General features: G+C 45.9%; 2 protein-coding genes across 4 annotated transcripts; one reads left to right on the plus strand and one right to left on the minus strand.

Moving 5' to 3' along the window:
* The first annotated feature begins 10,606 nt into the window (after positions 1 to 10,606).
* LOC115095459 (caltractin-like) lies at positions 10,607 to 95,323 on the plus strand. Of its 3 annotated transcripts, none has more exons than XM_029609136.1 (5): positions 10,607 to 10,768; positions 39,088 to 39,221; positions 62,930 to 63,034; positions 77,430 to 77,533; positions 93,729 to 95,323. In XM_029609136.1, exons 1-5 carry the CDS (start codon positions 10,631 to 10,633, stop codon positions 93,899 to 93,901), a joined length of 654 nt encoding a protein of 217 aa, XP_029464996.1. In that variant the 5' UTR covers positions 10,607 to 10,630; the 3' UTR covers positions 93,902 to 95,323. The 3 variants fall into 3 exon arrangements, with proteins under 3 accessions (XP_029464996.1, XP_029464998.1, XP_029464997.1); XM_029609137.1 differs by lacking the exon at positions 10,607 to 10,768 and adding an exon at positions 29,621 to 29,754; XM_029609138.1 differs by lacking the exon at positions 62,930 to 63,034.
* Positions 95,324 to 115,614: 20,291 nt separating this feature from the next.
* On the minus strand, positions 115,615 to 140,043 carry LOC115095457 (zinc finger protein 578-like). Its single transcript, XM_029609133.1, has 7 exons — positions 139,725 to 140,043; positions 135,155 to 135,281; positions 134,286 to 134,399; positions 134,023 to 134,136; positions 124,430 to 124,558; positions 123,504 to 123,611; positions 115,615 to 116,815 (listed from the first exon to the last, which is right to left on the minus strand). The coding sequence occupies exons 1-7, from the start codon at positions 139,746 to 139,748 to the stop codon at positions 116,124 to 116,126; spliced, it is 1,308 nt and encodes a 435-aa protein (XP_029464993.1). The 5' UTR covers positions 139,749 to 140,043; the 3' UTR covers positions 115,615 to 116,123.
* Between the last annotated feature and the right edge of the window lie 4,136 nt (positions 140,044 to 144,179).

Raw genomic sequence — 144,179 nt, forward strand, 5'->3', positions numbered from 1 at the left:
AAAGTCTAAAATTGTAAAATACACTAGGATCATAGGCTGATCATCTGCAATTTTCATGTGCTGTGGTTAGGCAGGCTTACATAGGGAGAGTTGCAGAGGTCTAGTTGGCTATGACTAGTTCATAAACTATACAAGCTATACCAATACGGCTAGCTTGTAAAAAATTAAAATAAAGAAAGAAGAACTTAAGCTGGAAAATGCAGCATATTTGGGAGGGGGGGAAAACCCCAATAGTTTGGTCACTGAAGCAATTTGAGAGTCCATTTTTAGAGAACTGTCCATGATTATACTTAAATTATGGACTTAGGATCTAAGTTCATGTGACCATTTAACAAAAGATGTTGTTGGGGTGGGGGAATAAAACGTTCTTTACCCACAATGCCTCATTTTTGTGGGGTTTAAAATTAATTTATACTCCTCCAGTCTACTATTTTGGCGTCCCTGAGGTCGATATGCAACTTTTGGAGGTAGATGGCCAAAACCCACGATTTGAATATTTACCCCCATTCTCTGGCTAACTTTTGGCCGGGCAACTCGTTACCTGCACAAAATGTTCACGGGTAAAAAAAAAAAAGAGGCAATGCTAGGAGCACGGCTGGACCGTAGTTTCACTTTGCCGCACAGCATCAATATTCTGCGCTGATCGGCCAGAGTTAGCTAGGTAAGTCTGGTCAGAAATGCATCTATTCTAAAGTTATATAAATAACTTTATCCAGGTATATTCATTAAAACCCTTGCTCAGGTAAATCCTGCTGAATATCTGGTTAATGTTATCTGGGAACCTTTATCGAGATCATTTCCACGTTTGCCAGTTTACTCAGTACGGACCTCGTTTTTGCCTCCTCCCAGTTCAGTGCTAGTGGCACATACAGCTGGATATCATCAGCAAATAAATAACAGCTAATGTCCAACTTACAAAATATCTTTCTCAAGGGTATAAGATAGCTATTAAAAAGAATCTGAGAGAGCACAGACTGTGGGGGCATTCTGCACTCCAAAATCCAGGGACAAGAAGAACTATTACCAATAACAATTTTCTGAGATCTCTCCTCTAACAAAGTTATTATATGAATCTGTACCTAAATAATCCCAATTAGGAGTTTTTGCAAACTCCATACTAAAATCCAATGGGCACAGTTGCCTCAGTCAGGTCTTGCAAAGGATTATATACAAAATTATCTTTTCCATAAAAGCACATAATTTCAACATAAAACATAAACTTCACAGCCTGGGTATATTGGACATCTCCTCTTAGTGGCCAACGATATTCCTCTCCCTGAGTGGCTGCAGGGGCCTTTGCTTCTCCTCTCTGGGCAGCTCAGAGTCCTCCAATCCCTGAACATTCCATAATATATGACCAGCCCCAATGGTAATTAGTACTGAAGTTAGAACTCAGAATGCTGCAGATTGTTTAATAGCATCAGTTTCTTCATTTCAGGATCACAGTTGCCTATTTGGAAATTAGGTGTGCACTGGCTCAGGCTGGGGCCTGGTGTGGGTTGGATCTACCTCATCTTTTCCCCAATTTCAATCATATGCAGTTGAGGACAGACATGAACGAGTTGCACAGCTTGGGACTGTCTTCTCTCCTCCCAGTTTCTGATGGAAAGGGGCCTCTGCTGTGCCCCTCCCAACTAAGAACATATTGAAAATAGCAAAGTATAGTGGGTGGGTTAAACCATTTGTTAAGACTTCCCCCATAGGAGGGGATCTTAATAGTTCAATCCTAGATTTCATATAGTGACCCAAAAGAATATTCTTGAAGAGCTGAGAGTAAAATTTGGAGAAAAAGGAAGATCAGTCTCTTACCTTTTTTCTTGTAGGGGATTGCAGGTAGTGCCATGTAGGTTGCACCTTGCAGATCTCTGTGTTGGGTGTTCCTGTTGTAATAGCTGAAGTGGAGTTTCTCCAAGTTGAGGGAGTAAATCTCCTGACTCCTGGGGTTGTCTTCAAGAGAGGAGATCCCCTGCTCTAATTTCCATTGTGAACTGACACCTTGGGCAGGAACAAGGAGCTGGTAGAGAAGTATCGAAGGACTGGAAAAGATAAAACAGAGCTTGCCCAGTAAATACACCAAGGTGCTACCCATACCAAGGTACCACAATGGTACCAATCTGTGAGAGAAGAGGAGAGCGCAACCTATCCAGTGCACAGTCTAAAAGGGGCCAGAGGGGAGAGAAGTGGAGATCAACCATTGGAAACAAGACAATCTCCACTGGCTTCCAATTAAATACAGAGTCCTCTACAAAGTCCTGACCCTCATACACAAATACTTAAACAATTCAGCTCCAATCGATCTTACCCATCAGCTACGTACCATTAAATCAACAAGACCAATCAGAAAAGCCTACCAAGGCACCCTGTTCATCCCCCAAACCAAAAATCCGCTAAGGAATAGGGCTTTTTCCACCGCAAGTCCTTCTCTTTGGAATTCTCTTCCACCAAACCTCAGACAAGATCCCTGCCACCAGTCTTTCAAGAAAAAACTGAAAATTTGGCTTTTCAGCCAAGCATTTCCCTGATCATGCATAAGCCACTTCCAACTTACAATTATGTTCTGCTTCGCTCCAATTGAATAACTTGTATTTATGTTTCTGCTTCGCTCTAATTGTATAACTCCACCCCCTCCCCCCTCCATTAAACTCCACCCTCTTAAAGCTTTAAACTTCCCTCCCCAATAAACTCCACCCCCTTTCCCTCCCCATTAAACCCTCCTTCTTTTTCTAGACCCCCTGTTTATCCCTCTCCTCTAGGGATGTGAATCGTTTTTTGACGATTTAAAATATCGTCCGATATATTTTAAATCGTCAAAAAATCGTTAGGGCCACGATACAATACCAATTCCCCCGATTTATCGTTAAAAAATCGTAAATCGGGGGAAGGGGGAGGGCAGGAAAACCGGCACACTAAAACTGCCTAAAACCCACCCCCGACCCTTTAAATTAAATCCCCCACCCTCCCGAACCCCCGCCCCAATGCTTTAAATTACCTGGGGATCCGGCGGTGGTCCAGAACGGCGGCGGTCCGGAACGGCCCCCTCAATAGAATCGTGTTGTCTTCAGCCGGTGCCATTTTTCAAAATGGCCGCCGCAAAATGGCGGCGGCCATAGACAAACACGATTCGACGGAGGAGGTCATTCCGGACCCCCGCTGGACTTTTGGCAAGTCTTGTGGGGGTCAGGAGGCCCCCCCAAGCTGGCCAAAAGTTTCCTGGGAGTCCAGCGGGGTTCCGGGAGCGATTTCTTGCCGCGAATCGTTTTCGTACGGAAAATGGCGCCGGCAGGAGATCGACTGCAGGAGGTCGTTCAGCGGGGGTTTCGGACCGCCGCTGAACGACCTCCTGCACTCGATCTCCTGCCAGCGCCATTTTCCGTACGAAAACGATTCGCGGCAAGAAATCGCTCCCGGAACCCCGCTGGACTCCCAGGAAACTTTTGGCCAGCTTGGGGGGGCCTCCTGACCCCCACAAGACTTGCCAAAAGTCCAGCGGGGGTCCGGAACGACCTCCTCCGTCGAATCGTTTTTGTCTATGGCCGCCGCCATTTTGCGGCGGCCATTTTGAAAAATGGCGCCGGCTGAAGACAACACGATTCTATTGAGGGGGCCGTTCCGGACCGCCGCCGTTCTGGACCACCGCCGGATCCCCAGGTAATTTAAAGCATTGGGGGGGGGGTTCGGGAGGGTGGGGGATTTAATTTAAAGGGTCGGGGGTGGGTTTTTAGGGGGGTTTAGTGTGCCGGCTCACGATTTTAACGATTTTTCACGATAGTTTACACACCCAAACGGCAACAATACGATTCCCTCCCCCTCCCAGCCGAAATCGATCGTTAAGACGATCGAGGACACGATTCACATCTCTACTCTCCTCCCTCCTTCCCCCTTGTTCTCCCTTTGCCTATTGTCCCTGCACCCAGCACAATTTACTTCGATTCATCCACTTGTAAATTAACTATTAAAGGTTACTTCATCAGCCTCTTACCAGGCATCTGTATAATTTAGGAATATCTTCAAATTCCATGGTATTTATTGTTCTTATATGTTCTCTTATTTTTATTTGTTATTTAATAGTTCCTCTGTTTTATGTAATGCTACCAAGCAAGTTTTAATTTGTTCTCTGTAAACCGATTTGATTTGCATACAATGTAAGAAGATCGGTATATAAAAAACCAAAAATAAATAAATAAACATACCAAGGTGTCCCTAAGGGGAAGGATTTTGTCATTTATCTCAAGGGAACATTAATTCAAGGAGAGAACAGAGGGGATCCCAGAAGGAGATTAGAATTCTATAATGTCATAATGAATTATGGATGCTATTTCTAAAAAGTGTTCCAGATACCAAGTAATTTGTGTAGAAGAAGTTGCACAGAAAAAAAAATTTGTATTGGAACACAATAACTGTGTGGATATTCATTATTGGAGACCAGAAGTAAAATCTAGTGCCTTTCATCCTTTAAGGCAAATCCTTTCCCCTTTCGGTGAATCCCACCATTGCTGACAGACTCAAGACTGAGTCCACTATTGAGTGGACTCCCTTGGTCAGAGGAGTATCTAGGAGGGGGATAGAGAAGGGGACTATATTGAAACTAGCAAAAACTGTCCATGTTGCTTCGATTGTCTGGTGTTATGAAGTCTCATTTTAGTGGACCCTTGGGCCGACCTGCGAGAGACTGGGAAGGTTATTCAATGTCTCTGAAAGACAGCAGGCCGGGAGGCAGATGTTCAGGCAGGACGTAGGGGTGCTCTTCACCCTGGAAGCTGGTGCTCCCCCGGGAGGCACCCGTAGGAGCCCAGCCGCTGGGACTTAGGTGGTTTCACCCTTGGAAGCCGAAGCCCCCTCCGGGAGGAGCCCGTAGGGGCCCGGCCGCTGGGACTTAGGCGGGTAGATGATCAGGACAGGGAACTGGAATCAGACTAGAACAGTAGACAGGAACTGTAGCAAGACTCGGGTACTGGAACCAGGCAGGAACTGTAGCAAGACTCGGGAACTGGAACCAGGCAGGAACTGTAGCAGGCAAACAGGAACCAAGCAGGTACTGTAGCAGGGAAGCAGGTACTGTAGCAGGCAAGCAGGAACGGAGCAAGTACCAAGGCAGTTCACTCCGGGTCACGGAGCAATAGGGAACCGGGAGGTAAACCTGTTGCAAGGCAAAGACTGAGTGTCCGTGGCCAGCTTATCAAGGCCGCGGCGTCTGACATCAGGAACTGGGCGGAGTCACCACTGGCGGGAAACGGCGTAGAAAAGTGCCCAAGTGGCACGCGCGCCTAGATGCAGGGCATCCATGGGAGGTTTCCCGGTGGCACGGCCCTCGCGGGGACGCCGCCGAACAGGCCGAGAACTAAGCCAGCAGAAGCGGGAACAGGTCCAGGAACACGGAGGTAAGGGTCTGGTCGTGGCGCTTGCGGCCAGAACCGTAACATCTGGTCCCTAACAATTTCACAGCTGATGTAAATTTTCAAAACCAAAGTGGACAAAATGAATATTGTTTTAATATATTAGCAAATTAAGAGGAGAGACTGTGTGTCTGTCTATGTGTGTATATGTGTATGTGTATGTGTGTGTGTCTGCCTGTCCCTGTGTGTGGAAGTGTGAGAGACAGGGCTTTGCAGACAGAGCACATTAGCAGAAAGTACCCAGCATTGCTTGGGTTGTCTGATTCACAACTGTTGTAGATTTTTAAACCAGCCAAAAGTGGAAAAGATAAATATTGTTTATATGTATTAATAGATCATTAAAGCTTTTTCTCATAAGTCTTCCTTGAGGAGAATATTAAAATTGTGGAATACTCTGAGTTGAAAATAAAATTGGTGCAGTACAGGATAAAGTCTTTTAGGGACCAGCACTAATTCTAACATTTCTTGGGCTAAAGGAAAAGCTAGTCTTACCTGAGAGGTCATACACATTAAATAGACAGAGGAAAATTCTTTACAGGAAAGCTATGTATTTCTTCTAGTCTTAAGACAGAACCTAAGATCTCAGAGGTTTTTTTTTTTAGAGATGAGAACAGAATTTTCAATGTTCCAGCACCAGATCCAAAACAGGATTTCTAGGATAAATGAATAACTGGTTCAGCTCCAAGATTTATAAGTGCAGAAAAGGAATATAAAAGCCGTCTTTAAGGAAACCCAAATCCCATTCCAGAACATCTGGGTATAATAATAATATAGCTGTTTTTCCAAAGTTGTTTAAGAGGAAGGAGAACATTTAAATAAAAGACATGCATCAGTCCAAAACTGCAACACCTGACAGTGCACAGCAAGAGACTTTGTGTGTTTGTGACACAAGTCCTCCTGGTGTTACTAAAGTTAGGGCTACTTAATTATCTTGTTTTTAAACTAGCTAGCCATCAGTTCAACAAGAAGCCAAACAATATTCCTTAGAATATACCTAGGGAATATTCTAGCTTTCTTTTCAGAAGATCTGTGCATTAGAGTAGACAGGCTCTCTCCTTTAATTTTTTAGAAAGTAAGCAGTAAGATTCTGGACCAGGATTTGGAAGAAGAAAGACCGAAGGACAGGATTAAATGACTCCCCAATCACTCAAGCTCTACTCACCAACAGTGTTCCCAATATTAAAAGCCAGCTGTGATGGGGAGTTGAACTAGTGCCCCCTAGCCACGCAATCAATCATCAAACCCTAGCTGCTGGTACAATTCGGAGATCAGCTAAGTGTGCATACTACAGCAAAACTGAGAGAAAGATTTACACAAGAGAAAGTTAAAAGACATAAATAAGAATGAACACATGTATAGAAAGAGGGAAGGAGAAAACATAAAACACAAAAACAGGGACATTCATATAAGGAAACATGCTTACTTGTGTGATCACTGAAGAAAGGAGAACAGGAACATCTGTAAAACAAGAACAAAAAAAATCATCTTTTGGTATAATGTATTAGTGCACATTGAACATTTGAGAGAATACACTGTTTGCAAACAGAACTTAGACCTATCTGACACAGAATTTTTCTTGAACATCAGAATCAGTTCTGGGTAATAGTAATCTGCAACTGCAAAGAAAAGTTTTGTTAACTGCAATTGAATTATATTATTTGTTTAAAAGAATACATTTGCTGCCAGCTTGCATTTTTTATTTCTACAAATAAAATTTAAATTTTACCATATTTAAAAAGTGATTAATTAATTTTGATTATATCTGATTCTGTCCTCTCAATCCCAAGAAGAATTTTAAAGGTGGGTTCAAATATTCTTTCTAGCTTACTCCTTTGTGCATAACATACCCTAGGGACATCATAATATCCCCACGCAAACAAACTCAGCCACTGGCAGTGGGAGAGTCACTGCACACAGGGAAGCTGAGTTAGAACTTCTACAGGTAAATCAGTGTGTGTCCTTTACAAAGTTTACTTGATATGTAGGTAAATTTATACACAAATGCCAAGCATGCCCCTATTTTTACCCAGTCTGAGCAGAGTTGTTCCTAGGAATGTGGTTAGGGAAGGTGACACTGGTGTGGACATCTCTGACCCAAGGATGCAGGGCCTGTCATGGACAACACAGACCATGCCTCCTTGGGCCATGGATTTCTACATTGCTGCAAGGATGACAGGCTTGTGATAAAATGGAGTAACACGAATGAAGAAGGAGATCAGTCAGTCATTAAAAATGTTATTTTATTAAAATCACAGTAAAATTCATAACATATTGAAAACATTTTTTAAAAGTGGTAGATGGCCACAGTGTGAATTTCTCCTGGCTTTCATTATCCTTGGGGTTTGTGCCAATCTGAGAAGAGACGAATGAAGTTATAATCTCTTACACACAATCGTCTCCACCTCTGTCAACTCACTCCCCACCATGGAAAAAAAAATTTACCTGCAAAATAGTCCATTATGATCTTGAGTGCACATTTCCCCTTGCCGTATTATCTCCATTCATGGCAGGTGCGAACATATTCTGCTCTGACCCCAGGTCTGGATTCATGCCATCTCGAAGAGCAATGGTATGGAGCATAAACCGAAACATAATGACATGCAGTACTTTCTCCGGTGAATAATACAGTGCTCTCCAGAACTGGCAAGGCAATGGAACCAGCTTTTCAAAAAGCCAACAGTACATTCTATGGCCACCCTAATTCACTTGTGTGCTTCATTATAGCAGATTTCTGCTTCCATACATGGTGCAGACAGTGACATGAACAGTCATGTCTTGTAGCCGTAACCAGCATCTCCTATAAAATAAATTGGAAACAGAACAATCAATTAATTTGCTGACAACAGGCAGGCTAAGTTGTACCTATTTATATTCCAGCAGGGGTGGACATAAACTGGATGTGTGATGAATTCCCATTTGACAAAGATATTAACCAGCGGCAATGAATGATTTTCCCTAAGTGAAAATTAATTTATGAAAGTCTAATTTCTTAACCTAGGTTATCAAATTGTTGAATTTTGTGAAATTTACAAAAAATAAAAACCCTGCCACATTGTATTGGATTTTAAATTTAATTATTCACCTTTCTAAACTCAAGCTGAATTACAAATACAGTAGATATTTCCCTGTATCCAGAGGGTTTATAATTTTTAAGCCAGGTTTTCAAAAACATTTACATACTTAAAAATGGATTTTACATGTGTAAACGCATTTTACCCATGTTAATTGGCTTTTGAAAATTGGTACAATATATGCTATTGAATTGTCCTTAGGATATACCCATGTAAAGTGCATTTAACATGGGTAAATGGCTTTTGAAAACTTGCTATGATTGTATTTTACATTTACATGTTTACTCCTTTGAAAACTGACCTGTACATTTGTAGACAAGGGTATGGAGGGTGACGTGACTTGTACAAAGTCACCATGTGCATCAGTAGGAGAAGCAGGATTTAAACCCTCGCTTCCCTGGTTCTGAGCCTGTGGCTCCAAGCACTTGGCTATTTCTCCAATATTCAATGGATGTCCCCAACAAACCTGGGAAAATTCCAAAAAAATCTGTCTGCTACAACTTTGACCAAGTTATTCATACCATCCCTATTGATTATATTAGTTTGCATTAGTCGCACCACCTTATTTCTTCTATTTGCCTTGTTGCTGCCCATTACTCTGAGCGTCCCAGACCTTACCCAACTCTCTGATAATGACTTGAGACTTTTTTGAGGTTGATATTCAGCAGGGATGTGCAGAGCAAAATTTTATGTTCATATTTCTTATGTCCGAAAGGGGGTCCCACTTGCGGCCAATATGGACATAAAAAAAATCCAATGAGTTGGGTATATGTACATATGTGCAAAAAAAAAATTTAAACCCCCTCACCCTCCTTAATCCCCCCCCCCAGACTTACCACAACTCCCTGGTGATCGAGCGAGGAGTGAGGACGTCATTTCTGCAATCCTTGGCGAGAAGCATGTGACGTCGGCAGCACGTCGAGTGACGCGGCGTCACGTGATTCCCGGCGAGTTCGCGCCGGACGGCTCGTTCGGCCCAAAAAGAACTTTTGGCCAGCTTGGGGGGGTCAGGAGGCCCCCCCAAGCTGGCCAAAAGTTCTTTTTGGGCCGAACGAGCCGTCCGGCGCGAACTTGCCGGGAATCACGTGACGTCGCGTCTGAGTGACGCGGCGCCACGTGATTCCCGGCTCGTTCGCGCCGGACGGCTCGTTCGGCCCAAAAAGAACTTTTGGCCAGCTTGGGGGGGTCAGGAGGCCCCCCCAAGCTGGCCAAAAGTTCTTTTTGGGCCGAACGAGCCGTCCTGCGCGAACGAGCCGGGAATCACGTGATGCCGGCGTCACTCGACGTGCCGCCGACGTCACATGCTTCTCGCCAAGGATTGCAGAAATGCCGTCCTCACTCCTCGCTCCATCACCAGGGAGTTGTGGTAAGTCGGGGGGATTAAGGAGGGTGAGGGGGTTTATATTTTTATTTTGGTTCAACAATCGCGATTTCCCACATATCGAACATATCTATGTTCGATATGTGGGAAATCCGATCGTTTATGTCGAATCAATTTTTTAAGTTAAAAAAAAATATGAGTTGCGTTTTACTAATGCGGTCAATCCGAATGCACACCCCTAATATTCAGTAGAGCAGTAAGCAGGAAAGCTGCCCAGGTAACTATCCAAATACTCAGCACAACATTGGTGGATGAATATATTCAATTGAATATATCCAACTAATGAGAGCAGGTAACTGTAGGACAGTTGTTTTTCTGATCTGATTTACCTGGCTCATCACGTTAGTTAGCTGGGTAATGCCGAATGCCACTGCTTACCAGCTAAAGTTTCGCCCCACTCCCGCCTCTTTTCACCCAGCTAAATTGTGTATAGGTAATGAGATACCAGAACAAAATTTGGCCAGGGAACAGAAGGGGTGAGGGGGACATTTTGAAATCTTAGTTTTTGTCCAAGTATCTCCAGAAATTAACCCAGACAAAGCCTTTGAATATCTACCCCTTTGCTTCCATAAAATAAATTAATAACGCATTCTTGAAAGTCTATAAGAGAACATCATTAGGGTTCAAAAATAAGGTACTCCAGCAGTGTAATGCTGAGAGGAAGCCTGGACGTGGTGCTGGGTGGCCTCTAGTGGCCACAGAAAGCACAAGCTGATCTGTTCCCATAGCTACTGACAAAACCACACAGAGAGACAGGGAGGCCTCCGCAGATCCGACCAACAGTCATGCCCGGAGCTAGGAAGCAAATCCAGACAAAAACAGCCAGTGGAAGACGGTCTCCAAAGTCCGAGAAGGCAAAGGAGACGGTTCCACATCCCGTGCAGCCATCGCAAGTGCCGCTGTGCCCCACCATAGGAGAAAGGGTAGGAAGGGAGACAGTGAGAAAATGCTGGAGGGTGTGGACGCGAGGCATTCATCTCTGTCATAGGTCAGATGTTGCTCATCCTTGGCTGACCCTGCCACAGAGAGCTTTATAAACTTCCCTCTGTCTCAGTCTTTAATCAGTTTCTTGTCACCTTGCTGTGCCCTGGTAGGTAGGCAGTTACCTGGACTTTGAGAGCTCCCTAAGGCAGAGCAGGGAGGATTTATGGGTGCTGGACTGTGTGTGAGCAAGTGCCTATGACATACTGCGTGTGTGGCAGCGACAGGCTGTATAAGTGTCTGCCTGTGAAACAGACTCGTGTGTGTGTGTCCCTGTGTGAATGAGAGAGACTGTGATGTTGCTTTTCTGTGCGTGACAGAGTCTGTGTGCATGTGTGTGAGAGAGAAAAACAGAGACAGAAACTTACCGGTTGCATGAAGCATAGGTGTCGATTTTCAAAATGTTACTCAGCAGCAAACATATTTCACTGATTTAAACCAATTATCTTTACTTGGATTTTCAACTGAACCTAACTGGCTAGGTTTTTGACTGAAAATTCACCTCAGTCAAGCTGGACAGAATATGACTTGTTTATATTTAGGCCTGACATTTTATTTATATTTTGCTTGTAAGCCAATTCAAAGCAGATTACATTCAGGTACTGTAAGTATTTCCCTATCTTCTGAGAGTTTATAATCTAAGGTACTGGATGATGTGTATTTTGCCCCTTTAGTGACCAATACTTAGGACGCAAAGTAAGCAATAGGTAGAAACTTTATTGAAATCCTTGTTCGGAGCACAGAGTATTGGGAAGGCAGGCAGGCTTCTTAGAAGGCTAGAGTAAACCTGATGTTTACCTCCCTCCCCGAATGCCTGTCACAGCTCAGCTTCTGTACATTTTTTTTATGCTATACACTTGGCGCTCTCTGACCATTTTTAGCCCTTCTGTCATGCGTCATTAGATTTCATGTAGATTTCCAATAACTGTTCATTTCCAGTTACTCTATTCCCCTCCTATCACCAACATAGTTCCCTTTCTTACAGGCCGATACAGTACAGTGGGCTCCGACGGAGCGCACTGTTAACCGGCATTTGGACGCGCGTTTTTGACGCGCTAGCTTTACCCCTTATTCAGTAAGAGGTAATAGCGCGTCGAAAATGTGCGTCCAAAACCCCCCCCCCCAGACTAATAGCGCCCGCAACATGCAAATGCATGTTGATGGCCCTATTAGTTATTCCCGCGCGATACAGTAAGTAAAATGTGCAGCCAAGCCGCACATTTTACTTTAAGAAATTAGCGCCTACCCAAAGGTAGGCGTTAGTTTCTGCCAGCGCAGGGGAAGTGCACAGAAAAGCAGTAAAAACTGCTTTTCTGTGCACCCTCCGACTTAATATCATGGCGATATTAAGTCGGAGGCCCCAAAAGTTAAAAAAAGTAAAAAATAAAAAAAATAAAAATTTAAGATGGGCCCGCGACTTGTGGGTTGAAAACCGGATGCTCAGTTTTGCCGGCATCCGGTTTCAGAGCCCGTGGCTGCCAGCGGGCTCGAGAACTGACGCCGGCAAAATTGAGTGTCGGCTGTCAAACCCGCTGACAGCCGCCGCTCCTGTCCAAAAAGAGGCGCTAGGGACGCACTAGTGTCTCTAGCTCCTCTTTTTACCATGGACCCTAATTTAAATAAATTAATTTACTGTATCACGCGCACAGTAGAGCGGGCACTCGCCCGCTCTCCCCGTGATTTTTACTGTATTGGCCCGTTAGTATCGTATACATGCCTATTCTATATTGATAAGATTTACCACAGCGCCTGCGGTAAAACTTCACTGTTCCCTGCTGTAATCTTCATATTATCAAGTCTTCTTTGGATATAACTGTCTCTCTCCATTGCCCACACAAGTTTCCATAACTGGACACAAGATCAAGTTCACACAGGTCACTGTCTCTGTTGCCAGGCAGACTTTATATCTTCCCTCTTGAGCCTTGGTGAATTTGTGACAATCCAAGGTCCCAGGCATCGGGAAGAGCGAGAGATGATGAATCATGGGGCGGCATGAGAACTATGACAAAGGAGCAGCCAGGGTAGCATCTCCAGACAGTAGACAGCAGAAACAGAACATGAGGCAACCATAATCTAAGACTGACTCCAGAAACAAAGAAATTCAAACATGACCTAAAAACACTGGGGTAGATTTGATAAATTTGCGCGAGGGCGTACTTTTGTTCGCGCACCAGGAGTGCACATTTGTGCAACCTGCGCGCGCCGAGCCCGGCGCGCGTTGCCTGTTCCCTCCGAGGCCACTCCGAAATCGGAGCGGCCTCGGAGGGAACTTTCCTTCACCCTCACTTCCCCTACCTAACCCACCCCCCGGCCCTATCTAAACCCCCTCCCTACCTTTATTGCCAGATTTACGCCTGCTTTCAGCAGGCGTAAATCTGCGTGCACCAGCGGGCTGCTGGCGCGCCATCACCCGACCCGGGGGCTGGTCCGGAGGCCTCGACCACACCCCCGGTCCCACCCCAAACCGCTCCCTGACCCCGGACACGCCCCCTCCCCACCCCTTTTACGAAGCCCCGGGACTTACGCACGTCCCGGGGTTGTGCGCGCGCCGGCGGCCTATGCAAAATAGGCGCGCCGGATTTACGCACGCAGGGCATTTAAAATCCGGCCCACTGTTATTTCAAAATACTTATAACCTAACTTAAAATCACCTGAATACAGAGCATGCATCCTCAAGGACAAACTTATTAAGATCCTATCTCCTGAACTAAATACCTTATCCCAAGTATGTGTCAATTTTTAAATCATATGTTGTTTGACCTCATTAAATCATATGTTGTTTGACCTCATTAAGATGTACATCATGTTGTAAATCTTTGTGATCTTTATTTGGGACGATGGTATATAAAACGACTAAATAAATAAATAAATAAATAAATGGCATAAAGAAAAGGAAACAATGCTATCCACTACCCCTAACCTAATACACAAAATTTAATGGTAACTGCAGCAGAGCAGAGTACCAGAAATCAGGCACGTCCATGTCAGAAAGGATGGGCAGAGAGCAGAAACATGAACATTGCTAAAACAATGATACAAAATGAATAAATGATCCGCTGAGCTAAACTTGTGTTTCTAAACCATGCAAGACTGCCTATATAGACCTTTTGCTGGCGAAGAGGAAATAGGGAAAGCAACTATATCCTTAAGATCAGCAGGATCAGCATTTATAACAGAAGCATCATCATATAGAAGAGAAGTAACATCAAAATATAATATAAAAATGAAGAAATGACAAGTAGAACTAAACCTGTATTTCTAAGGCATGCAAAGCTGGCACGTATAAATGTTTTGCTGGGGAAATAGGGCAAATGACTGTATCCGTAAAAGCAACTGGAGCAGTATTAGCATCATCAACAAGAGATAAAAATCAATCAACTGCTTTTGAAACAAATCTTTAATACAAAAAAACAATTAAAGCTATAACTATGCAGATAGTCACAGCTATAACGAAGTATATTAGTACCTGGACTCCTCATGCCTTTACTTGTTCCCACATAGAAAGAAGGGGTTTTCGCCACTCAGGCTCAGCCAACCAATCACAGGGCAAATTGTAATTTTCTTCTAAGTGCTTACTCAGATTAAAAATAATGGGGGTGCAGTCAGTGACTTCCATACAACATTGTTTACCATAGTAGGTACGTAGCACATGGCAAAGGCCTCCTTGTGACAGTGGCACCAAATAAAACTACAAGGTGGGCCAAAGTCACTGTTTTGGATGTGGCCATCCTGCGAGCTTCCTCCTGCATTTCTTTATCTATCTCTTTTCCCTCTTGCCCAAGTCTCACTCCCAAAAATTTTACCCTAGGAACAGGGGCGGATTGTGGGAAAATAGTGGCCTGGGGGATTTTTCTCCATACTGGCCCATGGGTACCCAATTATACATACAATTTGGTGAGTCACCAAATACAGAATAAAGGGACCATAAAATATACACAGAAATGCACAGACAAACTGAACTGGAAATCACAACAATTTAGACTGTATGTAATGCAGCAATGGAAAAACAGAAAATACCATCATTCCTCATAAAACATCAAACACTAAAATCAAGAACTATAAAACATCACAATAGGAAAATCATACTAAAAATATATATTTCAAAACTGCTGATGAACAGAGCTTCCAGTAATTTAACTCAGGGAAATTTTCTAAAATTTGTATATAACACCAATAAAATTTTCAAAAAGAGCAGACATCATTTAATATTCAATAATTAAAACTAATAAGGATTTTTAAAAGCCCCTGCTGTCTCCTTCTGTGGGAGCTCTTGATTTCCAGTCACCCTGATATTGTCGAGGATTAGGAGGAGGTTATCCTCTCTCTCTCACACATATTCACATGTCCATTCTCTCTCACACATTCACTGTCACATACTTACACATTCATGCTCGTATATCCACTATAACCTCTCGCTCTCACAGACACTGACACACTCTCAGGCTCTAAGACACTCTCTCCCCCTCCACACACATACCTCCCCACACAAATTCTTACTCCCCTGGATTTTCTCATACACACTCATGCTCTCACACTCACATACACACAAACACACACTGACCCCCAGGCATACACATACACCCCCAGGCAGAGTCCCATTCATACACATGCACACACTAAAGGCAGACCCCCCTCTCTTTTGCCAGCAACCTCGGAACCTCTCTCATTCCTCTGCTGCCACTGTCACTGCTGCCACATGGCTATTGGGGAGGTGCCAATTGCTGCTACTGACACTGAAGCCCATTCTGCTGCCTCCTCTGTACAGGCCCCGTGGGCTTCCACTTTCTCCATGCGGATCTCATACATTGTGAGATCCGCATAGAGAAAGTGCTATTCTTACACATTCCCAAAGATTACATGTGCCAATCACTAAAATGTAATTTTTTTTTTTTTTTACCTTTGCTGTCTGATCTTAGTTTTCTAATTGGTTGGTCACAGGCTTTTTTTTTCCACCTTCCCTTTCTTATTTTTTTGCCAATTCCTTTTATATTGTCTTTTTTTCTGTTTCTTTTCTCTCCATCTTCTTCCCTCAAACACACAGGTTCTCATTCTCACATGCATTTCTCACACACACACAGGCTGTCACTGTCACATGCTCTCTCTCATACAATCATTCATACAGTCTCTCACTGGCACATGCTGTCTGACTCTCACAAACACAGGCTCTCTCTCACTCCCACATGCTGTCTTGCTCAAGCATAGGCTCTCACTGTCACATGCTCTCTCTCACACACACAGAGGCTCTCACATGCTATCTCTGCAAACATTCAGGTCCTCACTCTCACACACAATCTCTCAACTCATCTCATACATGTACACACACACACACACACACACACACTCTCTTCAGACCCTCAGCCTCTCTCTCATCTCTGGGCCTCCTCTTCGCAGGTTGCCGCAGGATGGGCTCTGCAGAGGCCCTGATCTTCTCGGGCCGCGGCAGCCCTGTTACCGGGCCTCTTCCTCTTCTCGGGCCACTGCGACTTGGGATTCGCGGCGGCCCGTAAGTACTGCTCCTCTTCTGCATGTGCTGATGCTCCTCCTCCTTCCTGCCCATGTGGCTCCGGCAACTTTTACTTCCAGGGCCGCACAGGCAGGAAAGAAGAGGAGCATCAGCACATTTAAACGCGATCTTTTTCTTCGGGCCATGGTGACGTGAGCCTCACCATGGCCCTGCCGATCTGCCTGCTATATGCGTGTCGCTGAGCTGCATGAGCCTCCCTGCGTCCGGGGGGCATTGGCTCCCCTCGGGATACCACTGCTCGCGGCGCCCCCTAATACTCGGCGCCCTAGGCCCAGGCCTAGTTCGCCTAGTGCTTCCACCGGCCCTGCCCGCAGGTTTCTCTTTGGGCCGCAGCGCCAGCAGACCTTCTTCTGTTCTTTGGCCGGGAAGTAAAAAAAAAAAAAAATCACGTGATGGGAGTGACCGGCCCACCAGGGGAAGCCCAATCCCCTGATAGGCCAATCCGCCCCTGCCTAGGAAGGCAAATATGGGCCTTTGCCAGACTGTTTAAAACCCTCATCGGCTAGTAGCAGCAGTAGTTGCTCCATCTATAATTGTATGGAAGTGACCAAGGGGCTTGACTGAAATAGGTCATCAACATACTGAATTAGTGTGACATCAGAAGGTAGTTGAGCTTGGAAAGTGCCAGAGCCATAGCTAGGACAATGGAAAATATAGAGGAGTTTTCTGTGTATCCCTGGGGAAGGCGTGCCCACTAATATGTTTGCCCTAGAAGGCTGTTAAGGAACACAAGGACAGGTGTAATGGCACACAAAAGAAGGCATTTGACAAATCCAAAACAGTGTGCACTTTCTCCAATGAGTGATGTTGTAGTAGGGTAGCTGGGTTTTCTACACAAGGAAATTTGGAATCCACCCAATAATTGAGGTACTGGAAGTCATGCATCATATGCCAACACCCATTGTACTTTTGGTCCAGATACAGGGTGTATATTGTACAGGGAACGTGAAGGTTCAATAATATCATGGGCTAGTAATTCTGAAATTTCCCTTCGAATTCCCATGACTGCCTCCAGGGAGAGATCATATTGGGCTTTTCAGGCCATCCCACAAATTAATTTTAAGCAGTGGTGCCAATTTGACTAAGCCAAATGGAGATTTGGGAGTGGCCCATACATGAGAATCGGGCAACAAAAGGGGAACTGGCGAGGGTGCTGCAACTATGCAGCGACTGGTGCGGGAGCCGCAACATTTGCTCCTCAAGGGGTAAAAAGGACAATTCAACATTAAGTTGTGTTAACAAGTCCCTTCCCAGGAGGTTGACAGGGCACTACGGGGAGTACAAGAATGGAGCAGTCAATCTTTGGCCTAAACATACTATTTGACGAGGGAGGGTCAGCCGAGTCTGGGAAGTGGAGCCCTCAAAATTTTGTTTGATTTTGTTGATAATAGAACACCAGGAGTTTTTAAAACACTGCTGGTGGCTCTAGTATCAATTAACATGTCTACTGGATAACCATTAATATACACTGTGATAATCGGTTCTTGGGTCTCCATGTGCAAATGCACTAACACCTGAAGTCACTGGGACCTTGAATCCCAGTATCCCAGGAAATCCTGTGATGGTTCCCAAGTAGGGAAACCTTCCTCATGGTGATTAGAGGACCTACCACCCTGTCCTATACCCCAACTGGAGCAGCATTCATTGGCGAAATGTCCCCACTTTCCACAATTCCAGCAATCTATATTTTGGGGTGCCCTGCTGTTTTGTATCCTTTGCCCCCTGAAACCATGGTTTCCTCTACCATATCCTCATCCCCTTTCTCTTCCTTGCCATTGAATTAATGCGGCTGGGTAGGAAAATAAATGATAAGGAAACATTTGTTCCTCATCAAAATCCCACAATAATTAAAGGTTGGCTCTTCATTGGGCTTAGAAGGCTCAGTTTTGTTTTACCTTCCTTTCTCCCCACTGCTTCTTTCTCAGCAGCTTTAAGCTGTATAGTGCACAAGCAGACCACTGTGGCCTGAATAAACAATTGCAGCAATCATGCTGTGGCCTCACATCCCATGGAACACCACACAGAAAAATCATGTCTGACCATAAAACTAATTGCCTTAGTTAGTATCAGGCATTGCACTTCTTCACAGCTCTCATTCATTGTTCTGTGGTAAAATGGACCCCAGGTATTTTATGGTTTCCCAGCTCCATGAAAAATTATCAACAGTGCTCAGGTAAAGGTCCTCCCGCTGCAGTCCTATCAGAAGCCCTGCACATTTCGTCCAGTTGATCTTGGCAGAGGATGTGGATGAATACACCCGCTGGCAGGCTCGCATCCTTTCCAGATCAAGTGGATTCTGGATCATGAGGAGCATGTCATCGGCATAGGCAGATAGAATGACCTGGAGTCCGGGTTCCTACAGCACTAAGCCAATGAGTTAACTGCGCAGAAGGCACAGGAAAGGCTCAATGGCCAGCGTAAGGGAAGTGATACCAAGAATTGGTCCCCAGAAGCTACCACAGCCTTCCAGGCCCTAAAAGAAGCCTTCTTGCTTGGGCCTTGCTTACACCATCCAGATCTGAACCACCCCTTCATCACTGAAGTTGATGCTTCTGCAATCGGTGCAGGGGCGGTGTTGAGCCAGCATTCCCCAAAAGGGGTTCTGCGTCCATGCTCCTTTTACTCGCACATGTTTTCCCCCATGGAGAAAAATTATAGCATCAGGGATCGCAAAATCCTCACGATCAAATTCACCCTTGAAGAATGGCGCCCCTGGCTGGAGGGCGCCCATCATCGGTTCATGATATTCACAGATCATAAAAACCTGGAGCATCTTCGACATGCCCAGTGCTTTAATTATTGCCAGACCCACTGGGCGTTATTCTTTACCCAGTTTGATTTTGACCTACGTTACTGTCCAGCCAAGAAAAATGTACGTGCTGACACTTTATCCCGCTCATTTATGAGAAGGTGCTACAATGGGCCCATGACTCCCGAGTCTCTGGTCATCCTGGACGCACACGGACTATGTCCCTTTTTCAGCATTATTATTAGTGGCCAACCAAGTCTTCCAACATATGCGTCTATGTGGATTCCTGCCCCACGTATGCTCAGCAAAAACCACCTGTGGGCCGACCTTGGGGGCTACTGCAGCCATTGTCTGCCCCCAAAGAACCCTGGACTCACTTGTCTACCGACTTTGTGGTGGACCTTCCGATGTCCAATGGGAACACTGTCATCTGGGTGGTCATGAACAGGTTCTTCAAGATGGCTCATTTTGTCCCGCTTCCTAATTTGCCTGAATTCACACACTTGCTTTTCCTCCATAACTTTCATCTCCATGGATTGCCTGAAGATATCACCTTGGACAGAGAACCTCAATTTGTCGCCTGCTACTGGCGTTCAGTGTGTAAAAGGTTTGGGTTCTCCATCAGGCTAACTACTGCTTATCATCTCCAGGCCAATGGCCAAGCTGAGCGGATGAATTGCTCCCTTAAGTGCTTCCTTCATTCCTTTCCAACGGCCTGCAACACAACTAAGCTCAACTGCTCCCATGGGCTGAGTTCTCTCACGATTTCCACATTGCTGCAACCACAGGAGCCTCCCCCTTCTCTCTGGTATACGGAAGACAACCACGGTCCCCTCTGCCGATTCCTCTTACAGTGCCTTCTCCAGCAGCTCAGGCAACCATGGATGCTCTTCAGGCCTTGTGGATGCATACCAATCAAAGATTACGGCAAGCAGCTGCGTGTGCAAAGAAAATCTCAGACACCCTTCTTAGACCCACTCCTGAGTTCCAACCTGGCAACAGAGTATGGCTGAGTACCCACCATATTCGCTTGAAGCTTCCCTTCCAGCATTTCACTCCCAGGTACATTGGTCCATTTCCAGTTGTTTGACACATTGCGCCAGTGACCTACCAGTTCTGTCTTCCTCCCATGCTGGCAGTGCACAACTCCTTCCATGTATCGCTGCTCAAACCCTTAGTACTTTCTTGGCCATCCCGTAAGGAGGGGTACAATCCCAAAGAAAACTCCTGGGAAGAAGCCATCAACATTCTTGATAAAGGGCTCCTTCGGCAATTCCATCAGTCCCATCCAGGTAAGCCCAGACCTCCTGGGGGGGGGTATTGTTGCGCTTCCCAGTGCGGCAGGCCCATGGCCGGCTCCACTCACCCCCAATGCCAGGGCCCTGGACCTGGCTTCTGGACCTGGCCCATTCTCTCTGGCAGCGGTAGGCATTCGCTTACGCACTCGCACTCCATCTGTGCTCCCAGGCCCCTCCGGCGCTGCTGTGGTCTCTGGTCCTGGTTGGATCTCCCCACTTGCGTCGTGGGGAGACACTGCCACTTCCTAGTCTTCGGCCTGCCCGTCTTAGGTGTGCGCGTGCCTTCCCAGGCTTTAAAGGGGCCATGGCAGGAAAGCCTCCTGCAGCCTCGGATGATGACGTCAACCAGCCTCAGTATATAAGGCGGGCCCTGCCACCTAGACTTCACCTTGGCAACAGGTCTCCACGCTTCCTGTCGTGTGCTTCGTTGCTGCTTGATCCAGTTCCTGCTCCAGTACCTGTTCCTGCTCCAGCCCTAGTTCCTACTTCCCTTCGGATGGACCTCCTGGCTTTGACTTCTGCTGGAACCTGACCTTGTCTTCAGCCGACTGCCCTAACCCTTGTTTGGACCCGGCCTTGTTTCAGCTGTCTGCCTGACTTGTAGTCCGGACTTAACCATGTCCCCAACTGCATTGCCTCCGCTTCAGTCTGTCCGGAGTTTGGATTCCTTCTCTCCCTTTGGAACCCTGCATCTCAGCTGCTTCTTGGCATCCTGTTTTGCACACTCTCTCCGGGATCAATCACGTGGAGGCCCATCTAAGTCCAGCTGGCCCCGGTACCCAAGGGCTCAACCTGCGGGGAATGAGGGCTAGTATTGGCGAACCTCCAGTCAGCCTCCGCTTCCTGGTTGGCCTCACCTCCTGACGGTGGGGACCCATGAGGGCTTCCCCCACAGGTGGCGCCAACACCACCTCAGGCCAAGGGTGCACCTCTGCAACAGATGCAGGAGAAGCCATTTTTGCCAAATGGGTGGGGTCTGCTGGGGTTGCCTTTTTCTTACGACCCTGGGTGCTCAGGGGTTGTTCCAGGGTTGGTGGTTTTGCAGGGGCAGAGGAGTTGGGGGTTAAGGTTAGGGACCTTCCTGCCTCGCTTCCCTGGGGCTGCACCCTGCTTGGGATCCCGCTTGCCAGAGGTCTCATTGAAGGCCTTTGGTGGAAGGGCTAAGGAGGTCACCATGGTTGAGGGGCTGGACTTGGCGGTCGCTCGGGGGGGATGCTTTGTTGGTAGTAGCCTTTGGTACAACACTTGGGCACCTCTTACAGGTGTGCCTGACCTCCCCGTATGTGTAGCACCTCGTCTCCCCCACAGAGTAGTATACTCAGTATGTATATCCATTGTGGGGGATGGTGAACCACCCCTCGTCTCCTACTGGCCCTGCGGCAACTGGAACACCTCTTCTTGCTTGCAAGACTGCATCCAGTGGAATGCACAGTCCTTGTGCCCCATTTGGAGAATCAAGATGGGTGATCTCAGTTCCCCCAGAACATGAAAGCGCAACTCCAGAGAATGCGTGGGCAGAAAGGGGGGGGGGGGGGGGGACGTTAGAGAGGATGACCTGGTTGCCCAGGCCATCCAGGGGTTCAAGGGGATGGAAAACCCCCTTGACCACCAGTTTTTCTGTGAGCGCCCGGTGGGTGGCTGCCAGGAAGAGAGGAATGACTGCTTTCTTGGACACCTTTACACAGACAATGATATTCTGTACTCCCACCAACTTTGCCATGGCCAAGGCATAATCCTGCTGCTCCTCACCATGTAGCATGGGGCAGCGGACTCTGTGTTTATGAGTCAAATTGGCCCCTGCCCCACTAGGAATAACACCATTTGGCTGTAGGAGGGATGCAGCGACACCACTAGCCATCACCATTGTGTGTCAGTATAATAGTTTTGCTATGAACAGGCTAGAAATATTTTAAATAAATAAATAAGGAAAGAAAATTAACAGGTAAGACTAAATTTCCCCCTTTTCCCCTTTGATAATTGACACAAAGTCTGTGGGCGAAAAGTACAGGTATGATTTAGGGCAGCAAAAAAAGAGCTAAGATTAGCTCTCCAGAACACAAAATCTGTATCCAGACTCGAAATTGCCTTCTTCAAATCAAAACAACTTCAAATCTGCCTAATTTATGCCCCTCCGGGACTACTCGAGGCAGATCCATCACAACTCATTGAGCTCATTGCTAAATAAATGAATATGGACCCCCCCAGCTTTCATCCTGGGAGACTTTAACCTGCACATTAACTCAATGCCTCTTTCCTCCAACTGCGAAACTTTACTATCCTCCTTCAAGGCCATGGATTTTCACCAAATTATCAATAGCCCCACGCACAAAGCTGGTCATACTTTGGATCTACTCTTCACAAATTCAGGTCTCACCCCAACTTCTCCACCTCGATGCTCCCCAATCCCTTGGTCAGACCATTGGCTGATCACGACTGACCTCTCTATATCGGAAAACCCATCCCCCCTCCCCCCAAAACAACTATCCACTTCAGAAAATCCTGCTCTATGGAAGACCTCAGTTTTCACCTCACGACAGAACTAGGGAACCTTGACCTATCTGACGTAGACTCAGCCCTTGCCTCCTGGTTCAACATCACTAACAAGGTGGCAGATAAATTATGCCCTCAGATGGTAAAAGAGCTAAATCCTTCCCTCAAGAATAAAAAACCCTGGTTTACACCAGAACTTAAAACACTCAAACAAGATCTACGACATAAAGAGCACTTATGGCGCAAGAATCCCTCCACTGCTTATTTATCAGCCTACAAAACAGCCATGCACAATTACAGAAACACTATCCTCCGCACAAAGAGAGACGTCTATGCCCGCAAAATCCATCACTTCTTCTTTGACGCCAAGGCCTTGTTCTCTTACGTCTCGGATCTTACACAGCCAGCCTCTCCTACCATCCCAGACGACCAAGCCCAATCCAAATCCTCAGAACTGGCTATTTTCTTTGAGAAAAAAATCTCAAACCTCTTAACCCCGCTCACCTCCTCAAAGATCCAACCACCTCCCCCTTACTCCACCAACGCCCAGAAAGCAAACTTCAATTCATTCGAGCCCGCTTCTCCCCTCAAAATAGAAAATATACTAAAAAAGATGAAACCCTCTTATCATCCAACGGATCCCATCTCCTCAAAACTACTGATCAACATCCCTAATACAATTGCTAAGCCAATCGCTGAAATTATCAATTTCTCTCTTTCACAAGGTTCAGTTCCCAACTCTCTCAAAGTCGCTTCCATTAAACCTCTACTAAAGAAACCCAACCTGAACCCTATGGACCCAGTAAATTTTCGACCCATCGCTAACCTCCCTTTCATCTCCAAACTAATGAAGAAAATTGTCAACAAACAACTCTCGGAATACCTGGATGATCACAAAATCCTCGCCCCAACTCAGTTTGGATTCCGTAAATTGCTGAATACTGAATCCCTTCTAATCTCCCTCATGAATAACATCGGTATTCGACACCGTGAATCATTCCATCCTCAGCAGAAATATAGTACCTTATAGATTACAGTATAGAGAGTTAAATAAAACACATACAAAATCCACAGATACAACAAGATTTATCCAAACTTCATTTACAGCACTATTATACTATAAAAATTTCCATCAATTAAGAAGAGGAGGGAGTGGCCAAGATGGCGTCGGTGAGAGACGTTGGTGTGTGAAGATCCGACAGTGTTGTTTTTTTGTTCCTTTTCTGATACTCTCTGTTGTTGGTATTCGAAAGATGCCGCACACAAAACGTAAAGGCTGGGTAAGAGAGGGAGCCCTGACCCCTACCAGACCCGTGCTGATTCGGACAATGCTGACAGGCTTCCAGCCTCGACAGTTTTGAGTTGGTTCAGTAGTTTTCTTTCAAACCGTATCTGTCAAATTAACATAGGTACCTTTTCTTCTCAAAAATATGATCAATCAACAGGCGTCCCTCAGGGCTCCTCGCTGTCCCCAATATTGTTTAATATTTACCTTTTTACCTCTGTGTCAAATTCTCTCTGCATTGAATGTCCAGTTCAAACTTTATGCTGACAATATTCAGTTATTTGTCCCTTATAAGTCTTCTTGGGCAGAAACTTTCTCTTTGATCCAAGTCTACATTAGCACAATTGAGCAATGGATGGGTCATACCCGTCTAAAGCTCAATAAAAAGAAAACAGAACTTCTGTGCTTAAGTTTTAAATCTAACCCTACCAATGCTCCGCCTGCAAGTTTATCTGTTGGTAAGGAAACAATTCATGTTACTAAGCTTGCATGTAACCTCGGTGTGTGGGTAGATGCTAACTTATCTCTAAAACAACACATTTCAAAAGTGGTAAAAACCTCATTTTTTAAATTACATGTTCTCAAACGACTACGTCCCCTTCTTTTTTCTCATGATTACTGTTCTGTGCTCCAAGCACTGATTCTGTCTGGTCTAGACTATTGTAACGGTCTATACCTGGGACTGCCAGACTCTACTATTAAGCCTTTGCAACTGATATTGAACTCGGCAGCCAGACTTCTTACCGGTACCCCACTAAAACAACACATTTCACCAGTCTTACATAAATTACATTGGCTCCCTGTCAAACAAAGAATCCGTTATAAAATCATTATGCTAATTCACTCTCTGCTGAATAATACTGATTCTACTTGGATGTGTTTCACATTACACATCTACAAACCACAGCGAGAATTAAGATCTACAGGGAAAAATTTGCTGGAAATCTCTTCAGTAAAGAATGCGGCGTTGTGCATGACTAGGAATAGAGCGTTTTCGGTTGCTGGCCCTATACTGTGGAACGCATTGCCAGACCCGCTTAGGTTAATAAGCAGTCGAAAAGACTTTAAGAAGGCTTTGAAAACCTACCTCTTTCAGGAAGCTTTTAAAGATTTAGAAATATCTTAGTTGAAGTAAATAAGACTAATTATGTTTGATTTATATAGTATTACTTTTACTTATTCTTGCTTTTTATTTTAACGGAAACTGGCCAATCTCTGTTTTAGTCATTATTATTTTTATTGATCATGTAATATCCTGTATTTTTATTCATACCTATTTACTTCTTTAAGTTTTATTTTATTACAAATTTTTTTAACCTTTTAATTTTAAGGTTATTTATTGTTGTAAACCGCTTTGGTCAGTATTTTTTTTACTGGAAAACGGTATATAAATCTGTTTAAATAAATAAATAAATAAATAAATAAATAAATAAAAGCCCCGGAGTGTCCCACTGAGCAGTTAGGTGGAGAGTAAGCACCGCTGCTCCTGGGAGATACCACACTAAGTCCCGGGGCTCCTACAACCCCTAATCCACCAGGTGACTCTGAGATGGCTGTGGACTTTGGCTCTAGACAAGAACGGATGGTGTCGTTGGAACTGAGCCCTATTGGGGAAGCTGCAGCTGGAGAAATCGCGCCATCAGAGAGAACAGGAGGTCCCTTCATTTCCTCCCCACAAGTGGCTTAGACCAAGCTGCAACCAGCAGAATGGAAGATGGATTGGCAGCAAAGATTACTCAGCCTCAAAGATCCCCGGAAGCTCCAGGTATTTCTCTACCGCAAACCATAAATATAACGCCTTTTTTATTGAATAAAAACCTAAAGTTGTGACTATGGAGTTAATATGGCAGGCATTAATGTCGACGCAAAAGGCTTTATTGACTTTATCCTCAAATATAAAAGAAATGCGAACAACTTTATATAATTTGACCCCAGAAATAAACAAACACACTGTTAATTTGATGAAAGTAGATGAAAAAATAAACCAGATAAAAGCAAGTGCAGTCTTCTATAATTCAAGGAGAACTTATCCTGGGGAAAAAGGTGGAAAATATGGAGAACTCTCTTAGGTATAATAGCCTAAGGATATTGAATTTCCCGAAGTGCAAAATGACTTCCCCGAAAGAACAACTAAAGAATTACTTTCAAGAAATTTTATTATTATCACCAGATATGTTGCCAAAGATATTGAAGGCATATTTTTTGCCGAAGAAGAAAGAAGAATAAGAACAAGTAAATGGTAACCTATTACAAGAGGGTGTGTCATTAAATGTGACTGAGTTAATAGAGACTTCCTATAGATTGCAAATAGAATCAAGAGGAACTTTATTGGTGAAATTTCAGTCATCAGAAGATAGAGATGATATATTAAAATTATACTTAGGAAAAAGATCATGTTGATATCTGGGGGAAAAATTATGGGTATATCCTGATGTCTCTAAAGAGACTCATACAAGACGTAAAATATTTCTAGTGCTTGCAAACCAGGCTAGAACCTTTGGGATTCAGATAAACATTAGATTTCCTTGTAAATGTATAATGAAAGTGAATGGTGAAAGATTTGATTATTATGAACCTGAACAGTTAGAGAAATACTTAGAGAGCCGTAGGAGTCATGAGACAGAGTAATGTCATTCTTCTTCAATGTAGGAAAAGAGTTTACTCCTTGATTCTCTCAGTTTTTGGTTTAAATTTATGTTTGATTCCTTGCTTATAAATGGAACTCCCCCCACTATTGTTTGGTAATAGGGAGACTAGTGTTGTGGGTGGACTGCTGTGAGAGTAGAAGGTGGACCCTTGGGCCGGCCTACTGAAGATGATAGGGCAGGCCGGGAGGCAGAGACACCAGCTGGCAAGGTTTCACCCAGAGCCTGGGACCCCCCCGGGAGGAGCCAGTAGGGACCCGGACCCTTGGGTCTTAGGCGCTGCTGTGAATGTCCAGAAAGGCCGTTTGCGAAGGGAAGGCAGGAGGCCTATCTGTAGCAGAGGCGGGTCGAGTATTGCCAGAGAGTCACAGTAAAAGGCTAGGTCAGGGAGCTGGCCCAGAGGTACACTGGGACCAGCTGGCCCAGAGGTACACTGGGACCAGCGCAAGCAAGCTGAGGTAAAAGTTCGTGGCAAGCCGGATAGGGTTGCTGGCAGGCTGAAGCAAATGTGGAAAGTAACCTGGAGACACGGGCTGCGGCGTAGTCAGACAAACCAGAGACAAGTGGACTGCGGGCTGGAGCGGAGTCAGAAGCAAACTGGAGTCTAGGCAGGCAGCGAGCTGAAGCGGAGTCAGAAGCAAACCGAAGTCAAGGCAGGCAGCGAGCTGAAGCGGAGTCAGAAGCAAACCGGAGTCAAGGCAGGAACCAGGAAGACAACAGGAAACGCAACTGGAAGCAACTAGATAGCTGGGAACCTAGTTGCAAGGCGTTTAGGGACTGACTGAACGCCGGTTATATCGGGAGCAGAGCGTGACGTCAGCCGAGAGGGCGCGGCCGGGCTTCCAGGAGCTGGGCGCGCGAGGTCGGAGAGGAACAGGCCCGTAATGGCGTCGGCCACGTGGGAAGTGCTCGTACAGGGAGCCCACCGGGACCAGGACCAGGCGGAATCCCGTGGCCGTCAGAGCGGAGGTAGGCGGGCCTGAGCCCTATCAGGAGAGGGGCGATCAGGACCGCAACAACTAGATTATTTTGTTAAAGTGAAATGTATAGAATGTATGTCTTCTTGAATAACATATTCAATGTTATACTATGTACTCCTGAAATATGATTATCTTCTGAATTTGATTTGTCAAATTTGAAATATGCAAAACAAAAAATTGAAAAAAAGAAAAAAAAATGTCCATCAATTAAAAGCATTTTTAAAAAGATGTCTTCAATTGTTATCTAAAAATCTTTAGGTCAGAGATAGATCTAAGTTCATGAGGCAAATCATTCCAGAACACTTGTCCAGTTATTGAAAAGGCTCTACTTTGTGTCCTTACTAAATGGGTCTGTCTTACTGTTGGGCTGAAAGTAACACTTGTCCAAGAGACCTCAATGTTCTTGGGGGAACATATGGAATGTATAGATTTGATAAACTAAATGGTATATTGTCCCATAAACCGATTTATGAACTAAAAGTTTTAAAATTTTACTCTTTGGTCTATAGGGAGCCAGTGTAAGGCCCTCAACAGTGGCATCACATGATCCCAGCATTGGCCTCCTGGTAAAAGTCTGGCTGTGGAATTTTGTAATACTTGAATTGCTGACTTAGGCAGGTCAACATAAAGAGAATTACAATAATCCACTGGGGATAATGTAAAGGATTGGACCAGGGTCTGGAAATCATTTGTGAACAAAATATACTTTGCATGCTGCATAATTTTTAATTTATAGAAACCTGATCTTAGAACTGAGTGAATTTGTGTCTTAAAGGTCAGCTGTTCGTCAATGACAAAACCTAGAATGTTGGTAGAATTGTTGAAAACCACTGGAGTTCCATTCAGATCTAGATATAAGTAATCAGGCCAAGGAGATCTTAAGTTCTAGATTAACTCCCTCACCGCCTCTCGAACTTTCTCTCCCCGTACCCTCTCAAGAGGGTATCAGAAAGCTGGCAGTCATGGCAACGGATGCCGTGCCTAAACTGGACCTAGATTCCTGGGCCAAAGGCCCGCAAGTAGAGCAGGGACAGAGTCAGGCGAGGGCGATGGACCCTTTAGTCAGGGAGTTAGGGCCGCTCTCTCCCCCTCTTCCTTTCTCCCCTCCCTGCTCTGATCTCCAGCTGGGGGGAGGGAGAGAGAGGCATATCTACCTTTGGGGGAGGAAATGGAGAAGCAGGCATTGCCTCCCCTGCCCCCGCCGGTATATTTCTGCTGCCCTCCTAAAGCAGCCAAAAGGAAGAAGACAGTAAAGCAGAAGCTTGCTTAACTTCTTCCATGGCCCCCTTTCCTCCCTGCCTTTAGCTAGCAATAGGGACCCCCCCGCCCTGCCTCGGAGGCTGCCGAGGCACCCCTTCCTGAGACCACCGCTGGCCAAGGAAACAGCCATCGCTGTGAAGGTCAAGGGCGGAGAGGACAAGCCCTTGGAATCTCTGTCTGGTGACCAGGGTGGGGAGCCAGAGTCGGCAACCCATAACACAAGTTCCCAGCCTATAGGCGCGTGATTATTGTTGGCCCTGGAACCACTGCTAGGAAACACGCTAGAGCCCTCTGCAGAAGCTGTTATTATTAATACCCCCATGCACAGGCACTGCTTGGGTCAACTCTCGCACATCCATGTGTGGCCTGGCTAGGGTCAGCTTGAAAAATGGTGCTAAGGTGGAAAGGGAACAGGGGAGAAGTCATCTCTGATACTGATGTGAGAAGAAAACAGCTGCATAGAAAGGCCAGTACTTTTTTTTTTTTGGTAGCTTAGTTGTTCAGTGCATGTAGTGACAAATTTTGAGAAGAAAAAAAAAAGGTGTTTCATTTTGGGCAGTTTTTCAGCCTCATGTAAGCTCTCTGATTGGTTCCTATGCCTTTAAGATGGTGTGTTTCCACTGGTGCGCCAATTCCAGCCTTTGTGCAGCTATTTTCAGTAAATCTGTGGTGCACGGGAGCAAGTCAAGCCAGCAGGGTAAGTGAGGTTATATACCGCTATTCCTTTAACAATATTGAATTTTCTATGATCTGTTTAAAGCCTGGGAATTCAGTGCCTTTGCTTTCAGACATATTTGCATTTTTATTATTGGAGGAGCCTCTTTTTTTAGATAACCGTTCTCTAAGTGAAGTTGTCTTTCTTTTGTTTTAAATTATTTTTTTAATTTATTTGTTTGGAATTGATCCTTTGCCTTTTTTTAGGTCTTTCACATTATGCAATAGGTATTTATTTTATTATTTTATTTATATTCCGGTTTTTCTGGCACTTCGAAGTGGATTCCATTCAGGTACTGTAGGTATTTCCCCAGGCGAAGAGAGAATTTGAAATGAAATTGGCCATAGAGGCAAAAACTCATAATAAAAACTTTTTTAAATATATCCAAAGCAAGAAACCTGTGAGGGAGTCAGTTGGACCATTAGATGTCAGAGGGGGTTAAAGGGGCTCTTAGGGAAGATAAGGCCATTGCAGAAAGACTAAATGAATTTTTTGCCTCCGTGTTTACAAATGAGGATGTTGGGGAGATACCAGTTCCGGAGATGGTTTTCAGGGGTGATGAGTCAGACGAACTGAACGAAATCACTGTGAACCTGGAAGATGTAGTAGGCCAGATTGACAAACTAAAGAGTAGCAAATCACCTGGACCGGATGGTATGCATCCTAGGGTTCTGAAGGAACTAAAAAATGAAATTTCTGATCTATTAGTTAAAATTTGTAACCTATCATTAAAATCATCCATTGTACCTGAAGACTGGAGGGTGGCCAATGTAACCCCAATATTTAAAAAAGGCTCCAGGGGCGATCCAGGTAACTATAGACCAGTGAGCCTGACTTCAGTGCCAGGAAAAATAGTGGAAACTATTCTCAAGAACAAAATTGTAAAGCATATAGAAAGACATGATTTAATGGAACATAGTCAACATGGATTTACCCAAGGGAAGTCTTGCCTAACAAATCTGCTTCATTTTTTTGAAGGGGTTAATAAACATGTGGATAAAGGTGAACCGGTAGATGTAGTGTATTTGGATTTTCAGAAGGCGTTTGACAAAGTCCCTCATGAGAGGCTTCTACGTAAACTAAAAAGTCATGGGATAGGAGGCGATGTCCTTTCGTGGATTACAAGCTGGTTAAAAGACAGGAAACAGAGAGTAGGATTAAATGGTCAATTTTCTCAGTGGAAAAGGGTAAACAGTAGAGTGCCTCAGGGATCTGTACTTGGACCGGTGCTTTTCAATATATATATATATATATATATATAAATGATCTGGAAAGGAATATGACGAGTGAGGTTATCAAATTTGCAGATGATACAAAATTATTTAGAGTAGTTAAATCACAAGCAGACTGTGATACATTGCAGGAGGACCTTGCAAGACTTGAAGATTGGGCATCCAAATGGCAGATTAAATTTAATGTGGACAAGTGCAAGGTGTTGCATATAGGGAAAAATAACCGTTGCTGTAGTTACATGATGTTAGGTTCCATATTAGTAGCTACCACCCAGGAAAAAGATCTAGGCATCATAGTGGATAATACTTTAAAATCATCAGCTCAGTGTGCTGCAGCAGTCAAAAAAGCAAATAGAATGTTAGGAATTATTAGGAAGGGAATGGTTAATAGAACGGAAAATGTCATAATGCCTCTATATCTCTCCATGGTGAGACCACACCTTGAATACTGTGTACAATTCTGGTCGCCGCATCTTAAAAAAGATATAGTTGCGATGGAGAAGGTACAGAGAAGGGCAACCAAAATGATAAAGGGGATGGAACAGCTTCCCTATGAGGATAGGCTGAAGAGATTAGGGCTGTTCAGCTTGGAGAAGAGACGGCTGAGGGGGGATATGATAGAGGTCTTTAAGATCATGAGAGGTCTTGAACGAGTAGATGTGACTCGGTTATTTTCACTTTCGAATAATAGAAGGAGTAGGGGGCATTCCATGAAGTTAGCAAGTAGCACATTTAAGACTAATCGGAGAAAATTCTTTTTCACTCAACGCACAATAAAGCCCTGGAATTTGTTGCCAGAGGATGTGGTTAGTGCAGTTAGTGTAGCTGGGTTCAAAAAAGGTTTGGATAAGTTCTTGGAGGAGAAGTCCATTAATGGCTATTAATCAATTTTACTTAGGGAATAGCCACTGCTATTAATTGCATCAGTAGCATGGGATCTTCTTAGTGTTTGGGTAATTGCCAGGTTCTTGTGGCCTGGTTTTGGCCTCTGTTGGAAACAGGATGCTGGGCTTGATGGACCCTTGGTCTGACCCAGCATGGCAATTTCTTATGTTCTTATGTTCTTATCCCCAGAGGGCTCACAATCTAACTGCCTGATTCACTAAGGTTCTTCTTTCATTCTGTGTGTATGGGAAAATACCTTGATGAATCAGGCAATGGAGGGTGAAGTAACTTAGTAAAAAGATGTGGGCCATTACTTCCTGTCAGTGTCCCAGTGCCTTTTGGAAATCCACTCAATTGAAGAGTTATGCCTAATGGAATCTAGAAATTGTATGTCAAAGGTTGCAGGTCTGACTTTGTAGAATGATCTCCTGGAAGAAATTAGGACAGAGAAGGATTATCTGTGGTTTAGAAAAACCCTCAAGGCCTATCTTTGTACTATGGCCTATCAGTTATGTACTCCCAGCAGGCCATAATGAAGTCCTTGGGGGGCATCAGTTGTGTTGTGTATTGATTTCCTGTGCATAAGATAGTCAACAAATGCAATCAATTTCATTTTATTTTTGCTATTGTTTACTTTGTTATTGTTTTATTGCATATTTGTTTGTCGTAAGTTTGGTCTATTTTGAATATGTAAGTCTAGTTGTAAATCACCAAGATTTGTTGATTAGTGGAATAGAAATACTCTCCTAGGACAAGCAGGATGGCAGTCCTCACACATGGATGACATCATCATCAGATGGAGCCCCGATGCAAAAAACTTATGCCAAATTTTCTAGAACTTTGATTAGGCACGCTGAGCATTCCCAGCATGCCCTATACCACATGTCCATATGGGGTCCCTCTCCAGTCTCTCTCTTTCTGCAGAGCTGTAAGCCTTGTGGTATGAGTGGGCTCACTTTTGGCTGTTTTTGGCCTTGTGGAAAACTTTCCTTTTTCTTGCAATTTTCACGGATTCTCTCTCATTGTTCCATCACCGGGTCCCTCATGGTGCCTCCCCGTAGTGTTCCTAGTCAAGGTTTTCGGCAATTCTCGTAAGTTTCCTTTTGCAGTCGATCCCCTGTGGTGGTGGTGCCTCAGTGCCCGCCGATCATTGACACCCACCACCGTCGTTTTTGGTTTGCACCCCTTTTCTATCATACCAAAATGGCCACGTCCAGTTTTCGGTGATGCCCCCAGTGCCCAATGACCATATCCATCACTGATTCCATGAGATATGTATCCTCTGCCTGGAGGCATTGCATGAATTCCAGGGTTGCCGCTTATCTGTCCAAATGACCCTGAAGAAAAGTCAGCTTCGACTCGACAAGATGGAACAGCTATTCAGATTGAAGAAATCCGAGCCATTGGCATCGATGGACCTGGGAGCCGCACTGATGGACACTGCGCCATTGAAATTGGCGGGACTGTCGGTGCCGTCGGTGGACAGGGGCGCTGGAAACTGACGACCATTGATCTCCTCCAAGCCGAGTACGTCAAGTTCCTCATCATCGGCCTTGGCATGGGGAATGACCAGACTGAGCATCGAGGGAAGCCGAAGAAGCATTGACACTGGTTCCTGTTGGTGCATGGTGCCGGGCATGGGGATGCACTGTCTTATGTTGCAATGCTCCCGAAGTGACCCCTCAGGGAGGAGTTCCAGTCCTCCATTGGTGCTATGGGTCTGTGACTGTCTCCACTGGTCCTGATACCAGTCACCGATCCACCTTGTGGGTCCGAAGAAATCTGGCTACCCCTCCTTTTCAGGAGGAGCTGGAGTGCTGAGTCCAGCTGGTGGTGGAAAAGTGCTGCAGAGCTTCGGTCCTGTACACTGGCATTGGCCCTGGTGCTGCCTGTCCTCATACTGCTACTGGAGAAGCTCAACATGCTCATTGGTATGTTACTAACCCAGCTGGTGTCGGTCTGATATATTGGTCATTTTCAGTTCCTCCGAAGAGGATGCTCTACTTAGGCTGGCAGAGATGCCAATACCTGTCCAGTTTTACCGGTACCTGTACCTGTGGATGAAGGCCGAGCACCTAGGGCCCCATCCACTATAGCTTACAGTGAAGATGAGAATGCCTATGGCCCCTGGGGGGAAGATGCTTCAGAGTCCTTCTTCAAGGGCGCTGAGGGCCTCTCATCATACCCTTCTCCAGACGAGTGAAGGAAGTCTCCGCCTGATGGCTTGACCTTCACAGGGTTTGTGAGGATAATGGCAGAAGTCATCCTCTTTCAGTTGTTAACAGAGGAGAATGCCAGGCACAAAATGCTTGAGATCCTCCAGTTCATGGAGCCTCCTAAGGAGATCGTGGCGATCCCAGTGCATGAGATCCTTAAGAAGCTGCTGCTGAGGATATGGGAATACCCTCTCACAGTGCCTCCCATTAATAAGAAAGCAGATGAGGTCTATCTCATCCAGAAGGCTGCCGGATTTGATAAGCGTCAGCTGCTCCACCAGTCAGTGGTAGTCAAATCCGCCCTCAAGAGGGCTAAGGGTTCTGGAACTCATTCCTCAGTGCTGTCGGGGAAGGGCCACAGAGCAATGGATGCTCTTGGGAAGAAGTTGTTTCAAGGTGCAATGGTCATTGCCTGCATTGCTGCCTACCAACTCTTAATGAGCCAGTACTCACGGTATATCTGGAAGCAGGTGCAGGAAGTTGCCGAGCAGCTGCCTCAACAGCAGCAGGACACCCTCATGACGTTGATGCATAAGAGCCTGCAGTGTGGAAAACACGAGGTCCCAGCAATCTACGATGTTTTCAAGACAGCATCGAGAGTCTCTGCCGTGGGAAGCAGCATCCGCAGAATGGCATGGCTGTGGGCTTCTGATCTCCGACTGGAGGTATAGGAACGACTCACCAACGTGCCATGTACTGGGGAAAATCTCTTTGGAGATGGAGTGAGGGACGCCTTGGCCCAACTTCGGGACCACTATCAAACCCTCCAACAACTTTCTGCCAGCCATCCGGACCTTTCCTCCTCTTCTAGGAGGCTTGTGAGCCAGGGACAAAGGAAGTCTTTCTTTTGCCAAAGGAAATACAATCTTCCACTCCCTTGCTCCCATCACCACCATCAGGGATCACACGGCTGTCACAGGCAGCAGAGAGCCCTCAAGCCGGTGCCTCAGTCAACTCCATGGACGGGGTTTTGACTGGGTCGTAGGGAGCGTAAGCCAGTCGCCCATACCTGGGACGTTGGACCCTCCGGTCGGGGGCAGGCTGTGATTCTTTGTGAACCAGTGGCCCAGAATAACCTCAGACTAGTGGATTCTTTCCATCGTCCATCAAGGGTATCAATTGTACCTATTGGATGTCCAACCAGATTGCCCTCCATGCCCATTTTGGGGGCTAGCAGTGCATCAAGAGGTACTGCTAACGGAGCTCTCCTCCCTCTTAATGGCTAGGGTGGTCGAGCCTGTACCACCAGGGCAAAGAGGGTGGGGATTCTACTCCAAGTACTTCCTGATTCCAAAAAGAACAGGAGGAATCGATCCAATCTTATACCTAAGGGCCTTGAGCAAGTTTATAAAAAAAAAAAAGAAAGAAAAGTTCAAGATGGTTTCCTGGGCACCTTGATCCCCCTTTTGCAAAAAGGGGACTGGCTATGCTCCCTCAATCTATAGACTCACATAGAGATCTTCCACAGTCACAGAAAGTATCTCCGATTTGTGGTGGGAAAACAGCACTTCCAGTACCGAGTGTTGCTGTTTGGGCTAGCGCCTGTCACACAAGTCTTCACAAAATGCCTGGCCGTGGTGGTGGCACACTTCCGCAGGCTGGGAGTGCATGTTTTCCCATATCTGAATGGTTGTCTGGTCAAGAGCTCATCTCAGGCAGGGGCCACCAGGTCCATGCGCTTGACCATCCAGATGTTGACGTCACTACGGTTTGTCATCAACTACCCGAAGTCCCATCTCAGCCCCTCACTTCATTTGGACTTCACAGGAGCCCTGCTAGACATGGCTCAGACCAAGGCCTTCCTACCTTGTCAAAAGGTTGTCACGTTGACGAACAAAGCGGTAGAGATTCAGCAAAGCCAGCAGGTGTCAGCCTGGCACATGTTGAGGCTGTTGGACCATATGGCCGCAATCGCCCATGGCACTTCTTTGGCACGTTTACACATGCGAGGCGCCCAGTGGACCCTGAGGTCATAGTAGCATCAGGCCACTCAGAGCCTCCAGGATTGCATCCTAGTCACCCTGTCTCTCTGGGATTCATTGTCCTGGTGACAGGTACTTTCAAACCTGGAATGGGAGATCTCTTTTCGAAATATCCCTACCCAAATTGTCCTAACCATGGATGTGTCCAGCTTGGGGTGGGGAGCTTATGTAGATGTGCTCAGCACCCAGGGTCTCTGGTCCTCTGAGGAATAATCTTGTCACATCAACTTCCTGGAGCTTCGGGCAATCAGGTATATGCTATGGGCTGTCAGAGATTGGATGTCCAACAAAGTTGTCCTTATCCAAACTGACAACCAGGTAGCTATGTGGTATGTCAATAAGTAGGGAGGCACGGGATCATACCTCCTGTGTCAGGAAGTAGTCCAGATTTGGTCATGAGCCCTGGACAGGGCTCATGGCCAGGATGAAGAATGTGGTAGCGGACAGGCTGTGTTGAGCCTTCAGACCTCACGAGTGGTCCCTGGACCAGGGGGTAGTAAATTGGATATTCTGCCTCTGGGGAGCCCAGTTATGGATTTATTTACATCCCCTTGCAACAGGAAGGTGCCTCAGTTCTGCTTCCTGTACAGATCAGACATCAAACCAACCTTGGATGCCCTTGCTCGTGTTTGGGGCAAGGGTCTTCTGTACACATATCCTCTGATTGCCTTAGTGGTGAAGACTCTCTTGAAGCTTTGCGAAGTCAAGTGGACTAAAAAGATTAAAGTAAAAACTAATTGGCAACACAATAAAATCATGCTTAAAACTGCTATATCTTCATAATGTCTGAACGTCACAACATATAGGTTACTTTTTATGAGGACACAGTGATTGAGAGGTTTTCACTGTTTGTGGTGTGCACAGTACATATTTCAATCCCCATAGGAGTTACAGTCTGTACAACATTGGATGGAGCTCGTATCACTTGAATTACGCATTGTTTTAAGGATATACTGATGCTATCACTACTGCAGTATTAATAAAGGTACCTCATACTCAGACTGAACAGATCTATTTTTATACACTACCCTTCAGAATCATAAGCCCCTGATGCAGCCCTAATGTCAGGCAAAACTTGGCCAGAGTCAGGCCATCTGGGAATTCTAAGTTTTCGCATGTAAAATCATTGAGTCTCCCAAATAAAATATTTTAACAACTAAGACGACCGGTCTAAGTTTGTTTGATCAATCCCATTTCCCTTTTCCTTGCTTTCTTCCCCCTTTCTCTTTGCTCCTCCCCCTTCTCCTCCCCCTCACTCCTTGAATGGAACTCCGATGGGGGATCCCCTACCCCCCAAGTGCATGTGAGAGCCACAAATATGACCCAGGTTAAAAAAAAAAGTGTACCCACTACTGATATAGTTTCAGACAGGTGGCATTGTTGAGGTTCAAATCACCTCAAGCTCTCATGATACATTGCTGGTGATGACATTACTCAGCACAGTGCTAGAGGAGACTGATATGAATGTCAAACAGATTAGAAGAGGGCATGGGCAACTTTAAATGTTTTTGGGAAAACGCTGATATAGAAAGGATTGAAATTATTAAATAGGATGAATGGGCTGCCTGCTGACAAAGTAATTTGCAAAACTTGTTCTCTATACTTCTGCAAGTGATAGGAATGAATGGCTCTGTAAAAATTCTATAACATACAGTCTCTCTCAAGTTCAACAGTCTATCAAAGGGATCAAATTAATATCTGTCATGAAGCCCTTCACAGGAATAATATCAATGGATTAAAAAAATTATAAATAGATGTGTTTGAATACAATAGGTAAATTGAGATTGTTTTAGAAGTATTCAATACAGAAGTAGTTTGATTTTGTTATAAGAATGGTAATTGAATTTCAGTGATGCTTTCTAAAAAGATATGTAAAACTAATTCATGTGTTTGCCTCAAAGTTTTATTGAGGTAAACAAATAATTTCAGAAATCCTTTCAACTAAATTTTTCTAAAGTAACAGTGAAACAAGACTACCTTAAGTAGAAGTTCAGAACCAACAGAAAACAGAGGATTAATGAAAGCAATAGCTTGTCCTAAAATGAGTTAAAGTATCATTAAAAATATATTCTTACCTTTAATGAGGAGTAAAGAGCATTGGTAGTTGTCTTGTCAGGGTTCTGCTTCGCTAAGTGGTTTATGTTAGCAACAAAAATTCTTGATGGTAATGCTGTACATTAAGGGGCGGATTTTAAAAGGCCTGCGCCTATTTTGCAGAGGCCGCCGGCACGCGAAAAGCCCTGGGACGCACGTAAGTCCCAGGGCTTTCGAAAAGGGGTGGGAGGGGGTGCGTCCGGGGGCGTTCCCGAAACGACGCGGCGTTTCGGGGGCGTGCCGCGGAGTTTCGGGGGCGGGCCCGGGGGCGTGGTGCCGGCCCGGGGGCGAGGTCGAGGCCTCCGGACCAGCCCCCGGGACCGGAGGACGGAGCGGGGCTGCCGGCCGGCGCGTGCAAAGTTACGCCTGCTTTCAGCAGGCGTAACTTTGCCGACAAAGGTAGGGGGGGGTTTAGATAGGGCCGGGGGGGTGGGTTAGGTGGGGGAAGGTGGGGGGAGGGCGAAGGAAATTTCCCTCCGAGGCCGCTTCGAAATCGGAGCGGCCTCGGAAGGAACAGGCTGCGCGTGCTGGGCTCGGTGCGCGCAGGTTGCACAAATGTGCACCCCCTTGCGCGCGCCGACCCCGGATTTTATAAGATACGCGCGGCTACGCGCGTATCTTATAAAATCCAGCGTACTTTTGTTCGCGCCTGGTGCGCGAACAAAAGCAAATTTTTAAAATCTACCCCTAAGAACATAGGAAATTGCCATGCTGGGTCAGACCAAGGGTCCATCAAGCCCAGCATCCTGTTTCCAAAAGAGGCCAAACCAGGCCACAAGAACCTGGCAATTACCCAAACACCAAGAAGATCCCATGCTACTGATGCAATTAATAGCAGTGGATATTCCCTAAGTAAACCTGATTAATAGGGCCATATCTGCACTAAACTCTTGCATAATCTCCCAGTTGCTACAGGACTGGAAGTCTGAAAAGCTTCAGAAAAAAGAACTGAGGGCATCAGGAGTCTACCCAAAACTTACTGCCCAAGAAATCAGAGATCTGCAGTTCATCTTCAACCTATCTGACACCGAGGACTTGGGGTAAGTCTGAGAGTCACAGACTGTAGCTGTACAAAGCTCAGCTCCTGGGAACGCACAGACTGTATTTCCTCTTCATCCAGTCAGACCAGTCCAAAGGCATGGGCAATGTCCATCAACCAGCAGATGGAAGCAGAGATTAACAGCCTTGCTGACACCTTACATAGGCTTCTGTGAAAGTCTTGGGCTCCCTTCTTCAGTTGAGCATGGTGGTAGACCAGGGGGCTTTCCAAGGGTTTGGTTTGGGTGCACATTTCATTCTCTGTTGCCCTGTTTCCTCCCATTTCCCTTCCCTTCTTCTCTCTCTTCTCTGACTAGACTGACTAGATCTTCTAAAAAAAAAAAAAAAAACCCAGGAAAGAAATCCGGTTTGGTTTCTGATTCTCTCTCTGCCTTGTTAATTTTCATAAAGTTAAAAAGAAAGAAAGCAAAATTTCTGCACAGAGCAGTGTTTCCTTTCGGGAGCCTCAGTGTTGTGCAGACAGCGTTGAAGTGAGTAAAAAAAAAAAGAAAAGAAAAACAGAACAAGCTTCTCTTTTTCACAACCCAGGAGTTTGTTTTCTTTTATGCGATGTAGGGTATGTCTTTCCCAGTAGAGCATGGAGGAAAACCCGCACTTTGTATGCCTTGTGTAACGCCGAGGCAGATTGGGGGGAGGGGAGAGAAGTCACAGCTGTGCAGAGAGAGAGAAATTTGGGGAGCAGAAGGAAATATGTGCTCTGGAGGAGGACCATTCCAGCAGAGCTGGTAGTTCAGTCAGTTCCTGTCAGTGGCTCATCTATCGTAACGATTCTGGTGTCCATTTTGTATGCGTGGCAAGAGGTTTGAACTAGGCTGTACTCCCTGGGATCCTGTGGTGCAGGAGCTTAGGGCCTGTTCCTCCAGGGTTGCATTAGTGGCTGGTTTTTATATTGTCAGTTTACTCTCCCTGATAACTGTCTCTGCAATTTGCCAGCATTTCATCAGAGCTCTTAAGATGTCTGCAACAGGCATTCTATTTGGGGCAGAGTACAGCCTCAGTTCCTTATCCTGGGATTTTGATTTTCCAGGGGAGCAACCCTGAGATTTCAGATGTTAAGAGGATGAGAAGGTAGGACAAAAAATATGTCCTCTAAGTCAGTAATTCTTCCTGGCCCTAAGTGACTTAAAGGAAAGTGCCAGTGAGGGAGAGTTGGAGAGCGTGGAGTGCTCCCCTGAAGGGAAAGACAACTCTACAATGGTCAGGTTGTTTCTTGAAGAACAGCTGTTCTCCTTAATTTCCCATTCCTTGAGGGTGCAAAACATTTCTGAGGGAACAATGGAGAAAGGTCCTGAGATCTCAGAAGATCCTATTTTTACTAATATTCAGAAGCCAGCAGGGTTTTCCATTGCTCATGTCAGTCAAGGATCTTATGGTTGTTTTGGAATGGGATTCTTCTGAAGCCAGTTTTATAGGTGTTTGCTTGATGGGAAAAAAAAGGTGAGATTGTCTCCTCTTATCTCCAAAGAAGTGGTAAAAGGAAAATTGGTTCTTACTGCTAATTTTGTTCCTGTAGTACCACAGATCAATCGAGACTCCTGAGTTTTGTACCACTGCCAGCAGATGGAGACAGATAAAGTTTTATTGAAACAGAAATATAACCAAGTATACCACCTGCAGTCCCTCAGTATTGACCTGTTTCCAAGCCAAGATGTAAAACCTACAAAATTTAACAACCCATTCCCTCCACAACAAACAGGAGGATGGTGACGCTATAACCAACTAGAAAAACTCTTTCCCAGAATATAAGTAGAACAACGAGAACAGCATAAGCACTGTTAACAACTCTGCATTACAGACAAACCACCAGAATGAGCAGCTGACTCTCCCTTCACATGTATGGACCTCTGGACTGATCTGTGGTACTACAGGAACAAAAATTAGGTAAAAACCAATTTTCCCTTCCAGTATGTACTAGAGATGTGAATCGTGTCCTCGATCGTCTTAACGATCGATTTCGGCTGGGAGGGGGAGGGAATCGTATTGTTGCCGTTTGGGGGGGTAAAATATCGTGAAAAATCGTGAAAAATCGTAAAAAATCGAAAAAACGTAAAATTCAAAACCGGCACATTAAAACCCCCTAAAACCCACCCCCGACCCTTTAAATTAAATCCCCCACTCTCCCGAACCCCCCCCCCCAAATGACTTAAATAACCTGCGGGTCCAGCGGCGGTCCGGAACGGCAGCGGTCCGGAACGGGCTCCTGCTACTGAATCTTGTTGTCTTCGGCCGGCGCCATTTTCCAAAATGGCGCCGAAAAATGGCGGCGGCCATAGACGAACACGATTGGACGGCAGGAGGTCCTTCCGGACCCCCGCTGGACTTTTGGCAAGTCTTGTGGGGGTCAGGAGCCCCCCCCAAGCTGGCCAAAAGTTCCTGGAGGTCCAGCGGGGGTCAGGGAGCGATTTCCCGCCGCGAATCGTTTTCGTACGGAAAATGGCGCCGGCAGGAGATCGACTGCAGGAGGTCGTTCAGCGAGGCGCCGGAACCCTCGCTGAACGACCTCCTGCAGTCGATCTCCTGCCGGCGCCATTTTCCATACGAAAACGATTCGCGGCGGGAAATCGCTCCCTGACCCCCGCTGGACCTCCAGGAACTTTTGGCCAGCTTGGGGGGGGGCCTCCTGACCCCCACAAGACTTGCCAAAAGTCCAGCGGGGGTCCGGAAGGACCTCCTGCCGTCCAATCATGTTCGTCTATGGCCGCCGCCATTTTTCGGCGCCATTTTGGAAAATGGCGCCGGCCGAAGACAACAAGATTCAGTAGCAGGAGCCCGTTCCGGACCGCTGCCGTTCCGGACCGCCGCTGGACCTGCAGGTTATTTAAGTCATTTGGGGGGGGGTTCGGGAGGGTGGGGGATTTAATTTAACGGGTCGGGGGTGGGTTTTAGGGGGTTTTAGTGTGCCGGCTCACGATTCTAACGATTTATAACGATAAATCGTTAGAATCTCTATTGTATTGTGTTCCATAACGGTTTAAGACGATATTAAAATTATCGGACGATAATTTTAATCGTCCTAAAACGATTCACATCCCTAGTATGTACCCATATCAGTCCAGACTCCTGGGATGTACCTAAGCCCACTAAACTGGGTAGGACTTGGAGAGTCCCGCTCGCAGAACGCTCTCACCAAAGCACAGAGAAGCTGGAGCTCTGATATCCAAGCCTGGCAAAAGTGTGCAATGACTTCCAAGTCGCTGCCCTGCAAATCCCCTCTAGCAATACCTGCTGTGCCTCAGCCCAAGAGGCTGTATGCAAACGCGTCGAATGAGCCCTCAAACCGTCCGGCACCAGCCGACCCTTAGAGATATAAACTGAATTGATCACCTGTTCAAGCCAATGTGCAATTATAGCTTTGGAAGACTGATGCCTCCTCTTTGGCCCATTCCAGAGAATGAAAAGGTGATCTGATAAGTGAAAATCATTCGTGATCCTCAAATATTGTAGTAATGCTCGCTGAACATCCAATAGCCTCAGCTCCCTTGCATGAGAAGCGGAGGAATCCAAATCCAGAAAGGCTGAAAGTTCCACAGTTTGATTAATATGAAACCCTGATACCACTTTTGTAGAAAAAAGGGAACCTCTGAAATCTACAGAAACAGATCCCAGCATGACAAAGCCTGGAGTTCCAAAATTCTCCTCGCTGAACAAATGGCCACCAGAAACACTACTTTAAGAGTCAAATTCTCCACGGGTGCTCTCTTCAGAGGTTCAAACGGAGCTTTACACAATGCTGTAAGCACCAGGTTAAGACTCCATGACAGACATGCCTTCCTCACTGGTGGATGCAAATTATTCACTCCCTGAAGGAAATGTATGACATCTGGATGCACAGACAGGATATAACCCTGCACCTTTATTTATTTATTTTATATACCGACATTCAATCTCAATAGAGATATCACACCGGTTTAACATTCAGGTAATGTAGGTATTTCTCTATCCCCAGAGGGCTTACAATCTAAGTTTTTGTACCTGAGGCAATGGAGGGTAAAATGACTTGCCCAATGAGTGACAGCTGGACTCGAACCCTGGTCTCCTGGTTCATGGTCCACTGATCTAACCACTAGGCTATTCCTCCTCCCTTCCTGCATCTTCCCACAGAGACAGCCCAACACCACTACCTGAATCCTGAGGGAGTTAAAGGCCAAACCGTTGATCAACCCCTCCTGACGGAAGGTCAAAATATGTGATACTGAAGCTTGCAATGCCTGCACATCTCTCAGCATTCACCAAGACTCAAAGACCTTCCAAATTCGCACATAAGATAAAAGATGTGGAAGTCCACCTAGGCTGAAGGTGGTGATAACCGCTTCAGGATAACTCCGCTGCCATAGATGCTTCCTTTCAAAAGCCAGGCCACAAGACAAACTGAGCTGCCTGGTCAGAAAATATGGGGCCCTGGTGGAGCAGATTCTCCAGATGTTGAACCTCAGGGGCCCGACTATGGCCAAGTTGATGAGATCTGCAAACAAGGGTGGCATGGCCACTCTAAAACCACCAGAACTATGGCCCCCAGATGCCTTTCTATGCGCCATATCACCTTGCCCCACCAGGGGCCACAGAGGAAAGATTTACAACAACACATTCTGAAGCCATGGCAGCACCAGGGCATCAAAACCCTCTGCTCCGTGCTCTCTTCTTCGGCTGAAGAACTGAGGGGTGTTTGCGTTCTTTCTGGTTGCCATCAGATCCATATGAGGAGGACCCCATCTCCTGCAAATGAGACTTATCGCCACTTCTGAGAGCTCCCACTCACCGGGATCCAATGTCCTCCAACTCAGGAAGTCTGCCTGAACATTGTCCACCCCGGCTATGAGCAAAGCCGCTATTCTCTTCAAGTGCTGCTCCACCCAGAGGACCAACTCCTGCGCCTCCTGGGCCACCACTTGACTCTTGGGCCCACTTTTCCATTTGATATAAGCCACTGATGTTGCATTGTCTGACAGCACCCTCACTGGCTGACCGCGCAATCATGGCAGAAAAGCAAGGAAAGTGAATTGCACCGCTCTTGTCTCTAACCAAATAATAGACCAAAAGCCTCTTTCCTTGACCATTGGCCCAAGCCACCTGATCCTGACACACTGCTCCCCAACCTGAAAGGCTGGCATCAGTAATGACCATCACCAAATCTGAAACTTCCAATTTTAAACCACGCTCTAGATTGGTCCGAAGCAGCTGTCAGGAAAGACTATCCCTGCTTTCCCGCTCGAGTGGCAGAGGAAGCTAAAACTCCCCCGACAATGAATTCCATCACAAGAGAAGAGCTCTCTGAAGAGGCCGCATATGCGTAAATACACAAGGGACTAACCCCAGAGTTGATGCCATGGAATAGAGGTCCTGAAAATAGTGCCAAACTCTGGGCACTGAAAGCTGCAACAGGTGATGAACCTGACCTTTAAGCTTCAGAATTCTCTCTTCCATGAGGAACACTATCCCCTCCCGCGTGTCAAACTGTGCCCCCAGATATTCTAGGGAACGAGATGACTTCGCAAAATTCACCACCCAGCCTAAAGACTGCAGGCCTCACAGCACCATCTGCGACGCCTGCAGTTGCAGAAGGTGCTGTCAACAGAGGTCCTCTGACTTTGCTTATATGAGCCAGTCTTCCAGGTACGAATGCACCAGCACTCCTTCCCTTCTCAAAGTCGCCATCACCACCTCCATCATCTTGGTGAACATGTGCGGCACTGTTGTCAGACCAAAGGGAAAAGCTTGAAACTGTAGATGTTCCCCAAGAATCATGAACCACAGATCGCTATATGCAAATAAGCCTCTTTCAGATCTAGAGATGCCAAATACTCTGCCTTGTGTATTGTCGCAATGACAGACCTTAGAGTTTCCATGTGAATCCGCGGAACTCTGAGGGCCACATTCACCCTCTTTAAATCCAGAATGGGTTGAAATGAGCCCTCTTTCTTTATCATCTCGAAATAGATAGAATACCTCCCTCTTCGCTGCTCCTTGAATCGCTACCTGCTTTGCGAGAGGACTTCAAAGGCATCCCTGATGGGACGTGCAAATTCTAATGCATAGCCTTCTCTTACCACCTCAAGGACCCACTGGTCCATGGTGACCCTGGCCCACTCCCCAAAAAGTGATAAATGCCCTCTAACAGCCGGAACCAAAGAGTGGGCTGGCCCTGCTTCATTAAAGGACTTAGCTCCCCCTGCATCAATACTAGAGGTGACCTGAGAGGGTTTTCTGCTGATTCCCCCCCCCCCCCCAAGGACTGATCCCAGGACAAATCCCTGGCCAGAGGCTGCCTCTGCGGACCACTGGAACTCTTGGATTGATGAAACTTCCAATTGTCCTACAGCAAATGTCGGGCTGATACAACAAACATTATAATTCGTAAAGAGGACCTAACAAGATCATAGAAAGCATCGGCTCCATAAGAAACAGCAACCTTTAAACAGTCAGCCTGCTGCGCCACAGATCCCCCCTGAAGTTTACAAATCTTGCAACTGTTGGACCCGGTGCAGACATGCCCTCTGGACCAAACTGCTGCACACCACATTCTTGATGGCCAGAGCCGAAACCTCAAAGACCTTCTTGAGGTGAAGCTTCAACTTCCAGTCCTGCACATCCCTTAACATGGCCAAGCCTAGCCTACCACCGGAATAGTTGTCTTCTTCGTGACCGCCAAAACTGAAGCAGCCAACTTGGGAAGAGCTAACAACTCCAAGGTCTCCTCCAGCAAAGGATAGAGCTTAGCCATAGCTTCGCCCACTCTCAGCCCGGCTTATGGAGTGACCCACTCCCATGCAACCAGCTTCTTCCCTGACTTGTGAAAGGGAAATGCCTTCACCAGACCCCACAGGCCATTCAACACAGGATCAACAGCCTCCAAGTCAGACTTTTTCTGCCTTACTTTGATTCCCAGTCCCTGAAGAACTTGTGGAATCAAGTGCAAGACTCTTCTCTGTGAAAGAGATACACTACTTTGCAACCATGGAAACCTCCTCTGGGTTCCCAGTCAGATCTGGGTCCTCCTCCTGCAGAGGGTCCACCCCACCCCCCCAGGGCTCCCCTTGGGATTCCTGCAAATCCTTGGAATCGTCCACATCCCCCTTCAGGTCACCGGCCGAGGATAGACCCAACACATGCCGAACCCCCTCGGACTTCTTACACTTAGTGAGACCAAACCAGGCACTCGAAAAGGGACTACCCGTGGATCAAGGCCATGACCTGCTATGCCCCGTTGATGACTTCTTAGCCAAAACATCTGGTGTATCAACAAAACAAACTCCAATGAAAATACCTGGGAATCCTCCGAGTCCCAGTCGTGTGGAGAATCCACATCTATGGAGCCAACATCAAGAGGGAAATCCTCCATTTCAAATTTACCTTGAGCCATCCTGGTGCCTGCCCCAACTGGGGACAGTTGCTGTGGGAAATATCATGCTCTCCTGAGGCCGCTGTAGACCGCGTGGCCAAATCCAACATGGCCACCTCTGCTGTGCTGCAAGGGGGAGCCCAGGAAGAAATCCTAGCCTGGCACACAGATGCCAGAGAGGCCCTACCAAGGTGCCCTTCCTGCCAGAAGTGCAGCCGAAGCATAAATGTTACCCAGGTAGAGAGTCCATCAAGCTAGGTTGAGAGAACCTTGCCCAAATCTCATCTTGGAGTGAGTTTCCTCACTCCGAAGGCCATCAAATCTTCACAAGAGACCACTGTTCTGTTCGTACGTGTCACGTAGAATGTCAAAGTGGCCCCTAACCCCCTACACTCATACCTAAACCCCACCTCGAGTTACTAGGTGGGCCTACCATAGGGATACAAATACCTACCTATGGGGATGATATTATGGCCAGGCTCTCTCACTCTCTTGCTCTCAAAATGGTCCACCTAGTGGTCATATGCAGGAAATACAACAGGTCTGACACCTATTGCACATTCTGCAATAAACTGAATTTTTGCATAAACCACGCCCCTTTTGCAATCGCATGCGGTACTTACCGCATTTTGATAAATCCAGGCCTCAGTTTGTTAGCAAATGAAGGGCAGGCTAAATACCTGGATGGATTGACGTCACTCAGAGGGGACGTCCCCGAGGTCCCCGCCATGACGTGGGTGGCGTGCGCACCCTAGGAGGCCCTCAGGAGAAACATGGCGAACACCGTCGCCATTGCCATTCCGCGGATGCCGGAGAGAGTGGCATGAAGACGCGGCAGCAGCCATCTTCTCAAGGCTTGAGGAGAGAGAAGGAAGAAAGGTGAGGCACAGAGATCGAAGCCGTCTGAGACCGACGGACGCAACACTTATATTGCTCAATAAAAAATTATACTTTCTACAAAATCTAAATACAATATTCTTGTGACCGTGGAGAAGCGCCATAAGCATGTTTGGCACATAACACTATCCTCCGTATGGGCTTAACTTCAGGTGTTGAGGTCCATGGTGACAGTCTTGGAGCTGGTTCAGTGAGTGAGGGCTCTCATGAGGGCCTTGCAGAGAGCCCTGCTTCCAAGTGAGATCCTTAGTCACAGAGCTATCTAATTGGGTTCTCAGCCCCAGATCAGACAGGATCAGGTTACAATTGGTGGCTTGTTCCCAAGAATTGGAGAAGAGAGTAGATTGATGCCTCCTCCTTAAGAGGAAGGGTCAACAAATACCAACTTCTTAGGCTGGGGAGCGCATTGTCAAGGTAGCTTTTTCACAGGAAACCTGTTCATCTGTAGAGACCAGGTGGCCAGTCTGGTTGGTAACCAGAGCAGAAGGCTTGGCATTGCTCCATTTGGCTCTGGTTCTTTGAAATCAAGTATTCTGGATTTTGTTGTACAATGCCTTGGTAGTTGTGTATGTGATTCATCAAGTTGATGCCAAGAGCTCTCAGGTGTCAGTTTAAATGATAATCATGTATAGCCTGGGAGGAGAAATACCTAAGAATACTATTGGCATCTCGCATACATGGAAGAAAGAAGATTTATGCGGACTGTCATAGCCTCATTGTTCTGGAACCTGGGCAGTTGGAACTGTCAGAAAGGCCTTTCATCATATTGTGGTGCAATGACGGGAGCCAGAGTTGAGCTAATGTCATCCCACAGGAATGTACATGTAGAAAGATTCTACAGCAGAAGATGAGAAAGATGGTTATCCAGTCTGGATGTCTTAGCTCAGACCTAGCTAGAGCAGCAACTGCTTTGTCTATTAGAGGCCATAAAGGAAATACAGTCTCCTGCAGAAGACCTCCAGGCTTCAAGAATCGATAGCCCTGGTAGCACCCAATTGATCAAGGTAGCTTTGGGGTGCAATTGTTCCTTCTCTTTACTTCAGAATTCAGGTGTCCTGAGGCAGGGTCTGGTGTTTCACGGGTATCCAGGTCGATTCTGTCTTGAGGACTTACACTTGAGAGGTCTTGTTTGAGCAAAAAAAGGATAGTGTTGAGAGATGGTGGGTACCTTATTGCCTTCTCAGGAAAGTTCTACATCCCTGGTATGTATCAGGGTTTACAAACCACAAGCAAACCGAGCATATGGATAGCATTCAAAATAGTTATGTAAAAATCCACCACGAATGCTAATATTGTGTAATACAGTCACGATACTTCAGACTGGTATATAAGTTGAAAGTCTTATTTATTCACAAATCGGCAACTCCAATGTTATACAGCGCAATTTTTCATGCACACGGGGTCCCCCGACACGGTCCCGTGTTTCGCCAGCGGCTGCGTCGGGAGGGATGCCCACAAATTCAAAGAGGAAAATCTAAAAATTAACAAAAGGACTGTATAAGAAATAGTAATGGTACAGAGTCAATACAGGTAGATGCACACATACATTTTACCTTTAGACGGATTTCTTAAGTTCCAGGCATGGAGTGCGTTCGAGCGAGGTTCAAGGACAGCTTAAAAGCTGTCAAAACTCGCGCCAACCAGATTTCAAAGACCAATCAGAAAAGAGAAAGAGCCAACCTATCGCAGCTGAGGTGGTATCAGCTGCAGCCTATCAAGATTATGTAAAATGAAACCATTCGATTTCTTTATTAAGGCCCTTGGGAATCACACAGTCTAACCGGTGTATCCACCTTTGTTCACAACGCGTCAGTAAAAGATCAAAATCACCACCACGTAATGGAGGTGTCACAATTTCTAAAACAAAAAAGAATAAATCAGAAATTGTGTGTGAGCGTGATAACCAATGATCCACTAGGGGGGCCAAGTTACGGGAATGTTTAATATTCGATCTATGTTCGATCACTCGGGTACGTATCTGTCTTGTGGTTTTTCCTACGTATAGCATATCACAAGGGCAGCGGATAATGTAAACCACGCCTATGGAGGCACAGTCCGAATCTTGACGTAGAGTATAACGTCTTGAGGAAAGGGGTTCGATGAAATCAGAAAGAGTAGTTGTGTGTTTGCAAACTGAGCAGTTTCCACAGGGTCTGTGAGTACCAATCTGTGTGGCAATAGAACGATTAGATAGGAAGTCTGAGTTAGTCAGAATATCACGAAAATTTTTTCCTCTACGATACGTAAACCTTAAAGAGCTATGAAACAGAGTAGAGAGTGCTAAGGAAGACCAGTGTTTTCTAAGAATGCAGGATATCGCGTGGCTCGATGGTGAGAACGGCAAAATGCAATTTAAAGAGGAACTATCATCCTTACGAGACGGTAAAAATAACCAATCCCTGTTGACATATAAGGCTCTTTTATAGGCAGCTCTAAGAACTTTGTAAGGGTACCCTCTCAGCCTAAACCGGGAGAGCATCTCCTTAGCTTTTTGAACGTAGTCAGACGTAGAGGAGCACAATCTACGTAACCTCAGGAACTGTCCGGTCGGGATGTTGGTTTTTAAGTGTTTGGGGTGACAGCTGTCAAACTTAAGGATTGTATTACGGTCGGTATCCTTGCGAAAAATAGTGGTAGAAAAACTGGAACCGGTATTTAGTATTAGCACATCCAAAAAGGGTATTTGCGAATAATGTAAACAAAAACTAAACTGCATATGGTGATTACATTGGTTTAACCAATCAAAAAATAAATAAAACTGTATTTCAGTTCCCATCCAAATCAGTAAAATGTCGTCAATATAACGATACCAGGAGTGCACAAAATGCCACCAATGTGAAGGGTATATATATGTGTCCTCAAATTGAGCGACAAATAAACATGCTAAACTGGGTGCCATGGTGGCACCCATTGCTGTCCCTTTGATCTGCTGAAAAAAAGAAGACTCAAAACGAAAATAGTTTTTTGTAAGTGCCAAAGTAGTCAATTGCATTAGAAATGAAGTGGGGACCCTAGATGGTTCTGTACGGGAATCCAAAGTATTTTCAATTATTGTGAGAGCTTCAGATTGAGGGATATTCGAATAAAGAGAAACGATATCTAAAGTGATAAGTAAAAAAGGTTCAGAGGGAAAATCTGTATTTTCTAATAAGGTAATGAGATGGGAGGAGTCACGTACATATGATTTAATCCGTGGGACAAAAGGTCTTAAAAAAATGTCCACGAATTGTGAAAGGGGCTCCAAAACCGAGCCTATCCCTGATACTATCGGACGCCCCGGTGGGTTCTCGAGGGATTTGTGGATTTTCGGAAGTATATAGAACACTGGTACAACAGGGTTTGGGGTGGTGAGGTAATTAGCTTCCCGGCTGGTGATATAACGATGAGCGACAGCGTCCTGTATAATCGAAGCTATTTCTAACTTTAATACTTCTGTCGGATCTGAGGGTAAGGGGAGATAGAAAGTCGTGTCCTGCAGCTGGCGGAGAACCTCAGTTTTATAATCTGCTCTATTCAAAACCACCGTCCCCCCACCCTTATCTGCCGATTTTATAATGATAGACGGGTCCTCAGACAGAGAGCGTAACAAAGTCCTTTCATGTTTAGATAAGTTAAAGTGTACATATTGACGATCTTGAATCAATAGTTTAATGTCATTCTGAACCAATTTTTCGAAAGCTAGAATCATAGGGTCCACTGGGCCTGGAGGAACCCATTTAGATTTAACAGACACAAGAGAGTCATCTTGTATGGGAGGAACATCTGAAAAGAACAGTTTCAATTTCAAGGATCTAAAAAATCGGTATAAATGAACCTGAACATCAAATATATCAACTTTAGCAGTAGGTACAAAAGAGAGTCCTCTCGCTAGCAATGTTAACTCGTCTTGTGCAAACGTCCTAGAAGAGAGATTAAATACTGTATCAGTGTTTATTGCCAAGGATCCTGTTGTTGTCGTGTGATGCGGGTGGATCGTGAATTCATTGGTGGTCGACCTCGTAATTTCGAACCCCGGTTGTTGCGGGGCACTGGTACTGGGTCTAAAAAAGCCGCAGCAATAGAGGAGGATGATGAAGAGGAGCCAGGTGCCGGTTGAATATGCTGTAATGGGGGGAGAGTAGATTCCTCGCCAGACGAGTCGTCTGATGATTGGGCAAAAGCTACCTTTTTCTTTTGCGGTTTTATAGGATTCATCCATTGATAAACGTAGCCGGACTTATAATCAGTTGTGTCACGTTGAAATTTTTTATATTTCTGAACTTTGAGTTCTTTCTTAAATTTGTTTAAATTTTCAATAAATTCAGAATGTTGCTGCTCAAACTCCTCTATTGATACTGCAGTCGATCGGATGGTTTGTATATTTGTGTCGACTTCACTTTTAAGTGGAATGATGATCTCTTTAGTCGTCTCAATGATCAATAGCATAAGATCGAGGGAGCACTTATTCAGAATCTGATTCCAGCGTGTAACAAAAGCCGAATTGTCCATGTGCAGTCTGGGAGCTTTTTGTACCCGAAGTCCTCGAGGTATTCTCCTCACCCGGCAATACTCAATTAGGGTGGAAGCGTGGAGTTCTGCTCGGGTCAAGCGTTTCTGTGAATTGATAGCGTCAGTCCACGATACGGTCGGCAAATCCTCAGTTTCTGGGTCTGCAAAAAATGGAGCGTCGGCTAGGACAGCTTGAAGGACATCATCAGAGTAGCTAAAGGTCTGATCCTCTGTACCAGTAGCCATTTAAACGCTCTTTTAAGAGAGGGAGAACAAACCACAAGCAAACCGAGCATATGGATAGCATTCAAAATAGTTATGTAAAAATCCACCACGAATGCTAATATTGTGTAATACAGTCACGATACTTCAGACTGGTATATAAGTTGAAAGTCTTATTTATTCACAAATCGGCAACTCCAATGTTATACAGCGCAATTTTTCATGCACACGGGGTCCCCCGACACAGTCCCGTGTTTCGCCAGCGGCTGCGTCGGGAGGGATGCCCACAAATTCAAAGAGGAAAATCTAAAAATTAACAAAAGGACTGTATAAGAAATAGTAATGGTACAGAGTCAATACAGGTAGATGCACACATACATTTTACCTTTAGACGGATTTCTTAAGTTCCAGGCATGGAGTGCGTTCGAGCGAGGTTCAAGGACAGCTTAAAAGCTGTCAAAACTCGCGCCAACCAGATTTCAAAGACCAATCAGAAAAGAGAAAGAGCCAACCTATCGCAGCTGAGGTGGTATCAGCTGCAGCCTATCAAGATTATGTAAAATGAAACCATTCGATTTCTTTATTAAGGCCCTTGGGAATCACACAGTCTAACCGGTGTATCCACCTTTGTTCACAACGCGTCAGTAAAAGATCAAAATCACCACCACGTAATGGAGGTGTCACAATTTCTAAAACAAAAAAGAATAAATCAGAAATTGTGTGTGAGCGTGATAACCAATGATCCACTAGGGGGGCCAAGTTACGGGAATGTTTAATATTCGATCTATGTTCGATCACTCGGGTACGTATCTGTCTTGTGGTTTTTCCTACGTATAGCATATCACAAGGGCAGCGGATAATGTAAACCACGCCTATGGAGGCACAGTCCGAATCTTGACGTAGAGTATAACGTCTTGAGGAAAGGGGTTCGATGAAATCAGAAAGAGTAGTTGTGTGTTTGCAAACTGAGCAGTTTCCACAGGGTCTGTGAGTACCAATCTGTGTGGCAATAGAACGATTAGATAGGAAGTCTGAGTTAGTCAGAATATCACGAAAATTTTTTCCTCTACGATACGTAAACCTTAAAGAGCTATGAAACAGAGTAGAGAGTGCTAAGGAAGACCAGTGTTTTCTAAGAATGCAGGATATCGCGTGGCTCGATGGTGAGAACGGCAAAATGCAATTTAAAGAGGAACTATCATCCTTACGAGACGGTAAAAATAACCAATCCCTGTTGACATATAAGGCTCTTTTATAGGCAGCTCTAAGAACTTTGTAAGGGTACCCTCTCAGCCTAAACCGGGAGAGCATCTCCTTAGCTTTTTGAACGTAGTCAGACGTAGAGGAGCACAATCTACGTAACCTCAGGAACTGTCCGGTCGGGATGTTGGTTTTTAAGTGTTTGGGGTGACAGCTGTCAAACTTAAGGATTGTATTACGGTCGGTATCCTTGCGAAAAATAGTGGTAGAAAAACTGGAACCGGTATTTAGTATTAGCACATCCAAAAAGGGTATTTGCGAATAATGTAAACAAAAACTAAACTGCATATGGTGATTACATTGGTTTAACCAATCAAAAAATAAATAAAACTGTATTTCAGTTCCCATCCAAATCAGTAAAATGTCGTCAATATAACGATACCAGGAGTGCACAAAATGCCACCAATGTGAAGGGTATATATATGTGTCCTCAAATTGAGCGACAAATAAACATGCTAAACTGGGTGCCATGGTGGCATCCATTGCTGTCCCTTTGATCTGCTGAAAAAAAGAAGACTCAAAACGAAAATAGTTTTTTGTAAGTGCCAAAGTAGTCAATTGCATTAGAAATGAAGTGGGGACCCTAGATGGTTCTGTACGGGAATCCAAAGTATTTTCAATTATTGTGAGAGCTTCAGATTGAGGGATATTCGAATAAAGAGAAACGATATCTAAAGTGATAAGTAAAAAAGGTTCAGAGGGAAAATCTGTATTTTCTAATAAGGTAATGAGATGGGAGGAGTCACGTACATATGATTTAATCCGTGGGACAAAAGGTCTTAAAAAAATGTCCACGAATTGTGAAAGGGGCTCCAAAACCGAGCCTATCCCTGATACTATCGGACGCCCCGGTGGGTTCTCGAGGGATTTGTGGATTTTCGGAAGTATATAGAACACTGGTACAACAGGGTTTGGGGTGGTGAGGTAATTAGCTTCCCGGCTGGTGATATAACGATGAGCGACAGCGTCCTGTATAATCGAAGCTATTTCTAACTTTAATACTTCTGTCGGATCTGAGGGTAAGGGGAGATAGAAAGTCGTGTCCTGCAGCTGGCGGAGAACCTCAGTTTTATAATCTGCTCTATTCAAAACCACCGTCCCCCCACCCTTATCTGCCGATTTTATAATGATAGACGGGTCCTCAGACAGAGAGCGTAACAAAGTCCTTTCATGTTTAGATAAGTTAAAGTGTACATATTGACGATCTTGAATCAATAGTTTAATGTCATTCTGAACCAATTTTTCGAAAGCTAGAATCATAGGGTCCACTGGGCCTGGAGGAACCCATTTAGATTTAACAGACACAAGAGAGTCATCTTGTATGGGAGGAACATCTGAAAAGAACAGTTTCAATTTCAAGGATCTAAAAAATCGGTATAAATGAACCTGAACATCAAATATATCAACTTTAGCAGTAGGTACAAAAGAGAGTCCTCTCGCTAGCAATGTTAACTCGTCTTGTGCAAACGTCCTAGAAGAGAGATTAAATACTGTATCAGTGTTTATTGCCAAGGATCCTGTTGTTGTCGTGTGATGCGGGTGGATCGTGAATTCATTGGTGGTCGACCTCGTAATTTCGAACCCCGGTTGTTGCGGGGCACTGGTACTGGGTCTAAAAAAGCCGCAGCAATAGAGGAGGATGATGAAGAGGAGCCAGGTGCCGGTTGAATATGCTGTAATGGGGGGAGAGTAGATTCCTCGCCAGACGAGTCGTCTGATGATTGGGCAAAAGCTACCTTTTTCTTTTGCGGTTTTATAGGATTCATCCATTGAGAAACGTAGCCGGACTTATAATCAGTTGTGTCACGTTGAAATTTTTTATATTTCTGAACTTTGAGTTCTTTCTTAAATTTGTTTAAATTTTCAATAAATTCAGAATGTTGCTGCTCAAACTCCTCTATTGATACTGCAGTCGATCGGATGGTTTGTATATTTGTGTCGACTTCACTTTTAAGTGGAATGATGATCTCTTTAGTCGTCTCAATGATCAATAGCATAAGATCGAGGGAGCACTTATTCAGAATCTGATTCCAGCGTGTAACAAAAGCCGAATTGTCCATGTGCAGTCTGGGAGCTTTTTGTACCCGAAGTCCTCGAGGTATTCTCCTCACCCGGCAATACTCAATTAGGGTGGAAGCGTGGAGTTCTGCTCGGGTCAAGCGTTTCTGTGAATTGATAGCGTCAGTCCACGATACGGTCGGCAAATCCTCAGTTTCTGGGTCTGCAAAAAATGGAGCGTCGGCTAGGACAGCTTGAAGGACATCATCAGAGTAGCTAAAGGTCTGATCCTCTGTACCAGTAGCCATTTAAACGCTCTTTTAAGAGAGGGAGAACAAACCACAAGCAAACCGAGCATATGGATAGCATTCAAAATAGTTATGTAAAAATCCACCACGAATGCTAATATTGTGTAATACAGTCACGATACTTCAGACTGGTATATAAGTTGAAAGTCTTATTTATTCACAAATCGGCAACTCCAATGTTATACAGCGCAATTTTTCATGCACACGGGGTCCCCCGACACGGTCCCGTGTTTCGCCAGCGGCTGCGTCGGGAGGGATGCCCACAAATTCAAAGAGGAAAATCTAAAAATTAACAAAAGGACTGTATAAGAAATAGTAATGGTACAGAGTCAATACAGGTAGATGCACACATACATTTTACCTTTAGACGGATTTCTTAAGTTCCAGGCATGGAGTGCGTTCGAGCGAGGTTCAAGGACAGCTTAAAAGCTGTCAAAACTCGCGCCAACCAGATTTCAAAGACCAATCAGAAAAGAGAAAGAGCCAACCTATCGCAGCTGAGGTGGTATCAGCTGCAGCCTATCAAGATTATGTAAAATGAAACCATTCGATTTCTTTATTAAGGCCCTTGGGAATCACACAGTCTAACCGGTGTATCCACCTTTGTTCACAACGCGTCAGTAAAAGATCAAAATCACCACCACGTAATGGAGGTGTCACAATTTCTAAAACAAAAAAGAATAAATCAGAAATTGTGTGTGAGCGTGATAACCAATGATCCACTAGGGGGGCCAAGTTACGGGAATGTTTAATATTCGATCTATGTTCGATCACTCGGGTACGTATCTGTCTTGTGGTTTTTCCTACGTATAGCATATCACAAGGGCAGCGGATAATGTAAACCACGCCTATGGAGGCACAGTCCGAATCTTGACGTAGAGTATAACGTCTTGAGGAAAGGGGTTCGATGAAATCAGAAAGAGTAGTTGTGTGTTTGCAAACTGAGCAGTTTCCACAGGGTCTGTGAGTACCAATCTGTGTGGCAATAGAACGATTAGATAGGAAGTCTGAGTTAGTCAGAATATCACGAAAATTTTTTCCTCTACGATACGTAAACCTTAAAGAGCTATGAAACAGAGTAGAGAGTGCTAAGGAAGACCAGTGTTTTCTAAGAATGCAGGATATCGCGTGGCTCGATGGTGAGAACGGCAAAATGCAATTTAAAGAGGAACTATCATCCTTACGAGACGGTAAAAACCTCGCTCGAACGCACTCCATGCCTGGAACTTAAGAAATCCGTCTAAAGGTAAAATGTATGTGTGCATCTACCTGTATTGACTCTGTACTATTTCTTATACAGTCCTTTTGTTAATTTTTAGATTTTCCTCTTTGAATTTGTGGGCATCCCTCCCGACGCAGCCGCTGGCGAAACACGGGACCGTGTCGGGGGACCCCGTGTGCATGAAAAATTGCGCAGTTGCCGATTTGTGAATAAATAAGACTTTCAACTTATATACCAGTCTGAAGTATCGTGACTGTATTACACAATATTAGCATTCGTGGTGGATTTTTACATAACTATTTTGAATGCTATCCATATGCTCGGTTTGCTTGTGGTTTGTTCTCCCTCTCTTAAAAGAGCGTTTAAATGGCTACTGGTACAGAGGATCAGACCTTTAGCTACTCTGATGATGTCCTTCAAGCTGTCCTAGCCGACGCTCCATTTTTTGCAGACCCAGAAACTGAGGATTTGCCGACCGTATCGTGGACTGACGCTATCAATTCACAGAAACGCTTGACCCGAGCAGAACTCCACGCTTCCACCCTAATTGAGTATTGCCGGGTGAGGAGAATACCTCGAGGACTTCGGGTACAAAAAGCTCCCAGACTGCACATGGACAATTCGGCTTTTGTTACACGCTGGAATCAGATTCTGAATAAGTGCTCCCTCGATCTTATGCTATTGATCATTGAGACGACTAAAGAGATCATCATTCCACTTAAAAGTGAAGTCGACACAAATATACAAACCATCCGATCGACTGCAGTATCAATAGAGGAGTTTGAGCAGCAACATTCTGAATTTATTGAAAATTTAAACAAATTTAAGAAAGAACTCAAAGTTCAGAAATATAAAAAATTTCAACGTGACACAACTGATTATAAGTCCGGCTACGTTTCTCAATGGATGAATCCTATAAAACCGCAAAAGAAAAAGGTAGCTTTTGCCCAATCATCAGACGACTCGTCTGGCGAGGAATCTACTCTCCCCCCATTACAGCATATTCAACCGGCACCTGGCTCCTCTTCATCATCCTCCTCTATTGCTGCGGCTTTTTTAGACCCAGTACCAGTGCCCCGCAACAACCGGGGTTCGAAATTACGAGGTCGACCACCAATGAATTCACGATCCACCCGCATCACACGACAACAACAGGATCCTTGGCAATAAACACTGATACAGTATTTAATCTCTCTTCTAGGACGTTTGCACAAGACGAGTTAACATTGCTAGCGAGAGGACTCTCTTTTGTACCTACTGCTAAAGTTGATATATTTGATGTTCAGGTTCATTTATACCGATTTTTTAGATCCTTGAAATTGAAACTGTTCTTTTCAGATGTTCCTCCCATACAAGATGACTCTCTTGTGTCTGTTAAATCTAAATGGGTTCCTCCAGGCCCAGTGGACCCTATGATTCTAGCTTTCGAAAAATTGGTTCAGAATGACATTAAACTATTGATTCAAGATCGTCAATATGTACACTTTAACTTATCTAAACATGAAAGGACTTTGTTACGCTCTCTGTCTGAGGACCCGTCTATCATTATAAAATCGGCAGATAAGGGTGGGGGGACGGTGGTTTTGAATAGAGCAGATTATAAAACTGAGGTTCTCCGCCAGCTGCAGGACACGACTTTCTATCTCCCCTTACCCTCAGATCCGACAGAAGTATTAAAGTTAGAAATAGCTTCGATTATACAGGACGCTGTCGCTCATCGTTATATCACCAGCCGGGAAGCTAATTACCTCACCACCCCAAACCCTGTTGTACCAGTGTTCTATATACTTCCGAAAATCCACAAATCCCTCGAGAACCCACCGGGGCGTCCGATAGTATCAGGGATAGGCTCGGTTTTGGAGCCCCTTTCACAATTCGTGGACATTTTTTTAAGACCTTTTGTCCCACGGATTAAATCATATGTACGTGACTCCTCCCATCTCATTACCTTATTAGAAAATACAGATTTTCCCTCTGAACCTTTTTTACTTATCACTTTAGATATCGTTTCTCTTTATTCGAATATCCCTCAATCTGAAGCTCTCACAATAATTGAAAATACTTTGGATTCCCGTACAGAACCATCTAGGGTCCCCACTTCATTTCTAATGCAATTGACTACTTTGGCACTTACAAAAAACTATTTTCGTTTTGAGTCTTCTTTTTTTCAGCAGATCAAAGGGACAGCAATGGGTGCCACCATGGCACCCAGTTTAGCATGTTTATTTGTCGCTCAATTTGAGGACACATATATATACCCTTCACATTGGTGGCATTTTGTGCACTCCTGGTATCGTTATATTGACGACATTTTACTGATTTGGATGGGAACTGAAATACAGTTTTATTTATTTTTTGATTGGTTAAACCAATGTAATCACCATATGCAGTTTAGTTTTTGTTTACATTATTCGCAAATACCCTTTTTGGATGTGCTAATACTAAATACCGGTTCCAGTTTTTCTACCACTATTTTTCGCAAGGATACCGACCGTAATACAATCCTTAAGTTTGACAGCTGTCACCCCAAACACTTAAAAACCAACATCCCGACCGGACAGTTCCTGAGGTTACGTAGATTGTGCTCCTCTACGTCTGACTATGTTCAAAAAGCTAAGGAGATGCTCTCCCGGTTTAGGCTGAGAGGGTACCCTTACAAAGTTCTTAGAGCTGCCTATAAAAGAGCCTTATATGTCAACAGGGATTGGTTATTTTTACCGTCTCGTAAGGATGATAGTTCCTCTTTAAATTGCATTTTGCCGTTCTCACCATCGAGCCACGCGATATCCTGCATTCTTAGAAAACACTGGTCTTCCTTAGCACTCTCTACTCTGTTTCATAGCTCTTTAAGGTTTACGTATCGTAGAGGAAAAAATTTTCGTGATATTCTGACTAACTCAGACTTCCTATCTAATCGTTCTATTGCCACACAGATTGGTACTCACAGACCCTGTGGAAACTGCTCAGTTTGCAAACACACAACTACTCTTTCTGATTTCATCGAACCCCTTTCCTCAAGACGTTATACTCTACGTCAAGATTCGGACTGTGCCTCCATAGGCGTGGTTTACATTATCCGCTGCCCTTGTGATATGCTATACGTAGGAAAAACCACAAGACAGATACGTACCCGAGTGATCGAACATAGATCGAATATTAAACATTCCCGTAACTTGGCCCCCCTAGTGGATCATTGGTTATCACGCTCACACACAATTTCTGATTTATTCTTTTTTGTTTTAGAAATTGTGACACCTCCATTACGTGGTGGTGATTTTGATCTTTTACTGACGCGTTGTGAACAAAGGTGGATACACCGGTTAGACTGTGTGATTCCCAAGGGCCTTAATAAAGAAATCGAATGGTTTCATTTTACATAATCTTGATAGGCTGCAGCTGATACCACCTCAGCTGCGATAGGTTGGCTCTTTCTCTTTTCTGATTGGTCTTTGAAATCTGGTTGGCGCGAGTTTTGACAGCTTTTAAGCTGTCCTTGAACCTCGCTCGAACGCACTCCATGCCTGGAACTTAAGAAATCCGTCTAAAGGTAAAATGTATGTGTGCATCTACCTGTATTGACTCTGTACCATTACTATTTCTTATACAGTCCTTTTGTTAATTTTTAGATTTTCCTCTTTGAATTTGTGGGCATCCCTCCCGACGCAGCCGCTGGCGAAACACGGGACCGTGTCGGGGGACCCCGTGTGCATGAAAAATTGCGCTGTATAACATTGGAGTTGCCGATTTGTGAATAAATAAGACTTTCAACTTATATACCAGTCTGAAGTATCGTGACAGTATTACACAATATTAGCATTCGTGGTGGATTTTTACATGTATCAGGGTTTGACAGATGTTTGAAGACTGGTGCACTGCTAAGCAGATTTTTTCCTAGAGGAAATTTGTATTTTCCAATTGACAGTTGTTTTGCAAGGAAGGTGGATAAAGGTCTAGCTATCGATTTCTTGGAAGCTCAAAGAGTAGTAATTGCGTGTTTCAGAAGTTTCATTCAAGGTACACCTTTGGTCTCTCATCTGGAATTTTCTCATTCCCTATGAGCAGTAACTGCCAATAAAGAATTGGTCCTATCTTGGAATTTGAAACAGTGATATCCTTTCTGGCAGGTACTTCTTTTGAGCCCTTTAAAGAAGCTTTGCTTTGGTTGAGTTGCTAGTGATGATCTACTCGGTCAGGCAAATTTCTGAGCTGTAAGCATGGTTGTGCAAGGAGTCTGTCATGGTCTTTTGAATGAGATGATATAGATTTGTACAAATTCAGCATTTCTTCTGAAGATGATTTGCTTTTCCACCTTACGGGCCGATACACCATTGGACGCGCGTTTTCCCTTACCCCTTATTCAGTAAGGGGCCGAAAACGCGCGTCCAACCCGCCGAAACTAATAGCGCCCTCAACATGCAAATGTATGTTGATGGCCCTATTAGGTATTCCCGCACGATTCAGAAAACAAAATGTGCAGCCAAGCCGCCGCACATTTTGCTTTCAGAAATTAGTGCCTACCCAAAGGTAGGCGCTAATTTCTTCGGGCATGGGAAAGTCCACAGAAAAGCAGTAAAAACTGTTTTTCTGTGCACCCTTCGACTTAATATCATGGCGATATTAAGTCCGAGGTCCCGAAGGGTAAAAAAAGTAAAAAAAAAAATTTTTTTAAATTTGAAGTCGGCCCGCAGCTGTCGGGTCCAAAACCGGATGCTCAGTTTTGCTGGCATCCGGTTTCTGAGTCCGTGGCTGTCAGCGGGCTCGAGAACCAACGCCAGCAATATTGAGCGTCAGCTGTCAAACCCGCTGACAGCTGCCGCTCCGGACCAAAAAGAGGCGCTAGGGACACGCTAGTGTCCCTAGCGCCTCCTTTTGCCTGTTTCTACCGCCGGGCCTCATTTAAATACTGAATCGCGTGCACAGGCGAGTGGGCGTTTGCCCGCTCTCCCGCGGACTTTACTGAATCGGCCCATTAGTTGGGTAGTGTGTCTTCTTTCCTTTCATAGAGAGTTGTGTTGGGAAGTATATTTGCTGCTCCATTTCTTGGATGTGTGGAGTGTTCTATTATGGAATTAAGGTCATGGATAACCATCAATTGTGAGGAAATACTTATTTGCTGAGAGAGCAGTAGATGCTGCATTACTCTACCATCAGAGGTAGCAGTACCAAAAAAGTGGTAAAATTCAAGCAGGCTTAGGACAGAATCAGAGAACAGTAAGTGATAAAGGCAAGGTATGAAGATGACTGAAGACATAGTGACACGGGGGGGGGGGGGGGGGGGGGGGGTAGGGGGAACTAGGTAGACTGGGTCGGTCAGATGTTCCTTATCTGCTTACAGCTACCATGCCACAACATTACCCTTATCTTGGGCTCTATGTACTAAGCTACATTAACATTGTCATGGTAACAAGTTACCTACCAGTTTTAACACTGATATTGTATATTAGGCTTTACTACCTAGTGTGCAAAATAAATAAAATGCAAAACATTGCAGCACTAAAATGGTAGAATTCAAACTGAATGCAGCCACTTTAATGTTACTGCGTTCTGCTTGACCCATATGGACTATTAGCTTACAGGAAACTCAGAACAGGGAAGATTGTTGGGGAGCCTCCAATGTCCTCTCTCTTTGCCCTCTCTCATCTACTGCTGTTTTGAATGATATCTCTTAATGTGAATATATGTGTTTAGGAAGTAGTTGCCATCAGTCTAAGATCAAGTCTGACAAACTGTTCCAATTCTAGCTTTTCCTCATTGCACTCTGCAATTGTAGTTCTAATATTTCTAGGAAAGGCAGGATTGCAAGTTCTTACATACAGTGGGACAAAATCAGAGCTCAATTTTCCTTTCAAGTGGCAAAAGTTGAATTGCAAAAATTGTGTGGCATGGGGAGGAAGATGAAGTTGGGAGTGGATTGCTCATGCTCGCTCTTTCTCTGTGATATCTTATTCTCATACCCAGATCTCTCAACAGTAAGCAGACCCTGAAAGCTCTGGAGCTACTTGGCTTTATGATAAGTGAGCAAGACCTAAGCAAAATAAGGAAGCAGCTGGATTTAAAAGATGGGTAAGAGACAGGATGATGCATGTCAGCATAATCTCTGCTCCCACTACATTTCACTGCACTATCTTTATTGCTAACATGTCAAGGAAATTTTTCTGGTCACATGTGCTCCAGCTTTCATCAAACAGTATGGATGGGGAGAGCTATTGGTCCAAAGTCTGATTTGTAGATCTAGCCATTGATTATTGGTATGTCTGCGACATAAATATTTGCCCACATTGAACTACATATGTATGGAACATAGAAGATATATCTTTATTGAACAAATGGAGCATCAAGGATTCAATAGGGATGTCCATTCATTTTGAGAGGACTTGAAAAATACAACAAAATAGGCTGTTTCGTGGCGTGTCATTTCAAGACAAAAAAAGGCCAAAGGAAACTTGTTTTAGTGTCATTTTGTTTTGGTTTGTGTGTGCATATGGGTAGAAGTTGCGCGCGTGCGCACATGGACGCCCAATTTTATAACATGCACGCGCCGGTGCGTGCATGTTATAAAATCGGGGGGTCGGCGCGCGCAAGGGGGTGCACAATTGTGCAACTTGCGCGCACCGACACCTGTGGCCTTCCCCCGTTCCCTCCCAGGCCGCTCCAATTTAGGAACAACCTGGGAGGGAACTTCCCTACCCCCTAATCTATCCTTCCTTCCCCTTTCCCTAACCTTCCCGCCCCCTAGCCCTAATCTAGCCCCGCCCCCCAAAAGTTTTAATTTACTACTTGTGCCTGCTCGAAGCAGGCGCAGGTTGCGCACGCTGGCAGCCTGCCGGCACGTGATCCTCTGGCACAGCGGCAAATGGCCGCTGTGCTGGGGGCCTCAAGTCTCGCCCCACCCCTCGGACCACTTCACCCCTGTCCCACCCCTTTTCTTCTGCCCTGGGACTTGCGTGCGTGGCCAGACCTTTTTAAAATAGGCCCGGCGCACGTAGGCCTTTTAAAATCTACCCCATAATTTGCAAGCTGTATGCACAAACTGTGCATACAAAAATGCAAATAGGGGGCCAAATTAATTTTGTGTACACTATTTGCAAACTACACACACACACACACACATGGAAAACAAAAGAAAAAAAATCTAATCCCTCCTCTCCCCACCCCCAAAGTGAAACAAATCTGTGTCCACACCCCTAGAGTTCACCAAACCGTGTATGTGGAGGGGTTTTTAGTGAGCAACATTGCAAACTCCTGCTCTGAATTTGTTTAACATGAAGGGACTGAAGCAATCCATTCAGCTGGCCCAGATGTCATTAAATGGCTATGAAATTGCAACATATAACTTATCAGTCTATATCTTTTCTGCCATTGCTTTCCCTAGCCATATGAAAGGAAAAGAATTTGCTAATTATAATGTAAACTGTTTTCTATTACATAGAAACAGAGAATAATAAGGCAGATAAGGACTACAAGTCCATCTAGTCTCCATATTTTCCCTTTCTGTTGAAACTCAGCAGACCCGTATCTTCACTTCAGCACAATTAAGGATCTTCTGTGCTTATCCCATGCTTTTTTAAATATGGATATTGTTCTTGCTTCCACCATCTCTGTTCCAAGGCTATGCCATGTATAAATACACTTTCCCTGTACGTACCAGGATCAGTCCAGACGGTGGTTTTGTCCCCCGTCCAGCAGATGGAGTCAGAACAAAACTCGAGGGGAGGCACTATATAACCTCCCTTCCCTTGCCTCAATCCTCCAGTATCTTCTGACTCCAGCAGATGTGAGCAGATGACTGTGCAGTCCCCAGTATAGGAGCTTAGGCATTCTAGGCTTTCTCTATCTTTGTCTTCTATAGGGATCAAGTAAAAAAAAAAAAAAAAAAAGGAAAAAGAAAGAAGAAGTTTTATTGGGACTCTGAGAGTTTTTCCAGTTTTAGGGGGACCGAAGAGCTTGCTGTCAGGTCTGTGCTCTCCTCCCGCACCCCCCCCCACTCCACTCCCTTCCTTGGTTCGGGGGGGTGGTGGTGTGTTTTTGTGTTTGGTTCTGTTTCAGGCTTACCTCCGTTTCGCTGGATTTTGCACCGGACCCGGGGTGCACGCTAGTGGTGCTAGTCTCTCCCCCTCCCCCCCTCCCCACGTCCCAGCCGCTACCGACCCGCAGCCCCGCGACGTTTAATTCCCCGGGGCCACAGGACGCTGGGAGGTCCCATTCCCCAGCGCTTCTCTCGGGTCGGTGGGGGGGGTGGTCCGTGTGCCTTCCCAGCGCGGCAGCTAGGTTTTCGCTGGCCTTGTTCACACCTCTCCCTTGCCGATCCCGCCAAGCCGTGCTCGTCGGATTGCTCCTCATGTGGCTGGCAGGGAGGTCGGCTGTCGCGGGAGGGGCTCTGTTCGAGCTGCTCCCCCGATGGGGAAGACAGCTCTCGGCAGGGAGACGCCGCGGGCCCTCGCAGTGAGGACCACATGGCTAGAAAGCGGCAGGCCCCGTTCCCGCTGAGCGCGGAAACGGCGGCCATTTTGTTTTCGGACTCGGAGGCAGGCATTTCGGAGGAGGACACGGAGGGACCCATATCTATGACGCCTCCCGTTTTAGCACCGTTGTCGGAATCGGAGCCTGTTGTTCGGGAAGGGGAGGTCCCGGATTGCCTCCCTTCGGGGGGGCACTAGCGTTTTCCCCTGAATTTGTGGTCCTCATGCACCTTGCTTTCATGCAGTGCAGGTCTCAGCCTCTGGATTTCGCCGGGGGACCCCCTCCTCTCAAACTAGCGCACATGATAGCTCCCCTGGAGGGACCCTCCCCTCAGGGTAGTGCTCAACCAGCTGGAGGAGCGCCGGGGCCCTCCCGGGTCCCTCCTGCACCAGCTCATGGATCCAACGCCCCCTCAGAGGGGGACTCTCTCCAGGATACGATGGGGGACGACCCCGCCTTGGCTTCCCAGGTGGAGGGAGACCATCCGAGAGTCCTTCGCATTTTTCAGTTCGAGGAGCTGGATGACCTCATTCCCCACATCCTGGAGGAGATGGACGTTGATGCCCCCCCCCGGAACCGGTGGTGGCCACTCCTCCGGGGAGGAAGGGGGATCCCCTGCTGGCAGGGCTCTGTCCGTTGGCGAAAGCTTTTCCAACCCATCCCACCTTTTTACAATTGATCTCTAGGGAATGGGATTCTCCGGAGGCCTCCCTCAAGATTAGTAGGGCAATGGACAAGCTTTATCCCCTGCCGGGGGAGTTCCTGGAGCTGCTCAAGGTTCCGGCAGTGGATTACGCCATCTCGGCAGTAACAAAGAGTACCACCATCCCAGTTACAGGTGGCACAGCGCTGAAGGATCTTCAGGACAGGAAGCTGGGGGTTTATCTCAAGCGAATCTTTGAGGTTTCGGCGCTGGGTCTTCAGGCAGCTATCTGTTGTTCACTAGCCCAAAGAGCGGGCCTTCGATGGGTGCAACAGTTGCTCACTTCCCAGGCTCTACCGGAGGCGGAGGCCCGGCAGGCGGATCAGTTGGAAGCTGTCATAGCTTATGGAGCGGACGCCTTTTATGACCTCCTTCGGGTACAGGCCCGATCGATGGTGGCTGCAGTCTCGGCCTGTTGTCTAATGTGGCTACGAAACTGGTCGGCAGATGCCTCGTCCAAGACACGCCTGGGTTCACTCCCCTTTAAGAGTAAGTTTCTCTTCAGGGAGGATCTGACCAGATCATCAAGTCCCTCAACGAGAATGCGGTGCACAAGCTTCCTGAGAACAGGCCGCGCTACTAGATTTTTCACTTCCACCAGGTACCGCTCCCGTAATCAGCGCCGGTACCGCCCTCCGCGGCGGCAGCAGCAGCACCAGCAGGCCCGGACTTCGTCTTCTCGCGCGCAGACTTGGAACCGGTCCTTTCGGGCCCACAGGCCCGGCAAGGAGGGGCAGGGCCAGAGTACCTCCTCGAAAGCAGCTCAGTGATGCCAGGCCGACCCACAATCCGATTCCCCGAGTAGGAGTTCGCATTGCCCTCTTCTACGAAGCATGGGCCCGAATCACGTCGGATCAGTGGGTCCTGGATATTCTAAGACACGGCTACGCTTTGGATTTTGTCCGCCCGCCCAGGGACAGATTTCTCTTCTCCCCATGTGGCTCCCTTCTCAAGCAAAGGGCCGTCCAGCAGACCCTGGACCGTCTACTCTCCCTAGGGGCGATAGTCCCGGTGTCTGCCTCCGAGCTGGGTCGGGGACATTATTCCATTTATTTCGTGGTGCCCAAGAAGGAGGGCACTTTTCGACCTATCCTGGACCTCAAGAAGGTCAACCGGTCCCTCAGGGTTCCACGCTTTCGTATGGAGACACTGCGCTCGGTTGTGGCAGCGGTCCATCCAGGAGAATTCCTCGCCTCCCTGGATCTCACGGAGGCGTATCTTCATATCCCGATCCTCTAGGCGCACCACCGCTATCTTCGCTTCAAGATCTTGGGGCAGCATTTTCAATTCCGAGCCCTCCCATCCAGCTTGGCGATAGCGCCACGGGTCTTAACGAAGGTTATGGTAGTGGTGGCGGCAGCCCTACGGCGGGAAGGAGTTCTGGTGCACCCTTACCTGGACGACTGGCTCATCCGGGCGAAGTCTCGAACCGAGGGTTTTCAGGCGGTCAACAGGGTGGTGCAGTTGCTTCGGTCCCTGGGGTGGATCATCAACTTTTCCAAGAGCAAACTCACTCCTTCTAAGTCGTTGGATTTTCTGAGAGCGCACTTTGACACCAAGGTGGGCAAAGTGTTCCTACGTCTGGACCGGGCACAGGCATTACACGAGCTGATCCTTCGTTTCCTGGCGCTCCCGGCCTCCACTGCGTGGGACTACTTGCAGGTTCTGGGAACCATGGCTTCCACCATCAAAGATCTCACCCTCAAGACGATCTTCCTGGTGGCCATCAGCTCTGCACGTCGCATCTCCGAGCTTCAGGCGTTGTCCTGTCGGGAGCCATATCTCCAATTTACCGAGGAGGGAGTCTCCTTGTGCACAGAGACTCCCTCTTTTTTCCCTAAAGTAGTCTCGGCTTTTCACCTCAACCAGTCTGTCGAATTGCCTTCCTTTTCGCCAACGGATCCCCGGGAGCTCCGCAAGCTTGATGTCAAGCGATGTTTGCTTCAATATCTGGCAGTCACCAATGAGTTTCGCCTCTTGGATCATCTGTTCGTCCTCTGGTCGAGGCCTAAGAAGGGTTATATGGCTTCCAAAACGACCATTGCCCGTTGGCTGAAGGGGTTGATTGCAGCCGCGTATCTCGGAGCTGGAAAGCAGCCTCCGCTGTTGGTCAGGGCGCACTCACTTCGTTCTCAAGCTACTTCCTGGGCGGAAAGTTCGTCGGTATCTTCACAAGAGATCTGCAGGGTGGCCACGTGGAAGTCTCTCCATACTTTCGCATGGCACTATCATCTGGATGTAAGGGCGCCGGTGTTCAGTTCCTTCAGGGATAGCGTCCTTCGAGCGGGGCTGTCCTCGGCCCACCCATTGTAGGGAAGCTTTGGTACATTCCACCGTCTGGACTGATCCTGGTACGTACAGGGAAAAGAAAATGATTCCTTACCTGCTAATTTTCGTTCCTGTAGTACCATGGATCAGTCCAGACGCCCTCCCTGAATTTGGGGGTTTTCTTGGGATACGCCGCTGCTCGAGTGTCTTTTTGTCTAACCTCTCTGTGCCCTGGTTTACCAGGGATTGTTTTGTTTCATGGTTCTGTTGGCAAGGTCCCATTGGGGTAATGTTAAGACAGTTCTCGAATTCTTTACCTTTTGCCTTGTTGGGCCTTTAATTACTTGATCCCTCTGTCTCTTCTCTTATTGGCTTTGCTAGTCTAGATTACTGAGGATTGAGGCAAGGGAAGGGAGGTTATATAGTGCCTCCCCTCGGAGTACCCCTTGTAACGGGCCCTTCCTTCTTAGTGAAGGTTCTTCTAACCTCCATGTCAACCTGTCAGCAGAACTCCCTGTGTTTTCCCCTGGGACTGGGGACGATCTTTGTAAACTTGATACCATACGAGTTCTACTTCGCTATCTCCAGGTTACCCATGGCTTTCGGGTCTCGGTCCATCTTTTGTCCTCTGGAGTGGGCCCAAGCGGGGTAAGCTGGCTTCTAAGATCACTATAGCATGGTGGTTGAAGGATGCGATCTCCTCGGCCTTTCTTGTCGAGGTCGAGCGGTTCCCGAGGGCCTAACGGCTCATTCACTGCGTTCTCAAGCTACTTCCTGGGCGGACAGTCAATCGGTCTCTCGCAGGAGATTTGCAGTGCCGCCACTTGGATGTCCTTGCATACTTTTGCTGGACACTACCACCTGGATGTGCAAGCTCCACTTCTTGGTTCTTTTGGGCTACAAGTGCTTCGAGCGGGACTGTCTCGGTCCCACCCGGTTTAGGGAAGCTTTGGTACATCCCACAGTCTGGACTGATCCAGGTCATACAGGGAAAGGAAAATTAGTTTTTACCTGTTAATTTTCGTTCCTGTAGTACCATGGATCAGTCCAGATGCCCTTCCCTGTTTGTCTTTTTTCTGTCCTCTCGAAGCTTGTTTCTCTTGCAGATTCGTAGATTTCCTCACATCTTTTTTGTGCATGAATACTGAACAAATACACCAGAAGCCTTGGTTGCTCAAGCACCAAGTATATGCAAGAGCGGTTAGTCATACCATATCTATTACATTGTTCTACATCTGCTCCATTGAGCTTTATGGTTACTTGCTTGATCCTATTCTGGTTTTGTTGTTTTCTGCTTTCACAATGGTTATACTGAAGGGTTACAGGATAGGCTCTGTCCTCATATAGGATATCCTTTCAGTTTTAGTCTGTCTCCACCTGCTGGAATGGAGGCTCAACCCACAGTCTGGACTGATCTGTGGTACTACAGGAAAGAAAATTAACAGGTAAGAACTAATTTTCCTTTATGTTACTCCTGAGCCTATCCTTTTTCAGTCTCATACTTACATAGAAACATAGAAACATAGAAATGATGGCAGAAGAAGACCCAACGGCCCATCCAGTCTGCCCAGCAAGTTTTGCACTTTTTTTTTCTTCTCATACTTATCTGTTACTCTTGGCTCTTAGTAACCTTTAGATTCTATTTCCCTTCCACCCCCACCATTAATGTAGAGAGCAGTGTCGGAACTGCCCCTAAGTGAAATATCTAGCTTAATTAGTTAGGGGTAGTAACCACCGCAATAAGCAAGCTATACCCATGCTTATTTGTTTAACCAGACTAAATAATTCAGACCTGTTGGTTGTTGTCTGTATATAGATCCACTTTTCTTCATTCCCACTGTCGTTGAAGCAGAGAGTTATGCTGAATATGCATTGAAAGTGACGTATCAGACTTTCTCCCCTGCCGTTGAAGCAGAGAGTTATGCTGGATATGCATTGAAAGTGAAGTATCAGACTTTCTCCCCTGCCGTAGAAGCAGAGAGTTATGCTGGATATGCATTGAAAGTTAACTATGAGACTTTCTCCCCTGCCGTTGAAGCAGAGAGCTATGCTGGATATGCATTGAAAGTGAAGTATCAGGCTTGTTTGGTTTGGGGTAGTAACCGCCGTAACAAGCAAGCTACTCCCCGCTTTTTTGTGAATGCAAATCTTTTTCCACATTTCCTCTTGCTGTTGAAGCTTAGAGCAACGTTGGAGTCACATTAACCATGTGTATGTTTATTGAATAAGGGTATTATCTCCAGGTAGTAGCCGTCATTCCCGCGAGCCACCCATTCTACATTCACGTCCTCTAGACTTTATGGATCCACAGGGGTGGATTTTCAGAGCCCTGCTCGCCTAAATCCGCCCAAATCCGGGCAGATTTAGGCGAGCAGGGCCCTGTGCGCCGGTGAGCCTGTTTTACATAGGCCTACCAGCGCGCGCAGAGCCCCGGGACTCGCGTAAGTCCCGGGGTTCTCCGAGGGGGGCGTGTCGGGGGGGCGGGCCCGGTCGTCGTGCCGTTTAGGGGGCGTGTCAGCAGCGTTTTGGGGGCGGGTACGGGGGCGTGGCTACGGCCCGGGGCGGTCCGGGGGCGTGGCCGCACCCTCCGTACCCGCCCCCAGGTCGCGTCCCGGCGCGCAAGAGGCCCGCTGGCGCGCGGGGATTTACGCCTCCCTCCGGGAGGCGTAAATCCCCCGACAAAGGTAAGGGGGGGCTTAGACAGGGCCGGGTGGGTGGGTTAGGTAGGGGAAGGGAGGGGAAGGTGAGGGGAGGGCAAAAGGAAGTTCCCTCCGAGGCCGCTCCGATTTCGGAGCGGCCTCGGAGGGAACGGGGGTAGGCTGCGCGGCTCGGCGCGCGCCGGCTATACAAAATCAATAGCCTTGCACGCGCCGATCCAGGTTTTTAGCAGATACGTGCGGCTCCGCGCGTATCTACTAAAATCCAGCTTACTTTTGCTTGCGCCTGATGCGCCAGCAAAAGTAGGCCAATTCGCGCTATTTGAAAATCTACCCCACAGTGTTTATCCCATGCCCCTTTGAAGTCCTTCACAGATCTGGTCTTCACCACTTCCTCCGGAAGGGCATTCCAGGCATTCACCACCCTCTCCGTTAAGAAATACTTCCTGAGATTGGTTCTGAGTCTTCCTCCCTGGAGCTTCAAATCATGACCCCTGGTTCTGCTGATCTTTTTCCGACGGAAAAGGTTTGTCTTCTTTGGATCATTAAAACCTTTCAAGTATCTGAAAGTCTGTACCATGTAACCTCTGCACCTTCTTTCCTCCAGGGTGTACATATTTAGATTCTTCAATCTCTCCTCATAAGTCATTCGATGAAGACCATTCACCTTTTTGGTCGCCCTTCTCTGGACCGCCTCCATCTTGTCTCTGTCTCTTTGGAGATACGGTCTCCAGAACTGAACACAGTACTCCAGGTGAGGCCTTACCAAAGACCTGTACAAGGGGATAATCACTTCTCTTTTCTTACTCGATATTCCTCTCTCTATGCAGCCCAGCATTCTTCTGGCTTTAGCTATCGCCTTGTCACATTGTTTCGTCGACTTCAGATCATTAGACACTATCACCCCAAGGTCTCTCTCCTGCTCCGTGCACATCAGCCTTTCTCCCCCCATCGAATACAGTTCATTCGGATTTCCACTCCCCATATGCATGACTCTGCACTTCTTGGCATTGAATCTCAGCTGCCATATCTTCGACCACTCTTCCAGCTTCCTTAAATCCCATCTCATTCTTTCCACTCCTTCCGGCATGTCCACTCTGTTGCAGATCTTTGTGTCATCCACAAAAAGATAAACCTTACCTTCTATCCTGTTCAATATCTTTTGTCGCTCACAAAGATATTGAACAGGACCGGTCCCAACACCGATCCTTGCGGTACAACACTTAACACCGCTCTCTCTTCAGAGAGAGTTCCATTTACCATCACACATTGTCTTCTGTCCGTCAACCAGTTTGCAATCCAGGCCACCACCTCGGCACTCACTCCTAAGCTTCTCATTTTATTCACCAGTCTCCTGTGCGGGACCGTATCAAAAGCTTTGCTGAAATCCAAGTAGATGACATCAAGTGCTCTTCCTTGATCCATTTCCTTGGTTACCCAGTCAAAAAAGTCAATCAGATTTGTCTGACAGGATCTTCCCCTGGTGAATCCATGCTGCTTCTGGTCCATCAATTCTCCCAACTGTAGATAGTTCACTATTCTCTCTTTCAATAGTGACTCCATTACTTTTCCCACCACCGAAGTGAGGCTAACCGGTCTGTAGTTACCAGCCTCTTCTCTGTTCCCACTCTTGTGAAGCGGGACCACCACCGCTCTTCTCCAATCACTCGGCACCACTCCCGTTTCTAGGGATCTATTGAACAGGTCACACAGTGGACCCGCCAGCACATCTCTGAGCTCCCTCAGTATCCTGGGATGAACTTCATCAGGCCCCATGGCTTTGTCCACTTTCAATTTCTCCAGCTCTTCCCATACATTTTCTACTGTAAATGGAGTTACATCTACTCCACTCCCCTCCAGTTTCTTGTTAACTAGTGAAGGTCCTTCTCCAGGGTCCTCTTTAGTGAACACAGAACTGAAGTATTCGTTTAATATTTCTGCCATTTCTTCGTCTCTCTCCACACATTGATCCTTTCCACCTTTCAATTTCGCTATACCACTCTGAACGTTTCTCTTTTCACTGATGTATCTGAAAAATGTTTTGTCACCTCTCTTTACCTCCTTGGCAATCCTCTCTTCTGCTTGACTTTTTGCTGTCTTGATTAATTTCTTCGTCTCCCTCAGTTGTACCAGATATTCTTCTTTGTGTGCCTCCCTTTGGGATCTTTTATATTTCTTGAATGCTGTTCTTTTAGCCTTTATTTTGTCAGCCACCTCCTTTGAGAACCAGATAGGTTTCATTTTTCTTTTGCTTTTCTTTACTTTTCTAACATATAGATTAGTTGCCTTGGTAATTGCTCCTTTTAGATTGGTCCACGGTTGATCCACATCTCTCTCGTTCTCCCAGCCTTTTAGTTCTTCCTCCAGGTACTTCCCCATTTCATCAAAGTATGTGTTTTTGAACTGCAAAATTCGGGTCTTTGTGCTTCTTTTCTGTATCCTTTTTGTGATATTAAACCATACCGTTTGATGATCACTGGTGCTGAGGTGGGCGCCCACCTGGACATCAGAGACATTATCTCCAATAGTGAGCACTAAGTCGAGTATAGCTCCGTCTCTTGTGGGTTCCATTACTGTTTGTTTGAACAAAGCTACTTGCAGGGCATCCACTATTTCTCTACTATTATTAGATTCTGCAGATGGGATTCCCCAGTCTACATCTGGCATATTAAAGTCTCCAACGATCACCACTTCTCCCTTCTTTCCTATCTTTTGGATGTCTTCAACCAGATCTCTGTCCAGCTCTTCCTTTTGGTTTGGAGGCCTGTAAACCACTCCAATAAAAATGGATGTACCATCTTTTTTTAGGTCAGCCTATAGTGCTTCTTCATTGCCCCATCTTCCTTGCAGCTCAGATGCTTGGATATTGTTTCTGACATAAAGAGCCACTCCTCCACCTTTCTTATCCTCTCTGTCCTTCCTTAACAAGTTATAGCCTGGTATTGCCGTATCCCAATCGTGAGATTCCGTGAACCATGTCTCTGTGACAGCAACAATGTCCAAGACTGCCTCTATCATTAGGGCTTGCAGATCTGGGATTTTATTGCCCAAACTACGAGCATTTGTGCACATAGCTTTCCTTGTTCAGGTAACTGCTGTTCCTGGACTCCTTTTGTGAATTCAGTTGAGTTTTGTTGTCCTCTTCACCCTTCCCCTTTGCATTTGTGCAAAGGAAAGGATTAGTGCCTTTGATGACAGATCCGTCCAGTACAATGAGCTTTTCCCTTTGGTTACGGATCTGGAATTTCTTTATGCATTGGGTTTCTTCTTTCTTTTCAGATATCACTTCATTCTCTTTCTCAAGAGCTTCTTCAGTATTTACTACAGAGAAGGTGTTTTGTACATGTTGCACTTGATACAGTGTGTGTCTCTGCATCACAGGTTCAATTCTACGAGAGCCCACTGTAATCTTGTTGTTAGAGTTCATTAATGCCCTGTGTGAGTGGGGGGGGGGGGGGTAGTAGACTTGTGGGCTGCACAGCTGTCAAGAATGGGTCACTGTGGATCACGGGTCTTATCCTACCTGAGCCCACTGTAAATCTCTTTATCCTTGACTTTTGGTTTGTCTGTGGTAATGGGGAATTAATTGCTGAAAATTGTAAAGAGGGTGAGCCTTTCTTCATTGACGCTAATTCAGCTTTAACTTCAGCCAGCTCCTTTTTCAAGGAAGAGAGTTCTGAACAAATGGGGCAAGCCCTAAGTTTCCAGATGATTTCCCTCAGAATAAAGGCTCCACAATAGTTACATTGTATAGTCCTCATTTTGGTAATTTATTTGATGGTTAACAGCTGAGGTAATACCAATTTACAAATTTATCTTGTTGCCAATTATGTATTTAGGAAGACTATATCAGAAAAACAAACCTAGGGGTGGGTGGGTACAGGGGTTGGGTGGGAGGGAGTGAAACAGTTAACCCTTGGCCAGGGCTGTTCCCTGGACACTGTATCTGCTGCTTTTGAACAGACCTTCCCCCAGGTAAGGCTAGCTAATTTAATCTTTTCCTCTGGTTTTCCCTAAGAAGATGATGTGTGTCTGTCTCCTTCAATGTCCAAGCAGACTGAAGAAGAGTTAATTTCCTCCTGCTATGCACTAAGTCTGTTGCCAATAGCTGTTAACCACGCCCCTTTCTTTGTATAGTTTCTTTTTTTATTAGACAAACAGCACTTTAAAACATCAATATCATATAACTAGAAAAATATACAGATAATATTAGCACTACCCAAAAACAGTAAATTTCTATAATAAGGATGAATTAAAGTTTAAATTTCTTAGCTTTGCCCAAGGAGAGGGACTTCTGTCTGTCTCCTTCAATGTCCAAGCAGACTGAAGAGGAGTTAATTTCCTCCTGCTATACACTAAGTCTGTTGCCAATAGCTGTTAACCTACTAAGACCTTTTGTTCTTACAGCGTACACACCACTGAAAATGCTTGTATTTTGTGCATTATTTATACTTTAGAGGTACTTGAATGTCTGCTGCCATGCACTGAAGTTCCTGGCGTAGCATATTCTCTCTTCCCCCTTACCATACACAGATAAGCCCTGAGAAAAGGCCACTGAGGGCCTAAGCCTATTTTACAACTCCCTGAATTCTTCTTGTACTGCACTGACTCGTTTTATAATGACATCATTTGTCCCCAGGTGGACAGTGGTATCAAGTTCTCCCTCCCTTCTATATGCACCAGCACAAGTAGGAAAGTAACTTTTTTTACTCTGCAATCCACCACCCAGATCTGTTCCTCTGATGAAAGAACTCCCCATCACGAGGTGTTCAAGTGTTCTTATGTTCACCTGTAAAACAGACATTTTCTTTCAATTCTCTCTCTGTTAGTAATGCCTCTGTGGGATATTTGAAGGTTGTGTTATATTGAGGTGATAAAACCGAGTGAGGCTAAGAATGAGGGATGCAGGTACAATATAACTAGTATGTGAGACTCTTAGAATTTAGGGGACAGATAAAATACAACTGTTATGTAAAATGCTCAGAATAAGGGATAGAAATACAGTATAGCCATTATGGGAGTGATAAGAATGAAAATCTAAGATGGGCCTGTTGACTAAGATGCGCTAAAATGGCAAATTTCTATTCCATTTTACTGCAAGTAAATTATCTCATGATTCACTAAACCACGGTAGTGAATCATGCAGTAATTTGCCTTATGTTGCCACAGTCAGGAACTTCACATGTTCCTGGCTGTGGTAATGTACGATGGTTGCCTCTCTCCCCCTCCTCCCCCCCCCCATCTGCTATTTTTGCAAGGGGCCACAAGACTGATGAAAATCTCCCCCATCCCTTTGTCTAAAATTCCCTAGGGAGTCTAGTGCCCCCCCCCCCCCCCACCTCCTCTCACAGCAGTTCCCGTGCCCTAATGTCATAAAAGAAATTTGACCTACCTAAGCCCCACCCCATGGAAGACGTGACTGTCACTTTCAAAAACCCCACCCTTACCCTTCTAGGCATCTTCAGGCTTACCAGAAATTCCTTGAGGGCCTAGTGGGAGCAGGAGTGATCCCCACTTGTTTCTGTTTCACCAGCACTATCTTTGCAAATGGTGCCAAGTGATTCTAGTGCTCCTTTCCCTCTCCATGCCTGGGGGGGGGGGGGGGAGGCACGATGACAAAGGAACATCTGGGGTCAGTCGGCACTATTTTGAAAGATGACGTAGTGGTGGAAGAACAAATGAGGAGGCAGGGCTTGAAAAGGAGGGGCCCTAATTTTTGGTGACAGGTATGTAAAGAGGTGGGGGTGAGCTGGATGGGAGGTCATTAGATCCCCAGGGATTCTGAGACATGGGGTAGAGGGAGATTTGTGGCCCCTTTTAAAAAGAACCTTAGGTGCGTCAGTAAGCATGTTCATGTGCAAACGCTCCTGGGGAAAAGTTACCTTCACCTCTGGAAGTGTAGTTAACTTTCAGGGAATAACAGGGCTTCCAAAGTTTACCGCAAGCCACATTATTCCTTTTCAATCACAATTACTTTTTGCTCAATAATTTTTGCTGCGCATTGGGTTGGATCTTTCCTGTGATAATGCTGCATTATGACAATAGTTGTAATATGACAATAGTTGTAATATGTATGTACTTTTGTATATCGCCTAGGCCTTTTTAAGTGTTGGGCGATTAATAAATTTTAATAAATGAAATGAAAATGAAATGAAATAGCACATATTGTTTGATCAATTAACACATGTTATTCAGTCAGTATTGCAGCTAAGAAAATAGGCCCTAGAATGCGGCGTTTGGATATAGTTCAGCTCTTATGGGATATGCAGGGCCTCAAAATGAGGGGTACAGATGCAGCACAGTGATTACATGAGAGTTTACATCAACGTATTTGATAAGTAAAACTTCATATTCCCTCCTTGCTCTGCAGAAAGACGACCTTCCAAGCCTTTCAGGTTCTGGTGGCAGAAAGACGAGGGGATCCCTACGATCACTATGAGGAAATCATCCAAGGATTCCACATCATTGACTGTGGTAAATAGACAAACATTGCACAAATAGAGCAGGGGCCCTTCTGCAACTCACTGAGCCTCACTCTGCTAAATATAATAGCCTCGAGTATCGTGTGAACAGAGAAGAAATCCTGTTTCAGTCATCGACTATTCCTCCTAAGACTGTACTAAATATGGTATAATAAATTCACAAGCATTCATCAGTAGAGCTGTGGCTATGCTTCAGTTTTTCAGTGACCCTCTTTGATTGCAATAAATATGCAGAAAGTGAGGACTCAATTCACTAACAACATTGGAGTGAAGGAGTAGCTTTAGAGGTTAGAGCAGCAGGCTGTGAACCAGGAAGACCAGGTTTGAAATCTCACTCCCACTGCCACTCCTTGGACTTTACGCAAGTCACTTCACTCTCCATTGCCTCAGCTATAAAAATTAGATTATGAACCTTTTGAGGGCAGGCAAATACCTACAGTACCTGAATATGATCCACTCTGAAGTGGCTGGAAAGCAGAATATAAATCTAAATAAAAACTGCCAATTCCCGTACATACCCGGATCAGTCCAGACTCCTGGGTTAATTCATCCCTGCCAGCAGATGGAGACAGATAAAGCCTCGCTGACACTGCTTGAAAACCCCTGGTGTCACCTGCAGTAGCTCAGTATTTATCTGTCTCCAGCAGATGGCTGGTGCATTAACCTGCAGGGCTTTTTCTTTTACCCTTGCTGCCTTTTTCTTTTTGGGTGAGCCTTCCTCCCAGGAGATTGGTTCCTCTAGGAACCATTCTCTGCTTGGTTGAGGTGGACCGGTTGAAGTCCACGTTGTTCCGTGGGGTGTACATCTGGTAGTCCAGATCCCTCCCCTCACGAGGCCGGCTGTATGGCTTGCAGCCCTTCTCTTTTTGGGGTAGAGGTTTCTCCCCGGTTACTTCGGCAACTGCTTTGAGCTGGACAGCTCCTTGCAGCTCTGGGAGAGAAGCTCTGTCTGTTTTGTTAACTTTTAAAGTTTAAAAAAAAAAAGTTTTTACACAGGAAGGAAGTAGGCTGAAGGTAAGGCTCCGGGGTGACTTTCCCCTCTTATTCCCCCCCCCCCCCCCCGCCCCCGTTTTTGCCCTATCCGGGTTGTTTTTTCGGCACTTTTCTTGGTTTTGTTGGTTTGTTAATTTTACTCTGCTTACCAGCATGGTTCGCGGCTCGTCTTGCCGCGAGTGTGGGGCGGTCCCAGCGTGGCTCAGCCGATCAGGCCTTTGTTCAGGGTGACTTTCGGGGGGGTGGGGGGAAGGGCTGTAAAAGCGCGACTGCGGCAATCGGGCCAGGTTTACAGGCTTCTGCTGCCTCCTGGGCTGCCGGCTCCCTCGAGACGGGAGCAGCGGCCATTTTGAGTGATGATTCGCGCGCACCGTCATAATTGGAAGGAGAGGGGGATTCTCCTCTGCGGCTCTCCCCGTCCATCCTGGGCCTTCTGATGCGCAGGGGCTTGCTGCGGGAGCAGGATCTTCAGGTCCCTTAGCTCAGGGACTGGAGGGAGATCAGATTCCCAGATTTCCTCCGGGTGCGCGTCTCTTTTCCCCAGATTTTCTTCTCCTGTTGCACTAGGCTTATCTGGCACAGTAGGAGGGGGTAGGGGGGTCTCCGGGGGTTCAGGCCCCTCAGAATCCGAGTCTGCAGCTTTCCAATTCCGGGCCAGGGCCCGCACAGCCACAGGACTCAGGCGTTTCCATCAGGTCTAGCTCCGTGGGGGCACCAGGGGGCTCGCAGGACCCAGCCCAGCCGGCTGGTGCGGCGTCAGGCTTTTCAGCACTGGATCTTGGATTGCCGGATCCGGACCAGAGAGATGACACCGGAATGCAGTCGGTGGCAGAAGGGGATGATCCCAAGATTCTGCGGCTGTTACGGAGGGAGGAGCTGGCGCCTCTGCTTCCGCAGGTCCTTGAGGAGCTGGGGTTGAAGTCCCTGCAGGAGGCTCCGGAGGTGGATGGGGAGGACCCCGTTTTGGACAGTCTTCATGCTCCGCCTTTCGCTTTTCCATATCATTGGTCTGTGAAGCAGTTGATTGAGCATGAATGGGATTCTCCGGACTCCAGTTTGAGAGTTGGTAGGACTATGGCCAAGCTCTACCTGTTGCCAGAACAGACCTTGGAGCTCTTTGCGCTCCCGCAGGTAGATGCGGTGGTTTCTGCGGTCACAAAAAAGACTACGATTCCGGTTGAAGGGGCTGCTGCCCTAAAGGATGTCCAGGACCGGAAGTTGGAGCTTCACCTTAAGAGGGTTTTTGAAAGTGCAGCCTTGGGGCTCCAGGCGGCCATGTGCTCCGGCTTCATGCAGACGGCAAGTCTGAGATGGGTGCAGAATTTTCAGGATGCACCTCCCGGGGCTGACACATTGGATGCGGATCACCTGGAGGTGTCTGTAGCATATGTAGTGGATGCGCTATATGACTTGGTACGTTCACTATTGCGTGTCATGAGTTTGGCGGTCGCAGCCAGATGGTTACTATGGCTTCGTCACTGGTCGGTGGATGTTTCTTCTAAGGCCCGGTTAGATTATTTGCCTTTCAAGGGTCGTCTCTTGTTTGGAGAGCAGCTGGAACATCTCATCAAGCAGTTGCGTGAGACAAAGGTTCACCGGCTGCCGGAGGACAAGCCGAGGAATCGCCAGGCGTTTCAATCCAGGTCGTGCTTTAGGGATGCCAGACAATCTCATCCTTCCAGAGGGGCAGCCCCAAAAGCTTTTTCAGCAACTGCGGGGCTCCGGTTGGGGTCAGTGCTTTCGTGGTGGGTGACGACCTTATAGAGCTTCTGCAACTTGAGGAGCGGCAGCGGTTAATGAAGCGAGACCGGTCCTCTCCGCCATTCCCTATATAGGGGGCCGGCTGGCAGATTTTTATGGGGAGTGGACCAAAATCACACAGGATCAGTGGGTCCTCTCGGTGATAAGAGATGGTTACGCCTTAGAGTTTGCTCACTCCGTTCACGAACTTTTCTTAGTTTCCCCTTGTGGGATCTCGGCGAAGCATCGAGCAGTCTGAGAGACTTTGCGAAGGTTGCAAGCTTTGGGAGTGGTGGTTCCCAGAGGTCGCTACTCCATTTACTTTGTTCTTCCAAAAAAGGAAGGAACATTTCGCCCCATTCTGGACCTCAAATCGGTCAACTGGTCCTTATACATCCCATGATTTCGAATGGCGATGCTGCAGTTGGTAATTGCGGCAGTCCATTCTCAGGAGTTCTTAGCCTCACTTGATCTGACGGAGTCATACTTGTATATCCCAATTCGTCCAGCGCATCAACAATTCCTACGTTTCGCAGTGTTGGGTCAGCATTTCCAATTTCAAGCTCTGCCTTTTGGCCTAGCGACGGCTCCTCACACGTTCACCAAGGTGATGGTAGTGGTGGCAGCAGCTCTATGGCACGAAGGGGTGTTGGTGCAACCTTATCTCGACGACTGGCTAATTTCGGAGAAGTCATTGGAGGCTTTCCGTTCAGAAAATGGTTTGACTGTTGGAGTCTCTCGGCTGGGTGGTCAACAGGTCAAAGAGTCACTTGGAGCCATTTCAGGTAATCGAATACCTCGGCGCTCGTTTCAACACAAGCCAAGGCAGAGTGTTTCTCACGCAGGAGAAGATGCTCAAATTACAGTCCCAAGTTCGCCGCTTGTTGGCGTTGTGGATTCCACGAGCCTGGGATTTTCTACAAGTTCTGAGTTCGATGGCTTCGACCTTAGCACTGGTACCGTGGGCCTTCGCTCATATGCGTCCACTTCAGAGGGCTCTGTTGGACCAATGGGATCCTCTGTCACAGGCCTTTCATTTACAGGTTTTGCTGGATGCGTCAGCACGGGACAGCCTATCCTGGTGGCTACAGTCTTCCAATCTGCAACGTGGGGTCAGCCTAGAGGTTCTGGACTGGGTGGGTCTCACTACCGATGCCAGTCTCTCTGGTTGGGGAGCAGTCTGCGAGCGGCAGTCGGCCCAGGGCACTTGGTCGACGGAAGAGGCCTCGTGGCCAATCAATCAGTTGGAGACCAGAGCGGTACGTCTGGCTCTTCAAACCTTTCTTTCCCTCATTCAGGGTCGTTCAGTCAGAGTTCTCTTGGACAACGCGACAACAGTAGTGTATATCAATTGTCAAGGCGGGACCAAGAGCTGGGGGTAGCAATGGAAGCGCAAGAGTTGTTTCACTGGGCGGAACGGTATTTGATTCAGCTAGCAGCCTCTCATATCGCAGGGGTCGACAACGTTCAGGCCAATTTTCTCAGTCGTCAAACCTTAGATCCAGGCGAGTAGGAGTTGGCAGAGTCCGCGATGCGGCTCATTCGGAGACGGTGGGGCCGTCCCCACGTCGATTTGATGGCAACTCGTCTCAATGCGAAAGCTCCTCAGTTTTTCAGTTGCAGGAGGGAGTACGGGGCCGAGGGAGTCGACATTCTAGTTGTGCCTTGGCCTCCGACAGTCTTGCTATATGTGTTCCCGCCTTGGCCACTGGTGGGCAAGGTTTTGCGCAGAATAGAGAAGCACCCCGGGACGGTGATCCTAGTGACTCCAGAGTGGCCGCGTCGCCCGTGGTTTGTGGATCTTGTCAATCTAGAGGTGGACTGTCCGTTGCACCTGAGTCATCTACTGGAACTCCTCCATCAAGGTCCTGTATTTTCCGACCAGGCAGATCACTTTTGTCTAGCGGCTTGGCTTTTGAGAGGCGTCGCTTGCGGCGAAGAGGATATCCAGAGCCGGTGATTGCTACTCTTTTACAGGCTCAGCGGCAGTCAACTTCCCTCTCGTATGTTCGGGACTGGAAAGTGTTTGAGGCTTGGTGTACTGACCGGGGGGTTCTGGCGGTCCAGGCTTCGATTGCTCAAGTCTTGTCTTTTCTTCAAGAAGATTTAACTAAAGATCTGGCTTTTAATTCCCTTAAAGTGCAGGTAGCGGCGCTGGCTTGCTTACAAGGCAAGATTGAGGGTTATTCTCTCTCATTTCACCCAGATGTACAGCGTTTTCTTCGGGGAGTTAAGAATTTGCATCCTCCAGTGCGGAAAATTTGTCCTCCCTGGAGCCTTAATCTGTTTCTGCGAGTACTGTGTGATGCTCCATTTGAGCCAATTAGAAGAGTGACTCTTAAAGATTTGACTCTCAAGGTTGTGTTCTTGGTGGCCATTTGTTCTGCTAGGAGGATTTCGGAATTGCAGGCCTTGTCGTGTAGGGATCCTTTTCTCCAAATATCTGATTCAGGGATTACGTTGCATACAGTTCCTTCCTTTGTCCCAAAGGTGCTTTCTGCCTTTCATGTTAATCAGACTATAGAGCTTCCAGCGTTTACTCATTTGGATGTTTTGACGCAGCATGCTCGGGAGCTTAACATGCTATATGTCCGCAGAACCTTGCTTCGTTATCTCAAGGTTACTAATGACTTCAGACGGTCGGATCATCTTTTTGTGTTATGGAGCGGTCCAAAGAAGGGGACCAAGGCCTCCAAAGCGACGCTTGCCAGATGGCTTAAGGAGGCTATTGGATCAGCGTATATTCTCAAGGGCCGTCAGGTTCCTGTCGGTTTGAGAGCCCACTCGACACGGGCCCAGGCTGCTTCATGGGCGGAGGCCCAATTGGTATCTCCGCAGGAGATTTGCAGAGCAGCAACTTGGAAGTCGCTGCATACTTTTGCAAGGCATTACCAATTGGATTTGGGATTTTCGGATTCCAGGTCTTTTGATGAAGGTGTCTTGCGAGCGGGACTCTCCAAGTCCCACCCTCTCTAGGAAGCTTTGGTACATCCCAGGAGTCTGGACTGATCCGGGTTCGTGCAGGGAAAAGAAAATTGGTTCTTACCTGATAATTTTCGTTCCTGTAGTACCAACGGATCAGTCCAGAACCCACCCGGGTTCGAGGGGAGAGTCATCCGCTCAGCTATAACTGTTTTTCAGTAAACTTATAAAATGTTTCAAGTTGATTGACAAGTTGTTAGTCAGTTATTGCACAGTGTTTTTTTTTTTCAGCTTGGGTACAGATCAATACTTAGTTACTGCAGGTGGCACCAAGGGTTTTCAAGCAGTGTCAGCGAGGCTTTATCTGTCTCCATCTGCTGGCAGGGATGAATTAACCCAGGAGTCTGGACTGATCCGTTGGTACTACTGGAACGAAAATTATCAGGTAAGAACCAATTTTCTTATAACTGCTATAAGAAGGGATATTTAGCAGATATTCAACTGAAAAAAATATTTGGGAAAGACTGAAAAGATATTTGGAGCATGCAGAAGGAGGGGCCATCATAGGTTCTCCATTCACTGCTTCCCAATCTGCTACCAGAACCGATTCATCAAAATACATGTAGAGCTTGTATTCATCACCAGCAGCCCTCAGGTCAGAGGGGCCCTTTGCTGACACTTGGCTCCCAGTTATTTCAATGGATGCTACACTATTAAAGATTTATAGATACAAGCACTTTTTTGTTTCCCAACAACTATAATCTCTTTTCTTTTTTACACAAGTTAAATGCCCTGCTTGGAAGAAGGTGTTAAGTTTTTGCATGGTGATGCGCGCATAAGTTATAAAATCCGGGATTGGCATGCATGAGGGGGTGCACAATTGTGCACCTTGCGTGCGCCAAGCCGCGCTGCCTTCCTCCTTTCCCCTACCTCCCCCGCCCTTCCCCCCTACCTTTTTTTTTTCGTCTTGTTGCAAAACTTACTTCAGCCCTGGGGCTGAAGTAAGTTGTGCGCACCGGCCCACTGCTGGAGCGCGATCCCCGGCACAGTGGCAAATATGGCCATTGTGCCGGAAGCCTGACCCTGCCCCAGTCCCGCCCCCTCCCCGCCCCTTTTTGCAAGCCCCGGGATATACATGCATTCCAGGGCTTTACGCCCGTTCAAACCCTGTAGTGCTTTCATACGCAGAGCAGAGAGGGGCTATTTTCAGCCCTCTGTTGTATCCGGTAACTGCTTATTTGCCCAGGTAAAATAATTTAGCAATTTGTCCTCCTCAATAGTAAAGAGAAAACACCAAACACAATAATCCATAGCTGTAAAGGTTTTTCTAGGAGGGGCAATTTTCAGAAGCATTTACCTGGGAGCCTGCTAAGAACGTCCTGGATAAAACACTTCTCCAGAATTTTCACAATGAACATCCAGGTAAACCCAAGCCTTCTAGAGGGATGACTAAAGGAGGGGGTACTGTCATGGCCACCAGCCGCGGCGGTCTGTGGCCGGGACCAAATACTCACCCGCGGTGTCGGGTTGGTCGGGAGGCTCCTGCAGGAGCAGGGGGCCTCCTCCGGCATTCTCCCCACGGCCATGGCCGCTGCTAGGCCGGCCGCAGGGCCAACTAGCCTGTGATGACTCCTCCCCCTTCCTGGCTGCCTTAGAGCCGCGCGCACGGCTGAAGATAAGATTTAAAGGGGCCACGACAGGAAGTTGTTATGGCTCCCTCATGAGACTCCTCCCTCATTTTTAGGTATTTAAGGCAAGGTCTGCTCCTCAGACCTTGCCTTGGTATTGAGGCTCGTGCTTGGTTTCCAGTGCCTGTGTTCCTGGACTTGCTTGGTTCTTCGTCCCGCTTCTGCTCCTCCTCTTCGTTGGATTGACTGCTTGGCTCCTGACCTTCGGACCGGCTGTGGTGATTTCCTGGCGTTGACTTCGGATTGGCTTTGGACCCTTCTCCTGTGTTGTTCCTGGACTGGCTTCGGACCTCTCTCCGGTCTGTTCCAGGACTGGCTTTGGACCGCCCTCTGGACTTCGACCCTTGGACCGGCTTTGGACTCTCCTTCGACTTCTACTCCCGGACTATCTACGACCAGCTGGAGGTGCCAGCCATCTGGAATCCATGACCTGCAGGAGGCGCCTGCGTCCAGACCTTCATTAGTCTTCAGGGAGTTCCTTAAGTCCTAGCCACCGGATCCCTACAGGCACCTTCTGGGGGGATCATGAGCTTCCAAGGCGAAGTCTTCTTTCAACACTCATCTCATCGAGCCTTGCCATCCGATGGTAGGGACCTAACGGGTTCTCTATCCGTTTGGGTACCACCAACTCTACTTCGGAACAGGGGTCCACCTCCTGAATTCGTAACATCCTATCCCATGACTTTTTAGTTTTCTTAGAAGCCTCTCATGAGGGACTTTGTCAGATGCCTTCTGAAAATCCAAATACACTACTTCTACAGGTTCACCTTTATCAACATGTTTATTAACCCCTTCAAAAAAATGAAGATTTGTTAGGCAAGACTTCCCTTGGGTAAATCCATGTTGACTGTGTTCCATTAAATCATGTCTTTCTATATGGTCTATGATTTTGATCTTGAGAATAGTTTCTACTATTTTTCCCGGCACTGAAGTCAAGCTCACTGGTCTATATAGTTACCCGGATCGCCCCTGGAGCCTTTTTTAAATATTGGGGTTACATTGGCCACCCTCCAGCCTTCAGGTGCAATGGATGATTTTAATGATAGGTTACAAATTTTAACAAATAGATCAGAAATTTCATTTTTTAGTTCCTTCAGTACCCTAGGATGCATTATTCTTCTTCACAAGACATTTACAAGGAAATTAAAAAAAAAATTAAGCTCCAAATGAAGAAATCCAGGTCTTAACAGCAAGAACTGCCATCTCCTCTTCTGAGAGGTAGGAGTTTCTATTCTAAATAAATAAATGTTGACTTAATTGTTCATCTTGTAGATGTTGGAATTGGATAGCAGGTGGATTATTGTTAATGTACCCAGAAATTGCCTTCCACCTATCAGAAAATGTCATGGAGTAACAGGCAAAAGATGAATATAAAATGGTTCTTTATTAAGAACCAATGTTGTTTCACGCCAGTCAATTTTTTTTATAAGGGTTTTCCTTTGGTAAGCTAGAACATAAGAACATAAGAAATTGCCATGCTGGGTCAGACCAAGGGTCCATCAAGCCCAGCATCCTGTTTCCAACAGAGGCCAAAACCAGGCCACAAGAACCTGGCAATTACCAAACACTAAGAAGAACCCATGCTACTGATGCAATTAATAACAGTGGCTATTCCCTAAGTAAAACTGATTAATAGCCATTAATGGACTTCTCCTCCAAGAACTTATCCAAACCTTTTTTGAACCCAGCTACACTAACTGCACTAACCACATCCTCTGGCAACAAATTCCAGAGCTTTATTGTGCGTTGAGTGAAAAAGAATTTTCTCTGATTAGTCTTAAATGTGCTACTTGCTAACTTCATGGAATGCCCCCTAGTCCTTCTATTATTCGAAAGTGTAAATAACCGAGTCACATCTATTCGTTCAAGACCTCTCATGATCTTAAAGACCTCTATCATATCCTCCCTCAGCCGTCTCTTCTCCAAGCTGAACAGCCCTAATCTCTTCAGCCTTTCCTCATAGAGAGCTGTTCCATCCCCTTTATCATTTTGGTTGCCCTTCTCCGTACTTTCTCCATCGCAACTATATCTTTTTTGAGATGCAGCGACCAGAATTGTACACAGTATTCAAGGTGCGGTCTCACCATGGAGCGATACAGAGGCATTATGACATTTTCCGTTCTATTAACCATTCCCTTCCTAATAATTCTTAACATTCAATTTGCTTTTTTGACTGCTGCAGCACACTGAGCCGACGATTTTAAAGTATTATCCACCATGATGCCTAGATCTTTTTCCTGGGTGGTAGCTCCTAATATGGAACCTAACATCGTGTAACTACAGCAAGGGTTATTTTTCCCCATATGCAACACCTTGCATTTGGCCACATTAAATTTCATCTGCCATTTGGATGCCCAATCTTCCAGCCTTGCAAGGTCCTCCTGTAATGTATCACAGTCTGCTTGTGATTTAACTACTCTGAATAATTTTGTATCATCCGCAAATTTGATAACCTCACTCGTCGTATTCCTTTCCAGATCATTTATATATATATATTGAAAAGCAAAGGTCCAAGTACAGATCCCTGAAGCACTCCACTGTTTACCCTTTTCCACTGAGAAAATTGACCATTAAATACTACTCTCTGTTTCCTGTCTTTTAACCAGTTTGTAATCCACGAAAGGACATCGCCTCCTATCCCATCACTTTTTAGTTTTCGTAGAAGCCTCTCATGAGGGACTTTGTCAAACGCCTTCTGAAAATCCAAATACACTACATCTACTGGTTCACCTTTATCCACATGATTATTAACCCCTTCAAAAAAATGAAGCAGATTTGTTAGGCAAGACTTCCCTTGGGTAAATCCATGTTGACTGTGTCCCATTAAATCATGTCTTTCTACATGCTCTACGATTTTGATCTTGAGAATAGTTTCCACTATTTTTCCTGGCACTGAAGTCAGGCTCACTGGTCTATAGTTACCCGGATCGCCCCTGGAGCCTTTTTAAATATTGGGGTTACATTGGCCACCCTCCAGTCTTCAGGTACAATGGATGATTTTAATGATAGGTTACAAATTTTAACTAATAGATCAGAAATTTCATGTTTTAGTTCCTTCAGAACCCTAGGATGCATACCATCCGGTCCAGGTGATTTGCTACTCATTAATTTGTCAATCTGGCCTACTACAGCTTCCAGGTTCACAGTGATTTTGTTCAGTTCATCTGACTCATCACCCCTGAAAACCATCTCCGGAACTGGTGTCTCCCCAACATCCTCATTAGTAAACAAGGAGGCAAAGAATTCATTTAGTCTTTCTGCAATGGCCTTATCTTCCCTAAGAGCCCCTTTAACCCCTCTGTCATCTAATGGTCCAACTGACTCCCTCACAGGTTTCTTGCTTTGGATATACTTTGTGGATGAAATGGAGGTCTTCAACACAATGGACACCCCTGAGAGAATAGATAGAATGAGAAGTGATCTAAGAGAGCTTGAGGAGTGGTTCAACAAATGTTTGGCAGTTAAAATTCAATGCCAAAAGCACAGTGTCATGCACTTGGGATGCAGAAATCTGTGGAGGTGGTTTATCCGGCTAATTTGCCAAGCCGCACAATGACTGACTATGGACCTCACTGAGTTTTGAAGAGCAATCCACTAGAATAAGGGTAAATTGCTTGCGGGGTGAATCCAAATGATATTTTCTTTCTTTTAGAATTGCTATTGCTAATATTTATTTTTTTGTTTAAAATAATTGAACTTGGAAACCTGGGAAAAATCCCAATAATCTGTTGGATTTAAATCAAACTAAAATTCACCTGGTTCATGTCTGACTTCAAATGGTTTGCATATCTCTGCTTGTTATTAACTTATTTCTATAGGAATCTGTAACAGAGTTTAGTGTAGTTAACGATAAGATGCATACTTCATTACAGTAGAAAGTAGAGAGGAATAAATTATGTTTCCCTGTATTTACCCAGATCAGCCTAGATTCCTGGCTTTTGCATTCCTGCCAGCAGATGGGGATAGAGAAAGTTTTACTGACACTGCTACATAATCCTGAGGGCTACCTGCAGTCTCTTAGTATTTCTCTGTCTCGAGCAGATGATAGATTGTGCAAAACCTGTAGTTCTGGAGTTAAAAAATAAATAAAAGAAGAAGAACAGAGAGAGCCTTCCTCCCAGTGGGTTGCTAGGACCTGGTGGGACCATTCTCCCTGGTCTGGGGTGAACAAGCTGGGGGTTGGTGACCCTTTAGTACGTGCAGTCCTTAGTTCCATGGTGTGTAAATCTGGTGGTCTAGATCCTTCCCCTTCACGAAGCTGCTGAGGTGGCTTGAGGCACTGTGAAGCAGCTTGGAAGCAACTTGTTCCCACTTGCAGCTCTGTGTTCAGCCTAAATCAGGGAAGTATGCTTAATTTTGTTGGTGGTGGTAAAGTTGTTTAAAAAAAAAAAAAAAAAAGAAAAGGAGGTTCGAGATCTTCTTGTGGCGTCTGGTATATTTATGCTCTTCTACTCAGCAGCAGAGCAAGTGTGATGGACAGCTGTAGCTAAGGAGATTCCCAAGGTTGTGAACACATGCAACATGGCATGTGGCTTGGTCTTCAAAAGAGAAACTAACATACCAAATTAATCAACAAAATTTTTTTGTGACCATCATATTCTTGCAAAATGTGTTTAGTAGGTACACATTATTGAGTGTGCATCGTACATCTGATCATTGCCACAGGATTTAATCATCGGTCATTTTTTCAATTTTGTAGGTGATGCAAATCTTAAAGTAATTCTGTCATCTATTCATAATCAATTTCTTCACATAAACGATAAGTTTCTTGACTTAGCTTATAAGGTTGCTTGATTTCCATAGTCAGCCCGAAGAACTGATATATCGAAGTTCAAGATATAAAGACCCCCGACACGGTTGTGTTTCGGAAAGCGGGATTCCTTCTTCACGGGGCTAGATACTGCTCCGGTGTTATTCCGGCATTGTGAAAGTCAACTTGAAATATATCAAAATGCAAAATATTAAAGTATCATCTAGACAGGTCAAAACATAAAGGTTCCCAATATGTTATGTTCACAGTTATATACTTCAAAACAATTATGCATGTCATTAAATGCCATACCTTACAGACATATTCGCGTCTTCCGCAATATTAAATGTGAGTGACAATAACTTTTGGCGGGCTATTTAAAGCCAGTTGTCAGTATGCCGTGAAAACGGAAATGATGTAGATGACCATATAGGGAGTAAAGGATGATGCTAAATCAATGTGACGTATATGACCAAATCAGGACTAACGGTAATTACGTGTGGCAAAAGGAAATTGTCCATATTATTCTCATAAACTCAAGAAGTAATTACAGGAGGTAATTATAAAATGGAATACCATTCAATGGCCTGATTTAGACCATGAGGATGTACAGTATTAAGTTTGTGGATCCATTGTTGTTCTTCAAGGTTGAGTATCGCTTGAGGATCACTCCCCCTCTCATTCAGCACAATCTGATCGATCACCCTCCATTTTAGATCCTCGAAAGAATTTGATTGTTCTATGCAGTGAGCCACTAAAGGAGCTTGTATTTTAGATGTTGGTAAACAACTGTGGTGTTGAATCAACCGCGTTCGAATAAGGCGTTTAGTGAGACCCACATAAAGTTTGCTACAAGGACACATAATCATGTAGATGACCAATTTAGAATTACAATCTGTGTAGGTGTAAGCATTATAATTGGTCCCTTTGTAGTCCATCCATGTAGGTCCGGTAATAGTTCAAGAACACATAGAACAGTTCGTACGTGGCCAATGGCCAGTCTGAATAGTAGGGTCCGATGGCGGGATATCCATCAAGAAGGACTGTACTAGTATATTCCTGGGGAATGGGAACTGTCGGAGGAAGCAATGGGCATGATATTGAGACGCTGGGGGACTCCTCACCTTGACCTGATGGCGACTTGTCGGAACGCAAAGGCGGCTCGCTTCTTCATCGCAGACGGGACCATGGGTCCGAAGGAGTGGATGCCTTGGTTATTCTCTGGCCACCGCGCATCCTTCTTTATGTGTTTCCTCCATGGCTGCTGATCGGAAAGGTATTACGTCACATAGAGTCTCATCGGGGCCCGGTGATTCTAGTGGCTCCCGAGTGGGCCCGAAGGCCATGGTTCGCCGATCTGATCAACCTGGCGGTGGACGGTCCACTGCGTCTCAGTCACCTGCCCAACCTGCTATGGCAGGGTCCAGTATCTTTAGAACAGGCAGATCGCTTCTGTCTAGCGGCCTGGCTTATGAAAGGAGGTGGTTGAGAAGGAAAGGTTATTCAGAAGCCGTTATCTCCACTCTTCTGTGAGCCAGAAAATCTTCTACATCACGTACTTACGTTCGGGTTTGGAAGGTTTTTGATTCCTGGTGTCACAAGATCGATCTGTCCCCGCGGCGAGCCACGATTATTCATATCCTGTCTTTTTTGCAGGACGGATTGCGAAAGGGTCTGTCATACAGCTCGCTCCGGGTTCAGGTTTCGGCCTTGGGCAGCTTCCGTGGTAAAATTGACTGTATTCCCATTGCGGCTCACCCGGACGTGAAGCGATTCTTGCAGGGGGCCAAGCATTTGAAACCACCACTGCGAGCGGTTTGTCCATCTTGGAGTTTAAATTTGGTTATCCGTTCCCTGGGTGGGCCCCCGTTTGAACCCTTGAAGCGAGCAATGCTTAAAAACTTGACGCTTAAAACGGTGTTTCTCGTTGCTATAACTTCGGCTCGGCGGGTGTCAGAACTCCAAGCCTTGTCCTGTCGTGAGCCTTTGATGCGTATTTCGGACTCGGGTATTTCTCTTTGTACGGTGCCTTCTTTTCTGCCCAAGGTGGTATCAACTTTTCATGTCAACCAGACAGTCGAGTTACCGGTATTGTCGCTGGCGGATAAGGATCTGAGAAAGTTAGATATTCGTCGGGTCCTATTGCGATATTTGGAGGTTACTAATCCGTTTCGTTTGTCGGATCACCTCTTCGTGTTGTGGGGAGGCCCCAAGAAGGGGGCCCAGGCTTCCAAAACTACTATCGCCTGCTGGTTGAAGGACACAATCGCTTCTGCCTATATATGTTGTGGACGTCCGGTTCCGGATGGTATCAGGACGCATTCTCTTCGCTCTTCGCTCTCAGGCGGCTTCATGGACAGAAAGCCAGAGTGTCTCCCCTCAAGAGATTTGTCGGGCGGCCACATGGAAATCCTTGCACACGTTTGCTAAGCATTACCGGTTGGATGTAAGGGATCAAACTGTGGATTCCTTTGGCGTCAGTGTGCTTCACGCGGGACTCTCCAGGTCCCATCCCATTTAGGACAGCTCGGGTATATCCCAGCAGTCTGGACTGATCCTGGTACGTACAGGGAAAGGAAAATTAGGTCTTACCTTCGATAATTTTCGTTCCTGTAGTACCAAGGATCAGTCCAGATGCCCGCCCGTACAAAGGAGAGTCCGCTCAGCTAGTCATGATCTTTTCTCAACAGGTAGTAACACCAGTTCGTTGTTCTCAGTACATTTACAGGTTGCGTTGTTCCTTTGTTCTTCATGTTGTACAAGTTTAGGTTTTGTTTTTTTGTAATACAATTTTTATTGAGTGGTCCTCAGACACAATATGAAACTTTGCCGATAACAGACAAGCAAACATAATACAGCAAACGAGATCTAGTCATTGGGTTACAAAGCGTGTTCCGCATAATGGTCAAGAGTACAATATATTTTTTGGTCACAATGGCCATTCTTTCTGCTTTGATATCGATGATACTGAGGGATCGCAGGTGGCATCCCAGGTTATGTGGGAGGTGCTTTTCAGTTTCTCTCTGACTCCTTCTGCTGGAAGGGAGGCATAACCCAGCAGTCTGGAGTAATCCTTGGTACTACAGGAACGAAAATTATCGAAGGTAAGACCTAATTTTCCTTTTTGATATATTTCAAGTTGACTTTCACAATGCCGGAATAACACCAGAGCAGTATCTAACCCCCTGAAAAAGGAATCCCGCTTTCTGAAACACGGACCGTGTCGGGCGTCTTTACATCTTGAACTTCGATATATCAGTTCTTCGGGCTGACTATGGAAATCAAGCACCCTTATAAGCTAAGAAACTTAGGGGTGGATTTTAAAAGGCCAGCGCGCGCCAGCGCGCCTATTTTGCATAGGCCACCAGCGCGCATAAAGCCCCGGGACGCGCATAAGTCCCGGGGCTTTCGAAAAGGGGCGGGGAGGGGGCGTGTCCGGGGGAGTTCCCGAAACGATGTGGCGTTTCGGGGGCGGGCCCGGGGGCGTGGTGATGGTCCGGGGGCGTGGTCGAGGCCTCCGGACCAGCCCCCGGGACCGGAGGACGGAGCGGGGCTGCCGGCCGGCGCGTGCAAAGGTAGGGGGGGGTTTAGATAGGGCCGGGGGGTGGGTTAGGTAGTGGAAGGTGGGGGGAGGGCGAAGGAAATTTCCCTCCGAGGCCGCTCCGAAATCGGAGCGGCCTCGGAGGGAACAGGCTGCGCGCGCTGGGCTCGGTGCGCGCAGGTTGCACAAATGTGCACCCCCTTGCGCGCGCCGACCCCGGATTTTGGTACAGAAAGTGCTGTTGTCAGTTGGGTTCAAGCTATTGGTTTTGCTTTAGACTTCTAAAGGGGTCACTATCCTCAGTTTCGTGGGGGAAGTTAAGAATCAGTTAATGATTAAGTGGTAAACTTGGAATTATAGTATTTTGGCTTGGATACAGGTCAATACTGAGGGACTGCAGGTGGCACTCATGATCATGTAGGAATATCAGTAAAACTTTCTCTGTCTCCATCTGCTGGCAGGGATGCAAAACCCAGGAGTCTGGACTGATCTGTGGTACTACAGGAATGAAAATTAGCAGGTAAGAACCAATTTTCCTTTCTCTTATCTGCAGACAATGATGGGAAGATAACAGTAGGAAATCTGAGCCACGCCTGCCAGTTGGCAGGACTTCACTTCTCACGCCAGGAACTGGACGCAATGGTAGAAGAAGCTGATAGGGATGGAGACCATGCTGTGAACCTGACTGAATTCACGAATGTCATGTTGAAAACCAACCTGTTCTAGGCATCTCCCAAAGCCTGGAATACCCAAACTGCAGTCTTCTTTGGTTATTCCCATCCCTTCTCTATACTTGACCTTTTTCTTGCCAACAACTTATCTGTTCTGGCCCTTGTGGAAACCTGATTCCCATCTCATGACACTGCCTCTTCTGCATCTTCGGGAGGACTAAAATTACAGAAATTGAATTGTCAATCCTGTATGTATAATTTTCCCAGTGGAAACAACTCTCACAAATAGCAGGTGCAAAGTCTGCTGGTATTTTTGTACCTATGGAATTTGCAGGTCTAATTTTCAAACGGAAATTCCTAGGGTCTGCAAACTCCATGCCCTAAAAGGGCATTTTTCAAAGCCATTTATATGTGTGAATTGGCTTCCCGGACATTCTGTTTCGCAACATGCGTTTGTTCAGCTACATTTGGGGGAAGCATTCCTGGGGGGGCATATTGTGGGTGGGATCAAGAAATATCATGCATAAATTGTATTTTTAAATCAAGGCATGTTATTTTACATAAAGATCTACCCACACTAAAACCAAGCATTTACACCTAAGCAGATAGTTTGCAAATTTCCCCACAAGAGAGTAGACTTCTCTTGAGAAATGTTTGCCTACTGAGGTATTGCTTTGTTCTTCTCTGTAATGTAGTATTTTTAGGGCAATTTTAAAAGCCAACGTCATGTGCAAAGTGCAATTTATGCATATAAATTGGTTGTCGGAAAAGTGCCCTATCTCGGTGTGGCTAAAAGTACAAGCATGGGCCCACACTGCGCATGCACTTTTAGCTGCATTCAGAGGAGGCATTCTCGGTGGGGGGGGGAGTGAGTAGGTTAGGGGAGGGAAATAACACATGCAGATTGCATTTATTTTACATTAAAAAAGTACCCCCAGAAAAAGCAGGTGCAGATGGCCACAGATACTTTGTACCTACAGTAAGTTTCAAAGAAAAAAAAGTATGTGCTTGCTGCTTACTTTAGCTTTAAGAACTGGTACAAGGTCCGCAGGTAGAAAGTACCTGCAGACTTTGTCCCAAGGTAGACAGCTTAAAAACTTCCCCCTTTATATCTCTGAAGGGCTATTCTTGTCCTTGATTTTTGGCTTGTTCACTGAGGTAGCATGCCTTTTCACATTTTTATGCATTAGATCATGATTATCACATTCCTAGAGGTGTTACGCTTGGGCTGTGTTCTGGTGTAGTGAACACCACCTTCTAGAGTGACTCCAGGTGGAGAGAGATAGGGATGGCTGGAAAGTCTCCGATGATGGTGATAGTGGAGTAGAGTAAGGCTGAAAGCAGTGTCAAATTCCAGACTGGGTCAGGGCAGGCGGCAGGCAAACAGTGTCAGGATCCAGGCTGGGTCAGGGCAGGCGGCAGGCAAGCAGAGTCAGAGTTCAGGCTGGGTTAGGGCAGGCGGCAGACAAGCAGGGAGCCCAAAGGCCACACATACACGGCAGAACAGAGGGCCCGAAGGCCACACCCATACGGCAGGGCAGAGGGCCCGAAGGCCACACACACACGGCAGGGCTGAGGGCCCGGAAGCCACACACACACACGGTAGGGCAGCGAGCCCGAAGGCCACACACACACGGCAGGGCGGAGGGCCCGAATGCCACACACACACGGCAGGGTGGAGGGTCCGAAGGCCACACACACAGCAAGGCAAGGCAGGTAGAGCAGAAGGCCCGAAGGCCACACGCACAGCAAGGGAAGGAAGGCTAGAGCAGGGAGCCCAAGAGAGCTCGATGCAGAAGCATCAATGGAAATGCTAAGCAGGGTTATAAAGGGAAGTGTGGAACATAGAGGAGACAAGGGGAACCAGTCAGGAGAGCATGCTCGCGGGGGACCTCTAGTGGTGAGGCGGCTGCATAGCAGCCATGGTCGTAACAAGAGGCTCATGAATGTGAACTCTACGATGAATGTCTTCAGTTTCCTGCCATGGCATTTTGCAAGGTTTCATGCCAGTTTCTCCTTTTAGAGTTTCCATTTGAAGCTTACTTCTTAGCTTATGTTTCAGGTTAGGTAGTTGCCAGAAATTAGAAACAAAGGAGCAGTAATATTTCTTTCAGTGATTCATCCTCCAGTAGTAAGGGGTTGTGAGTCTTTTTTAAATGTTATTTCTGTTTTATATGTATCTGGTCCCCAAGTTTGGTGCTTTATCCTTCACTTTGGGGTGGTACAGGTCCAGGTTCAGTCTGGACAGGAAGGAACAATAATCTTCTAGTGTGTCTATCCACTCTTTACTCTTAACACTCACATTGAAGGTAGAACTCCTCCAACAGATGCCAAAGATATTCAGAGAAGGAGCATTGAAGGCAATAATAAAAGCAAGGGTAGGAAAACCAGGAAAAACACTCTCAGGAGTCCAAGAATGGTGTTCAAATAAAATAGTCTTTAATGCAATTTAAAGAAAATAATCCAAGCCACAATGCCAAAAATACAGAACAGCATAAAAAAATAAAAAAGCAATGAAGATGATTGTTAATTTGCCCATCTTAGCACCCATCTTGCACCATTATCCATGGAGAAAAACTGCTCCCCTTGCAGCGTGGAAAAACTGGAATGGGGCTCCCGCATGAAGTCAAATCAGCAAATAGAAGAAAATTACCAAGCACAAAAACTGCTGGACAACTGTCCCCACATACAAAACATCCAACTACAATTGATCCAAGTTTTTACTTTTTTTTCAAAACTGTAAAAAAACTGTATCACTACCTCATTGGGTTTAGCCCTGTGAGTCCTTGTATCAAAAAGTAACAACATATTCTTACCCTTGCTTCTTCAGTTCACTCAGCAATCAGATTCTTGCTTCAAATCCTCATTCTTGTCCTAAGTCCTCACTCCTGGCCCAAATCCTCAGGGATACCAGGGGTATGCCCTTCCCTTCAAATCAGTCAAGTCAAAAGTCAAAAAAATCCTTTAATCCAAACTCTTCTAATATCAAAATGCAAAAGTGATGAGCAAAGGCCCACCCAAAAGTATTCAGCACTCTTCCTTCTGAGACCCTATAGAAAGTCCCAAAGCTTCTCTCTCCTTCTCCTAGATCCTGGGAGGATCCAAAGTTTCTTCCAAAAGTATTTGAAATTCGGGGGGACATCAAAATTCTAATTCCTTTTACTTGAGATCCTATAGGAATATTTAGCTGCCTCCTTCCCTCTAGGCCGCTTCAGCCGCACCTAACCCTCTGACTCACTGGGCATGCTCCCAGGGTTTATATACACTCCAGAATCCATACCATCCAAAAAGAGGGATTATCACACTGGGAGAAACCAAAAATACGAAACCCCTCCTCAGGCCATTGAATCTTCAAATTAAAATTAGTGACGGCTTGGACTCCCCATCACATAGAGCTGTAGGTTGTTTGTTTCCTACAAGGGGCACCCACTCCATGATTCTCATTTCCTTGTATTTTAGCAGGATTTCCCTGAATATTTTACGCGAGGTAGTAAATATTTTGTAGTTGATTTTGGGGTAATAGCTTTTTTTTTCCCCAAGGATTCAGTTTGAACTTTTTGAGGCATTTATTCCGGTCTTTTGGATTACAGCAACTACAGAACCTACCCCCCCCCCCCCCTTTTTTTTGAGACCAACCTATTTAAATCCAAAAACCTCCAAATACTACTCCTCTACGCACCTCCAGGACTCCTTCAGCACAACCTTTCCCCCTAATTGAATCTATAACCACCCACATCAACCTACAAGAGCCCGCCATTATACTAGGGGATTTCAATCTCCACATAGACACCATCCCCCTCTCTCCCACCAGCGAACTCCTCCTATCCACCATGTCCGCCTTAGGATTCTCCCAAATCATTAAATCCCCCACACAAAAATCAGGTCACATACTTGACTTACTCTTCACCAACAACAAAATTTCTACCTCAGGCCCACCCACAGCAACCCCAACCCCATGATCCAACCACAGCCTCATTCAAGCCAAGCTCCAACTACAACGCACACCTTTACAAACAAACAAGCATATCATCCAATTCACCAAGCCTTGCTCCAGCGACACCCTCGCTGATATACTGCTGGAAGCCCTAAAGAACCTCAACAACAACGACGCCAACTCCGCCACGAACTCTTGGATCTCCATCAACGCCGATATAGCCAAATCCTTATGCCCCACGATAACAAAAGTAATCAACACCTCAACAAAGCACAAATCCCCATGGTACACCTCAGAACTGAAAAACTCAAAACGAGCCCTAAGACAAGCTGAAAGAAAATGGAGAAGAACCCCAACGACGGTCCTGAAAGACAGATACAGAACGCTACTCCACAAATACACAATGGACATCAACTCAGCAAAACGAAACTTCTTCACTACAAAAATCCATGAATACCAATTCAACCCCAGGACCCTCTTCTCATACGTCCAAGACCTAACAAACCCAACCCAGAATGACTCAACACAGGACATCCCCACCATCTGCAGCGAAAAACTAGCAGAATTCTTCAAAGACAAGATCAACAACATCATCGCCAAGATCCCCCCTCCAGTTCACATCGAAACACCAGAAACCTACCCTCTCGACGCCACATGGTCACAATTCATCCCCGTTGCATCGACAGAAATAGAATCCATCATAAAAAAAACTAACCCCGCCTCCCACCCATTAGACCCCATCCCCATTAAAACCCTAAAACTCATCAGCAAGAGCATCGCCAAACCCATATCCGGCATCATCAACCTAACACTTGAACAAGGAATCTTCCCCGACACACTCAAAAATGCAGTCATAAAGCCCATCCTCAAAAAACCACAACTAGATAAAGCCGACCCAGCTAACTACAGACCAGTATCCAACCTCCCGTTCATAGCAAAAATCCTCGAAAAATCAGTCAACAATCAACTCACAGATCACCTAGAAACCCACAACATCCTTCAACCAGCCCAGCCTGGATTCAGAAAACTCTTCAGCACTGAAACCCTCCTTCTTACACTCACCGACACCATCCTCAGAGGACTCAACCAGGGCCAATCATACCTACTGATACTCCTAGACATATCCGCCACATTTGACACCATCAAACACAAAACACTCCTCAACAGACTCAAAGAAATCGGACTAAGAGAGACTACACTCAAATGGTTTGGCTCATATCTTACAAACAGATCCTACAACTTAAGGATAAATTCATCAGAATCCTTCCAAATACCACTTACACATGGCGTCCCACAAGGATCTTCACTCTCCTCCACCCTATTCAAAGTTTACCTCCTCCCACTCAGCAAATTCCTCTCAGAATCTGACCTCACTTACTTTGTATACGCCGATGTCATTCAACTCTTACTCCCCATAAAAGAAACCATCGATGATACACTAGACAAATGGAACAAACTCAGTATAAAAATAACTCATCTTCTATCACAACTGTCACTCTGTCTCAACCAAAACAAGACTGAAATCATACACATCTCCAACAATCAACCATCAGCCTCCCTCAATTTCAACACCCCCAAAAATATGAAAGCACAACTGACACCATCTGCAAAAAATCTGGGAGTGACTATCGACAGTGGATTCAACATCAAGCACCACATCTCCAACGTGATCAAGGACGGATTCTACAAACTGAAAACATTAAAAAAACTCAAACCCCTCCTCCACTCTCAGGATTATCGAACAGTCCTACAAGCAATAATCTTTGCAAAACTCGACTATTGTAATACAATATTACTTGGCCTACCAGAAACTTCCACCAGACCTCTGCAAGTATTACAAAACGCCGCAGCCAGGACCATCACTAACTTAAAAAAATGCAACCACATCAACCCTTCACGAAAAGAACTTCACTGGCTCCCCATCGGCCAAAGGACACAATATAAAACCCTCACCCTTATCCACAAAAAAAATTAACAACAAGGAAATGTCATGGCTAAACACCACTATTACCTCACACGCCCCACAAAGGAACCTCAGGTCCTCAGACTCTGGCCTCCTCACCGTCCCCAACACCAAAACTGCACACCTCACCACTACCCGAAAACGAGCATTTTCTGTAGCCGGCCCCACACTTTGGAACTCCCTCCCGCCCCAACTCAGAAATGAATCCTCCACGCAAGTATTCAAAAAACAACTCAAAACATGGCTCTTCAGAAAAGCCTTCCCTCCAGACATTTAGCACCTCCCAGGGTTCATATCCACCCCTAAAATCAAAACCCCCATCCTAATCTTCCCACCCAGCCAATCTCTCCCTACATCCCTCCTCCTCCCCCTACACCACCCCAGAATACACGATATCTCCTTATACCCTTACCCAAGTTAACTACTCCAAGACTCTATATAGACTGTTTTTCTATAACTTACCCTCCCAATCCTCAATGTTGCAAAGTTTTAAATAAACGTTTCCCTTCAATTATTACTCAAGTTTCTATTGCTACACTATAATGTAATATAACATTTCTCTTTATCTAACACTTAAGTTACTATTGTTACAATGTATCTGACTATATATATGTTACCATGTTACAATGTAAAATAAGCAGTCCTTGTCTTATAAGTTCAGTTTATTGTAAAATGATGTGATATTTCGATCGAATGTCGGTATATAAAAGCAAATAAATAAAATAAATAAAAATAACTATGGCGGTAAATAAAACCACATAATTTTTGGAGACCAGAAAGTCGCCCAGTATGCTAATAATATAATTATTGAAGCTAGTGTTCAGCCACTAGCCGGCTAAATTGGTTGAGATATTCAGTAGTACAGCCAAGCTGCTGAATATACTCTGCTGTCTTATAGTTAGCCACATACATAACTACAGATCAGCCAAATAGCTGTCCTAGACTTATCTGGTTGATTAAAGGCCTCATTTACTAAGCATTTTTCCCATAGACGCACAGAATGGGAGAAAAGCCTTTGTAAATGAGATCCTAAGCTGGAAAAAGCTGAAAATCAGCACTTAACCGGCTAATTGCTGAATATCAACCTTCCTACAATTACAATAACAATCAGATTATACCATATGGGCCAGGGTTTCAAATACGCAGTTTTACACATATAAATAGGACTTTTGAAAATTTTCCCAGGGTTTGCGCATGCAAACATTTATGCGATTCAATACAGGCATTCCCAGGGGCAGAGTTTGGGTGCAGAAACCATTTACAGGCATACTTTTGATTTTCGAAAGCATGCACGTAAAGGTACGCATACACATGCTCCCAAGTGGGCATAATTGTATGCACATATGTCATGCCAGATTCCATGTACACCAGCTATTTTCAAAGCAAACTTACGCTTGTAAGTCCACTTTGAAAATTCAGGCTGAAGTTTGTGTGTACAAAGTACACGTGGACTTCAGCCCTGCATTGGTTTTATAAAATCATCCTCTATATGCATACGGAAATTTAGATATTTACATGTATTTAGGATTGCAGAGAGAATTTGTAAGCAGAGAATAAAGTTCTACTAGGTTATATTTGCAAGAAAATACACTCTGGGAGTTAGGCCAAAACTGCTTCTTGTAGTTCAGATGGGCAGGGAGATCAGAAGTCTGCACCCGAAATCTGCTCCATGATGGTATTGATGACAACTCTGAAGTTTCTTTGTCTTATTTCGTATACCTTTTCAGTAGTGTGCCTCTGTCAGTCACAGATGCCAATTAAGGGTCATCTTGTGTGTATGCTGGATAATCTCTGTAACTTTCCACCTAGGATGTAATTTGGCTTTGTGAAGTGCTGCATAATAAAAGGTGAATTTTAAAAGAGTTGCACATGATATAAAATACATATGCATGCGCGTTCATATAGCTGCGTATATGGGCATGCTTGTGCATGTTTTAAAGTTATCCTCAGTAAATAAATGTATCTCCAATTTCCTGTATGTACCCAGATCAATCCAGACTCCTGGGTTTTGCCTCCCTGCTTGCAGAGGGATACACAGAAAGTTTCACTGACACTGTACATAACCCATGGGCCACCTGCAGTCCTTTAGTATTTCTGTCTCCAGTAGATGATAGATGATGTAAAACCTGCAGTCTAGAGAGAGAAAAGAGAGCCTCGCGGGTGATGGGGTCTAGCGCTGAGGCTTTCCCCATCAGCACAGAAACAGCAGCCATTTTTGATTCTCTAGTAGCGTTGGTGAGATAGGCAGGGGAATCCCTTCAACTATCACCAGCGGATCCCTGTCCTGTGGAGGTGCAGAGAGGCACTTGCACCAAGGAAGAGTCTCTGGTTCTGGTAGAAGTCTTCTGCCAGTTTTAATTTGCTTATGTGCAAAGCTTGTTTGTGGAACAAGCAGCTGGCTCTCGGCCCATTTCCATGGATTCTTGGCCGGTCAAAAGGCCTGAGCTGTGAGAAGCTCTTCAGGCCTTCGATGATTTTCATTGCTGGATGTTGAATGGATCCAGGCTGAAGTTGCAGGCAGGCTTTGCTTTGCAGTGTGGTAGGCTGCAGCAGTGGTTCTCTTCCCGCATGTGTAGGCATGTGCGTGTGTGGTGGTTGCATGAGCAGGGACCTGTACACATAAAACTATATTTGAGTGCGAAAGTGTGTGACCGAAACTTGAGCATGTATTTGCGCAGGTACTTGAGCACATATTTTCATAGGCACTTGTGCGCATAAACCATGTCCTAAACTTAAGCATGTTATTTGCGCAGGTACTTGTGCGTGTACGACCACGGCCTATACGAGCGTATAGTCTTGAGTGCATATTTGTGTGTGTCTTGGTGGAGGGGGTGTACACCTAGGGGGGGAGGCATTGGTGTGTGCGGAGAAGGCCATCTAGAGCCGAAGTTCAGGAGAGCTAGCTGCCAAGGATGAACAGGTCCAAGTGTCTTGCTATCTATGAACCTTGCGTCTGATTGCAATTCAGTCCTCACTCTCTCTCCGTTTGTGTCAACGATTTTAGATTCTCAAAGTGATTTGACTACTACAGCTCTGCTGATGTTGGCACATCCCCTTGGCCTATGGTGTCTCTGGAGGAGAGTGGAGTGGGAGGCGAGGCAACAGTCAGTTCTCTTCCTCTCTTGTTCCTGAGGGCAGATGCTTCCCTGAGAAAGAGGTTAGCGAGAGCAAGTTTGGGCCTATGGGCTCCATTATAGATCCAGCCTCCTCCTGGCTGGAATTTTTTCCAGGGCCTGCAGATCTTTCTGCATGGGCAACCAGCAAAGGTGAAACAACTTGTGTAGGGATCGTGTGCTCTGGCCTCCCATTTGTCAGTCACAGTGGGCAATGTCGCAGGGAGGCTGTCCCTGGTAATGTTCAAGAGGATGTGGATCATGAGACATCGAAGAATTTCAATAAGAAATTGGTTTTCTCATCTCAAAAAGAGGGGAAACCTGCAAATGATTGAGAGCCAGTTTGAACTCTGCTTATATTTTTTCTTTTTTCACAGGGATGTCTTGCTGAGTTTGTTAGCTCAGACCCTGAGCACGCTTGGCGTGGCCAGAGGTCAATTTTAAGTTAAGTGTCCTGTTTCTTTCTCCCTGATCAAATTCAAAAGGTATTGGATTTAAGGAAGATAAATGCGGCTCTCAAATTTCCCCATTTCAGCATGGAAACTCTGAGGTCCAACTCTGAGGTCCGTCATAGCGGTGGTACACAAGGGAGAATTCTTGGTATCTCTTGCCTTGACAGAGGCATATCTGCACATAGCCATAAGGATGGAGCACAAGAGATTTCTGAGGTTCATGATCCTAAGGGAACATTTTTGGTTTCAAGCCCTTCCGTTCAGCTGGTGACAACTCCACGTACCTTCACCAAGGTGATGATGGTGGGGGCAGCCGCAATGCAAAAGAAGGGTGTGTTGCTGCATCCAAAGCTGGATTGGCTCATGCAAAATCAGAGGACCTCTTTCAACAATCAGTATTTATTTATTTATTTATTTGTCGAGTTTTATATACTGTCATTCGGTTTCGCCATCACAACAGTTTGCATGATTCGACTGGTAGAGCTATACAGAGTTCATTTGCTATCTAAGAGATGGTGCAAATAGATGTTACAAGATACATACAAGATTTGTGAGCACGTATAGGTATTATAAGTGCATATAAGACTTAAAGGTACATCTCCGTGTTGTAGGTATTAATGTCCTTAAGCGTGGTAGGATAATGAGTTAGTGCGCATGTAGAGGCATTATAGTACATATTCCAGGTGTGTGTAAACATTGTTGGTTATATATTTTCACGTGGTTGCAAGTGTTTTACCAGATCATAAGATTGAGGAGGGATTTCATTTATTGTTTTATTTATTTATTTATTTATTTATTTAACATTTTTATATACCGGCATTCGTAGGACACATCATGTCGGTTCACAATTAACTGAGAAAGGAAATTACATAGAACAAGGGGGTTTAACTGGGAGAAATTGGATAATAATTGGATAAAAAGAACAAGGTAAATAGCGAAGTACGAGAGAAAGAGAAAGCAAGCATGGATAACTTAAATTGAAAGATATGGATTTAAAATTACATATGTGAACATACATATTATACCATATGGGCCAGGGTTTCAAATACGCAGTTTTACACATATAAATAGGACTTTTGAAAATGTTGTAGTTTTGGTAGGCTTTGGTGAATAACCAGGTTTTTAGTTCTTTCTTGAATGTTTTTAAGTTCGGTTGTGTTCTTAGTTCTGTTGGGAGTGTGTTCCAGAGTTTGGGGCTTCCGAGAGTTATGGCTCTATCGTGGGTTGAGGCTAGTTGTTTAGGTCGTACAGGTGGAATTTTCAGGAAGCCTTTGTTGGTTGAGCGGAGGTTTTGTTGCGGTGTGTGGAGTCTTATCTTTGTTTTTAACCAGTCAGTTTGCTCTTCGTGTATTAGTTTGTGTATTTGGGTCAGTATTTTATACTCTATTCAGAATTTTATTGGGAGCCAATATAGTGATATCAGAATTGGGGTGATATGTTCATGTGAGGATTCTGGCGGTTGCGTTTTGTAAGATTTGTAGTGGGCGGATGATGGAGAGAGGTAGACCGAATAATAATGAATTGCAGTAGTACAAAAGGTACTGATCTTGAAGTCTCTAGGATGGGTGGTGGACCTAGCAATGAGCCATTTAATTCTCTTTCAAACTCTGGAGTATCTGGGAGTTCAGTTCAACACGTTGGCGGAGAGTGTTTCTCATGGAGAGAGATTGCTAAAACTGCAAAATAAGATTAGGCTTCTGATAGAGCTTTCGGTGCCCAGGATCTGGGACTATATACAGATCCTGGATTCTATAACATTATTAGAATTAATGCATCAGCGTTCGCGCATATGCAGCCTCAGCAGGGGGCTCTTCTCTCCCACTGGAATCCGTTACTGGAAGAGTTTCATCTTCCTCTTCCATTAGAGAGGGAAGCTAGGGACAGTGTTTTGTGGTGGTTTACTCATACCAATCTTGAGAGTGGTGCGAAATTGGTGGTTCCAAATTGAATAATAGTCACCTCTGTAGCAAGCCTCTCCTGATAGAGGGGGGTATAGCAAGATCAGTTGGCACAGGACCAGTGGTCGAAACAGGAGGCCTCACGGTCTATCAATTGGTTAGAGACAAGAGTGATGCATTTCATGTTGCTTGCCTGTCTGCCAAGGTTACGCAGTCATCCAGTACTGATCCTATCAGACAATGTGACGACGGTGGACCACATCAACCATCAAGGCAGAACCAAGAATCAGGCAATGGCTCGAGAGTGCCGGGAGTTGATTCTCTGGGCACAGCAGCACTCAGAGTGGCTGGCAGCATCTCACATCACAACAGTGAACAACATTCAGTTGGATTTTCTCAGTCGGAGAAAGTTAGAGCCCAGGGAATGGGCGCTGTCAAGACAGTGATGTGTCTCATTCACGGAAGACAGAAGTATCCCAACCAAAGAGAACACCAAGGCATTGCAGTTTTACAGCCACTGAAGAGAACACGGTACGGAAGGAACTGGAGCTCTGGTACTTCTATGGACTTGAGGGATTCTTCTTTGTCTTCCCTCTGTGGCCTCTGGTGGACAAGGGATTATGGTGGATAGAGAAACAACCGGCAAAATGATCCTGATATCTCCAGAGTGGCCATATCAATCATGCTTCCCAGATCTGAATAACATGCTGTAGATGGGCTCCTGAGGTTCAGACATTGGTCAACTCTTTTCTACTAGGGCCCAATATTTTTGGGTCAGGCATCTCATATTCCCTCCATTTCTGTCTCGTAGCTTTGTTTCTGAGAGGAGACACCTGAAATGGAGGAGATATTCTGAAGCGGTTATTTCCACCTTATTGCAGGCTAGGCCACCTTCTACATCCTTGATGTATTTCCAAATTTGGAGGATCTTCGAGTCCTGGTCTGCTGTTGACAGAGTGCAGCCTTAGGCTGTTCAGGCTATGGTGTCACATAGTTTGGCTTTTCTACAGAAAGGATCTGGTCAAGAGACTGGCCTTTAACTCTCTGAGAGTCCAGGTAGTGACAGATGTCAGATTCAGGGGTATCTTTATGCATGGTGCCTTCTTTTCTGCCTGAAGTAGTCTTGGCGGTCCATCTTAGTTAGACAGTGGAGCTTCCAGCTTTTCCGGATTTGGATTCCTCTAACACCTCTCGCAGGGGAGCTTGGGCTCTTAGATGGGAGGCATGTATTATTGAGGTACCTAACGATCACTTATGATTTCCAAAAATTGGCTCACCTCTTTGTATTGTGGAGTTGTCCAAAGAAGGGAAATAAGGCATCTAAGGCTATAATTGTGTGGTGGCTGAAGGACGTGAGAGAGTCAACTTACATTTCTGAAGAGCGTCCACTGCTGGGGTGGGGGGGGGGGGGGTGTAGGAGCCCCCTCAATGTGTTCTCAGGCAACTTCCTGGGCTGAGTCACAACAGGTATCTCTGCATGAGGTTTGCTGGGCAGCTACTGGGAAGTTGCTGCACACTTTTGCTAGGCATTATTGCTTGGATGTTGAGGCTCTGGCTTCCATGTGCTTTGGTGAGAGTGTTCTAAGTGCGGAACTCTCCAGGTTCCACCCGAGTTAAGGGGAGCTTAGGTTCATCCCAGGTGTCTAGACTGTACAGGGAAGGGAAAATTGGCTCTAACTTGCTAATTTTTGTTCCTGTAGTACCACAAAACAGTACAGAGACTCAAACATTTACTAGAGAGGAGAGTCCTCTACTCATAATGTTATTTTGTATATCATGCAGAGTTGGAGGTTTTCAGTGCTGATCGCGTATGTTAAAATTTGGGAAATGAGTTTTCTATTGTCTTTTAGGGCAACTTCACTTTCTTCTGACTCGTTAGATGGGAGGGAGTTTGCTTAGAAATTTATGGTTGTTAGCTTGGCTTGGGTACAGTTCAATACTGAGGGACTGCAGGTGGCACACTGGGTTATGTACAGTAGGGATGTGAATTGTTTTTTGACGATTTAAAACCCTACTGAACGACCTCCTGCAGTCGATCTCCTGCCGGCGCCATTTTCCGTACGGAAAACGATTCGCGGCAGGAGATCGCTCCCGGACCCCCGCTGGACCCCCAGGGACTTTTGGCCAGCTTGGGGGGGCCTCCTGACCCCCACAAGATTTGCCAAAAGTCCAGCGGGGGTCCGGAAGTGACCTCCTGCGGTCGAATCGTGTTGGTCTATGGCCGCCGCCATTTTGCGGCGGCCATTTTGCAAAATGGTGCCGGCTGAAGACAACACGCTTCAATAGCAGGAGGCCATTTCGGACCGCCGCTGGACCCCCAGGGTAATTTAAGGCATTTGGGGGGGGGGGTTCGGGAGGGTGGGGGATTTAATTTAAAGGGTCGGGGGTGGGTTTTAGGGGGTTTTAGTGTGCCAGTTTTCCTGCCCTCCCCCTTCCCCTGATTTAGCTACGGACCGCCGCTGGACCCCCAGGTAATTTAAGGCATTGGGGGGGGGGGGGTTCAGGAGGGTGGGGGATTTAATTTAAAGGGTCGGGGGTGGGTTTTAGTGTGCCGGTTTTCCTGCCCTCCCCCTTCCCCTGATTTAGCTACGGACCGCCGCTGGACCCCAGGGTAATTTAAGGCATTTGGGGGTGGGGGATTTAATTTAAAGGGTCGGGGGTGGGTTTTAGGGGGTTTTAGTGTGCCGGTTTTCCTGCCCTCCCCCTTCCCCTGATTTAGCTACGGACCGCCGCTGGACCCCCAGGTAATTTAAGGCATGGGGGGGGGGGGGGTTCGGGAGGGTGGGGGATTTAATTTAAAGGGTCGGGGTGGGTTTTAGGGGGTTTTAGTGTGCCGGTTCATGATTTTAACGATTTTCACGATACTCTAAACACCCAAACGGCGACGATACGATTCCCTCCCCCTCCCAGCCGAAATCGATCGTTAAGACGATCGAGGACACGATTCACATCTCTAATGTACAGTGTCAGTGAAACTTTCTCTGTCTCCATCTGCTGGCAGGGAGGCAAAACCCAGGAATCTGGACTGATCTGTGGTACTACAAGAATGAAAATTAGCAGGTAAGAACCTATTTTCCTTTATTTTGGTAAAACTGAGGAATAATAGAAGAGTGGCCTTGCCGTTCTCAGCAGTTTCAGCAACTATGTGGATCTTGGCTTTTTTTCACTAGCATCAGCTTTTTGTAGTATTCCATTTTGGGCAGCATAACTTGTCACAAACGTTATCCTAAATCTTCTCATCAGCCTGTAGAACTGTGCCTGGAAATGTGTCCCATACAATGCATAATATAACAGAACAGAACCACAACTGACCACCAATAGGTCCATATTCAGTAAGCTAGTGAGCAGACAAATTATCTGGCTAAAGTTAGCTGGATTCTTTGTCCCATAAATTCAGAAGGATAAACATTGAACTAAATATACTTTTCTAAAGTTATCTGGTTAAGTGGCACTGTTTAATAAATAAATAAATGCATAACGATATGTTTAGGCCTGCAGTATTTCTCACCCTCCCAAATATTCAATAAATGGCCCTACTGATACCCCCTCCCCCACAAATGGCTAGTGATGTACAGTGTGGCAGGGTCCACAATTCAGTCCCCCCTTCCCATGTTTTAAAAACTGTGCTTCCTCCTGGCCCCCTTTCCACCCTCCACCCATCTATAACCCCTTTGCAACTTCCCCCTCATCCTCCTATACTTAAATCTGTCAAACCCCAGAAGGAGTGATTTGTTTTCTTACCTGCTTTCATCATTGCTCTGACAGAGGGCTACAGTAGAAGCTTCAGCTTCCAGCATTGCTGTGAATTCACAACGATGCTGAAAGCATCCATTGGAAGGGTAGCCACCATCAGAACAACACTGGAAGTACCGGGAGCAGGTAAGAAAATACCTCATTCTCGAATGGGGGCTTCACAGATCTGAGGCACAGGTTGCAGGTGGGAAGGGCACACATTAAAAAAAAAAAAGAATAAGGGGAAGGGAAGGGCCTGACCTGCAGCCATCACAACTCTTGTTTATAGCCACTTGGAAGGGCTTTTTGGCTCGGCAAGGCCATTTATTAAATATTTGGGGCGAGAATCGGGCCACAGGCCTGCATCAAATTATCTAGCCACACACAAAGCTCTGAAACAGTTATCCAGTAAACTTAGCCAATTTTCAGTTGTATCCAGCTAATTTAGCCGGATAATTTAGGCCTGCCCTGCAACGCCTGTCTATTATCAGGCCCAAGGCCTGTGCCAAGGGTTTCAACTGTGAACCGAGCCAAAGAATGGGGTTTTCCGTTTGCATGGTTCCTGCAGAACAGCAGGCCAGAAGCTATGTGACACCTAAAAAATAAAGTGAATGATCTGCAGCACGGGAGCACCAACCTCAGCGATACTGCCAGAGACCTCATCTGAAAGAGCCTTTTGATAACCATGGCACCATGCTTAACAATAGCACAGTAATATGCAAGAAAAGGCAGGAGCTAAGTTGTGGGGATGGGCACAACATGGAGAAATGTTGATTTGGCTGGCCCATCTCCATGCCTAACTGTCCCCTTCTGTCTACAGCCACCACTGTCTAATGTGTTTATAGATGCATTTTTGGTGAGGAAGTTGATCCTGATTCTTCAGTTTGATTATCAAAATCGGGGGGGGGGGGGGGGGGGGGGGGGGGGTACCTATGGCCCTGTATCCCAGATCTTTTAAGTACCTAGCAATGCCTTTGATCTCAAGTTTTTACAGTGGGGCAATCATTTTGTGTGCATCATGCTTTTAAACTGAGTTTCTATTACAATCATGGCCTGCTACTACAGAATACAACTGAGGAAGTTGATCACCTGGCTTCAACACCCTGTTTGGGATTTGCTTTTCTTTTTTTTTTCCTCCTTATGAGACTTTTTACTTTTCATACCCCAGATCAGTCCAAACAAGTGGGTTTTGCATCCCTATCAGCAGATGGAGGCAGAGAATAAACTTTTAGGTACTGCTACATAACCGAGAGTGCCACCAGCAGTCCCTCAGTATTTCTCTGTCTCCAGCAGATGGTAGAGGTGCAAACCTGCAGTCTGAGAAAAAATTTTTTTTTTAAAAAGAAGAAATCAGATTTTGTAGAAGTGGTGCTCCCTGAGATGTTAGGTACCTTCATGAGCCATCTCTCAAGTAGAGCCAGGCGAGTGGAGGGATGGCAATCCCTGTCTAGTCCCTGCCCGCTGCATCTGGAGAAATTGATAGTCAGGGGGCTAGCTCCGTTTCTCCTTCTGAGGTCTCTTCCCCTGTGCCTTCTTCCATATTCAGGAAGGTATTACTTTTGTCTGGGGGTGCCTTATTCATGAGTGCTGTTCCTTTAAACTGGATTAAAAAAAAACAAAAAAAAAAATAGAAGGGGACAGCTGCTAGAAAGGCTGGACAGGTGGTGTGTTTGTCAGTGGGAGCTGATAGTGCTGCTGGGAGAGAGAGTGACGACTCTCGATAACACCAGGGTCCAGAGCAGTTAGGGGAGGGTGACTTACACTGGCGGCAGGACTCTTTTGAAAACCGTGCTTCTGCAGGCCTTAACCACGCAGTGCTGCAATTGGGCCACATGCACATTTGTAATGGCGCCAACGTCTCAGCATAGGGGAATCTGCAGGGCATGTGGTGCATGGTTCAGCCGACTTCTTCCATGCTTTGCATGGACTGTGCCTCGGGTGGGGGAGGGAACCTCCGCTGAGCAGTCAGCAGGAAGAGGGTCACCCGCTGCAGAGGTCCCTGGGGGTGGGGGGTAGTGTGGTAAAGTTGGCGGAGGCATGCAGTAAGAAGCAAGATGTTTCCGGAAGCCCAGGGACTCCTCTCCTCCACTTTCTCCCAAGGTCCAACCTGCACTAGAGGGCCAAGAACAGGGGGAAGAGTCTGAAGGAGCGGCGGCTGTCAGCGGGTTTGACAGCCGACGCTCAATTTTGCCGGCGTCGGTTCTTGGACCCGCTGACAGCTACGGGTTCGGAAAACAGACGCCGGCATAATTGAGCATCCGTCTTCTGACCCGTGGGCCGCCAGCCGATTTAATTTTTTTTTTAATTTTGGGGCCTCCGACTTAATATCGCTATGATACAGCGTCAGAGGGTGTACAGAAAAGCAGTTTTTTCTGCTTTTCTGTACACTTCCCCAGGGCAGGCGTGAATTTCTGAAAGTAAAATGTGCGGCTTGGCTGCACATTTTACTTTCTGTATCGCGCGGGAATAACTAATAGGGCCATCAACATGCATTTGCATGTTGTGGGCGCTATTAGTTTCAGGGGGGGGGGGTTTGGACGCGCGTTTTTGACGCGCTAGCTTTACCCCTTATACAGTAATAGCACGTCGAAAATGCGCATCCAAACGCAGGCTAACTGGAGCGCACTGTACTGTATCGGCCCGTTGATTATATAGCAGTGCTTGAAAAGTTTTTATTCTCTGCCTCCATCTGCTGGTAGGAATGCAAAACCTACTTGTCTGGACTGAGCTGTTGTACTCGAGGAACAAAAATTAGCAGGTAAGAACCAATTTTCCTTTCCATTGTTACCCAAATTAGAAAAGGAAACGTTTAATATGGTGTTCAGATGGTAAGGTTAACAGGTGCAGAATCTGGTACCAAGAATGTCTTCAAGAGAGAGAGAATATTGATTATAGCCCCTTCTCAGTACGACTTCCGTACTAGCCCCTTCTCAGTAGGGCTTCTGTAAATCTCTTAATACAGAAGCCCTCCTAATCTCTCTAACAGACACCATCCTTCTCAATCTCGACAAGAAACAACCTAGTCTGATCATACACCTCGACTTATCAGCTGCTTTTGACACTGTGAACCACGCTATCCTCCTAGAGCGGCTATCCGACATCGGCATTAAAGGCACCGCACTGAATTGGTTCAAGTCTTTCCTTACAAACAGATTCTACAAGGTAAAAATCAACAATAAAGAATCTCAGCCTGTCAGTTCATCCCTGGGCGTTCCACAAAGCTCCTCCTTATCCCCTACCCTTTTCAACATCTACCTTCTTCCGCTATGTCAGCTCCTTTCCAACCTAAAGCTAACTCACTACATATATGCCGATGATGTGCAAATTTTTATTCCGATTACAGACTCCCTTCACAAAACCCTCTGCTTCTGGAACAATTGCCTTAAATCAATCAACCACCTGCTCTCAAGCCTCAACCTCATCCTTAACACTAATAAGACAGAAATCCTCCTCATCTCTCAGGATGCCAATCATATTACTGCTAACAATCTGCTTTCCACAATGCAACCCCCCTCTATCTACACAAGTAAGAAACCTCGGAATCATCATGGATAATCAGTTAAATCTAAAAAAATTTATCCACAACACCACGAAGGACTGTTTCTTTAAATTACAAGTCCTAAAACGGATGAGACCTCTCCTCCACTTCCAAGACTACCGCACAATTCTCCAAGCAATCATCTTCTCAAAAATTGACTATTGCAATTCGCTTCTGATTGGGCTCCCAGCAAACCCTTACAGATGTTGCAGAACGCCACAGCAAGGATTCTGACTAAGACCAATAAAAGAGACCATATCACACCCATCCTACGGAACTTACATTGGCTCACAATCAAGTTCAGAATTATGTACAAAGTCCTCATGGTCCTACACAAAGCCATCCACAATACTGCTCCACTGGATCTTAATATCCCACTTCGTCCGCACTTACCCTCCAGACCGGTAAGATCTGCCTACAGAGACACCCTCATCGCCCCCCCCCCCCCCGCAAAAAGCACATTAAGGAAACGATCTCTCTCCACAACTGGCCCGCAGCAATGGAATGCTCTCCCACCAGATCTTCGGCGCGAACAATGCCCGATTACCTTCAAAAAAAGACTCAAAACCTGGCTATTTGAGCAAGCGTTCCCTTAATACATTCGTTCCTTCCATCATCCACTCTTCAGAAGATTAGTTCCATATACAGGTACCCTGTGTACATGACACTTTCAGTTTCTCAGGTTCCCTAGACATAAGACTCTTTTCAGCTTTTAGGTACCCTTAGGTACAGTCAATTTGTTTAGCTCTTTTTCCTCCGGCTCTCCGGAAGAGCCCATCTTCTATTGCCTTGTTGATCCTAGTTAATGTATCCCTTGTTGTGATGTAATGCATTCTTACATGCCAGTTCACGTTCTAATGTAAACCGAAGTGATGTGTAATTTTTTACATGAATATCGGTATATAAAAATGCTAAGTAAATAAAATAAATTATACTCAATGTGCTTAACTCAGAGGGTTTTTATCTCCTTGTTCTGAGTATCAGGCATCGTCCTTTGGTGTCCTCTCACTGTGGCTGCCACCACTTAGTTCCTCTTTCTTCCCCTCATATTCTAGACACTCGCAGTGTTACCTGTCTGCAGCAGGAATGTGCATTCAGATGTGGAAAAGGCAACAAATGAGCTGACTTTGTTTAGTTGGTTGCAACTGAACCAAAACATCGACTCATCCAAAAATGTTCAGATCATTTGTTTCCAAATTAGCATGTGGAGTTTGCAGATACAAATGACCCCCCCTCCCCCTCCCCCCCCCAAAAAAAAGAGAAACAAAATTTGACTGGAAACAGGATGAACATGAATCAACCTGAACCGAATGAAATTTTCTTCCTCTGCACACCACTAGTGTATAAAGTGACCTACTGAGAGTGATCCTCATACTGTATAACTTTTGCTGCCTGGGATTGGCTGCATCCTCTGGCCATTCTTACTTCAAGGTGTTGGGGGAGGAAAGCATCAGTGATGCCAGTGACTGGTTATCTTTTCTTTTTATTCTTAATTTGAATCATCTTTATTAGAAAATTGCATAACTAAGTGATAATTAATCTTGTTAATTGAACCTCGGTATATATATTAAAAAAAAGTTATAAATAAATAAATAACTACAAATGCAAAAACTAAACTTTCATCATATTTCTGGTCAACGAACAAATCTCAGAAATAACAAAATGCAGAAGATGAGGGCTAAAGTTGTTATTTTATGGCTAGATGTTCTCGATCATCAAGATTTGCACAAATATGTTTAGGCAGATAACCTTGCTCTAAGCGGCATTTGGTTCAAATGGTCTGGGAGTCTCCCAAAAAGGAAAAGAGCTAACTCTGCCTTCTCCCTATACATTTCAAAAAGGCTTACCACTCAATCACAGAAAGTGAACAGCTCCATGGTGAAATTCTTTCCACACCTGTTTAAGCCAGCAGGCAACTGAGGGTTATACTGGAAAGTTCCAGCGACCTGCAAAATTCAGTCTGCTGCCACTAAAAGATGCGTAATCAGAGAAATTCCCCTCCCCCCTCCTTATTGTCAGGGGTACAGTTCAGGAGCTAACAACCCAAGCAAGATGGTCAAAGAGCCTTGTGTCCATAGTCTTATAGATCCATATCATCTTCAACCAATAAATCTGCATCACGGACACATTCACCATATATGATAAAAGGATCCCATGGTTCCCTGGCATCACCAGCACTTATTTGATGGCTTAAGACTCATTTTATGAGGCAGGTATCTAAATTTGTCTAGAAGGGCAAGAAGCCTAGACTCTTCCAGGTCATCATCAGGGAATTAAAGGTAGGTGCCCGGGTCTCCCAGATTTCCTATTTTATCTTTTATGGGGGGAACCCCCTTTTCCTCATTTTCCTCAAGCATTTTAATAAAGAACATTTCCATCAATGAACTGAGCTGGACAAATGTTTCAAAAAGTAAATACATCAACCTTTGCTGAGTCAACAGACTGATGTGATATAAATCATATCCTCATGTTTAAATGTTTGCAACTGAAGGGCCTTCTTAATAAAATACTTATAAAATGGGATGTAGTACAAACCTTAAAATCTTTGAGAAGCTGATACTACATTCGATAAAGGCTTGATCTCCAAGATTTACCTGGTGTGATTCAAGGATGCTGATGATCTGCTTAGAAAGTACCAAAAAGAATGGGAAAGAGAGCAGGATGTGTGGGATACAATACACAGAATAAGCCAGGTAACCCAATTTGTTCTACTACAAAAGACAACAGCTATATTATCATTGATAATGATTTTTACTGCACAATATTGTATCCAATTTATTTCAGTGATCCCTTTATGCAGGCTATGGCCTTCCTGATGTTGCTGATCATGTTTTACTTTGGCTGCAAGATTTAACTTAGGTAGCCTTTGCCCCTCCTGGATCCCAGCCTACTTATCCATCTCCACCCAATCCAGCAACCCAGCTAGCAGTTATTCCATCTCCTGGTCTATTTGCCTTTTCTCTTGACTATTTCTTAGACATCCTTCTCTCATGCTCCTGTGCTGCAGTTTTATCATTAACTGATACCTCACCATTTACCTCTTCGAAAAACTCTGGCAAATGGTACTCCTCTATGCATTTCCTTTTGCTCTCTCTATTTCTTTTTCTGTGTCAACACTTATGTGTTTCTGTTTTATGATTTGTCCAATTTACAATCTTAAATTTGCACCAATAGCTTTCTGTAGCTTTTCCTTCAACAATATTGCTTTTTGTTCCAGTATTTGGCAGGTTCCCTTTGCGTATCTTGTAAATTTCAATGAAGGGATTTTGGCATAGCAATGATAGTACATTATCTCCTTTTTATCTTCAGGCATCCACCTAACTGTAGTTAGTCCTTTAAATTCTTTCATTAGTTTCTGTTGTATGTCTCCTGCTCTGGTGGGTGCATGAACAGGTTCATTATGGTCTATAGCTGCACAAGGGGTATTGTCTTCACCTGAAGAATTTGCACTATTGCTACCAGTTAGCCCTAGTGCTGAAACTAAGGTTGGGCACTTTAATTTTGGGTGATGGTGATCAGTATGAATTTTTCTTTCTTCCTTCTGTATTTCAGCAGTAGTTTGACTTGCTAATATTTGGTATAGATATTACCAAGAAAGTCATGATGTGAAGATACTCAGCAAGACTTGGTGAGAGAAATTTACTTAATTATTCTCTCCCACTCAGACCTCTTTCTCCCATATGTGTCATTTCATGCAGTCGCAGGCTACGTTTCAGACTGAAACATTTATCGCATTCAGAACATTTCAATGGTTTCTCTCCAGTATGGATCATTTCATGGCGGCGCAGATTGCTCTTCTGACAGAAGCTTTTGTCACATTCAGAACATTTGAATGGTTTCTCTCCAGAGTGGATCATTTCGTGTCTTTTCAGTTCAGACTGATGGCCAAACCTTTTATCACATTCTGAACATTTAAATGGTTTCTCTCTTGGTGGCAGAATGTGTGTCATTTCATGCAATTGTAGACTGTCTTTCTGACAAAAACATTTATCACATTCTGAACATTTAAAAGGCTTCTCTCCTGGTGGTCGTATGTGGGTCATTTTATGCAATCTTAGGTTGCCTTTCTGACAAAAACATTTATCGCATTCAGAACACTTAAATGGTTTCTCTTTTGGTGGTAGAATATGAGTCATTTCATGTAGTCGCAGATTGCCTTTCTGACAAAAACATTTATCACATTCAGGACATTTAAATGGTTTTTCTCCAGTGTGGATTCTTTCATGTTTTTTTAGGTCTGATTTTCTACTGAAGCTTTTATCACATTCAGAACATTTCAATGGATTCTGTTCTTTGTGAAATTTCTTATGAATTTTAATCTGTGCTCTGAATTCATCATCTGTTAGATAAAATAATAGCATGTTCATTAATTTGTTTGCATTTATAAACTGCCCATCCAAGCAGAGGCTCATAGCAAGATACAGAACAAAAATATATTATATGCTATTGTAAAACAATACATCTAACATATAACAGAACATAATCATAAATATCGCACCAAGCAGACCTATGCACTTACAGCTTTTACTGAAGGCAGGCAACACAAGCATGGCACAAGAATGTGCTAAGTCATTTTCAGTTGGGATCAGAAACTGTTTCTGTTTAGACCATAGCTGAAGCATTGTTTATCAAAGCTGTAGAAGAGGCTTCCTCAGTGTGTATGCAGATGCTGCTCTGAGGTAGTCAAATTCTTTAATAATCGTGTGTGTGTGCAACCACACGCCCTTTCTCGCACAGTCATGTAGGAAACACCCATGGCAGCACCTGAACCACATGCCACTGCTATTGTGCATTTCTCCTCAGCTGTGCTGGCACTGCAAGCAGGCTCAAAACTTGCAATTTGGCAGTTCCAGATGTTGATCTCACAATAACTGAGATCAGCATCAGAAAGTGCCAGCTCACAAGTTCTGCGCATGCTTGTGGTGACAGCTTAGCTGAGAAGTGTTCAGTAGCAGCAGCATGGGCTTCTACTGCCAAGCAGTGGCAGGGGTGGGAGAGGGGGGCAGAGAGAGACAACAAGACAAAGAGAGGGGCAGGAGGCCCACGCTGGGAATTATACCTGGGAACTCTGGATTTAAACATCCAACTGCTGGTCGCCAGGAGACCACCCAGGATGACAGGGTCTTAAAATTCAGCCCCATTCCCAATTTTGCAGCTTCTGTTCACAATGTATGCTGAGCATATGGTGGGCATTAGGATGGAGGCTATAGTATTCACTATCAGAGGTTATGAAGGAAATGGATCCTTTTGGCCAAGTGTAAGGCTTTAAGGTTATGCTCAACAAATCCGAGATATTGAATATACTGTAACCGTGCCTAAGCCCAAGTTGTTCTTATGAAAAATTATGTTCCCTTTAAATGTTCCAAGTCCAGGGTGAAATATTTGGGGATATTCATTGGGGCCCAACCTGACCAGCTGTTTTAATTACCCTCCACTACTGGAAGCTATTACCCAAGATCTGAGTAGGTGGGAAAGGTGTAATTTGTCGTGGCTGGCTAGGATTGCAAGTGCAAAGATGAACATTCTTCCTTGATTTTGTTTTTCCCGTCGATAGCAGGGCTGAATTAGCCATGCCGTCATGGGATCTGTCAATCAGGTCCAGGAGGCGGAGCTTTTACAAAGCAGAGATTAGATTTTAGCTCTCTGCGGCTGCGCGTGTGTTCCCGCTCAGGAAAGTAACAGATTCTCCTCAGTCTGTTTTTTCCGCGAGCGGGATCGCATGCGGGGCTGACTTCTCCTCAGCATTTTCTATTTTATTGAAATGTCAAAAAAGCCGGGGTTTAAACCCTGTGCCTGTGGCAAGGTAATGTTGGTCACGGATGGCCATGACCAATGTTACTGATGCCTGGGACCAGAGCATCATTTACAAAACTGTGATTTTTGTGCTCGAATGTCCCCAAGAGCCCAAAAACAACGGGCCTACAAAATGTTTGAACTTTTCACGTTTTCCAAGCCATCGGGGGCTCATTCTTCACCGGGTCCTTCGTTGACGGTGGCTCCGTCACAGAAAAGAGCGTCGTCGAGGGATCCTCAACCCTCCAGGCTTGGAGGTATGGACTTAACGAGCCGACATAGGCCTTCGGATCCGAGAGGACCGAAAGAGCCTCGGCGATCGGCACAGGACTCAACAGCATCTAAATCTCCAGCGCCGACAACTTATGCACCTGGAGTACCTTCTACGCCCAAATCACCATTGGCGCATAATACTTCTGCGCCCGAATCGACATCGGCGCACAAGTCACCGGCGCGCACAACGCAGGAAGCATATGCACATACGGCGCGGAAGACGTCGGCGTGCACGGTGCCGAAGACCTCTGCGCATACGGTGCGGGAACCGCCTAAAGAGAGCTCGGCGCTAAACACAATGGCACCGAAACCATCTGAGCGCATGGTGTCGATGACTTCTGCGCACAAGTCGGTATTTGCGCACAATTTACAAAAAACATCGGCGCCCTCGACAACATACAGATTGACGCATAGTTGACTACAAAAGTCCAAACAAATATATCATTCAATACCACATGGGGTAAAACGAAGACATCAGTCTCCAGATGTACCTCATTCCACCTTCTCAGACTCTAATTCTACAGCGGTGAAGTCAAAACGAATCAGACAATCACTGTCGGGAGATGGAACCCAAAGAGGATCATCGTCACACCATCACCATAGGCGGTCACACCACTCACATCACAAAGCTGCGCAGACGAGAGATACATGGGCAGTGAGCCTTTCCACTTCTTGGTCATCTCACCCACGAAGTGCAGATTCCTTATCTTGTAGCCAATTAATACAAATCACTTCCTCTGCTGCATCTTCGTCGTCAGATAATTCTGTTAAGACCACAGAGGGCAAGATGAAGAACAGGTATAACGTACTAGCTGCTTCCGCTAAGATTCCTACAGTACCACCTAAAACAGGTGAACTACCAAAACAATCTGGTCGTGCAGCAATGCCTCCTCAAACAAAAGAGGCATTTCTTCAATTATCCCAATCATTGGCAGGGTTTTATGAAACTCTTCAGTCATCTTTTAAGATGTCTAACGAACTATCTATGAGTTCTCTGGAGCACAATATACATACCTCTAGAGAACCGTCGGTGAAGCCTCCGGCATCCCCAATGACGAAACGACCAATTTCACCAATTCAACAGCAAGATACCCCAATAGATTCTCTATCTCCACAAATGTCCCCGTTGTCATCTACTGGATTCCCATCGGATCCACAAGAACAACCACAGGAACCATATTCTCCTCCAGAGGACCTGACATACCCAAAATATTTAGAAAAATTGGGCACAGTACTACATCTCTAGGTCCAAAAGGAGACAGACCCTAGGTCAGAAACCTTTGGTCTCCTAAAGATTTTCTATGCTCCGGGAGAACCAACATCTCTCCCACCACACAACTTATTACATTCTGTCTTACAGAAATCGTGGGAAACGCCTTATTCTCTATCAGTGGTTTCCAAGAAAACGGATATAAAATTTCGTATGCGAAAAACATCGCCTTACTCTATGCCACAACTACTACATGCTTCAATTGTGGTAGAGTCTGCAATGCAAAGATTCAAAAAAGCAAAGTCGCATACCTCATATCCACCGGGGAAAGACAACCGACATTTAGATGAGTTTGGCAGGAAGATGTACCACAACTCAATGTTGAATGCCCCCATTATGCACCATCAATTCTACATGGTACAATACCTATATGAGTGCATACAAGCCACAAAAGGTATGCTTTCCTCGATGGCTGATCAGGTACCACCGCCTCTTCATGATATGGAGGAGTGTTATCGACACCTTCTATGATCGATATATGAGGCATTTGAAACATCTTCTAGGGCGTCTGCGACAGCCATAGCAGCCATAACCTCCCATATACAGGAGACAACCTGTTCGGAGAACGGTTTCAAGAAACAGTTGGAAAATTAAAGGAGGAAGCTCTAGCAGTCCAATCCCTAACGTCACAATCTCACTACTCGACCACGCGTCATTATGTGGGATCTACACGTAGACAATCCTATAATCGTAGGCCTTACAGGTCTTATCAATCTTTTCGTACACAGACGTATCCATCTTACCAGCGTTCTCAGCCGCAACAAAATAACACAACTCAACGTAGGGGTAAACCACGTAACCAGAGACAGCAAACACAACAACCGGCTACTGCAGTAAAATCAACGCCGTCTTTGTAATAAATCAGCCACCACCACTACATCAAGCACCACCTGGCAGAATTCATTCTTGCCTGGCAGCCTGGGAGAAAATAACAACCGATCAATGAGTTTTAGAGATAGTACGACATGGTTATCAACTCCAGTTTACCACAAAACCCATACTACCTCACTTTTCCACTCTGAAGAGTCAAAGCTTCCAACCACAACTGGGGGAGGAGATTGCTTTGCTTCGCAAACAACAAGCTATTCGCTGGAGCAAATTCTCCTCATCTCCCGAAAGCAAGCACGCGGTGGAAAGGTCTTCTTGCTCACATTCTTATCTTTGAGCAATTTGCTCCCTTTAGAGTCTACCAAATGCTTCATCAGCTTCTCCAGATCCTCCTTGAATAACAACATTCCTTTGAACAGGAGACTGCAAAGCTGCGCTTTGGCCCACACATCCGCCGACTAATTATGCCGCAATAGGAGTCTTCAAGCGTCTACCGCGGACATAATATTCCTGGCCGATGTCCGAACCATATCATAGAGGGCATCCACAACATATGCCCGCCTCCAACCTAGCCTCCTAGCTTGAGTCAAACACAGGTCCCTGATGTTTTCTCCTATGCTTTCTGCACACAGCATAAACAGGCTCTCTGCATTAGGATAGCACAGACCTCAGCTCGAAGGCTCAGAGCTGAAACCTCAAGCAGTTTCTTTAGGAAGATCTCTAGCTTTCTGTCCTGGACATCCTTTAGAGCTGCCGATTCTGCCACAGGAATAGTCATCTGTTTTGTCACTGATGACAAAGTGTCCTCCAGCAAGTGATACAATCTGCCTATCACCTTGGCCACTTTCAGTCCTGCCTCAGGGAAATCCCATTTCCGGTCAATCAACTTCTTCACCTTCTTTGACAACAGGAAAACCTTCAGCGGTCCATGCAGCCTATCCAATACTGGGTTTACACCCTCGTTGTCCGAATCCTCCTACATGACCTTTATCCCCATTTTTCCAGAACCTGGAGGATGAGAGTCCACAACTCCTCCTTATGAAACAATCTCACCACCCTAGGGTCATCCCCTTCTGAGAGAGGAACGTTCTCCACATCTGGGTCAATGCCCACCAGGACCGCAGCAGGATCCACAATAGATCAGTACCCGGATCATTTCACAAATCCTCTGAGGCGCGTCTTCTTCCAACTCTTCCGAGGAGTTCTCCTCCATTCCTGATCGCCCCAGGCCCAGCAGATGAAGAATATCTCCGGACCTGGGAGGCGCCTCAGCTCGAGGCTTCTTAGCTGAGCTCTGCGACTTCTGGGTGGCCGCCACTTACCCGCCGCTTCCTTCTCTGTGAGATAGGCCTCATACAGCAATTGCACAAAATCCATGGAAAACCCTTTAGGTTCCCTGACTTCTTTATCAGCCAGATCCTCTCCTGGATCCTTGGCCACATCCCTATCTTCTCCAGACCCTTGCCGTACTGGAGAAAGTGGGGAAGGGGAGTCCCTGCACTTCCTGTCCAAGACAGGCCTCCTGCCACGTAGATGCAAAATGGCCGTCTCCTTCAATCCCCCTGGGGCCTCCTGGACAGGGCCTGCAGATCGCGTACAGCATCTGCCTACTGAGCCCTCTGTTGAGGCCCCTTCACCTCCAGGGCAGGACTGCATTGAGATGTGATCGCCTCAGACCACAGGCCCGACAAAGTTCCCCATGCTCTGCAGGACGCGCCATGAGGACCGATGCGGCCGGCGGTTAAAAATAACTGCGAGCGGGAGAGAAAAAAACAGCTCTGACACCGCTGCCGGAGCTGTCCTGGGTCCTGAAAAATTGAGCCGCACACACTTCCCTTCTCACTCCACTGAGCCAACCACCAATGAAAAATAAAAGCCTACTTTTTTTTTTCTTAAAGGCAAAGCCACCAAGAAACCCAGACAGGGGAAAAAAGTAAAGGAAGATATACTTTCCTCCTTCTGGGTGCTCCTGGCTGGGGCAGATGGCAGGACAGGTGAGAAGGCCTCAGGGGAAGTGAGGAAACCAGGACCCCTGGCTTTCCCTCCCCCTGGAGATGAAGGGTTAAGCCTGGCCACGGAGTGCCAACCTCCCGCTTTTTCTGTTCAACCAGAAGGATGGCCCACGAAGGAACCTAACACCTCTGGGAGCCCTTTCTTCTTTTCTTTTCCTAACCTCTTTCCTTTTTTTTTTTTTTTTAACCGAGTTCAGACTGCAGGTTTGCACCTCTACCATCTGCTGGAGTCAGAGAAATACTGACGGACTGCAGGTGGCACTCTCCATTAAGTAACAGTGCCTGAAAAGTTTTGAACCGCTGCCTCCATCTGCTGGTAGGAATGCAAAACCCACTTGTCTGGACTGATCTGAGGTATGAACAGGAACACTTATTCTGTATTTGGTGAGGGATTATGCACTTATGCAGTCTCTGTGTCATGATATGTAGCAGTCTGGCTTGTTTTGTTTTCCCAATAAGAGATGCAATGGTGTTCTAGGGACCAGTGTAATATTTGTATTGCTGTCATTTCACAGGATCTGCAGAAGTGGGGCTACTTTAGGGAGCAGAGTCCTGGGCAGTTGCCCCTACCCCTCTCCCCTGCCTTCCCCTCCCACCAGAAGCAGAGCCCCGCATATCAGTTTTGGCACCTTTTATTCCAGAAAAGAAAGCAAGGTTTAAATTTCAACCGATGTTAACTACGAAAGCAACCAAAGTGTCTCTGAACTCAAGCCTGTCCCTGAACCAACTTAAAGCAACTGAAATAAAAACTTAAAGCAACTGCAATAAAAACTTAACTGAAAGCCAGTAATAAGATTCACCCTCCACAGCACACAGCAAGTACTGTACTATAGAGGAATTATTTTGCTCACCATTCTTAGTAATAATATCCTCCTCCTCTCCCTCTGGCTGGTCGCTAAGATGAGGCACTTCTATTTTCAGGATCTCTACTGTGGGGTCAGGACTGTAACTCTGACTGTCTAGTTGAAGAAAAAGAAAATATCATCAACTTTTTAAAACAGTTCTGGATACTGACTTAAGCAGAGTACCATGAGATGATGGGAATGGAGATAAAGAACTCCTGCAGCAGTGCTGCAAAAAGGAACCTTAGCAGCACAGCTCCCAGTTTCCTGCAATGCCGTGGCCATGAAAACTGCTGCAAAATATTTCCTTTTGCTGTGGCATTCCAACTCCCTCCAAAACTGTTGCTGCCAGGAGAGGCCATCCTATCTCCCTTTTCACCAGCGACTTCCAGGGGGGGCCATCCTGCCTCCCTCCTGCCAGCTGGCAAGAGAAAACGGAAGCCACCTGCTGCTGGGAGGGAGGAAGGGCTGACATCCTGGGACAGCAGTGAGAGAGACTGGAAATAGGAACAGATACAAAGAAAAATGAGAAAACTTACAGGAGACGACCGAAGATTTGATGAAAAAAAAGATTACGTGAAGAGTCGAGAGAGAGACGTGAAGGAAGGGAGAAAATGGAGGAGAGAAAGCTAGGAAAGGCTATGCAAGGAAGGAGAGCAGAAATCTGGAGAGTGGGAAAGAGAAAATGCCTTCGGGAAGAGAGATGGGCTGTAGTGAAATGGTGGGGGTGGGTGGGGAAAGAAATGAAGGGCAAAAAGAGAGAGGAAAAACCCCAGAAATGATAAAACTAGAGCACCACACATTATCCACACCACAAAATTTAGAAGTCAAGGTCCCTGATTATAATATTGCCTGTGCCTGGTCCAGAGGAGGTTTCTTTCCTGTAAGACATGTTTGGATCAGTGAATCACTCACTTTAATCCAAGCTACATCACCTGCTTCCTGCGGTTCCTCACGTGGGTCTGTCGAGGGCAGGTGTCCTTTTTCCTCAGATTTCTGGGACTCAGTCTTGAAAGTCTCTTGCTTAAATCGGATTAAAATGTCAGGTTTGACATTGGAAAAGCCTGTTATGGAGAAAAAAAATACAGTTACATCGTGTTTAGAAAACCTTCTCCAGAGTCTGTGTTATCAGTGCAAGTGAGCTCAGAATTTGACTGATATTTGGGGACATTTTTAAAAGGTTTTTCTGTGGGTATTTACCCGCAGAAAAAAATCGCTTCAAAAATTGATTCCTCTCTATACAGGGGAAAGGGGAAGTGCCAAGGGCCTGCAGAAATACATGTTGGGGGTGTCCTTACCAAATCCCTGCACCTGTTTTACCCCACACACATTGTCCCTGTGAAGTACAGGGGGTGGACTCCCTGTGGCACTGGCCCACTATGGGGACTTCTCTCTCATACGTATGAAGACAATACACCGCTCTATTTAGACTTTCCTTCACTTCCCTCATCTATTCTGACTCCAGTTTACACTGGTCTTTCTACAATTTTAAATTTGATTCAGCTTAGGAAAACTATTTGAGAAGTTGGAATGCCAACAACTGGCAGATTTCTTTTTACAAAATAATCATCTTTCTCCATCATTTTCAAGGAGGGTTCCACAAGCTGCACGGTACCAAAACTTCACTTCTTTCAGTAACGAATTTATTATTGCAAGAGCTTGATGCAGGCTCAGCTGTCCTTGCAATTTTTTTGGATGTAACTTCGTGTAAGATTCTTCTATGTTGGCTGCAGCAGTTAGGTATCCAGGGTATGGGTTGGCCTGGGTTTCGTCTTATTTAGACTCTCGTTCTTAGCAAGTCTGTGTTAAAGGGAATACAATGCCCTCTGGAGAACCTCAGGGGACTGTTTTATCTGCCACGATTTTGAACATTTGTTATTTGTTAGAGTCACTTGGAGTGCACAAATTAGAATACATGCTGATGACGTCCAGTTTTTTTTTTCCAATTAAAGGGAACCTTTCAGTTACCTTTGCCCATGCCCAAGAGGTTTTGCAAAAGACCTCAGTCTTTGGATGTGTAAAAATCAGTTGATGTTAAATCCTAAAAAAACTGAAGTTCTTCATTTTTCTAAATGTAAAAACCTTTTCACTGGAACATTACCTCTCCTCTTTTCCAATCTTGGGGTCCTATTTGACTCGATTTTATCCTTTAAACCCCAATTACAACAACTTCTTCAGGGTGAAGATTACAAATTGCTTCTACTAAGACGTATTAAACTCATTCTTGACCCAGGGGCTTTTCATACCATTGTACAAGCTTTCGTTTTACCTTGTGTTGATTACTCGCTCTACTTTGAATTCCCTAATTCTAGTCTTAAAGCGCTGCAGATCTTACAGAATTCCCTGCATACAGATGGCGGAATGAACAGATTGCACCAGTGTTAAAAGAACTTCACTGGTTACCAATAATACAGAGAGTTAAATTTAATAAGCCTGTCTTAAATTACTTTTATCTACCTCTGCTCCAGGACGACCCCTGAATTCCAGTAGGATTAATTTACTTTTAAATTCTTTCAGTTAAAATTGCACATTTGGCCAACACTAGGCATCATGGGGCAGATTTTCAAAGCCTGCGCGCGCCGAGCCTATTTTGCATAGGCCCGGCAACGTGTGTAAGTCCCAGGGCTTGAAAAAATTGGGTGGGACGGAGCGGTCCGGGGTGGGGCCTCTCCACTGCCGCTGAGCCCGGGGATCGCGCGCCAGCACTCGGCCAGCGCAGGCAGGCGTAAATAACAAAACAAAGGTGGGGGGGATTTAGGTAGGGCTGGGGGGCAGGTTAGCTAGGGGAGGGGAAGTGAAGGTGGGGGGCGGAGGGAACGGAGGAAGGCTGTGCGGCTCGGCGCACACAAGGGGCCAGATTTTAAAAGGGTTACACGCATAACCTTCTTAAAAGGCCCCTGCGCATGCCAAGCCCCGGGGCTTTGCAAAGGGGGCGTGTCAGGGGCGTGTCGGGTGGGCAGCACAAATTGTGGGGTGGGGCGGGGGCGTGTTGGGGCGTGGCACCGGCCCAGGGGCGTGGTCGAGGCCTCCGGACCAGCCCCCGGGTCGGGGTGATGGTGCGCAGCAGCCCGCTGGCAGGCGTAAATCTGCCAACAAAGGTAGGGGGGGGTTAGATAGGGCCGGGGGGGTGGGTTAGGTAGGGGAAGGGAGGGGAAGCGGAAGGAAAGTTCCCTCCGAGGCCGCTCCGATTTCGGAGCGGCCTTGGAGGGAAGAAGCAGCGCGCGCCGGGCTCGGCGCGCGCTGGTTGCACAAATGTGCACCCCCTTGCGCGCGCCGACCCCGGATTTTATAAGATACGCCCGGCTACGTGCGTATCTTTTTTTTTTTTTTTTTTGTTCAAACATTTTTATTGGGTTTTGGATATCAAGCAGAATTAAGCCATACAAGAGAGAGTGTGTTCATATCTCTCCCCCGTCAGATAGACCCAACAATATCCCAAGACCATCCCCACCCCCCCCCCCATAGAGAGTAGAACACTGGAGAGTCATAAAAACAAGTATTCAGGCGAAGACACCACAAGGAAGAGTCAGTAAGCAGCCACCCTGAAGCAATCAATCATTCAAAACCAAACTCCTCGCTCGATGTGGCAATGTCTGAAGATAAGGACCCCAGATGGAAGCAAATCGTCGTCGTCGAGTCGGGGAGCCACGTGCCGCCATGCTTTCCATAGTCATCATGGTGTGTAGCTGATTTCTCCAAGTCCAAAAAGAGGGAACATCCGAAGTCTTCCACAGAAGGAGAATCGTTTTCTTTCCCACCAGACTCGCTTTCTGAAGTAGCAGGCGAGAGCCAGGATCTCTAACACGAAGCGGGGAAATGCACCCGAATAAAAACCATAAGGGGGAAAAGGGCAACACCACATTAATCAAGTCTATTAAATAGTCCGCTATCTTACGCCAGAAGCGCAATATTCCAGGACATGTCCAAAACATATGAGATAGGGTTCCCACCTTACCGGGACAGCGGACACAAAATGGCGTAGTGGCCACGGACAATTGATGCGCTCGCTGAGGGGAGATAAACGCCCGGGTTAAGAATTTGTATTGCATTTCCCGGTAGTACATGTTGGTAGAGATCCTGGCTATACGCCTAAAACAGACCTTCAAAATGAAACCGGTGAGGAGAAAATCACCATCTTTATTCCAACGAACAACAAGAAAGGAGCAAACCTCTACTTGGGTGTATGTTTGTAGCGTTCTGTAATACTGGGATAAAGACGGGGCCTTGTCAGCCCCAAAATGGAACACCTCGTCCAAGGCGCGGGACCCCGTGAGCTCCTCAGTCTCCGGAGATAATGACTTGAGGTAATGCTGAACTTGCAAATATGGAAACGTATGCTTGGAATCTAAACGATAGAGCTTTTGAAAGTCACTGAAGTTCAGTAACACCCCCTCTGTGGTCCACATATGACCTAAGTATTGTGCCCCCCTAGCCTCCCAGACCCAAAATGAAGCTGATTGAATGCCTGGTTGGAAATCAACATTCCCCCAAATAGGTAAAAAATAAGCACATATATTGGGAGTATGTAAGAGTCTAGGTAGACGCTTCCAGGAATGCCTAAGAGGCCGGGTAAGCGCGGAGTGGAGTATAAACGAAGGTAGACTACTCGCTTTGCTTTGGAGGGCAAAAGAGGGAGCCAACGGGTATAAGAGAGTGCGCTCAACTGAGAGTGGGGTATAATGCGAGGAACCCTGTAACCAATTGCGGAGAAGCCGCAAATTGCAGGCAAGATTATAATTGGCCAAGTTAGGGACCCCCAGACCACCCTTTCCCCAAGAATTCTGTAACCATTGAAGGGGTAACCTAGACCGACCCCCCCTCCACAAAAATCTACGCAGCTCCCCCTCCACCCTAGCAAGGTCGTTGCGGTGTAGAAGCAAGGGGATATTCTGTAGCAAATATAACCATTTGGGGAGTATGGTCATCTTAAAAAGGGCCACACGTCCCGCCGTCGATAGCGGGAACGCCTTCCAATTGTGAAGCGTAGTTTGGGTTTGCTGGAGTAATCGTGGAACATTAACTCGGTAAACTAACTCCGGATCCGATGGTAAATAAACTCCCAGGTAGCGAATACTATCCCCCGCCCATTGTAACGGGAATTGTCCTACCCAGTTAGCTCGCAAGGTGGGTGGATAGGCCAGGGCATAGGACTTGGTCTCATTTAGTTGAAAGCCCGAAAATGACCCAAAAATCTCTATTAAACGCAATAGTGGGGGTAAAGACAAATCCGGTTTGGTGATAAATATGAGCAGGTCGTCCGCAAAAGCTACAGATTTAAAAGTCCCAGAATCCATATAAAGACCCCGGATCTCCGGATCGTCACCAATGGCATGTAACAGAGGCTCCAATTGTAAAAGAAATAAAAGGGGAGAAAGTGGGCATCCCTGTCGAGTACCCCGCGCCACTACAAACTCCTCCGACTGAGAGCCATTGGCCACTATACGGGCCCGAGGATCCGTATAGAGAAGGCGTATAGCCTGCAAAAAGAAACCAGGTATCTCCACTCCACCCTATCGAACGCCTTAGCGGCGTCAAAACTGATAGCAAGATAGGGAAGGGACATTCGCTGACTCTGGGTCATGGCCGCCAAGATTTTCCGTATATTGGACAATGCATAACGCTGACGGACGAAGCCTGCTTGATGGTTTCCAATTAAAGAAGGCAAGCAAGTCGCCAATCTCTCCGCCAAAATCTTTGCTAATAATTTATGGTCGTAATTCAGCAAAGATATGGGGCGATACGAGTCTGCTTGTAAGGGGTCCTTTCCCGGCTTGGGTATCAAAATAATGTGCGCTAAATTGTCATGGGCAAAAAAAGAGCCCCTAGTCACCAAATCGGTGAATGCCAGCACTAGAGGTTGCGACACCGAATCCCTAAGGAGTTTAAAGAACTCCGACGTGAATCCGTCGGGTCCGGGAGCCTTAAAGTTCTTAGAGGAGTGAATGGCTGTCGCCACCTCTGTCTGAGAAATCGGGGCGTTAAGCTTATCGCTATCTGCCCTGGTCAGTAGGGGGAGCGATAAACCCTCACAAAACCTACGGCATGCATCGGGGTTCCACCCCTCAGAGGCATAAAGTGAGGAGTAGTAAGTCCGGAAACTTTGTAAAATAGCAGGGGTGTCCCGTAGCACCGTCCCAGAGGAAGCGCTAAGGGCCGGGATGTAGCGATGAGACCTATTGGATTTAATAAGATTGGACATCAGTTTACCTGCCTTATTACTATACTGATATAGTTTAAATTGATAATACTGATAGCTTTTCCGCGCTCGTTGATGTAGCAGAGCATTGAGAGCATGTTGCTTAGCCAAATAATCTATCCTGGCCGCCGCAGATTTAGAGTGGATCAAAAGAATCCTGGCTTGGCGAGTTTGCTGACTCAAAACAAGGATACGCCGGTCTAGCATTTTTCGACGCCGTGCCGTGTAAGATATAATTTCGCCACGCATTACCGCTTTGGCAGTGTTCCAAAATAACAGGGGTTGGGATACATGGGCTTGATTATTAGCCACATATTCAGTCCATTTTTGTATAAGAAAGGCCTTGAATTTCTCGTCTTGTACCAAATAGTAAGGATAGCGCCAATGTCGCGATACAGCGGTGGGGGTCAGAAACCGCAGCTCCACCCACACCGGGGCGTGATCCGAGACAACTATGCTCTCAATACCCGCCGCCAGAGCCCGATGAAAAGCGTGCGTGCTCACAAGGAAGTAGTCAATCCTAGCAAAGGAAGCATGGGCCCTGGAGAGATGGGTAAAATCACGCTCCATGGGGTGCAACGTTCTCCAGACATCAAGTAAATGTAATTGGGATTCCAACATACTAGGACCCCGCCCCGCGCCCGCATCCCAACCCCGACTCTGTGAAGCATCCAGTTGAGAGTCACGGACAGTATTAAAATCCCCCCCTACAATCAAAGTATCTGACAGAAATGGCAGTAAGTGTTTAAACAACGTACGGTAAAATCGTGGATCATAAACATTGGGTGCATATAAATTGCAAAAGACCACCTTGTGATGAAACAATTCTGTCACCAAAATAAGAAAGCACCCATGAGGGTCCTTAATTTCCTTATGAATAGTAATAGGGAGTTGCTTGCGAAAAAGAATAGCTACCCCGGCAGATTTGGAGGAGGCTGAAGCATACCTCACCTCCCCTACCCAGGTCCTACGAAGCTTCATATGCTCGTAGTCGGTAAGATGGGTCTCCTGTAAAAAGGCTATCGCTGCCGATTGCCTATTCAGTAAAGAAAGCACTTTCGTGCGTTTAATAGGTGAGTGTAGGCCGCAGACGTTCCACGAAAGCAGTTTCGTAGAGTTACTCATAAGGTACTATGAGTAAAACGAAAATCACATGAGAGTGTGAACTAATAGAGGAGCAGGCCCTCCCAGCTAAGGCCTCCTCCAGCCAGTTGTGAGAGAAGGCTGCCACCCCGCCTCCCCTCCCCCACAGCGCCCCCGCCAAAACCATGTACTAGTACAGACAAACCCCAGAAATCCCCCATGGCCCCCCCCACCCCTTCCCCTCTCCCACCCCCTCCCCCCTCTACTCCATCCCCTATCCCCCCTACCGTCCCCTCCCCGCCCCCTACCCCCCTCCACTTCTAGAAGTGGTGGCCCCCAAATTACCCTCTTTCCCATAAACCGTGCCTTCAAAAAGAAGGCCAGGAGATCCGTATAGATGTGAACAGGTCCACCCCTAACAGGGAATGACAACATAGTCTTAACATGGCAGCAACAAGCTGAATACAGAAACTGTGCATCAACAGACAACCCTCTCAGTGACAACAAGAAAAAAAAATCTGTGGTCTGGAGCAGGGTCTCGTAGTGTAAAGAGAGAAAAGTACTGGAGAAAAAGAAAAGGGGAAGGGATAAGAAAACAAAGCTGAAACGTAAAAAAAAGAAATCAGCGCTGCCTCTCCCGCTCAAAAAAAATTAATCAAAACAAAAAAAATTTTTGGCATCCATGCCTTGGCAAAGTATGGCAAGAGTTGTTCAATGAGCCATGTCCCTATGTCCAGGTCACAAGAAAATTGAGAGTAAAAAAAATCCAGCCCAAACAAAAAAAAAAGGGAGAGAAAAAAATAGAAAAAACAGTTCAAGGCCCCCAGATGATCCGGGCAGCAAGCAAGCCAAATTCTCGCCTGGTCCACTCACGCCATTTTATCAATGTACTGCTGTGCTTGATCCGGAGAATCGAAGGAGTGCAGGGTATCCCCATGCCACAAGCGCAGACGGGCAGGATACGTGAGCGAAAACTTGACCCCGCGATTATGCAAGGATGTGCACAACGGGGAAAAACGTCGTCGGGCCTCAGAAACCGCTGATGAAAAGTCCTGAAATATGCGGATGGGCTGAACCTGGTAAGTAAGCGGCGTTTTACTACGGGAAGCCCGCCAAATCTCGGCCTTGTGCGCCGAGTTCAAAATCTTGGCGATGATAAGCCTGGGACGGCCCTGATTAGCCGGCTTTGACCCCAGCCTATGGGCTCTTTCCACCACCAGTTTGCCGCGTAGTGCAGGAAGCTCCAGAGCCTCTGGGAGCCACGTTTCAAGCAGGGAACAGAAGGACTTTTCAGCAATATCTTCCGAGAAGCCCAGGAACCTTAAATTATCCCTCCGGGCTCTATTTTCGAGGTCTTCCACCTTCTGGGACAGCGCAGCTATTAACTTAACGTGGCTCTCTACCTTTCCCGCCGTGGTTACCGCGCCATCCTCCACCCCCGAGACTCGGGACTCGATTTGCTCCAGACGGGGTTGCAGGGCCGAGATGGAATCTTTAACCTCCCCCAGCTCCTCGTGAAGCTGTGACCATTTCTCGTCTAAGGCCTCTTTAATCGCGGCCTTGATATCTGTGATAGTGAGGGCGGGGGGGGAATCCGAAGCCGACTCACCCACGCCGGGGTCCGCCATCTTAGGCTCCGGGGCCCGCGGTTTCTCCTTCTCCTTCCTCCCGCTCTTTGAAGACATGGCCGGCGACGTCTTGCACCAGGTTCGGATAGTGGACATGCACCTGAAGCCTGAGGGACTCAAAAACCGCCGTGAAAGCGAATTACGCGTTGCGATGCGCCGCGATTGGTGGGGTAGGCCTGAGAGCCGGAGGTCTATGCATCCTCCCTGCTCAACACATCACGTGATCTCCCCCTACGCGCGTATCTTATAAAATCCAGCGTACTTTTGTTTGCGCGTGGTGCGCGAACAAAAGTACGCGCGTGCACTGTTTTTTAAAATGTACCCCAAGTTGCACAATTGTGCACCCCCTTGCATGCGCCGACCCTGGATTTTATAACACGCGCATGGCTGCGCGTGCATGTTATAAAATCAGGCGTACATTTGTGCGCGCTGGGTTGCGCGCACAAATGTACGCCCGCGCGTACCTCTTAACATCCGGCCCCATGTGTTTTCTGGTTTTGGGCCTGTATGCTGGAATGCTTTGCCTGATACCATGAGAGAGATTGATGACATAGTGATATTTCAAAAACAGCTTAAGATACTGCTTTTCCAGGAAACTTATATTTAAGTTATAAAGAGGAATGCAGCTTTAATATTTTAAACATATGTAATGCATAATGTTTTATTGTTGTTTTATTTAAATGTTGTATTGCTTTAATGCTTATATTTTGTACTTTGCCCAGCACATTTATGTTATAGGCGGATAATAAATATTTTAATAAATGATTAAACAGATGACATTTTTATTGTTAAAAATTGTTCAAAGACTGAAATCTTCTTTGTCTCGACCTCAGAAGGTCTTTCTTTCCCTTTTTCATCACTTTTGATTCCATCCCTATCTCTCTGGGGGATTCATCATTCCGCTATACTTAAGGCTTTTCAATGCCATCTTTTTAAACAATTTTTGGACCCGGCAGTTTCCTCCTACTCCTGTGGTACTTCCAGCTCAGGGCTGGGATCCAGCGCCATGAGCCTTCTTTTACAACTACCCGGGGGTTTTTTCCATCCCATTTTATATCCCCTACTAACGCGCATTTAGTCCAGCCACTGCAGTGCTGGTCCTAGGCCCTGCAATCATGGACACTGAATCTGGTCACTGAGTGTCACCCTTAAGCAGGGACTATGGCTACCTCCCCTCCCCTCCCGGAGACTGTGCATGCTGCCTCTGTAGCATCTCCAACCCTGGTCGACATGGGAAACAGAAGACACAGCCTGGGGACTGAACCAGGGACCTTCCACATGGCAGTGCACATGGCAGCCATTGGACTGATTCCTGCCATCTGTATAATATTAAGATCAGGTCCATATCCTGCTGCATTGCCTACTAAACAGATTGTCCATGCTCATTCTATTTGTAGACTGGATTTTCTGGAATGTCCTTTTTCTGGAACTTCTCTATTTCACACTTCCTTATATTTATATTCTTCCTTTTCTCTTGCTAGAAAATTCTAAGGCTCATTTTATTTTTAATTTACATTTTTTCTCTTCTTCTGCCCTGGTTCCATCACTGGGTAAGGATAGTCCCCACCTAAAGAATTTATCATCTAACAGGAAGTAAAATGTCCAAGATATGTATACATGCCTGTTACAGGAGGGTGAATTTCTCCAGTCATCTCCGATTCAGGATGATCCAAGAAGGGTCGATCTTCCTCTTGTTTAACACTCAGAGAGAACACAGATGTTACAACTGGAAAGCCTGTTTCAAGAAAACACGTTAAGAAGGATTCACGGAGGATCCGCTGATATATTTGGGGACGGATTTTAAATCTCAAAAAGTTTGATGTTAAAGATTCATCTCCTCTGACCTGAAAATGGAAAGTCCTTTAAATCCAAATATTTACTTACTAATGGTAGCGTCATTCGTGTTTTCTTTTCCCTCCCACTCATAGTGTTGGGTGAAATATTTATCATCTTCCTTTTTAATCTTGAATATTACATTAGGATTAAGAATAGAATAACCTGCCAATAAAAAAATAGCAAAATTATATTTTAAATGTGTACTTGTAGAAACCATGGAGTTTTTGTCTGTTCCCTGTTCTGATGGGGCAGTTGTGTGTATGTCTATTTGGTTTTTTTTTTCTTTGGGTATCTATTTGCCTCACAAAGCATGGTGAGAAGTTGCAGACTGCCACTTGACCGAGATTAAACCTAGGGGGATTTCTGGAACAGTCATTTCTATTCATGATCTTCCTAGGTGGAGGCATTAGAGGTGCCCATCTTTTCTGCTAGAATGTGCCTTCCTGGAGATGAGTCCAAGCTTCTTATTAGGAGCAGCTGAGAAGAAAAACCCATGGCCTGGGATTATAAAAGTAACTCCATCTACAAGCCAGTGAGATGGGGAAAAGAGATATTTGACTTGTGACATCTGGTTACCACAAGGAGGTGTTTTATGTTGTACAGTATTGCTATCTAGTAAACAGCTAGCGTATCATGCCATTGCAAAGAAGTTGTTCGCCTGTTCCCTTGTGCCAAATTTTGATGTACAGAAAAGACTCAAACTGATCATGTCTGAAGTCTCTAGTTTAACATATACAATTTATCCTAAAGCATAGAGCAGCATCTTTTGCCAGGTCTGCAGCAGTGGTGTCTTTCTCTGAGCTCTGGAGATCCACTTTAGGTGCACATGGAACAGGGGATTTTTCCAGCCCCTGATGAAAATGTCAGCACCCATCCTGCAATGCATCTGTGGAAAATGACAGAAAAGGCTTGTTTACCTTGTGACATGAGAATGCCATGAATCTCCTTGATGATCTTCTTGTACAACTCCTTCTGCCATTCTCCCAGAATCTCCCACTCCACTTCCAAGAAATAAGCAGCAACGTCGTTGAATGTGACAGATACCTGGAACAGGAAACAGGACACCCTAAGCCACTCTCCCTCCAGCTTTATTATAATGTGTATATAATAAGTGTATTTGGTCTGTGTCAGTAAGATCAACTGTCCCATAGATTATAGCATGAAAAGAGCTCTTTTTTTCTTAAATATTGAGTATTTTCTATAGATTGCTCGGCCTCCAGAGAAACAAAGGAAAATTTGTTCTTACGTGCTAACTTTCTTTCTTGTAATACCACAGATCAGTGGTAGAAGGAGCAGACAATTGGGTTTTGCATCCCTATCAGCAGATGGAGGCAGAGAATGAAACTGCCACCTGCAGTCCCTCAGTATTGACCTATATCCAAGCCAAGATGTCCAAATCAACAAACCCCAAATAACTCTGGGTGAGCAGAGACTCAAAGACCCCCTAAAACTAGGACCCCTCTGTCTCAAACAAGGATTATAGTAATATAACCTATGTACACTCTTAGTAGCTCTGCATATGATTACACACTGTCTCAAGAACATCCAGAAGCGAGGAAGTCTTTTGAAAGAAGGGGTTGGGTCTCTGGACTGATCTGTGGTATTACAGGAACGAAAATTAGCAGTTAAGAACAAATTTTCCTTTCCCTATACATAATTGAGATTTATCACACATTCAATCGCTGGGTTGTAGAAAAGGCAGAGTGGATTTTAGGGATGTCATCTTGAATTTCTCCCTGCGAATGAACTTGTTGAGGGCCCATAAGTCCAAGAGTGGGTGGAGAATCCCCTTGATTTCTTGAGAATGAGGAAATATTGGGAATAGAAACCCCTGTCATGCTTATGCACAGGTATCATTTAGATTGCATGGTGGCGCAGGAGCAAGCTCACTTCTTCCTGCAACAGTTGCACGAGTGCAATCCCACAGAGAAGGTGTAAGGTGTAGGGAGAGTCGGGGCGTTCTTGAAATTTCGTTCGTAACCTTCATGGATGATGTTCAAAACCCAACTGTCCAATGTGATTGCTGCCCAAGTGTCGAAAATGTTGGCTATCCGGCCCCCTTCATGCAGTGATAGTTGCGGCCTGGACATTCTCAAAAACTTTGCAGTGGTTTCTGGCCAGCATTCGATGTTTGCCTCTGCTGGCGCTGGCCCCTAGGTCTACTTCTGGGCTGTGACAATTGCATTTGCTGTCTGCGCTGTGGAAAGGTTGGTATACGATACGGTGCATACGGCCTAAAAGGGTGCCTCTGATAACTGAGCTTCCGGAAACTGGGGTAATACCGCCTGGTAGTGGATAGTTGCTCAGGCGGAGAAGCCAGGGATAGGACCGCCACATTCTGCTCCTTCAGCTGTGATACTGTCTCCCATAGTTTGTCTCCAAAAAGGTTATCACCCTTACATGGAAGATCAGCCAACTTCTCATGGATGTCTTCCTGGATGGCACTGGCCCTCAACCAGGCCATTCTGCGGGCTGCTATGGCTGCTGCCGATGCACGGGCCGACATTTTGAAGGCCTCGTATATGGTGCAAAGGAGGTGACGTAATCCCTCCTCCATATCTACCACAGACTAGGGCAGCACAGAGTCAGAAGAGCCCTCTTCAAAGTGGGGCTTGATTGACTGCAGACACTCATAGAGGTACTGAGTGATGTAGAACCGATGCTGCTGGATTTTCACGTTCAGCCTGGAAGGCCTTCCTCCCGAACTCATCCAGGTAACAATTATCCTTCCTTGGTGGAATGTTGGAATGGAGCCTAGATTTTTTCGCTTTTTTCATGGCGTAATCCACCACGATGGAGGCATGCAGCAGCTGAATCGAACTGTAGTAGGGGGACTTCCTCATCCGAAATTTCAGGTCAGTTTTCCTGGATGTTGCCAGTCCCAAGAAGGGGGACTCCCAGGCCTTTTCCATAACCGCATCCAGGACAGCATGGGAAGGCAGTGCTGTTGGTTCGGACAGGACCTCAAAGATCTTCAGAATGCTGAGGACTGGCACCTTCTTGGTTTCAATGTTAAGAAGTAGCACCACCTTCTTGATGAGCTTTAAATAGGAGAGGTCCTCTGGTGGTAAAGATGGCCCTGGAGGCTGCTCTGGCAGGTCTGACAGCATCCCTGTGGAAGAACCTGAAGAATTGGAGGGGGGGAGGGGAATCACCTTATTCCGAGATTGGCTGGGGGGAGAACTGTGGTCGGGACCCCCTATCTTCCCGCGGGCTGAGGTCTCCTGCTACGGAGAAGGGGATTCACCTCCTAAGAGCTCTTCTGATGAGGGGCTTGGAGGCAGACACTCTTGTTTGCTCGACTCCAGGGATGTGAAGAAGTTGCTCAAAATTGCTGCTATCTGGGACACCACCTGGGAAGCCAATCCCCCTTCTGAGGGGGTATCCCACTCCCTCATCGGGAGAGGATATTGTCTCGTCCCCTGGTAGACTTGGATCTCCTGGAAGACGGAGTCTCCGTGGCCAAGAGGATGTTGGAGGCAGTTCCCTTGCTGCAGTGTGCTGCAGGTTCAACCGCACTGGATGGTCCATCTCTCTCTGATAGGGGCTCCTGAAGTTGGGGTGAATGCCTCTTCCTCCGGGAGTCTAAAGACATATCAGAATACACCTTCTGGGATGATCCCGAGGAGCCCTCTGATCCTGGATAATCAAAGAGAAGGTCCACATCAAAGAACCCCAGTTCAAGGATTTCTTCTGGCAAGAAGACAACCTGATGGTCCTGCTGTAGTTTTGGTCTGGTGGAGGGCTTTTTCTGGGATGATTTGCGTCAGTCGGAGTCCTCCTGTGGCTTCAAGCTCAACACATGCCTCGTTGGCATTAGGTGCTTTGAGGACTGGCATGCCGAGTTGCTGTCGTGTCGGTGTGCACTTTGCAGGCACCTGCATCGATGGGAGTGGGCTGGGAGAAGAATGCTTTGGAGCATCGTGGCTCTTTGATACATTGTTGCGCTGTGCATTGGAGCAATGAATCTTTGACACAGTCGCCATATCTTTCTTGTGTGGAGCATCACCCTTGCCCCGTTTTGACGCATGCGTCAATGCCCCCATTCCGACGCCGCAGCTGATCGTTGACACAGTCTTCTGTGCTCAAATGGTCGGCGCATCCCCTGATACGCAGTGTTCTTTTGGATCTTGGGGGGTGGAGAGCACTGGAGGGGCTTGACCTGCTCGGCTCTGGCCCAGCTGTTTACCCTGGCGCCCCAGGGAAGAAGATCTCATTCACTTCGCTGGGTGATCGACTTTGGCCCCGGGGATGAGTGGGATGAAAGGCGCTCCAACAGCTGAGTGTAAGAGCCAGCTTCCTGCTCCCTTAGGCGCGCTTCTGGGCGCTGCCTTTGGGCCCTGGGCAACATATGACCACAGTCCCGGCAGTTGGACTGGTCATGCTCGGGCCCCAAACAAAGATAATAATAGTTATGTACATCAGCGAGGGATATAATCTTCCTGCACTGGCAGTATTTGAAGCTAGGCGGTTTGGGCGCCATAGTAACACTGAAAAGTGCTGTTTTTACAAAGAAAAAACTCTGAGAGGAGAGAGAGAACTCCACATGCAACTGGCAGTGCGCAAGAAAAAGACTGAGGAGAAGACCCTGATCGCGTGGAAAGAAGCGCAGCCGCACAGAGCAAAAGCTCAGTGTTCTTGGAGAGAAGCTCCGCCTCAAGACCATCAGAGGACATCCAGGACAGCATGGCTAATTCAGCCTGCTATCAACGGGAAAAACACAGATCTCTCCTCGTCTTAGGTTTTTCTGATGCTGTCAGTCTGTTATAAGTTGATAATAAAGGTGCTGCAGCTCCCGCTCTTTTTTTTTTTTTTTTTGGTGGCTGTGATTTCTTCCTTCTCCTTCTAGCAGAGAGAGCTTGGCCGTGATGTCATCAGATTCCCAGGGGAGAGGGAGGAGAGAGAAGAAACTGAACCAGCAGAGCCTGTTCTGAGGAGTGAAGGGAGCGAGGGCAGCACCAGCCAGCATGGCACTCTAGCCAAACAAGGGCTCACTCCTTTGTACTTTCCTGCCCCATTTTATCCAGAGGAGGTCTTTCTCTCGACTCTTGCACTGTCCAGCAGCACTCTAGCCAAAGGAGGTCTCACTCTCTTGCACTTTTCTGCTTCCAGACATGCTCCAAAATTAGGGAGCCTGATGGAAATTTTAGATGTGAGAAAGTTGCAAGGTTTGTAGCTAAATTGTCAAAAAAAAATAGCTAAATTAGCTCCTTTTCTTATTCACAGTTCTAACATCTCTATTTGGTTCAAAACGGCATCAGATCTAAACTACAAAATTGCTAAACTGACATCACTAAAGAGTCTGTATACCTCTGCCATCCTACTAATCTCTGCTATCTCATGATGACTAGAACTCAAAGGTTCCCAGGTATGTAAAGATCTTTGCACTGTGCTATGAGAAGGGAAGGTTGAAAGAGTTGCACAGTGAAAAGTTTTCCTTTACGTGTTGGTTTCCTATTTACAAGAGAATAGAGAAGAATGTCTTACCTGATCAGAAACCAGGGCAGACATTTCCCTCCTGTTTCTCCCTGAAATCTGCGGTTAAGGGGGTGGATGCAGGCTGGAGACTTCCCTGTTCCTGGTCAGATGCAGAGAAAATGAATAGAACTGGAAGAGCTGAGCTGATTCCTGACGGTCTCCGTTAAAGTCCCTCCTCTTCCCCTTTGTAAAGTGGAGGGGGTCAGATTTGGGGCTGGGACTTTCTTAAGCAATGTCCAGTCCTAGGGAGACAGAATTATTTTGCTTTTATTCTGATTTTTCTCTGCTTCTGCAGCCAGGATGATATTAAAGAAAGAAAAAGCAGCAGAGCATGCGCAAACCTGCCTCCTGACTGAGAGGTCATGCTGGGGGGATCCTGCCTCCTTAAGGTGGATCTGTAGTGATAGCTGCAGGGTGCGCGAGATGCAACGGACGTGTCAAGAGACCTGGTTTAGTCCTGTTACATAATGAGCTTGTAATTTTGCAGTTGGGTTTTTTTTTAGACATCTTTAAGAATAACAAATCTGTGGTTGCAATGGGGACAAAACCAGAACTGGATCAGGTAGCCATGATGACCTGATCTGTCTGATTATCCTAGAATTCTCATTATGTGATATTTATTCCTTCTGAGTGTTTTATTTCAGCAGTTCATTGAAATATTTTTCTACAAACTAGCATATATAATTACAAAAAGCTCAAAAATATATATTGTAAAGCAATGACAAAAAAAAAACCATAATAAGCAGATGACACCAGGGCTCTGCTGCCCCAGTTCTGGAACTTTGCTTCTGTGCCTAAGGGCAGCTCTTGACTCTGGCAAGGAACCAGTCAAAAACAGCAGTCTATATACATCCCATGGAGCAGCAGATTCAGGGGGTGATGTAATAAGGTGCTCTTGGCAGGACCATAGTTTAACCCACAGTTGTGCACACATTTTTTGTGCACAAATTTTATTCCCAATGTGTGTACAGGTTAGTGCTGTCACATGGACATCACATACTAATAATAGCATTAGCTATTATCCCCAGTACAGAGAGGTGCGTAGGTTTACATTCTGTTTTTTAGTGCTGGAGTTCTGGTGATTTTATGTGCAGAGATTATATTTTTATGCATATTAAGCATTTTCTTTATATACACTTTTGGATTGGGGGGGGGGGGGCAAGAAGCAAAGGTTCTCTCAAGGCCCCCCCTAACAAATCCTCGGACCACAACTCCATTCATAAGCGAGCACTTTCGACAGCGGGTCCTCTCCATTGGAATTCGCTCCCCCCGGATATACGCCAGGAACAATGCCATCTCTCCTTCAGAAAGAAACTGAAAACCTGGCTGTTCACTCAAGCTTAAGGTTGAAGGAACATTTTATCAAACACATTGTCTCTCACCCTTGACCGCCTCCCTACTCCCCCCCCCCCCCCCATCCCTGCCCTCCCACCTCCCTCCCTGCTTACCCCTCCATGCTTCCCCCGTCCACAAGATTTATGAATAATTGTGAATAATTACCTAAGATTAACCCACAGCCGAGCTGTCTTTTGTTTTCATTGTTTTCAATGACCATTTTAGCACTCTTCAGTTGATATTGTTTTAAAATATCTTTCATGTCCTCCAGCTCCCACGTTTTTCGCTCTCTGTTTGATGTAACTTTTTAACTTCTATATAGTTGTTAATTGGTTTCCCCTGTTCTATTGTAAACCGGTATGATAAGACCGCGTCTTGAGTATCGGTATAGTAAAAGAATTTAAATAAATAAAATAAAATAAATAACTTCCGTGTTGTTTGCAAACATGCAACACCTATGACGGGAATGGTTTATCTGTCCCTAGCTTCCCAATGAAGCCTCTGTTCACCCCCATCCCCCTTTTGCCCTATGGGCAATGTAGGACCTTCTCTTGTGGACTATTACTTCATGGCCCAAATAAAGCAAGTGGGTGTTAAGATCCTGAGAGCTGTCAGCTCTTCCTCCTCTAGCCAGGGTGCCAGTTATTCTGGCCCTTTGTTAGGATCCAGCATGCTATGCAGCCTCCCTGCCACCAGAAATCCCCATGGAGCTACACCTGCTTTTGCTCCAGCCATAGCCTCCATGGGATCATGACTCAGCAGGGCTGGCCTATTTAGCGCTGCCTCTTGCAATACCTGATACCTTATCTTCTCGGCTCCCTGCTTGGCCCTGTTCTACCTAGTCTTGCCTGTGGTTGGTCCTTCCAGCTCTGCCTTGCCTAGTCCTCTGGCCTCGGGGCCTTTCAGCTCTGCCTTGCCTAGTCCTGTGGGCTCTGGGCCTTTCAGCTCTGCCTTGCCTAGTCCTGTGGTCTTTGGGCCTTCCAGCTCTGTCTTGCATAGTTCTGTGGCCTCTGGGCCTTCCAGCTCTACCTTGCCTAATCCTGTGGCCTCTGGGCCTTCCAGCTCTACCTTGCCTAATCCTGTGGCCTCTGGGCCTTCCAGCTCTGTCTTGCCTAGCCTGTGGCTTGTGGGCCTCCTAGTATCTCCCTTCCGGGCCTCTGAGCCTTCTGCTTAGTGGCCTACAGGGCTTCTGAAATGCCATCTTTGGGCCTCTGTATTCTTTTTTTCTCTTCTGTCTTGTCTAGTTTTGTCTTTGTCTGGTCTTACCCTGCCTAGTCCTGGCCCTGGTATCCGCTCCCTGTATTGCCAGTGCCTTGCCTTGTCCCAGTCTGCCCAGCCTTTCCATTCTAGCTCCACATGTGCCTCACCTCACCTCACCTCACCTCAGTATCCAGTCCTGCCTTATTTATTTATTTAATAATTTTTATATACCGATTTTTCATGCGAGCATATCAAATCGGTTTACAGTAGTTAAATATTCATTTAAAAATATTTGCATTTCCAAAAGAAGAAAGGAAGTAGATACATAGTTTCATAATGTAAATAAATAAAACAGTAAAAAATAGTAAGTTAAAGTAATTATAAAATTTAAACAATTAGAGAGTCAGTATAGTAAGAGTAGAGATAATATAATAAAAAATATACATTACCTTGGTATAAAATCAGTAGTTTGAAATCATTAAGTTAACAGCTCTTGGAAGGCTTGTTTGAATAGCCATGTTTTAATGCCCTTTTTAAATAATTTAATGTCTGCTTCCAATCGTAATTCTTGTGGGGAAGAGTTCCATAGTTGGGGACCAGCAATAGAGAGAGTTCTTTCTCTTACATTATTTAGATGTGCAATTTTAGGGGAAGGAATTGGCAACATCCCTATTCCGGTTGATCTAGTAATTCTTGAAGGGATATGGAAATGAAGTGATGAAGTTAACCGTTCAATTTTTTCATTGTAGAGCGTTTTGTGAATTAGGGTCAAGATATTATGCTGGGCCCTGTACTTGACCGACAGCCAGTGAAGTTCCTTCAATATTGGGATGATATACTCAGATCTTCTAGTTCCTGGCAAAAGTCTAGCAGCTGAATTCTGCAGAAGTTGCAATGGTCTTGTAACATTTGCTGGTAGGCTTAAAAATAGTGAATTGCAGTAATCTAATCTTGACAAGACAAGTGCCTGTAAAACAGTTCTAAAATCTTTTGGGAATAGAAGAGGTTTTAATCTTTTAAGGATATTTAATTTAAAATAGTCATCGCTTATGATTTTTTTAAGGCAAGTTTTCATTGAGAATTCGCAATCTATGAAGATTCCTAGATCTCGTGCTTCCAGGGAGATGGGGTAATTTTTAGCTGCTTCTTGAATTTCAAGTTCTTTTGTCTTGCTTAATTTAGGTGAGATGTATAGAATTTCAGTTTTATTTGTATTTAGGGAAAGATTCATTTGGGTTAGTACTTTTTCATTGGCTGATTGGTATATATCCCAGAGCTTAAGAGTTTGGTCAATAGATTTTTGGATTCGTACGTAGTCAGCATAGACAAAATGAGTTAGACCAAGGCCTGATAGAATGGAACAATGGAAGCATATAAATATTAAAAAGAGTTGAAGATAGAGAATATCCCTGTGGTACTCTATACTGGAGATGTTAGGATCGTGGACCCTTGAGTCGGCTGAGACGGATGGCGATGCACTGTGGGAACCCACAGTGGACGTCGCAGCCGGGAGGTGGCGCTGAAGAGATGGCCCTGGAAGGCTTCACCCTTGGAAGCCTGCTGTTCCCCTGGGAGGAGCCCGTGAGAACCCGAGCCGCTGGGACTTAGGCGAGATCCTCTGCGACCGAGGACCAGAGGAGATAGGCCAGGGAAGCAGCCGGCACCAGGAGGTCGATGAAGACTTCACCCTTGGAAGCCCACAGTCCCCCCGGGAGGAGCCCGTGAGAACCCGAGCCCCTGGTGGGAGAAGAACCGGATATCTGTGGATGAAGAGAAGCAAAAGCCGGAGTCCAGCCAGGGACGGAAGCTGAAGCCAAAAGCCAGTGGACGAGCCAAGGTCGAAAGCCAGGAGTCAGAAGACGAAGTCAAAGCCAAGGAAGGAAGCAGAATCGGAAGTCCAGGGATGGAAGCCGGAGTCAAAAGCCAGAA

Source organism: Rhinatrema bivittatum, chromosome 7 (genome assembly GCF_901001135.1).
Source record: "Rhinatrema bivittatum chromosome 7, aRhiBiv1.1, whole genome shotgun sequence".
Classification (NCBI taxonomy): Eukaryota; Metazoa; Chordata; class Amphibia; order Gymnophiona; family Rhinatrematidae; genus Rhinatrema; species Rhinatrema bivittatum.

Coding starts and splice junctions, on each gene's coding strand:
- LOC115095457 (XM_029609133.1), bottom strand. CDS start 139,748: ATGTCTGCCCTGGTTTCTGATCAG. Junction 134,400..135,154: donor TGGCATTCTCATGTCACAAG/GTAAACAAGCCT, acceptor TTTTATTGGCAG/GTTATTCTATTCTTAATCCT. Junction 124,559..134,022: donor AATTCACCCTCCTGTAACAG/GCATGTATACAT, acceptor TCTCCATAACAG/GCTTTTCCAATGTCAAACCT.
- LOC115095459 (XM_029609136.1), top strand. CDS start 10,631: ATGCCCGGAGCTAGGAAGCAAATCCAGACAAAAACAGCCAGTGGAAGA. Junction 10,769..39,087: donor GCCCCACCATAGGAGAAAGG/GTAGGAAGGGAG, acceptor ATAATCTCCCAG/TTGCTACAGGACTGGAAGTC. Junction 77,534..93,728: donor ATTCCACATCATTGACTGTG/GTAAATAGACAA, acceptor TCTTATCTGCAG/ACAATGATGGGAAGATAACA.